Here is a 105,110-nt window from a genome sequence, read left to right as displayed (position 1 = left end):
ACCCTGGGGGGTGTTCCTGTAGCAGCCCATAGGATGTTCTGGGTTCTGAAGTGCCCAGAGATGAATGGGCCAGGAATAGTTTGGATCACTTGGTCAGGGATAGAATTTCAGACACCAGTGTGTTAGTCTGAACACAACAGTACCAATCGCTGTTCAGCTCTTGCAATCAGGCACCATAGAACTGTTTCCTGTGTTTCTCTGGGATTCCACAGGGGCTACAAATACAGTTTTACATGCAGATGTAGCCTACAGTGTGTCCAATCAGAAGGAAGTATTTTCATCTCTCTGCAACAAATATTTTAGCTTTTATCAGAGATGAAATACATTCCTTTGATTTGTGGATATAAATCAAAGCTGACAGACACTTCAGAGCCTTCTCAAGGTCTCCTGCTGACTCTTGTAGCAGAAATGACTATGATTCTTCTTCTAGGTTCAAGAAGGTGGCAAACTCTGGCTACATAGGTGACAACATTGTATTGGCATCCAGGTGACACCTCTAGCCTAGAAGCTGCTCTGTCCTTTCAGATGCTAATTGGTGAACATATGTCTCTGACCGAATACTGAACACTTATCTGTAAAAACATGGAACGAAACTAGATTCACAATTACATATTTCTACTGATCACCTCACATCTCAGCTAGCCAACCCTTACATTTATGTTACGCATTGCTCCAAAAAATGAAAGGAACACTTTGAAAACCCATCAGATCTCAATGAGGAAAAATATCCTGCTGGATCTCAATACTGACATGGGCTGGGTAATGTGTTAGGAATGTAAGGATGCCCCATTGTTTGATGGAAATGAAAATGATCGACCTACAGAAAACTGAATTTAAAGGCACCCCAAAAATCAAGAAAAAATGATGCAGCAGGTGAGTCCATTTTACCAAAATTGAATTGCAACAACTCAGAATGGTCCTCAGTAGTTTGTATGGCCCCCACATGCTTGCATGCATGCCTGACAGTGTTGGGGCATGCTCCTAATGAGACCACGGATGGTGTCCTGGGGGATTTCATCCCAGATCTGGACCAGGGCATCACTGAGCTCCTGGACAGTCTAAAGTGCAACTGGGCAGCTTGGATGAATCTAAACATGACATCCCAGAGGTGTTCCATTGGATTTAGGTCAGGCCAGCATGGGGGCCATTCAGTGGTATCAATTCCTTCATCCCTCAGAAACTGCCTGCACACTTTCGCCACATGAGGCCGGGTATTGTCGTGCACCAGGAGGAACCAAGGACCCAATGCACCAGGAGGAACCCAGGACCCACTGCACCAGGAGGAACCCAGGACCCACTGCACCAGTGTAGGGTCTGAAAATGGGTCCAAAGATTTCATCCCAATACCTAATGGCAGTCAGGGTACCATTGTCTAGCCTGTAGAGGTCTGTGTGTCCCTCCATGAATATGCCTCCCCAGACCATCAGTGACCCACCACCAAAACGGTCATTCTGAATGATGTCAAAGGCAGCAGAACGTTCTCCATGGCTTCTCCAGACCCTTTCATGTCTGTCACATGTGCTCAGGGGGAACCTGCTCTCATCTGTGAAAAGCACAGGGCACCAGTGTTGGACCTGCCAATTCTGGTGTTCAATGGCAAATGCCAATCCAGCTCTATGGTTCCAGGTAGTGAGCAAAGGGCCCACTTGAGGATGTCGGGCCCTCAGGCCACCCTCATGAATTTCCTCCTTGCACAAAGGAGCAGATACAGTTCTGCTGATGGGTTAAGGAACTTCTACAACCCTTTACAGCTCTCCTAGAGTAACTGCCTGTCTCCTGGAATCACCTCCATGCTCTTGTCTCCTGGAATCTCCTCCATGCTCTTGTCTCCTGGAATCTCCTCCATGCTCTTGTCTCCTGGAATCTCCTCCATGCTCTTGAGACTGTGCTGGGAAACACAGCAAACCTTCTGGCAATGGCAAGTATTGATGTGCCATCCTGGAGGAGTTGGACTACCTGTGCAAACTCTGTAGGGTCCAGGTATGACCTCATGCTACTAGTAGTGATACTTGTGGTGGTTTATGTAAGGATTTATTCTACTTATAAAGGGCGTGTCCCTTTCCCTTAGATGGAATATTACAGTGCCTCCAGCCGTTAAAATACGGCAAATATTTAATGAACCAATAATTTGGACACCTTGATAATTTGATCACCACTTATTATTATACCTTGAGTCCTTTTAGCCAATATGATTTCGTACCATACACACAAAATTTGTCTTATAATAAATAAGTATATAAATTTATTTATGTACAAAAATCATATATATATTAACACAAAACGCAAAAGACTGGTGATGAATGGATACTGGTACACACGATCAAAGATATACTATACCAATATTATACACCAAACAATTATTTTTAAACAATGATAATAAAGGTTACAATAAAATTGAGTGATATATGGTAATTTAGAGTATTTCAGAGGTTATTTCTCCCAAAACGTGGCCATAGGAATGGGAGAAAATATTCCCTGATAAATTATACTCTAACCAATAAAAATTAATGATTTATGCAATATGTAAATTTTCAATATGACATCAACAATTTCTAGCAGTAATGATCTGGATCTTCCTATATATATATATATATATATATAAACACCCAATGCCGTTATTATCACTCTAAGTAACAGAGGAGATATACAATATTAGAGCTAAACAGTCTCACCACACCCAAAACCTGGATTATGACGCCTCCCCAGTGGATTCAGCTGGCAATGGAAATGCCTTCAGGGATGACCGCAGGGGGCAAGTGAGAGATAGTGCAATAGGTAGTGATGTTGGAAAATGTAGGAAGTTAGAGGTACAGAGATTTAGAAGTTTAGTAAAAGTTTTTTAAAAGTTTGAAAAGATTAAGTAGTGGTTCTTCAGAAGGGATAGATTTCAGCCTCGTCAGATTTCTTCAGCTTGCGGTTCTCCTTTGGTAGCTTGTTTCTTTTTGTGTGTCTTTTTTTCAGCTTGTTTTTCTTTAAATGAAGTGCATGGCTTTTTTATACCATCTAAACTATTGTTCTAAAAGACCCTCCCAACAGGCTTTTTGATTGGCCGGTCGAGAAGTGTATGTACCTAAGCTATCTCTCACCTGTCCACTGGGTGGCAGTCAGGGATCACAAAACAATTTGAGTATTTATGATGACACATACCTTGGGTGGAACCCAAGGTGATTTTAGGTATTAAATATATATTCCAAATATATTTAATTCTACCTATAATGTTTCGGATAGGAATCATAGAAAGATATATGTGCATTCAGTTTTTCATTTCCCTGAGATTCAAACTTGTGTGAAAACATTTGCTTCCTGATAGAAATATACAACTGATACCAATTCACAATATATCTTACTTTTCATCATTTCATACTCAATTTAGTGGTATACAATCCCCAACTCTGCTGAATATATTTTTGTTTGAGAAAGAATGTGAATAATGTATCTTTCTTCTAATGTCTTTGTGGGTAAAAATATAAGTTCTGAGTTTCAACTTTTTGGTCTTAAGAATGACACAGGAAACCTCTGTTTATGGGTCTATTGTAAAGATAATAGGGTAAACAACCAGTTGTAGCTTTCGTTTGAAAAGTCTGTTGGTTTATCACTCTCCCCAAGGTTTTGTTTACTCTTCTCAGACTTACAAGTATGGTCTTACGTATTGTTAACTTGGTCGGTGTGGTGACTCACTGTTTGGAAGTCCAACATTGTATTTGACTGTCTAATTAACTTTTGTAGGTGCAATCTTCTCAACTCCGAGAGATAAATAGCACTTGTTGAGAATATACACCTTAGCTAGTCTTATAGTCGCCAACCTAAGCTCTCAGGATTGTCTGTCTTGGACCACCTGTAGATATTCAAATAGTCTATTGTCTCTGGAAAGAGCCCCTTCTATTCATTGTTTGCATGTAACTTCACTAGAAGGTCATTTGAATTCTAACCAGGAAAAGGTAACACTTAACAGACGGCTAGGCTGGTTTGCTGTTGGAATTAAATTATGTTTTTGATAGATAGTCCCCAAAAGTCACTACATACTGACCCTAGCCAAAAGAAAAACTAGTGAACAGTCAGTAAAGATGAGTAGGGAAAAAACTGTCAGTGGCCTCCACCTGTAAATTCCTGTTTTGAGGGTTGTCTAACTGTTACCCATCTAGTGCACCTGTTGTTAATTTCATTAACACCAAAGCAGCTGAAACTGATGAACAATCCCCTCTGCGACTTCACTGACCAGATCAATATCTCAGGATTCTCATTGACTTGATGCTAGACTCTGATTAATAAGTCTTTCTTTCATTTTTTGAGCCGCGTATTATGAATGCTAACTCTACAAAGCTGCAGATCTGTGAGAGTTCTTTTCTGGATTCTTCTGTTTATAGATTACTGAGACCTTTACGGTAAGATGTGCATTTCCTCATGTAATGTTCTATATGTGTGTTTTGTTTTTTCTGTTGGTTGGACTGGATGGATTGGTGTCTTTTTTCCATCCAGATGAACTCTGTAACTATGTAACAAGGTGACTCCAGTAACACTGCTGAGACTCATTTTGTTTTGGTGAAAAGGTACAAAAAGAAACCTCCGTTTCCATATATTTCAGATTATACAAAAAGACGTGATGGGGATAAAATACCAGATTGTCTCATAAGAATGTAGGAAGTATATTATGTTATGTTTGCTGATTTGTAATCCCATGATATATATTTAGTGTGTTGGAGTTTATCGGTATTGTTAGGAATATTGTATGCATGCTACCAAAGCCGTAATCAATCAGTAGATCAGTATACAAATTATTCTTTTTATTATCTCTCCTCTGTGTGTACAACTATTATTCTAATCACTTTATGTAATTCAACCTCCTGATAGTTACAATTCTCCATTTAATCACTCTTACACCAAAACGTAATGATTGTAAATGAGGAATAATATCTACTCTCCAAGGCATTCTATAGATTTCACAAGGGCCAATTTGTTATAGTAAAATATTCATTTTTCCCGATCACAGATTAGTTACTTCTGTCCCCAAATAAACTCAGACCAGACAATTATTATCCAAGGGTGACGCCCAGTGGCCATGGGAGGTAATGCTTGAGTAAACATGGGTTAATCAGATTCCCCAATCACAGAGAAGGTTCCACCTCCTGGCCAGGTTTTTTCAGATTTGATGAGTGTATAAGTCATAACTAGATAAAACCAGCAGGAAAACTCACAGAGGGAGGATCATCTACACAGCCATCTGGAAGGTAGACATCATCTCAGACTCAGATCATCTAAAGACACTTATCAACTGAAGAAGAGACGCCATTTTGTAGAGGCTCAAATCCACCCATTGATTGGCAGCCATCTTTGAGTCTGATCATCAGTTCTCCAAAAAGATGACCTGATACTTGGAGGGTAATTATATATTTTCTGTTGATTTTGCTTGCTTAGACTAGTAAGCCAATTGCCACATTCCTTTGTGTAACCTAATAACTCTCCCCATGATAACATCACTTCAAGTTCAGTCATTTATAAAAATGTTCCTGTTCTTAGGCCATACTGGTGGACTATTCTGCATAGTTTATTCCTTCTGCAGGAGACAGATTATTGTCCGTTTTTATTGGTTATGATATTTACAGGGAGACTAATTATTGAATTTAATTCACTCTATTTTAGAATTTTTACAGAAACATCTTAGTGTCAGTGTAAATCACAATCTGACTATTGTTTATGGCGTTTGTGACTTATGTAAATAAATATTAATTTTCATACTCTGCAGTCTATACCTACACAGATCTTGTTTGAGTTCTTAAAGAAGTTTTCAGATTAATTAGGTCAAATTATTTTTGTAAATCATTTTTTGTATTGGAGATACTGTGATTTGATTGATTTGGCTGACTAAATCAATTGTTCGGGTGTTCCCTGACAATTTGGACACTAGATGGTGCTAATTGTTAGGATACTTAGCGTCATCTAAAGACCAATTGAGGTATTTTTGGTTAAAATCAATGGATGGTTTAATTCTGTGGTTTTATGTAATTTATGTCTTCAATGTCTACTGTACTTGAAAATGTATGAGTGTGATCTCAGGTATTTGTATGAAACCACCCCTGACACAGTAAACTAAGGGGTCTATGTGAAAAATATGTTGGGGGAGTGTGGCAAGCATGTGTCCAGCCATGACAAATTCTGGCCGTATTTTAATAAACTTAGTAACTTCCTATAATCATCAGCTCCCTCTAGTGACCATAATGATGTATTACTTCCAAAATACCTCAATCAGGAAAAACAGTTCAATACCGAATTATGGCCACTAGATGGAGCCAATGATCATAGGAAATCCCTGTATGAAAAGACCAACATGTGAAATGGCTGAATGAATGCTGGTCATATTAGTTCATCTATTCTCTAAGTGGGGCGGTATCTATTGGGCCAATCCCTTTTACAAACCACACATAATATCGCCCTTCAAAGTGAAAACAGAAACGATTTGCACAAAATCAAAGAGTAGAAATATTTTCCGGTGGATCCCCTCTACCCAGACCCCATATGTAGACATAGAACAACAAGCTGTGTTCCCTCTCGTGCCGCACTCCTCCAACCACCCAAACCCACACAGAAGCCAAGGGAAATAATGAGAGGAAAGTTCCCCCCTAGTTTGGGGCGGAGTTCTCCTTCCCTCCTGTTGGGGGATGGGAGAAGAATGGACTGAAGACAGAGAGACGCTTCGGGGTCACCACTGTTCTGTAGAGCCTTGAAATGAAGGACATCAACTTCAGAAGTTCTTGTTGTCTGTGTAAAGTTCCCCGATAACGAGATCTGGGCTCTCCCGGCTTCTAGCTCTGTCACCCGCTATATCATTATCAGGAAACGCAACTCCGACACCCAAGAAGGGCTGAAGTTGTGTCCTTCATTTCCAGGATCTACTGACCACTCTGCACCCCGACATTTACTGCACTTCATCCATGTCTTTGGGGGCCTCTCATCTCCTTATCAACTGTTTCTTCCATGATGAAGATCAGCCATGGAGTATATCTGAGGTGTATATCAGGGTGTGCTTCTTCCCCACATGAGAGCTGGGATGTCCAGCAACATTCATCTAGAAGACATTTCCCGCACTCAAGGCACTAATACACCTCCAGGGTTGTGTGGGACCCCTGATGTACAGGAAGACAGGACTTCAGTGAGGAACATTTCCCTCACTCAGGACAGGAAAGTGGCTGCTTCCCCGTGTGAGATCTCTGATGTTTGGAAAGATGCGACTTCCATGAAAAACATTTCCCGCACTTAGGACAGGAATACAGCTTCTCCCCCGTGTGAGATCTCTAATGTCTATAAAGGTGGGAATTCTGTGAAAAACATTTCCTGCACTCCAGACAGAAATATCACTTTTCCCCTGTGTGAGATCTCTGATGTGTATGAAGATGTGACTTCCATGAAAAACAGGAATAAAGCTTCTCCCCTGTGTGAGATCTCTGATGTGTGTGAAGGCTAGACTTCACTGAAAAACATTTTCCGCACTTAAAAAAGGAATTTCCGTGTGAGATCTCTGAGTGTGTGACATTTCTGATGTGTGTAAAGATTGAACTTCCATGAAAAACATTTCCCGCACTCAGGACAAGAATACATCTACCCTGTGTGAGACTTCTTCCCCGTGTGAGATCTCTGATGGTTGGAAAGACTGGACTTCAGTGAAAAACATTTCCCACAGTCAGGACAGGAAAGTGGCTTCTCCTCCGTGTGAGATCTCTGATGAATGGAAAGACTGGTCTTAGCTAAAAAACATTTCCCATACTCAGGGCAGGAATATGGCTTCTCCCCCATGTGAGATCTTTGATGTCTGGAAAAATTGTATTTCTGTGAAAAACATTTCCCGCACTCAGAACAGGAATACGGCTTCTCCCCTGTGTGAGATCTCTGATGTTTGGAAAAATTGGATTTTGTTAAAAAACATTTCCCGCACTCAGGACAGGAATATGGCTTCTCCCCTGTGTGAGATCTCTGATGTGTGTGAAGACTGAACTTGTCTGAAAAACATTTCCCACAATCTAGACAGGAATAAGGCTTCTCCCCTGTGTGAGATCTCTGATGTATGTGAAGACTGGACTTCACTGAAAAACATTTCCCACACTCAGGACAGGAATAAGGCTTCTCCCCCGTGTGAGATCTGTGATGTATGTTAAGACTGGACTTGACTGAAAAACATTTCCCACACTCTAGACAGGAATAAGGCTTCTGCCCTGTGTGAGATCTCCGATGTGTGTGAAGATGGGACTTGACTGAAAAACATTTCCCACACTCTAGACAGGAATAAGGCTTCTCCCCTGTGTGAGATCTCTGATGTGTGTGAAGACTGGACTTGTCTGAAAAACATTTCCCACACTCAGGACAGGAATATGGCTTTTCCCCTGTGTGAGATCTCTGATGTGTGTGAAGATGGGACTTGCCTGAAAAACATTTCCCACACTCTAGACAGGAATACGGCTTCTCCCCTGTGTGAGATCTCTGATGTGTGTGAAGATGGGACTTGCCTGAAAAACATTTCCCACACTCTAGACAGGAATACGGCTTCTCCCCTGTGTGAGATCTCTGATGTGTGTGAAGACTGGACTTGACTGAAAAACATTTCCCACACTCAGGACAGGAATACGGCTTCTCCCCTGTGTGAGATCTCTGATGTATGCAAAGATGTGACTTCTGTGTAAAACATTTCCCGCACTCAGGACAGGGATATGGAATCTCCCCTGTATGAGATCTCTGATGTCTGGAAAGATGATAATTATCTGAAAAACATTTCCTGCACTCAGGACAGGAATACAGCTTCTCCCCCGTGTGAGATCTCTGATGTCTGGAAAGATGATACTTATCTGAAAAACATTTCCCACACTCAAAACAGGAATACGGCTTCTCCCCTGTGTGAGATCTTTGATGTGTGAAAAGACTGGACTTCACAGAAAAACATTTCCCACACTTAGTACAGGAATATGGCTTCTCCCCCGTGTGAGATCTCTGATGTGTGTGAAGACAATACTTGTCTGAAAAACATTTCCCACACTCAGGACAGGAATACAGCTTCTCCCCTGTGTGAGATCTCTGATGTTTGTAAAGATGGGACGTCTGGGAAAAACATTTCCCGCACTCAGGACAGGAATACGGCTTCTCCCCCGTGTGAGATCTCTGATGTGTGGAAAGATTGGACTTCTGCGAAAAACATTTCCCGCACTCAGGACAGGAATACGGCTTCTCCCCTGTGTGATATCTTTTATGCACATTAAGATGGTATGTAGAACTTAACCTCTTCCCGCACTCAGTACAGGAGAATCTCTCCTCTGTTGGAAGGCCGGCCCGGTCCCGCACAGTCTGAGATTCCACAGGATACGAGGAATCCGATGGTCCATCTACACTGGGTGGTGCCGGATGGATATTGGAGGGAGCCGGGTTTTCTCCTGGACTATACTGTGTGATGTCCTCATCTTCTACTTTCCAGTCTGGAGACAAAGTGAGATAATCCTCGGAGGTTTTCCTCATCTCCCGGCCATGGACTAAAATACAAAGACAAAGAGGATTACTAGACAGGAGCTGATTGGTTCCCCCAAACCAGGACTCCGCCCACATCAGGCAGCTTGGTCTCTGAGGAGCTTACAATTCCACCCTCAAGGGAACTAGGAAATGGCTCCTCTGATCTCCTACCAGGTCATTTCTTTATTCATGGACCTTAGTCAGAGAGTGAGGAAACAACCAGAACTGTCTTTTATAGGAGGGACAGTGATGAGGGGATTATAGGACGAGGGTCCCCACCCCCTCTATCACTCATCGCCATCTTCCCAACACAAGAAGTACTGCACTTCCTTATTTAGTCCATGATTTAGTCATGAAGAACAGCGGGGCTGAGCCCCACCAGAGGTCAGAGAGTGAGGATGGGGGGAGAACAACCAAGATGAAGACTGGACTGATCCTGAAGACCACCATCATTGGGGTATTGACTCCTCCCTCATTATCACTTTCTGTTTAAGGGTCCAAAGTTGGAGGATGTTATCACATTATTATCACCATGTAAAAGTCTGTGCTCCAATCACATCATCCGATATAAAATGTCCAGCTGGGAGGAAATGGGGGGAACAAAAGAGAATCCATATTATGTGTATATATAGCAGTGGGGGGAGGGGGGAGAGCAGAAGTCAGGAGTATGTTATGTACACCATAGAGTATATAGTGCAGGGGTCAGGAGGATGTAATGTGCAACATAGAGTATATAGTGCAGGGGTCAGGAGTATGTAATGTACAACATAGAGTATATAGTGCAAGGGTCAGGAGTATGTTATGTACAACACAGTATATAGTGCAGGGGTCAGGAGGATGAAATGTACACCATAGAGTATATAGTGCAGGGGTCAGGAGTATGTAAAGTACAACAGAGTATATAGTGCAGGGGTCAAGAGAATGTAATGTACAACAGAGTATATAGTGCAGCGGTCAGGAGTATGTAATGTACAACATAGAGTATATAGTGCAGGGGTCAGGAGTATGTAATGTACAACATAGAGTATATAGTGCAGGGGTCAGGAGTATGTAATGTACAACACAGAGTACATAGTGCAGGGGTCAGGAGTATGTAATGTACAACACAGAGTATATAGTGCAGGGGTCAGGAGTATGTAATGTACAACATAGAGTATATAGTGCAGGGGTCAGGAGTATGTAATGTACAACATAGAGTATATAGTGCAGGGGTCAGGAGTATGTAATGTACAACAGAGTATATAGTAGTGGGGTCAGGAGTATGTAATGTACAACAGAGTATATAGTGCAGGGGTCAGGAGTATGTAATGTACAAGTTATATAGTATAAGGGTCAGGACTCTCAGTATTAGTATTCTGTAATCAGTGGAAGCTTAAATGTTTACTGTAGACAACATGTAGAGGTGAGCTGGGATTAAACCATCATGAAACAGGTTAGATTGGAGGTGACCAAATCCATGGACAGAGGGGTGGCGGTGGACATGATATACAAGGACAGAGAGGTGATTATGGCCGTGGCATACTTGGACAGAGGGGTGGCGGTGGACGTGGTATACTTAGACAGAGGGGTGGTGGTGGACGTGGTATACTTGGACAGAGAAATCTGAATGTAAATGGATAGAAAACTGGCTAAAAGATCGTATTCAGAGAGTAGTGGTTAATGATTCATACTCTGAATGGTCTGGGGGTGTCAGTGGAGCACCCCAAGGTTCAGTCTTATTAGTGGGGTACTCCAGGGTTCAGTGGTATTAGTGGGGTACACCAGGGTTCAGTGGTATTAGTGGGGAACCCCAAGGTTCAGTATTAGTGGGGTACCCCAGGGTTCAGTGTTATTAGTGGGGTACCCCAGGGTTCAGTGTTATTAGTGGGGTACCCCAGGGTTCAGTGTTATTAGTGGTGTACCCCAAGGTTCAGTGTTATTAGTGGGGTACCCCAAGGTTCAGTGTTATTAGTGGGGTACTCCAAGGTTCAGTGTTATTAGTGGGGTACTCCAAGGTTCAGTGTTATTAGTGGGGTACCCCAAGGTTCAGTGTTATTAGTGGTGTACCCCAAGGTTCAGTGTTATTAGTGGGGTACCCCAAGGTTCAGTGTTATTAGTGGGGTACCCCAGGGTTCAGTGTTATTAGTGGTGTACCCCAAGGTTCAGTGTTATTAGTGGGGTACCCCAAGGTTCAGTCTTATTAGTGGGGTACTCCAGGGTTCAGTGTTATTAGTGGGGTACACCAGGGTTCAGTGGTATTAGTGGGGAACCCCAAGGTTCAGTGGTATTAGTGGGGAACCCCAAGGTTCAGTATTAGTGGGGTACCCCAGGGTTCAGTGTTATTAGTGGGGTACCCCAGGGTTCAGTGTTATTAGTGGGGTACCCCAAGGTTCAGTGTTATTAGTGGTGTACCCCAAGGTTCCATGTTATTAGTGGGGTACCCCAGGGTTCAGTGTTATTAGTGGGGTACCCCAAGGTTCAGTGTTATTAGTGGGGTACCCCAAGGTTCAGTGTTATTAGTGGGGTACCCCAAGGTTCAGTATTATTAGTGGGGTACCCCAAGGTTCAGTGTTATTAGTGGTGTACCCCAAGGTTCAGTGTTATTAGTGGGGTACCCCAGGGTTCAGTGTTATTAGTGGGGTACTTTAGGGTTCAGTGTTATTAGTGGTGTACCCCAAGGTTCAGTGTTATTAGTGGGGTACCCCAAGGTTCAGTGTCATTAGTGGGGTACCCCAGGGTTCAGTGTTGGGACCCTTACTATTTAATATATATATAAACAATATGGGGTGTGAGATTATAAATCCCATTCCAGTCTTTGCAGATGACACCAAGCTGTGCCGGGGAATAACGTCCTTACAGGATGTCTCCAACTTACAAGCCGACCTCAATGCTCTGTGTAATTGGGGGGCTATGGGGCCAATGAGGGCTAATGGTGATAAATGTAAGGCTCTGCACTTGGGGGGCTACGAATATGCATCATACATACTAGGGGGGTACAACTGGGGGGTCAATGGTGGAGAAGGATCTGAGGGGTCAATGGTGCAGGATCTGGGGGGGTCAATGGTGAAGGATCTGGGGGGGAGTCAATGGTGGAGAAGGATTTGGGGGGTCAAAGAACTTTGGGGAACTGGAGAAAGAACAAAGAAAGGCAACCAAACTGATACGAGGCATGGAGGAGATCAGCTATGAGGAAAGAGTAGAGGAACTGAATGTATTCTCTACTGAGAAGAGGAGATTAAGGGGGGATATGATCTCCATGTATAATACATAAGAGGGGGGGATATGATCACCATGTATAATACAAAAGGGGGGATATGATCTCCATGTATAATACATAAGGGGGGGGGTATGATCTCCATGTATAATACATAAGGGGGGATATGATCTCCATGTATAATACATAAGGGGGGATATGATCTCCATGTATAATACATAAGGGGGATATGATCTCCATGTATAATACATAAGGGGGATATGATCTCCATGTATAATACATAAGGGGGGGATATGATCTCCATGTATAATACATAAGGGGGGGATATGATCTCCATGTATAATACATAAGGGGGATATGATCTCCATGTATAATACATAAGGGGGGATATGATCTCCATGTATAACACATAAGGGGGGATATGATCTCCATGTATAACACATAAGGGGGGATATGATCTCCATGTATAATACATAAGGGGGGATATGATCTCCATGTATAATACATAAGGGGGGATATGATCTCCATGTATAATACATAAGGGGGGATATGATCTCCATGTATAATACATAAGGGGGGATATGATCTCCATGTATAATACATAAGGGGGGGATATGATCTCCATGTATAATACATAAGGGGGGATATGATCACCATGTATAATACATAAGGGGGGATATGATCTCCATGTATAATACATAAGGGGGGGATATGATCTCCATGTATAATACATAAGGGGGATATGATCTCCATGTATAATACATAAGGGGGGATATGATCTCCATGTATAATACATAAGGGGGGATATAATCTCCATGTATAATACATAAGGGGGGATATGATCTCCATGTATAATACATAAGGGGGGATATGATCTCCATGTATAATACATAAGGGGGGATATGATCTCCATGTATAATACATAAGGGGTGATATAATCTCCATGTATAATACATAAGGGGGGATATGATCTCCATGTATAATACATAAGGGGGGGGATATGATCTCCATGTATAATACATAAGGGGGGATATGATCTCCATGTATAATACATAAGGGGGGATATGATCTCCATGTATAATACATAAGGGGGGATATGATCTCCATGTATAATACATAAGGGGGGATATGATCTCCATGTATAATACATAAGGGGGGGATATGATCACCATGTATAATACATAAGGGGGGATATGATCACCATGTATAATACATAAGGGGGATATGATCTCCATGTATAATACATAAGGGGGGGATATGATCTCCATGTATAATACATAAGGGGAGATATGATCTCCATGTATAATAAATAAGGGGGATATGATCTCCATGTATAATACATAAGGGGGATATGATCTCCATGTATAATAAATAAGGGGGATATGATCTCCATGTATAATACATAAGGGGGATATGATCTCCATGTATAATACATAAGGGGGGATATGATCACCATGTATAATACATAGGGGGGATATGATCTCCATGTATAATACATAAGGGGGATATGATCTCCATGTATAATACATAAGGGGGATATGATCTCCATGTATAATACATAAGGGGGATATGATCTCCATGTATAATACATAAGGGGGGGATATGATCTCCATGTATAATACATAAGGGGAGATATGATCTCCATGTATAATACATAAGGGGGGATATGATCTCCATGTATAATACATAAGGGGGGATATGATCTCCATGTATAATACATAAGGGGGATATGATCTCCATGTATAATACATAAGGGGGGGGATATGATCTCCATGTATAATACATAAGGGGAGATATGATCTCCATGTATAATACATAAGGGGGGGATATGATCTCCGTGTATAATACATTAGGGGGGATATGATCACCGTGTATAATACATAAGGGGGGATATGATCACCATGTATAATACATAAGGGGGGATATGATCTCCATGTATAATACATAAGGGGGGATATGATCTCCATGTATAATACATAAGGGGGATATGATCACCGTGTATAATACATAAGGGGGGATATGATCTCCATGTATAATACATAAGGGGGGATATGATCTCCATGTATAATACATAAGGGGGGATATGATCTCCATGCATAATACATAAGGGGGGATATGATCTCCATGTATAATACATAAGGGGGGATATGAACTCCATGTATAATACATAAGGGGGGATATGATCTCCATGTATAACACATAAGGGGGGATATGATCTCCATGCATAATACATAAGGGGGGATATGATCTCCATGTATAATACATAAGGGGGGATATGATCACCATGTATAATACATAAGGGGGGATATGATCTCCATGTATAATACATAAGGGGGATATGATCTCCATGTATAATACATAAGGGGGGATATGATCACCATGTATAATACATAAGGGGGGATATGATCTCCATGCATAATACATAAGGGGAGATATGATCTCCATGTATAATACATAAGGGGGGGGGATATGATCTCCATGTATAATACATAAGGGGGGATATGATCTTCATGTATAATACATAAGGGGGGATATGATCTCCATTTATAATACATAAGGGGGGATATGATCTCCATGCATAATACATAAGGGGGGGATATGATCTCCATGTATAATACATAAGGGGGATATGATCTCCATGTATAATACATAAGGGGGGATATGATCTCCATGTATAATACATAAGGGGGGGATATGATCTCCATGTATAATACATAAGGGGAGATATGATCTCCATGTATAATACATAAGGGGGGGGATATGATCTCCATGTATAATACATAAGGGGGGGATATGATCTCCATGTATAATACATAAGGGGGGATACGATCTCCATGTATAATACATAAGGGGGGATACGATCTCCATGTATAATACATAAGGGGGGATATGATCTCCATGTATAATACATAAGGGGGATATGGTCTCCATGTATAATACATAAGGGGGATATGATCTCCATGTATAATACATAAGGGGTGGGGATATGATCTCCATGTATAATACATAAAGGGGGATATGATCTCCATGTATAATACATAAGGGGGGGATATGATCTCCATGTATAATACATAAGGGGGATATGATCTCCATGTATAATACATCAGGGGGGATATGATCTCCATGTATAATACATAAGGGGGGATATGATCACCATTTATAATACATAAGGGGGATATGATCTCCATGTATAATACATAAGGGGGGATATGATCTCCATGTATTATACATAAGGGGGGATATGATCTCCATGTATAATACATAAGGGGGGATATGATCTGAATGTATAATACATAAGGGGGAGTATGATCTCCATGTATAATACATAAGGGGGATATGATCTCCATGTATAATACATAAGGGGTGGGGATATGATCTCCATGTATAATACATAAAGGGGGATATGATCTCCATGTATAATACATAAGGGGGGGATATGATCTCCATGTATAATACATAAGGGGGATATGATCTCCATGTATAATGCATAAGGGGGGATATGATCTCCATGTATAATACATAAGGGGGGATATGATCTCCATGTATAATACATAAGGGGGATATGATCTCCATGTATAATGCATAAGGGGGGATATGATCTCCATGTATAATACATAAGGGGGGATATGATCTCCATGTATAATACATAAGGGGGATATGATCTCCATATATAATACATAAGGGGTGGGGATATGATCTCCATATATAATACATAAGGGGTGGGGATATGATCTCCATGTATAATACATAAGGGGGGATATGATCTCTATGTATAATACATAAGGGGGGATATGATCTCTATGTATAATACATAAGGGGGGATATGATCACCATGTATAATACATAAGGGGGATATGATCTCCATGTATAATACATAAGGGGGGGATATGATCTCCATGTATAATACATAAGGGGGGGATATGATCTCCATGTATAATACATAAGGGGGGATATGATCTCCATGTATAATACATAAGGGGGGGATATGATCTCCATGTATAATACATAAGGGGGGATATGATCTCCATGTATAATACATAAGGGGGATATGATCTCCATGTATAATACATAAGGGGTGGGGATATGATCTCCATGTATAATACATAAGGGGGGATATGATCTCCATGTATAATACATAAGGGGGGGTATGACCTCCATGTATAATACATAAGGGGGGATATGATCTCCATGTATAATACATAAGGGGGGGGTATGACCTCCATGTATAATACATAAGGAGGGATATGATCTCCATGTATAATACATAAGGGGGATAGGATCTCCATGTATAATACATAAGGGTGATATGATCTCCATGTATAATACATAAGGGGGGGGGGATATGATCTCCAGTATAATACATAAGGGGGATATGATCTCCATGTATAATACATAAGGGGGTATATGATCTCCATGTATAATATATAAGGGGGATATGATCTCCATGTATAATACATAAGGGGGGATATGATCTCCATGTATAAAACATAAGGGGGGGGATATGATCTCCATGTATAATACATAAGGGGGGATATGATCTCCATGTATAATACATAAGGGGGGATATGATCTCCATGTATAATACATAAGGGGGGATATGATCTCCATGTATAATACATAAGGGGGGATATGATCTGAATGTATAATACATAAGGGGGGATATGATCTCCATGTATAATACATAAGGGGGGATATGATCTCCATGTATAATATATAAGGGGGGATATGATCTCCATGTATAATATATAAGGGGGATATGATCTCCATGTATAATACATAAGGGGGAGTATGATCTCCATGTATAATACATAAGGGGGATATGATCTCCATGTATAATACATAAGGGGGGATATGATCTCCATGTATAATATATAAGGGGGATATGATCTCCATGTATAATACATAAGGGGGGATATGATCTCCATGTATTATACATAAGGGGGGATATGATCTCCATGTATAATACATAAGGGGGGATATGATCTGAATGTATAATACATAAGGGGGAGTATTATCTCCATGTATAATACATAAGGGGGATATGATCTCCATGTATAATACATAAGGGGTGGGGATATGATCTCCATGTATAATACATAAAGGGGGATATGATCTCCATGTATAATACATAAGGGGGGGATATGATCTCCATGTATAATACATAAGGGGGATATGATCTCCATGTATAATACATCAGGGGGGATATGATCTCCATGTATAATACATAAGGGGGGATATGATCACCATTTATAATACATAAGGGGGATATGATCTCCATGTATAATACATAAGGGGGGGATATGATCTCCATGTATTATACATAAGGGGGATATGATCTCCATGTATAATACATAAGGGGGGGGTATGATCTCCATGTATAATACATAAGGGGGGATATGATCTGAATGTATAATACATAAGGGGGATATGATCTCCATGTATAATACATAAGGGGGAGTATGATCTCCATGTATAATACATAAGGGGGATATGATCTCCATGTATAATACATAAGGGGTGGGGATATGATCTCCATGTATAATACATAAAGGGGGATATGATCTCCATGTATAATACATAAGGGGGGGATATGATCTCCATGTATAATACATAAGGGGGATATGATCTCCATGTATAATACATCAGGGGGGATATGATCTCCATGTATAATACATAAGGGGGGATATGATCACCATTTATAATACATAAGGGGGATATGATCTCCATGTATAATACATAAGGGGGGATATGATCTCCATGTATTATACATAAGGGGGGATATGATCTCCATGTATAATACATAAGGGGGGATATGATCTGAATGTATAATACATAAGGGGGAGTATGATCTCCATGTATAATACATAAGGGGGATATGATCTCCATGTATAATACATAAGGGGTGGGGATATGATCTCCATGTATAATACATAAAGGGGGATATGATCTCCATGTATAATACATAAGGGGGGGATATGATCTCCATGTATAATACATAAGGGGGATATGATCTCCATGTATAATACATCAGGGGGGATATGATCTCCATGTATAATACATAAGGGGTGGGGATATGATCTCCATGTATAATACATAAGGGGTGGGGATATGATCTCCATGTATAATACATAAGGGGGGGATATGATCTCCATGTATAATACATAAGGGGGGGATATGATCTCCATGTATAATACATAAGGGGGGATATGATCTCCATGTATAATACATAAGGGGGGGATATGATCTCCATGTATAATACATAAGGGGGGATATGATCTCCATGTATAATACATAAGGGGGATATGATCTCCATGTATAATACATAAGGGGTGGGGATATGATCTCCATGTATAATACATAAGGGGGGATATGATCTCCATGTATAATACATAAGGGGGGGTATGACCTCCATGTATAATACATAAGGGGGGATATGATCTCCATGTATAATACATAAGGGGGGGGGGTATGACCTCCATGTATAATACATAAGGGGGGATATGATCTCCATGTATAATACATAAGGGGGATAGGATCTCCATGTATAATACATAAGGGGGATATGATCTCCATGTATAATACATAAGGGGGGGGATATGATCTCCATGTATAATACATAAGGGGGATATGATCTCCATGTATAATACATAAGGGGGTATATGATCTCCATGTATAATATATAAGGGGGATATGATCTCCATGTATAATACATAAGGGGGGATATGATCTCCATGTATAAAACATAAGGGGGGGGATATGATCTCCATGTATAATACATAAGGGGGGATATGATCTCCATGTATAATACATAAGGGGGGATATGATCTCCATGTATAATACATAAGGGGGGATATGATCTGAATGTATAATACATAAGGGGGATATGATCTCCATGTATAATACATAAGGGGGAGTATGATCTCCATGTATAATATATAAGGGGGATATGATCTCCATGTATAATACATAAGGGGTGGGGATATGATCTCCATGTATAATACATAAAGGGGGATATGATCTCCATGTATAATACATAAGGGGGGGATATGATCTCCATGTATAATACATAAGGGGGATATGATCTCCATGTATAATACATCAGGGGGGATATGATCTCCATGTATAATACATCAGGGGGGATATGATCACCATTTATAATACATAAGGGGGATATGATCTCCATGTATAATACATAAGGGGGGATATGATCTCCATGTATTATACATAAGGGGGGATATGATCTCCATGTATATTACATAAGGGGGATATGATCTGAATGTATAATACATAAGGGGGAGTATGATCTCCATGTATAATACATAAGGGGGATATGATCTCCATGTATAATACATAAGGGGTGGGGATATGATCTCCATGTATAATACATAAAGGGGGATATGATCTCCATGTATAATACATAAGGGGGGGATATGATCTCCATGTATAATACATAAGGGGGATATGATCTCCATGTATAATACATCAGGGGGGATATGATCTCCATGTATAATACATAAGGGGGGATATGATCACCATTTATAATACATAAGGGGGATATGATCTCCATGTATAATACATAAGGGGGGATATGATCTCCATGTATTATACATAAGGGGGGATATGATCTCCATGTATATTACATAAGGGGGGATATGATCTGAATGTATAATACATAAGGGGGAGTATGATCTCCATGTATAATACATAAGGGGGATATGATCTCCATGTATAATACATAAGGGGTGGGGATATGATCTCCATGTATAATACATAAAGGGGGATATGATCTCCATGTATAATACATAAGGGGGGGATATGATCTCCATGTATAATACATAAGGGGGATATGATCTCCATGTATAATACATCAGGGGGGATATGATCTCCATGTATAATACATAAGGGGGGATATGATCACCATTTATAATACATAAGGGGGATATGATCTCCATGTATAATACATAAGGGGGGGATATGATCTCCATGTATTATACATAAGGGGGATATGATCTCCATGTATAATACATAAGGGGGGATATGATCTCCATGTATTATACATAAGGGGGGATATGATCTCCATGTATAATACATAAGGGGGGATATGATCTGAATGTATAATACATAAGGGGGAGTATGATCTCCATGTATAATACATAAGGGGGATATGATCTCCATGTATAATACATAAGGGGTGGGGATATGATCTCCATGTATAATACATAAGGGGGATATGATCTCCATGTATAATACATAAGGGGGGATATGATCTCCATGTATAATACATAAAGGGGGATATGATCTCCATGTATAATACATAAGGGGGGGATATGATCTCCATGTATAATACATAAGGGGGATATGATCTCCATGTATAATACATCAGGGGGGATATGATCTCCATGTATAATACATAAGGGGGGATATGATCACCATTTATAATACATAAGGGGGATATGATCTCCATGTATAATACATAAGGGGGGGATATGATCTCCATGTATTATACATAAGGGGGATATGATCTCCATGTATAATACATAAGGGGGGGTATGATCTCCATGTATAATACATAAGGGGGATATGATCTCCATGTATAATACATAAGGGGGGATATGATCTCCGTGTATAATACATGAGGGGGGATATGATCTCCGTGTATAATACATAAGGGGGGATATGATCTCCGTGTATAATACATAAGGGGGGATATGATCTCCGTATATAATACATAAGGGGGGATATGATCTCCATGTATAATACATAAGGAGGGATATGATCTCCATGTATAATACATAAGGGGGGATATGATCTCCGTGTATAATACATGAGGGGGGATATGATCTCCGTGTATAATACATAAGGGGGGATATGATCTCCGTGTATAATACATAAGAGGGGATATGATCTCCATGTATAATACATAAGAGGGGATATGATCTCCATGTATAATACATAAGGGGGATATGATCTCCATGTATAATACATAAGGGGGGATATGATCTCCATGTATAATACATAAGGGGGGGATGTGATCTCCATGTATAATACATAAGGGGGGATATGATCTCCATGTATAATACATAAGGGGGATATGATCTCCATGTAAAATACATAAGGGGGGATATGATCTCCATGTATAATACATAAGGGGGGGATATGATCTCCATGTATAATACATAAGGGGGGATATGATCTCCATGTATAATACATAAGGGGGGATATGATCTCCATGTATAATACATAAGGGGGGATATGATCTCCATGTATAATACATAAGGGGGGGATGTGATCTCCATGTATAATACATAAGGGGGGATATGATCTCCATGTATAATACATAAGGGGGGATATGATCTCCATGTATAATATATAAGGGGGATATGATCTCCATGTATAATACATAAGGGGGGATTGCTGTAGGAAAGTTCTGGATCTTTTCTTGGATACACAGAATATAACTGGATATAACATTTATAGAGAAAGTTGATCCAGGCAATATCCGATTGCCTCTCGGGGGGTCAGGAAGGAATTTTTTCCCCTGCAGGAGGAGATCGGATCGTGCTTTGCTGGGTTTTTGGCTTCTGGTGGATCAACTGTGGGTGTCGGATTATAACTTTTATTTTTAATGGTACAACTAGATGGAATGTCTTTTTTCAGCCAGACTAACTATGTAACTATGTAGGTCCCACACCGCTGCCTCCCATCTCCTGAGACTGCACTCAGTGACTTGGGTCTGAGACACTACAGACATATCCCTCCACCCGGCACAGCCAGCAGATAACAGAGAAGGTCCCCTGGAAGAGAAATCCAGGAATACAGGACGGGGAACACAGCTCAGGAAAGTGACCAGGGGATTACAGGCTGATATCACCCAGTCCCCGCCCTACTCTGGACCAATCAGTGAGCAGTATGGGTGGAGGAATGGATTTAGTGTTCATGACCCACCTGTGCTGATCTCTGTAGGAGTGTCCTCCTCTATAAATGTCCCCGTTATTCCATCCTCCTCCATAGACTGCTGATCATCCCTCACATACGCCTCTTCTTCTTCTGCTTTCACCTCAAATTCTATATCGATTGGATCTCCACTCTAAATCAAGGAAATGAGAGAGAATATCATCTGTAAAATGTAAGGTCACATAAACAATCCACACATCATCTTTACAAGTCCATGTTCTAGATGCTCCATCCCACCAACCTTGTAATAGTGAGGGATGGTGTGATCTTCCTGTGTGGAATCCCGGGAATACAGAGGACGGGGACATCTCTCTGGTGGGTTCCTGGTATTAGGTGGCTCCATCATATCCTTGTGTCCTTCTGAAAACTCCTCCATCACTCCATACTCCTCATCCTCCTCTTTATACTCTTCTTTAACATCAATATTATCATCCCCGAGGATTCCACTCTGAAAGATATAATAAAACATTCATTGTAACAAACATGCTGTGTATAAATCACAACTACCAATAATTGTCATCATCTACCTGATGATGGTGAGGGATGGTGTGACCTTCCTGTGTGGAATCCCGGGAATACAGAGGACGGGGACATCTCTCTGGTGGGTTCCCATGACTGGATCCATCTGTAGGAAACACACACACTGACTGAATCCATTGTTTCTATGTGTTTATCAGATGATGGGGGATCTAGGTGGATCCTCCGTACTGCTCTCTCCTTTACAATAAAGTCTCCTCTTACCCGGTGATGTGAGGGGCGGCTGATTGTCCATCATGACGTCCTTGTAGAGATCCTTGTGTCCTTCTAAATACTCCCACTCCTCCATGGAGAAATAGACAGTGACACCCTGACACCTTATAGGAACCTGACACACACAATGATACAGTCACCATCCAGACACATCCCTTGTCTGTTACTGGAGAATGTCCCAGAATTCCCGGCACCGCTCACCTCTCCTGTCAGCAGCTCAGTGATCTCTCTGGTGACTTCTAGAATCTTCTTCTTCTTTCTCTCTTCTATCAGGGAGGGAGGTGGAGGCAATGTGATGTCATATGATCTCCAGACTTCACAGGAGGAAAACTCTACATCTGAACACAAATAGTCACATCAAATGATATTCCCAGAATCCTCCTCACCTCTCTATTCAGGTCTCCATTTTATTAAAGCCCCACTTCAGGCTGAGGTATAATTCCCCCCACAGGACCCCCACACTACGCAGGGTATAAGGAATTCTGACGTCATAACACAACACAGGATCTACAGTTCTGATTTGCTTATGAGGATGCCAAGGGTCCCCACATCCTAAGACTATAGAATAAGAAGAAAGGAGCCAAATTATTATACAGGATTTATATGGCGCCAACAGTGTGCTCAGCGCTGTACAGAATGAAGGCAGACATTACAGTTACAATACAATTTGGTAGCAGAGGAAGCAGAGGGCCGGCTTGTTAGAGCTGACAATCTAGGAGATCATTCCTTTATGTCTAATACATTTTTAATTCCATCTGTTCCATGTTACATGTCAGTGATGGTGATGTCACAGTGCCCATGGTAACCCCACGGGGCCATCCAGTCTTGTTGTTTCTGCTATGTTAGCCTTCAGTTCCATCCTTTCCCAGATATCTTCATTTATGTCCTTTTCTAGCTCTCCTGTCCCTGATGCCAGTTACCTACAAACCAGTTTTGATGCCAAACTTCGATTTAGGATTTGTCAGTCTTTGGTCTACAATACATTTTAGTCATCTGAATTATTTTAGTTTTAGTCGTATTTTAGTCGACTCAAATAGTTTAGTCAACAAAATGAACACGGCTTGAAACTGCAGCCGAGGGCCGGAAACAGCCCTTTGCTTGCCTTTATCTAGCCCCTGGGGCACTATTCCCCCCATTGACACCAATGATGGGGCATCATTTCTGACTCTTACACCAACAATAGATCACTATCTCCCCCCCACCAATACCACCGATGGGGCACTATTCCTTCCACTGACATCAACCACAGGTCACTAGTCCCCCAATGACACCAATGATGGGACACTGTTTACTCCCACTGATGCCAGGATGTTTTCTACTATCACTGTCCACAGTCAGACCCCCTGAAATCTGAAGACAGTAAACTGGCCCTTTGTTTACAAAGTTTGGAGACCCCGCTATATGATGTAATTTTATTTTATTGGTCATTCCTAGAGGGACATTAGGAGGAGGAGCTGTGAGGTCACTGTGATGTCATAGGATTCTCTGACTCTGGATGGAAGGACATTGGGAGGAGCTGTGAGGTCAGTGTGATGTCATAGGACATATAGACTCTGGATGGAGGGAAATTGGGAGGAGAAGCTGTGAGGTTAGTGTGATGTCATAGGACATATAGACTCTGGATGGAGGAACATTGGGAGGAGGAGCTGTGAGGTCAGTGTGATATTTTAGGATTCTCCATCCACCGCAACTTATAAAAGTGATATAATCCATTAGTATAGACTGATGAGGTGAGAAGGTGACACCTCTCCACAATGAGGAGAATGTTCCGGCCCCGGAAGTGGGGGAATGTTCTGCCCCTGAAGGGGTTAATCTGGGTTCCCACACTATATATGTGTGTATCATCATCTGCTGGAGATAAAAGACGTCACAGTGACTATGGAGGACGGACATGACTATGGAGGAAGAGGACAGACATGACTATAGAGGAAGAGGATGGACATGACTATGGAGGAAGAGGATGGACATGATGGGGGGGTTACTGGGTGCAAATAGGAAATCTCCTAGATTGTAAGCTCCAAGGAGCAGGCACTCAAATCCCTCTTGTATTGATCTGTATTGTCTCCCGTTATATTGTAAAGTGCTGAGCAAACTGTTGGCGCCATAAATCCTGAATAATAATAATAATTACATCTTATTACCTCCTCTGCTGCCACTTCCACCAATGTCTCCTCTCTGCTTCCTCCTGCCTCACTTCTCACCCAGAACTTCCTGTGTGTACATTACATCACTTCCTGTCTGTCCCTGACATCACTTCCTGTCTGTCTTCCATAGAGACTTCCTGTCTGGGTAGAAGTGAGATCCCCACCTTGTGGAGCTCAGAGGAACTGCAGCCCCGAGAAGCGTCTGGTAGTGTGACCCCGGCCTTGTGCTGGGTGTGTATGGACTGTAGATCCTTATAGAGGGGTCACCTCCACTCCCACCAAGGGGGACAGAAATATATGACTGCCTAGTCCAGCCTTTCTCAGTCAGGGTTACTCCAAAGGTTTCTCGGGGCTCCTTCAGCAATGAACAATTCCTGTGTGAATCTGTCAGATTACAAGTCCCCATTATCTGGGTAAGGGGGTGTCAATCATCGCACGTCGCTGACATTTATAAATCTAGAGCAGAGTATGAAATGTTCTGCAGATGACATTTCCCTCCCGGATTCCTTCCCCCAGACCCCACAGTACGTAGCGCCCCCTCCTGTATTGTGGGGGGACTCTGGAAATGAAGTTTTATCGGCAGCTCAATGTGTGTCATTATCGGTCACTCTGCTGTCACCCCATCCGGTGTTCTCCCAGGTTTGTGTTAGTAGAAGAACATCATGTGACCGTGTATTCCTAGAACTCTTCACACTCAGCCGATGCGGGGCCGCTGCATTTTTCAAAGTCCTGCTTGTTGCATCTTTAGTGCAGGTTTGGGGTGATAAAAAAACGCTCCAAGAACGCCCCTCCCCATTGAAATCAATGGAAACCGCCGCAGAACAAACCAACAATGCCCCCACGGTGAGGGTTTGGTGCGGATTTTGAGTCACATGATCTTTAAGAAGTGCAATGCAAACACGGTAAAAACATGGCAGAAATGCAGCAAAAAGTCATACGTGTCCCGCAGATCAGTGTGGGAGGAGCCTTCATGTCACTTTTGTTGCAGCACATTCTACAGTGAGAATGGAAACAATTCATAACCCCTCCCCCACCTCAACAAAACGCATCCCAGACTCCTACACACTGCAAAACCAGCTCTGGCAGTGAGAGGGTTAATGTGGGCTAGATGGGATCACTCTGCTGGGGTGACATTAGAGCTCCCCCTAGCTGCAGCCTGGTAATAACATTGCTGGGAGGTCTATTCATTTCTCTGCTCCATACTTCCCGTCTTTATATCTGAATTCCATCTTTATATGAGCAGAAAATGAATGGAATAGTAAATCTAATCATAATCCCGCCCCCACAGAGTACTTCTCACCAAGTCCCGCCTCCACAGAGTACTGCTCACCAAGTCCCGCCCCCACAGAGTCTTATTCTCCCAAGTCCCACCCCCACAGAGTACAGACACATAGAAAGGGAAATGGGAGCTAATAGGCTGCAGGAGATCTGCTGAGACATAAAGAGGGAAATGGGAGCTAATAGGCTGCAGGAGATCTGCTGAGACATAGAGAGGGAAATGGGAGCTAATAGGCTGCAGGAGATCCGCTGAGACATAGAGAGGGAAATGGAAGCTAATAGGCTGCGGAAGATCTGCCGAGACATAGAGAGGGAAATGGGAGCTAATAGGCTGCGGGAGATCTGCCGAGACATAGAGAGGGAAATGGGAGCTAATAGGCTGCGGGAGATCTGCCGAGACATAAAGAGGGAAATGGGAGCTAATAGGCTGCAGGAGATCTGCTGAGACATAAAGAGGAAAATGGGTGCTAATAGGCTGCAGGAGATCCGCTGAGACATAAAGAGGGAAATGGGCGCTAATAGGCTGCAGGAGATCCGCTGAGACATAGAAAGGGAAATGGGAGCTAATAGGCTGCAGGAGATCTGCTGAGACATAGAAAGGGAAATGGGCGCTAATAGGCTGCAGGAGATCTGCTGAGACAATGAAATGTGTGTGAAATGGATGGATGTGCAGACACTCCCAGAAGATGATGTCATTATGAGTGGATTGATATATATTTTGCATTGTCCCCCCCAGAAGGATCAGGTTTGGCGGGATCGCTCTCATTAGCTATACATTTGTATTTTGTGTTCTGTGTTTGTAAGACTTTTCTATATGTAATAAGAGATGTTTGTTGAACAGTTGGTTACATAAGAGTTACATTTATTTCTTCTTCCTTTATTCAGTAATGTTTCATCTCCCGTAGTATCCCTGTAAGGTACATATTATACAGGAAGGGGGATTATGGGATGGATCTCGGGGCTGCAGTTCCTCTGAACTCCACAAGGTGGGGATCTCACCTATACTCACACAGGAAGTCTCTATGGAATGCAGACAGGAAGTGATGTCAGGCACAGACAGGAAGTGATGTCAGGTACAGACAGGAAGTGATGTCAAGTGCAGACAGGAAGCAGAGAGGAGACGTTGGTGGAAGTGGCAGCAGAGGAGGTAATAAGATGTTATTTCCTATTTACACCCAGTAACCCCCCCCCCCGTCATGTCCGTCCTCTTCCTCCATAGTCACGTCCATCCTCTTCCTCCATAATCACGTCCGTCCTCTCCCTCCATAGTCATGCCCGTCCTCTTCCTTCATAGTCACTTCCACCCTCTCCCTCCATAGTCATCCCGTCCTCTTCCTCCATAGTCACTTCCACCCTCTCCCTCCATAGTCATGCCCGTCCTCTTCCTCCATAGTCATGTCCGTCCTCTCCCTCCATAGTCACGTCCGTCCTCTTCTTCCATAGTGTCACGTCTGTCCTCTGCCTCCATAGTCATGTCCTTCCTCTTCCTCCATAGTCACGTCCGTCCTCTCCCTCCATAGTCATGCCCGTCCTCTTCCTCCATAGTCACTTCCACCCTCTCCCTCCATAGTCATCCCGTCCTCTTCCTCCATAGTCACTTCCACTTTCTCCCTCCATAGTCATGCCCGTCCTCTTCCTCCATAGTCACTTCCACCCTCTCCCTCCATAGTCATGCCCGTCCTCTTCCTCCATAGTCATGTCCGTCCTTTCCCTCCATAGTAACGTTTGGTTAGTTTGTTCAGTTTGTCCATTACTTTGAGGGTGGTAGGCCGATGATAGGCAGAGTTCCACTTTCAAGGTTTTACATAAGGCTCTCCAGAACCTGGAGGTAAATTGAACCCCTCGGTCAGACACGATATTGCTGGGCAGTTCGTGTAGCCTAACGATTTCCTTAATAAAAATATGTGCCGTCTCAGGCACCGACGGAGTTCCTATCATTGGCAGAAAGTGGGCCATCTTGGATAGCCGATCTATCACTACTAGGATGGTAGCAAACCCCTCAGAGGGCGGCAAGTGTACAATAAAGTCCATTGTGATAATTCCCCAGGGACGATTAGGAATGGATTGGGGCCTCAGAAACCCCCATGCCTTGGCTTTGTCTCCCTTGCTACGTAGACATACTGTGCAGGATTTACTTAAGTTCTGCAGTCCTGACATAAGTTGGGCCATCAAAACGATCGCTGGATCAGGTCCATTGTTTTTCAGCCAGTTGATGGTCGTGGAATGTCTTGAAAACTTGGGATCTTACCTCCTGAGGTACAAAGATCTTATCCTGGTGCCACAGCAAGCCATCCTGCCTTCTTAATGAGTTCTGCTCAGGTACGGCACACCATGCAGATGCCTGTTCAATCAAAAGCTTCAGACTGGGCTGAATCAACAAAACATTTTGGGCCGACAGGATGGTATCAGGGGCAAAGTTTCAACTGAATCTGGGAACATACGTGATAGAGCATCTGCTTTCCCATTCTTGGATCCTGAGCGGTAGGTCATGTGAAAATTGAAGATGGAGAAATATAGGACCCATCTAGCTTGCTGCGGTCTTAGGCGCTTGGCAGATCTTAAATATTCTAGATTCTTATGAACTGTGAAGATCATGATTGAGTGACTAGCTCCTTCCAAAAGGTACCTCCATTCTTTGAACGCCATTTTGATCTCCAAAAGTTCCCTGTTGCCTATGTCGTAGTGCCTTTCAGCTTGCCTTAGTTTCTTAGAGCAAAAAGCTACCAGATGGAGCAGAGCTTTTGGGCCTTGGCTCCTGTAGCTACCTCTGAAGCGTCCACCTCCAGGATGAAGGAAGTGTTGGCTCTGGGTGTTGTAATACAGGAGCAGAAGTGAACTGCTTTTTTAACTGCTCGAAGGCTGTCTGTGCTTCTTGGCTCCAGAGAAAATGTGTATGCTGGCTAGTGAGTTGGGTAATGGGGGCTATAATGGTTGAGAAGCCCTTGATGAACTTCTGATAAACGTTGGCAAATATTGACTGCCCCTGGAAGCTGCTCAATAGGGCAATAATATGATTGATGAGATGGTAAAGTGTCAGCTTTCTCTTTATCAAATACATCAAGGAAATGGTGGTAGGCAGGGGGAACGGAATGACTGGCATCTGATGTAGGCTGAACTGAGAGGCACACAGGGAAATTGGTGGGTGTGGGAGTGCCACAGTGCTGAATACAGTAATTTGATGGGAAGGTGACTTCTTTCTTGAGCCAGTTGATTTGTGGATTGTGAGCTTGCAACCAAGGTATTCCTAAGATGGCTGGAAACATGGGAGATCTCAGGATGTCAAAGCAGATGAATTCCTGATGGACAGAGTCAGTTGTGGCTAGGATGGGAATGGTTTCTTGGGTAACAGGTCCTGAGCTAGGAGCGGTGCCATCTGCTAGGAGTACATTAAACCTTTGTGTTTTAGGACGAAGAGGAATACCTAGGTTCTGGGTAAGGTTGATGTCCAAGAAAAAACTACAGGCTCCTGAATCAATGATTGCCCACAACTTGACTTCCTTTCCAGCCACCTGTAATGACATGAGTAGAACGACATGGGTGGTTAAGGTTCTGGATAACTGGAGATATGAAGGATGAGGCTGGCTGGACTTACTTGGTCACACTGGGCAGTTGCCTAAGAAATGGCCCATGGCCCTGTGACATAAATGTAAGATTTGAGTAGTTGAGATGTGATCAGTAGAAATATGTCATTGTAAATTTAGTTTCAGTTCATGTTATTAAAGATAAGTGTTCAGAATTCAGTCAGAGACATATGTTCACCAATTAGCATCTGAAAGCACAGAGCAGCTTCTAGACTTGAGGTGACACCTAGATGTCAAAAAAACGTTGTCACCTATGTAGCCAGAGATTGCCACCTTCTTGAAATCTAAAAGAAGAGCTCCAACCATTTCGGCTTCGGGAAGCAGCAGGAGACCAGGAGAGGGCTCCGCTTTGTCTGCTAGCTGTGATTTATATCCACAGATCAGAGGAATATATTTCATCTCTCATAAAAGATACAATATTAGTTGCAGAGAGATGAAAATACTTCCTTCTGATTGGACACACTGTAAGCTACATCTGCATGTAAAACTGTATTTATAGCCTCTGTAGAATCCCAGAGAAATGCAGAAAACAGTTATATGGCACCTGATTGCAACAGCTGAACAGTGATTGGTACTGTCGCGATCAGATTGATGCGCTGGTGTCGGAAATTCTATCCCTGACTTGGTGATTCAAACCGTTCCTGGTCCAATCAACTTTGGGTACTTCAGTACCCAGAACGTCCTGTGGGCTGGTAAGGGTTGATTGGCCAAGGGCTAATGTCCAGCCTATGTCCATATTTCAATAAATTGAGGACCCTGAGATATGGATGGGGTGATTCGTACAGAGCCATTTCTATTTTACTGGCGAATCGCGGACTTTCTCTAACTTGCTCCAGTCACAGGATAACTCTTAGCAAAAGTTTTATTTCTGTTTTTATTCCCTTTTATTTTATTTTATTTTATAGTCAATAGCCAATTGTGTGTCTTTTTGTATTTTCTGTATTATTTGTAACTTTTTATACTTTGTACATATTCTATGCACAGCTCACTTTCAGGATATTAAATCATAAAGTTAATAAGTGACTTCTGGATACTTAAGCTCCGGCTCATATCTCCGGAGAGATTATTGTATTACAGTGTCTATATATGCTCGGTCTAAGTTCATTGCCAATCTGTATGCAATTGCACTGTGTGTTGGCAGATTGCATGCAGATTGTAAAGTAGCAGATCTGCCAGACAGAGATCTGTGTGTGTGGTGGCCTAGCAGACCAGTCTGCCGACAAACTGTTGGATGGTGGCAAGCTACCGTTTGTTGTGTGACTGGTGTGGGGGGGTGTGGACAGTGGAATCGTCATTCACTCCGGGGTTCTAGCTTGTAGGATAGCTGGAGGAATGCTAGAAGTGTTTGCCAATTGCTAGACTGCTCCCCAACCCTTAGATTGCACCAGATTGTATATAAGATTTGTATCTGCCTGTGTGTGGTCAGCCAGCTGGATTGGAGTGGAGTCTCCCTCTAGTAGTGGCCAGATGCAGTGCGGGCTGTGAATGCGTATCATGGCCAGTCTTATATGCTCAAAGTAAGACCCCCTCATTCCCTCTTTACCCCAAGTCACGGCCGGACGTGCATGCCTCGGTTAGCTAGGCGCCGTGGGCATGTGTGTGCGGTGTGGATCCATGACAGCCCCGCAGTAAAGGCATAGGTTGCCTTGCCGTCTGCGTAATCTTTCCTCTGGAGATAAGGCAGGTCAGAGAAGGCCAATTTGCATGGGTTCTACTTCAGGAGTGCTGATAGGCGGAGAAATAGGGACAGAATCCACTGGTCTTGGAACCCTTGGCAAAACCCTTGGCAAAGGGTCTGGGTATGTTCAGAATGTCTCTCCTGTAGCCGTTGATCCAATTAGGTAGCGAGTTGAATTAGATTCTCCAAGGAGGAGGGAGCCTCCACCCTAGCTAATTCGTCCTTGAGGGACTCAGACAGACCTAGATGGAACTGGTATTTTAGGGCTGCGTCATTCAACCCGGTATTGGCGGACCATTTGCAGAATTCCACAATGTAGTCCTCCACATGCCGTCGGCCTTGTTGTAGAGCATGAAGGGTGGATTCAGCAGTAGAGGTCCTCTGGGGGTCATCATAAAGAGCTGCCATGGCTTCAAAGAATGTGATCACTGAGTTTAGCGCTGGTTCTTTTTGTTCCAGAAAGCTGTGTGCCCATGATTGAGGTTCGTCAGATATGAGAGAAATGATGAACCCCACTTTAACTGCCTCAAGTGAGAAGGTCCTGGGTTGCAGTGCAAAATACAACTCACAAGCATTCTTGAAGGCTCGGAATTTACGTCGGTCCCCAGGAAGCGTTCCGGAATGGTAACCCTGAGTAGTACCACAGCGGGTGTAACAGTGGAAAGCGAACTGGCTGGTGCCACTGTAGGGATAGGACTAGGCAATGGATTCTGGTCTGCAGAAGTCGTAGCAGTAGTGAGCGAATGAAGATGTCCCTCCAGCTGAAAATATTCCTCCTGCAGATCCTTGACCACTTGCGTAAGTGCCGTCATCTGTTGGCACAGGGCTTCTAATGCGGAAGCACCTCTCTCGGCCTCAGACATAATGGCTGATTGATACTGTCACGTACCTGGTGAGAGATGCCAATGGAGAGAGGGCTTCCCTTGCGGCTAAGTTCCAGACTCCCCTGAGATTGGGACAGCAGGAGTCAGGACCAAAGTGGCACAGGTCACCTGTTGGAGTGCTTATTGGTGGTCCACCCAGGAGCACAGCTGATGCACTGAGATGAGGTCTGCAGACAGGTGGTGCCTGTGTGAGGTATGAAAGCCCTTCCGGGGAACAGGATTACTGGATAGCCGGTTGAAAGCCAAGGTCTGCGACTGGGTGGAGATCAGAACAGACATAGTCAGATGGGATAGCCGAGGTCAGGCACAGAGGAGCAAGAGAGAATATCTGTTAGCCAGCCGAGGTCAGGTCAGGGTTTAAGCAGAGAAGACAGGTCCAGGAGCAAGCCGAGTCAGTAACAGGAAATCACAGTAGCACAGGAACAGGAAATAACAGTAGAACAGGAACAAGGTACTGGGGAGCCAAAGATCAACCAGCACTTGAGAGTAGTGCAGGGCTTCCTTATAAAGGCCGTTTGCCACCAAATTTGAGCCAATGTGAACTTCTGCAGCCATGCAAGGTATTGGCAGGGGTGCCAGGTCTCCTAACACCTCTGCCAAGGACAGAGCCCTGACATCTGTCCCCTCTACCCTCCGGCACCCGCTGAACTGTGCCCACAGATGGGCAAGCAGAGCCAGAGAAGCATAGTAGGTACAGGAGAGGTTCACACACACGGGGTAGCAGAGGCTGGCACCTGAAAGGAGAGCCCTGCGGCTTGCCCTCAGCAGGGATAAAGATTAAACACAATACTTGCCCGGCCCCCAGAACTACATGTCCCGGGCGTCAGGTGATGTAAAGTGACCATCCCTGCATGATGAGCCGACATTGACCTCACAGCACTGCCTCAGAGCAAACTAGTCATAGGAAGGATCAGATTTATCATTCCTTGTCTGCAGATCTAATACTCATCAAAACCAGTTCAGAGACCAAACAAACCCAACAGAGAAAAGGGGCCCCGGACCTCAAAATTGTAGTAAACACTAAACAGCCCAAACAAAATGTCTTCCCATGGGGGGAGTAGTTCTTCAATGTCCAGCAACCCTCCTATTCCCCCCTCACATCCACATCCTATTATTGTGTGACCAATACCATCCAAATCATTCTTACTTTCATTTCCCAAAGTTATCCGTCTACAAGGAGACCTGTATAGATCACATGATGGCACCAATGAGGATGGAGGGGGACCGGAGTCACATGACTGAGAAGATACTAAACCTCACCCTGGAGATCATCTACCTGCTGACTGGAGAGGTGAGGAGCATTCTGGGAGGTCACATGACATCACTCTTATCTCTATTAATAAAATACAGACCTGACCGGAGAGGTGAGGAGGATTCTGGGATGTCACATGACATCACTCTCATCTCTATTATTAAAACACAGACCTGACCGGAGAGGTGAGGAGGATTCTGGGAGGTCACATGACATCACTCTCATCTCTATTAATAAAACACAGACCTGACCGGAGAGGTGAGGAGGATTCTGGGAGGTCACATGACATCACTTGCATCTCTATTAATAAACACAGACCTGACCGGAGAGGTGAGGAGGATTCTGGGATTCTAACATGATATTCCTATTGGTTCCTCAATGCAGAGATTTCCTCCTCTGAAGTCAGGTGATCATATGACCATCACAGTGCCTCCATGTGACTCCCTAAACCCTGAGAGACACAACATGCAGAAGATTCTAGAAGTCACCAAGAAGATGATGGAGCTGCTGACAGGAGAGGTGAGCGGTGCTGGGAATTCTGGGACATTCTCCAATCACTGATCATTATCAGTATCATTAGGATCTGTACATTCTCTGCATTGTTACCATTGATGTCATTTTTATTATATATTCAGAGTGGAGACCTGAGAGATCCTAAAGTTGAGGTTAAAGGAGAGATGAAAGAGGAGGAGGATGAGGATGGGGGGATGGAGGAGTCAGATCTTCTAAAAGAACACAAAGATCTGTACCAGGACACCATGGTGGAGTCATCCAGCTACAGGAACCCACCAGAGAGATGTTCCCGTCCTCTGTATTCCCGGGATTCCACACAGGAAGGTCACACCATCCCTCACCATCATCAGGTAGATGATGACAATTATTGGTAGTTGTGATTTATACACAGTATGTTTGTTACAATGAATGTTTTATTATATCTTTCAGAGTGGAATCCTCGGGGATGATAATATTGATGTTAAAAAAGAGTATAAAGAGGAGGATGAGGAGTATGGAGTGATGGAGGAGTTTTCAGAAGGACACAAGGATATGATGGAGCCACCTAATACCAGGAACCCCCCAGAGAGATGTCCCCGTCCTCTGTATTCCCGGGATTCCACACAGGAAGGTCACACCATCCCTCACTATTACAAGGTTGGTGGGATGGGGAATCTAGAACATGGACTTGTAGAGATAATATTTGTATTTTTCATGTGAGCTTATATTTATATATTATGTGAAATTTCTAATTTTCTTGGTTTAGGGTGAAGATCTGATAAATATAAAAGTTGAGATAAAAGCAGAAGAAGAAGAGGCGTATGTGAGGGATGATCAGCAGTCTATGGAGGAGGATGGAATAACGGGGACATTTATAGAGGAGGACACTCCTACAGAGATCAGCACAGGTGGGCCATGAACACTAAATACACGATATACTCTCTGTTGTACATTACATACTCCTGACCCCTGCACTATATACTCTGTTGTACATTACATACTCCTGACCCCTGCACTATATACTCTATGTTGTACATTACATACTCCTGACCCCTGCACTATATACTCTATGTTGTACATTACATACTCCTGACTTCTGCTCTCCCCCCACTGCTATATATACACATAATATAGATTCTCTTTTGTTCCCCCCATTTCCTCCCAGCTGGACATTTTATATCGGATGATGTGATTGGAGCACAGACTTTTACATGGTGATAATAATGTGATAACATCCTCCAACTTTGGACCCTTAAACAGAAAGTGATAATGAGGGAGGAGTCAATACCCCAATGATGGTGGTCTTCAGGATCAGTCCAGTCTTCATCTTGGTTGTTCTCCCCCCATCCTCACTCTCTGACCTCTGGTGGGGCTCAGCCCCGCTGTTCTTCATGACTAAATCATGGACTAAATAAGGAAGTGCAGTACTTCTTGTGTTGGGAAGATGGCGATGAGTGATAGAGGGGGTGGGGACTCTCGTCCTATAATCCCCTCATCACTGTCCCTCCTATAAAAGACAGTTCTGGTTGTTTCCTCACTCTCTGACTAAGGTCCATGAATAAAGAAATGACCTGGTAGGAGATCAGAGGAGCCATTTCCTAGTTCCCTTGAGGGTGGAATTGTAAGCTCCTCAGAGACCAAGCTGCCTGATGTGGGTGGAGTCCTGGTTGGGGGAACCAATCAGCTCCTGTCTAGTAATCCTCTTTGTCTTTGTATTTTAGTCCATGGCCGGGAGATGAGGAAAACCTCCGAGGATTGTCTCACTTTGTCTCCAGACTGGAAAGTAGAAGATGAGGACATCACACAGTATAGTCCAGGAGAAAACCCGGCTCCCTCCAATGTCCATCCGGCACCACCCAGTGTAGATGGACCATCGGATTCCTCGTATCCTGAGGAACCTCAGACTGTGCGGGACCGGGCCGGCCTTCCAACAGGGAAGAGGTTCTCCTGTACTGAGTGTGGGAAGATTTTCTTTTCTAAATTCCATCTTAATGTACATAAAAGATCTCACACAGGAGAAAAGCCGTATTCCTGTCCTGAATGCGGGAAGGGTTTCCATTTTAAATCCCATCTTAATGTGCATAAAATAACTCACACAGGAGAGAAGCCATATTCCTGTCTTGAGTGTGGGAAATGCTTTTCACGAAAGTCCGATCTTTACAAACATCAGAGATATCACACGGGGGAGAAGCCATATTCCTGTCCAGAGTGTGGGAAATGTTTTTCACAGAAGTCTCATCTTTCCAGTCATCAGAGATCTCACACGGGGGAAAAGCCGTATTCCTGTCATGAGTGCGGGAAATGTTTTTCACAGAAGTCCAATCTTAACAGACATCAGAGATCTCACATGGAAGAGATCCGTGTTCCTGTCTTGAGTGCGGGAAATGTTTTTCAGTGAAGTCAAATCTTTGCATTCATCAGAGATGTCACACAGGAAGAAGCCACTTTCCTGCCCTGAGAGGGAAATGTTCCTCACTGAAGTCCTGTCTTCCTGTACATCAGGGGTCCCACACAACCCTGAAGGTGTATTAGTGCCTTGAGTGCGGGAAATGTCTTCTAGATGAATGTTGTTGGACATCCCAGCTCTCATGTGGGGAAGAAGCACACCCTGATATACACCTCAGATATACTCCATGGCTGATCTTCATCATGGAAGAAACAGTCCATAAGGAGATCAGAGGTACCCAAAGACATGGATGAAGTGTGGGACCGGGTCGGCCATTGATGGCAGGAGAAGAAGTTTTCAATGTATTTTCCATCAATGGAAGACATTCCAGCAGCTCAGATGTGATCCTAATAACATTGGTTCCCCCATTCACACAGGAGGAATGGACATGAACTCTCACTGAGGGAATTGCTATACAAACATTCTATGAATAGACCCCCAAATGTCAGGAGACGTTTCTATAAAGACGGGAAGTATGGAGCAGAGAAATGAACAGACCTCCCAGCAATGTTATTACCAGGCTGCAGCTAGGGGGAGCTCTAATGTCACCCCAGCAGAGGGATCCCATCTAGCCCACATTAACCCTCTCACTGCCAGAGCTGTTTCTGCACAAATGTTAAAATGCTAATTTTGGACCTGAAGATTAGTTTGTTACTTTGTTATAATAATGGAACACGTTGTGTATTGTATTGTACACCAATAATAATGACTCCGCCCCCACATTCCAGACAAGGGATCTTCCTGACCAATCGGATTTCTTCCTTTACTATTTCCAGATTTTTATGCTTCAATCTTGTTAAATGTAAAATTATAATAAAACATTTATTGAACGAAAACTATTGTGTGTGTCGGTGCAATGACGGCAAACTTCAATATAGAACATTGCTCCTCTGTGACACCTCACACCCTTCAATAACGGCGCAGAGTGCGGGGGTCAGCAGTATATCATATACAGCCCACCATACAGAGTGCAGAGGGGGGCTGTAGTGTGCCCCCCCTCCTGATCCATACCAGGACACATGTCCACAACATGGGGGTCACCTTACCTGGGGGGATTAATACAACCAGAAAATGTCTGGGTTTATATGGCAAGGAGAGTGATGAATGTTCCCAATTTCCATCTGTCAGAGATGCTGCCGATCATTTAACTACATGTTTGATGGCCATTCCCACCCCAACCTCGGTTTTGTTGGACATTTTCAGAGTAATGACTAATGATACTGATGTATGAATGGATGATGGACCATCTATGTCATTGTATGAGGACTGTCAGAACTGTCCAGGTCCATATAAAGGCTGGAATATATGACTGGTATGAAAACGTTGAATGTTCCCCCAGGAGATGTGTTACAATATGACATGTGATTCTGAAGAGATTCCCCGGTGTTGGGATCTCAGATTTCCATATGGCCCACATCACACAACCCGATCTCCTCAGGACAGGATTTTCTGTACGTCTAATAGAACATGTAGTTCAGTACATAACCCAATGAGCTGTCATCATGTTCTATCACAGCCCAGCCACACTCAGCAGGTCACACTACCTTTAGGATGGTTGTTTTCTTGTGGAAATCCCACATATTCATATATTCCAGGAATATTACTGGAGGGCCTTGTACTTGGAGCCGTCTGAGTATGATATTGCCTGAGCATCCTAAAGCGATGGAGAAGGATCTAAGATCAAGAAGGAGGACCGAGATTGGATCAGAAGATTGTATATCAGACATTACACTGCTTTCCAAAGCTGAATACACTAGTTTAGTTGGATCTATTGTAGGAGGACCAGCATTGGCATTATATAACACAAGGACATAGTTACATAGTTAGTCTGGCTGAAAAAAGACAAAAGTCCATCCAGTTCAACCATTAACAAAAAAAAGTTATAATCCGACACCCACAGTTGATACAAAGGAAGCTAAAACCCAGCAAAGCACGATCCAATCTGCTCCTGCAGGGGAAAAAATTCCTTCCTGATCCCCCGAGATACAATTGGATATTCCCGGGATCAATGTTCCCTATAAATGTTAGTAGAACTGTTAATCCTTTAGCATGTAGTCTGGGATGAAGTCTGAATCGTACTTCTATGGCTTTGCAGGAACTGTTGCCCGACCTCCAAGGAACCCGTAAAGCTGTTCTTCAGAATCGAGTGACTATAGATTGACACAGTGCACCACCCGCTCCTCCTCAGTACACTCCACTCCATTGGCCTCCATGACTCTGCTCTCTCCTGGTTCTCCTCTTACCTTCCTCAGCGCACTCATGACTTTACCATCAAGATCAACAGCACTGCCATTGGTCCTTCCCCTCATGTCAGGGTGCTAGGCGTAATCCTAGACTCTGACCTCTCCTTTGGGCCCCACATCCAATCACTGGCTAAATCCTGCCACCTCAATCCCCGAAACACTTCCTAAATCCGCTCCTTCCTGACCAATGACACCACAAAACAACTTATCCACTCCTTGGTTATATCCCGCCTCCATTACTGCAACTCCCTCCTCACTGGTCTACCGTTACACAGGCTATCCCCCCTTCAGTCTATTATAAATGCTGCTGCTAGACTCATACACCTTACCAACCGATCAGCGACTGCTGCTAGACTCATACACCTTACCAACCGATCAGCGACTGCTGCTAGACTCATACACCTTACCGACCGATCAGCGACTGCCGCTAGACTCATACACCTTACCGACCAATCAGCGACTGCCGCTAGACTCATACACCTTACCAACCGATCAGCGACTGCTGCTAGACTCATACACCTTACCAACCGATCAGCGACTGCCGCTAGACTCATACACCTTACCAACCGATCAGCGACTGCCGCTAGACTCATACACCTTACCGACCAATCAGCGACTGCCGCTAGACTCATACACCTTACCAACCGATCAGCGACTGCTGCTAGACTCATACACCTTACCAACCGATCAGCGGCTGCCGCTAGACTCATACACCTTACCAACCGATCAGCGACCACTGCTAGACTCATACACCTTACCAACCGATCAGCGACTACTGCTAGACTCATACACCTTACCGACCGATCAGCGACTGCTGCTAGACTCATACACCTTACCAACCGATCAGAGACTGCCGCTAGACTCATACACCTTACCAACCGATCAGTGACTGCTGCTAGACTCATACACCTTACCAACCGATCAGCGACTGCCGCTAGACTCATACACCTTACCGACCAATCAGCGACTGCCGCTAGACTCATACACCTTACCAAACCGATCAGCGACTGCCGCTAGACTCATACACCTTACCAACCGATCAGTGACTGCTGCCCCTCTCTGCCAATCCCTTCATTGTCTTCCACTAACCCAACATATAAAATTCAAATTACTAACCACAGCATACAAAACCATCCACAACACTGCCCCGGCTACATCACCAACCTCATCCACAGATATTGCTGGCTCCTCTCCTCCCAAGATATCTTGCTCTCTAGCTCCCTCGTCACCTCCTCCTACACTCAACTCCAGGACTTCTCCAGAGCCTCTCCCATCCTCTGGAACTCCCTACCACTGTATGTATGGTCAGCCCCTCACCCTCTCTGCTTTTAGGTGATCTTTGAAAACTCACTTATTCAGGGAAGCCTACCCCACCCCCACCTAAGAACTGTACTTGAATCACCTCCACCAGATCATCCCCCGCAGATATCACCTTTTGTATCCCCTCCCCCTTCCTTCATATTGTAAGCTCCATGAGCCGGGCCGTCCTATTCCTTCTGTACTGAAATGTATTGTAATTGTACCGCCCCCCTTATATTGTACAGCGCTGCGCAGACTGTTGGCGCCATAAATCCTGTATAATAATAATAATAACCCCAGCTGGGAGTAAAGGGTGGAAATGGCTGGTGACCCCCAGATTTGGGCAATGATGTCATCACTATAAATGGATAAAACCCGCGCTATGTGTAACAACTCCAAACCTACAAAAACCTTCTAGCGGACTGCTGCTGTAACAAAGGGAAGGATTCCCTGTCATCTAGAAGAGCATTATGTGTCACAGCGCTGTCCTATTGTGTGTGCACAGAAATCATCACAAATACACTACAAATATGTGGAGACATTCAGAGATAAAGAGCTCGGGGCTCCAAATCCTATTCTCTGCACATCCACTGCTTCCACTTTACACCCACTTCATTGGTCTTATGGGGTTTATCAATAAATGAAGGAAACTGAACCGTGTGCAAATCCATCCACAACATAAAGTGCTTTGTGCTCAAGATGCTGCTCCCTGCACATCCACTGCTTCCACTTTACACCCACTTCATTCATCTCATCAGATTTGCTGCTATAGGAAATCATCTCAAATCCTGTGCAAATCCATGGAGACAGACAATATTGTGTGCTCAGTATAGTGTTCTCTGCAAGTCCACCACTTCCACTTTGCATCTACTTCAATCACTCTCCACCCTTTACTCTGGGCTGGGGGCTTTGTATCCATATACCAGATGTTCTACAGGACTAAATCTGCAATCAATGTTACTGCAAAATCAAAGGGGCCAAAACCCCTCCCCCGAGCAGTCATATATTTCTGTCCCCCTTGGTGGGAGTGGAGGTGACCCCTCTATAAGGATCTACAGTCCATACACACCCAGCACAAGGCCGGGGTCACACTACCAGACGCTTCTCGGGGCTGCAGATCCTCTGAGCTCCACAAGGTGGGGATCTCACTTCTACCCAGACAGGAAGTCTCTATGGAAGACAGACAGGAAGTGATGTCAGGTACAGACAGGAAGTGATGTCAGGTACAGACAGGAGTTCCAGGGGAAACATGAGTAAGGAGGACGCAGAGAGTCCACATACCTGGATCTGGCGGCAGAGGAGGTAATACGTAGATGAACCCCTTCAGGGGGAGGAGTTGATGATAATATATTTGCTCCCAAAGCTGGCCTACATGGTTCAGTTTTATCGTTCAGCCAGCGGGATGACCATAAAAACAGAAGCGATTCCCCCATCCACACATTGGAGGTGGAGGGGGGAATCCTCCCTGCTGCACTCTTGTATTCTGACAATGGGGGGACTCCTCCGCTCTCAGAATACACGGATCAGCACTGAAGCTATTGGCTGCAGCCGCTGGGGGAGTGGCTTTTATCCGGCAGTGGCCACACATGGATGGAAATGTGAGCGATCCCTGCTGAACCAGCTGAATTTTCATGGATCTATGGTCACCTTCAGTGACTTCCTCCCCTCCCCCTCATCTCCTTCATGATGGAAGTCATGCTGAGATCATCTCCCATTGGCTGAGCAATATTCTCATTTGTCTCTCAGCTCCTTCTTGCTATTCCTCGTCCTGCCTGTTGTTTCCTTGGATTGATTTTCTGTGTAGTGACCCCGGCTTGGTCTCTTGGATGCGCTCGTCTGTTGCTTGCCCTGACCTTTCTCCTGATTCCTGGATCTCCTCCTCATCTCTCCTCCATATCCTCTTACACAGCTTTTCTCCACACCTGCAGTGACCCTGGGGGGAGGAAACTTGGCACCAGCACGCCGCCAAATCCATCCCCACCATTAGGGGCTCTGGAGACAATGGTCTGCTATTTACACTCCGTTCCTCCGCACGTCACCTGATCACATGACAGCTTACTTCCACAGATTCCGGACAGATTTCTGGATGGTAAAGGTCAAAGTTCACTCTTCAGTTTAGGAGAGGTAGGACACACCCAGGAACAATGATTTGGTTTTCATGAGAGTCTCATATAGAGGACCCCTCAAATCTCCCCATCCAAATGTCCCTCCATCCAGAGTCTATATGTCCTATGACATCACACTGACCTCACAGCTCCTCCTCCCCCCAATGTCCTTCCATCCAGAGTCAGAGAATCCTATGACATCACACTGACCTCACAGCTCCTCCTCCCAATGTCCCTCCAGCCAGAGTCAGGGAATCCTATGACATCACACTGACCTCACAGCCCCTCCTCCCAATGTCCCTCCATCCAGAGTCAGAGAATCGTATGACATCACACTGACCTCACAGCTCCTCCTCCCAATGTCCCTCCATCAGAGAATCCTATGACATCACACTGACCTCACAGCTCCTCCTCCCAATGTCCCTCCATCCAGAGTCAGAGAATCCTATGACATCACACTGACCTCACAGCTCCTCCTCCCAATGTCCCTCCATCCAGAGTCAGAGAATCCTATGACATCACACTGACCTCACAGCTCCCCCTCCCAATGTCCCTCCATCTGGCTTTTTTCTGATGCTCTTAGGATGTGGGGCCCCTTGGTATCCTCACATGTAAAGTGGGACTGTTGGTCCTGCGTTGTATGTAATGACATCAGAATGCTGCAACAAGCCTATACCCTGCGTAGTGTGGGGGTCCTGTGGGGGGGAATTATACCTCAGCCTGAAGTGGGGCTTTAATAAAATGGAGACCTGAATGGAGAGGTGAGGAGGATTCTGGGAATATCATTTGATGTGACTATTTGTGTTCAGATGTAGAGTTTTCCTCCTGTGAAGTCTGGAGATCATATGACATCACATTGCCTCCACCTCCCTCCCTGATAGAAGAGAGAAAGAAGAAGAAGATTCTAGAAGTCACCAGAGAGATCACTGAGCTGCTGACAGGAGAGGTGAGCGGTGCCGGGAATTCTGGGACATTCTCCAGTAACAGACAAGGGATGTGTCTGGATGGTGACTGTATCATTGTGTGTGTCAGGTTCCTATAAGGTGTCAGGGTGTCACTGTCTATTTCTCCATGGAGGAGTGGGAGTATTTAGAAGGACACAAGGATCTCTACAAGGACGTCATGATGGACAATCAGCCGCCCCTCACATCACCGGGTAAGAGGAGACTTTATTGTAAAGGAGAGAGCAGTACGGAGGATCCACCTAGATCCCCCATCATCTGATAAACACATAGAAACAATGGATTCAGTCAGTGTGTGTGTTTCCTACAGATGGATCCAGTCATGGGAACCCACCAGAGAGATGTCCCCGTCCTCTGTATTCCCGGGATTCCACACAGGAAGGTCACACCATCCCTCACCATCATCAGGTAGATGATGACAATTATTGGTAGTTGTGATTTATACACAGCATGTTTGTTACAATGAATGTTTTATTATATCTTTCAGAGTGGAATCCTCGGGGATGAGAATATTGATGTTAAAGAAGAGTATAAAGAGGAGGATGAGGAGTATGGAGTGATGGAGGAGTTTTCAGAAGGACACAAGGATATGATGGAGACACCTAATACCAGGAACCCACCAGAGAGATGTCTCCGTCCTCTGTATTCCCGGGATTCCACACAGGAAGGTCACACCATCCCTCACTATTACAAGGTTGGTGGGATGGAGAATCTAGAACATGGACTTGTAGAGACAATGTGTGGAGTTTTTTTTTCTTTAACCTTATATTTTACAGATGATATTCTCTCTCATTTCCTTGATTTAGAGTGGAGATCCAATCGATATAGAATTTGAGGTGAAAGCAGAAGAAGAAGAGGCGTATGTGAGGGATGATCAGCAGTCTATGGAGGAGGATGGAATAACGGGGACATTTATAGAGGAGGACACTCCTACAGAGATCAGCACAGGTGGGTCATGAACACTAAATCCATTCCTCCACCCATACTGCTCACTGATTGGTCCAGAGTAGGGCGGGGACTGGGTGATATCAGCCTGTAATCCCCTGGTCACTTTCCTGAGCTGTGTTCCCCGTCCTGTATTCCTGGATTTCTCTCGGATAATCTTCCTTCTCTGTGCTGCAGACACAATTTATGTATCTAGACTGGATTTATGGAGGTTCTGGGGTTCAGCTGGCAGAAATATGTTCATTTTCACCATAAGTGTTATTAGACCTAGGCACCTGATATAAGTGTCTATGGTCTCCTTCCCCATGCCCGGGTCTAGTAATATCTCTGACAGATCAATTCTCCCAGGGTTCTTTCCTGGCTGTGCCGGGTGGAGGGATATGTCTGTATAGTCTCAGACCCAAGTCACTGAGTGCAGTCTCAGGAGATGGGAGGCAGCGGTGTGGGATCTCTGCAACTTGTCTACAGTAAACATTTAATCTTCCACTGATTACTGGATACCAATATTATGAGTCCTGACCCTTATACTGTATAATTTATATTGTATATTACATACTGCTGACCCCCACACTATGTACTTCTTGTGTTGGGAAGATGGCGATGAGTGATAGAGGGGGTGGGGACCCTCGTCCTATAATCCCCTCATCACTGTCCCTCCTATAAAAGACAGTTCTGGTTGTTTCCTCACTCTCTGACTAAGGTCCATGAATAAAGAAATGACCTGGTAGGAGATCAGAGGAGCCATTTCCTAGTTCCCTTGAGGGTGGAATTGTAAGCTCCTCAGAGACCAAGCTGCCTGATGTGGGCGGAGTCCTGGTTTGGGGGAACCAATCAGCTCCTGTCTAGTAATCGTCTTTGTATTTTAGTCCATGGCCGGGAGATGAGGAAAACCTCCGAGGATTGTCTCACTTTGTCTCCAGACTGGAAAGTAGAAGATGAGGACATCACACAGTATAGTCCAGGAGAAAACCCGGCTCCCTCCAATGTCCATCCGGCACCACCCAGTGTAGATGGACCATCGGATTCCTCGTATCCTGAAGAACCTCAGACTGTGCGGGACCGGGCCGGCCTTCCAACAGGGAAGAGGTTCTCCTGTACTGAGTGCGAGAAGGATTTCCATTTTAAATCCCATCTAAATATTCATAAAAGATCTCACACGGGGGAAAAACCATATTCTTGTCCTGAGTGCGGGAAATGTTTTTCACATAAGGGCAATCTTAACACACATCAGAGATCTCACACAGGGGAGAAGCCGTATTCCTGTCCTGAGTGTGGGAAATGTTTTTCACATAAGTCACATCTTGACACACATTACAGATCTCACACGGGAGAGAAGTTGTATTCCTGTCCTGAGTGCAGGAAATGTTTTTCACATAAGCGCAACCTTGACACACATCAGAGATCTCACACCGGGAATAAGCCATATTTGTGCCCTGAGTGCGGGAGATGTTTTTCACAGAAGTCCGGTCTTTACAAACATCTGAGATCTCACACGGGGGAGAAGCCGTATTCCTGTCCAGAGTGTGGAAAATGTTTTCCACATATTTCCGGCCTTTACAGACATCAAAGATTTCACAGGGGGGAGAAGCCACATTCCTGTCCTGAGTGTGGGAAACTTTTCTCAGACAAGTCCCATCTTTACACACACCAGAGATCTCACACAGGAGAAAAGCCATATTCCTGTCCAGAGTGTGGGAAATGTTTCTCAGACATGTCCTATCTTTACACACATCAGAGATCTCACACCGGGGAGAAGCCATATTCCTGTCCTGAGTGCGGGAGATGTTTTTCACAGACGTCCAGTCTTTACAAACATCAGAGATGTCACACAGGGGACAAGCCGTATTCTTGTCCTGAGTGTGGGAAACGTTTTGCACGGAAGTCCCATCTTTACACACATCAGAGTTTGCACACAGGGGAGAAGCCGTATTCCTGTCCTGAGTGTGGGAAATGTTTTTCATTGAAGTTCAGTCTTTCCAGGCATCAGAGATCTCACATGGGGGAGAAGCCTTATTCCTGTCCTGAGTGCGGGAAATGTTTTGCACAAAAAACAGATCTTGTCAAACATGAAAGGTCTCACACAGGCGAGAAGCCATATTCCTGTCCTGAGTGTGGGAAATGTTTTTCAGAGACGTCCAGTCTTTACACACATCAGAGGTCTCACACAGGGGAGAAGCCGTATTCCTGTCCTGAGTGTGGGAAATGTTTTTCAGTGAAGTCCCATCTTTATAAACATCAGAGATCTCACACGGGGAAGAAGCCGTATTCCTGTCCTGAGTGTGGGAAATGTTTTTTAGATAAGTCCAATCTTAACAAGCATCAGAGATCTCACACGGGTGAGAAGCCGTATTCCTGTCCTGAGTGCGGGAAATGTTTTTCAGACAAGTCCAATCTTTCCACACATCAGAGATCTCACATGGGGGAGAAGCCGTATTTCTGTCATGAGTGCGGGAAATGTTTTTCACAAAAGTCCCATCTTTCCACACATCAGAGATCTCACACAGGGGAGAAACCATATTTTTGTCTTCAGTGCGGGAAATGTTTTTCACAGACATCCCATCTTTATAAACATCAGAGATCTCACATGGGGGAGAAGCCACTTTCCTGTCCTGAGTGAGGGAAATGTTCCTCACTGAAGTCCTGTCTTCCTGTACATCAGGGGTCCCACACAACACTGGAGGTGTATTAGTGCCTTGAGTGCGGGAAATGTCTTCTAGATGAATGTTGCTGAATCTCCCATCCCAGCTCTCATGTGGGGAAGAAGCACACCCTGATATACACCTCAGATATACTCCATGGCTGATCTTCATCATGGAAGGAACAGTTCATAAGGAGATCAGAGGTCCCCAAAGACATGGATGAAGTGTGGGGCCAGGTCGGCCATTGATGGCAGGAGAAGAATAAAAATGGAGTCCTGCCCTGTGATTCAGGCATCACCAGCAAGGCTCCCACTTTCCATTCATCACACATCTGCATCAGAGGCTGGTCATTAGCTCTGAGGAAAGGGATTCATCCCCGAAACACGTCAGCCATTTGACCGCACTGACAGTGAGGACACCTTACCTGCCGTTGTGGCCATCCATGCTTTTTAGATACATGCTTCATCTGGAAGTGTTTTGTATTTTGTAGTCCTTACAATAAACCTTGGATAATGCGCTAGGTGTGTGCGCCTCCTGTTTTCTCTTTATCCTGCCCTGTGATTGGCTGAATACATTTGTGGTGGGAGATTTCACAAACACTTGGAGGTCTATTATTGATACTTTGTGGACAAATGTTCCAAGCACTCATTAGGCCCACAGTTGGAGGTGAGGACAATACTTGCATGGTGGGGGATCACTGAAGAGGTGGGTGGTAATAAAATGTCCCAATTCTAGAAGAGTGACTGATGGTGTACACATGGAAGCAATGGAATTGTGTGTATACCGGGAATGAAGGAGTGATTGGTGAATGCACATATTGGGACTTTCCTGTGTCTTTCTCCATACATGTTTCTTCTTGTATGTTTCCCGTGATACAAATGTCTGTGTATATGATCGGCACATGATGGTCTGTCTATGACAAACGTTTCATTGATCTGATCATTTCCATGGTGATTGTGGACACATTGTGATTGGTTGATGGGGGATGGAAAGCACAGAGAGCAGGAAGTAGAGCGCCATCCTTTCTACCTTTCTCTATTCCTAGTTCAGATTTGTAGCAGAAATCCCCAAAATGTAGCAATACACGGACAATTGATATCAGACAATGAGGCAGAGGAAGGCCAATCATGAAGCTGTGGGTGGTGCAGCATAGACTGGAACAGGGTCCTCCAGGAGTGCAGCTCACACTGCGGGCAGAACTCCTCCTACTGGGACATTCAGGCTTCACACAGCTACAGCTGCACTCCCGGGACTGCCACGCCTGGACTGTATATGGGGCGGGTGTGGAGGGAGGAGGAGCAGGGATTGGCTAATGGAAAGTGGGGGCATCTCTGAGTTACTGATGGATATACAGTATATGGAGATCAAGGAGAGTTCATCTTCTGCCGGCTATAGATGGGGCCCTTCAACAGTTGGAGTATAGGGGATGATAATGACTGGGTCAAATCTGCAGAGAAGATGGAGCAATGGGATCTCCTTGGATGAAGTGGGGTTGAGGTGTCTGCTAGCAGTGTCCACGTGTGAGAAGTAGAGCAGAGGTGGGGGAGGGTAAAGGTGTCTGCTAGCAGTGTCCACGTGTGAGAAAGAGAGGAAGTGGGGGAGGGTAAAGGTGTCTGCTAGCGGTGTCCATATGTAAGGCACAGAGTGAAGGTTGGACAATCGCCCTCCACCAATCATGACTGAAGATAAAACTGAGGTGCAGGAAAGGGGGGTGAACAGGCTCTGGAGCAGATAGGATGATGTGAAGAATGCACAGCGGGCTGCAGTGGAAACCACTGATTATGGTCAGTATGGATGTCCCTGTGTCTCTGGCCACTGGTGATGAATGTGGTATCACTGCCATCTAGGTACCTGCCACTGGAAGATGTGGTGTCACTGAACTGCTGGCTGCTTACGTAGGATGGTCACTGGAAGGTGCAGTGTCACTGAACTGCTGGCTGCTTACATAGGATGGTCACTGGAAGGTGCGGTGTCACTGAACTGATTGCTGCGTACGTAGGATGCTCACTAGTAGGTGCGGTGTCACTGAACTGCCTGCTACTTACATAGGATGGTCACTGGAAGATACGGTGTCACTGAACTGCTTGCTACTTACATATGATGGTCACTGGAAGGTGCGGTACTACTGAACTGCTTGCTGCTTATGTAGGATGGTCACTAGTAGGTGCGGTGTCACTGAACTGATTGCTGCGTACCTAGGACAGTCACTAGTAGGTGCGGTGTCACTGAACTGCTTGTTACTTACATATGATGGTCACTGGAAGGTGCGGTATCACTGAACTGCTTGCTGCTTATGTAGGATGCTCACTAGTAGGTGCGGTATCACTGAACTGCTGGCTGCTCACATAGGACGGTCACTGGACGGCTGGATGTAGAACTCCCGTGTTGCTGTTTCTCTCCACAGAAACTAGCAGAAGGGCAGCAAACAACTGAACTCTCCAGAGCCCCCAGGACAAGACCCCGAGACCACCAATCACAATAAATTTATAAACTCTCCAAGGATCCCCTGTTGCTTTGGCTCTCAAGCCAGTTGTAGTCTCTGGGCTAATTCATTCTTCAGTAGGGGTTGGATGAGGGACTACATGTCCCAGGATCCTCTGCTTTCAGGGTCAGTAAGAGTGGTCTCCCTCTAGAGCAGGGGTGTCAAACTGGTGGCCCTCCAGCTATTGCAAAACTACAAGTTCCATCATGCCTCTGCCTTTGGGAGTCATGCTTGTAACTGACAATCTTGCAATGCCTCATGGGACTTGTAGTTTGGCAACAGTAGGAGGGCCGTAAGTTTGACACCTGTGCTCTAGAGGCAGAAATGTGATGCAATGATCTATCCATGACCATAAGGGGAAATGAAACAACCTGTTGTGTACTCTGTAATGTCTCCTCTCCTCCATGTCTTAGTAGCCTGCACCTGGCTACACACTCCCCCCACTAAGAATCTTTGGTCCCCAAAGATGGGACAGGGTCTTTTCTCTTTTCCATCCAAACAAGTGAGGTGGATGGGGGAATCCCCCCTTCCAGGACATTGTATTCTGAATATTCATCTGCCTGTTAGCACTGGGGGGGTCGGGGGGATTGAAGGATGGAAGACTTCAACTAAAGAGGAAGTCATCAATACAAGGGGCATTCCATATTGACAGTAAGTACTGTCTGTTGTGCAGTTTTTTGAAGAAATGTGTGACTAACCTTAGGCTTTAACCGCTTCAGTGCCGCCCTATATCAGAGATACTGCTACAGGGCGGTGCGGCTGTGCAAAATCATTTATATACATATGTGTGTGGATCTGCAGTTCCGGGTAGGGAGTGTGCATGTGTGCCCCACCTACACTGCCATTCTTCTCAACCACTGGGTCCCAGCCGGTGATTCTTTGTTAGCACCCTGTGATTGCTGAGTATTACTGATGGGGGAGAGACCTGTGTATAAACAACACAGATCTCTCCCCTGTCAACTCCTGCACACTGCTTTGTATGGCTCTGCATAGGAGACCAATACAAAGCAGTGTACTTACAGTGAAGCACACACACAGCACACAGCCCTTTTGATGGCCCCTCATGTTACCCCTTCCTGCCCAGTGCCATTAATACAGTGTCAGTGCTTTTTATTAGCACTGATCACTGTATTGGTGTCACTGGAGATGTCAGTGACACCAAGTCAGCTCCCCCCCAGAGTCAGAATGCCAGCCGCAGTCCCACTATAGTACTCTGATCACCGCCATTAACTCACTTATTCCCTTGATGGTAAATATAATAAATGATCACAACCTTTTGTCTATACATGAATTGAGCCAATCCCCATCCGGCTATTACCAATAATATTTATACCAAATGATAACAACTGTAACAAATAAAGATCTGATTGGTTTACACAGAAAAGAAGCTTGCTATGAATGGAATATAACAAAATATAAAGGATATGATACACACAAACAATGATGTCACAGTCTAACATACAGTATATTACCAGTACATAGAGAGGACTACAGGAAAGACACATAGGGGTTTATTTACTAAAGCTGGAGAGTCCAAAATCAGACTCCCTTCTGCATAGAAACCAATCAGCTTCCAGGTTTCATTGCCAAAGCTTCATTGAACAAGCTGAGGTTAGAAGCTGATTGGTTTCTATGCAGAAGGGAGTCTGATTTTGGACTCTCCAGCTTTAGTAAATAAACCCAATAGAATCATGGTGGTACATTCCAAAGACATCCTGGGGTCCTGACACCTGGGCTCCAAGAAGGGCCACAAGGAGAGCAATGGCTTACTTTTATACCCCCCCATACCAGGTAAAGGCACACCCTTCAATACATTCCAGTATTTGCCATTTCTGTTCAATGGGGGGCTCTGTGACTTGTGAAAGATATCGGCCATCTGTAACTCATCAGATGGAATGTATGATAGGCCAATGTCCAGCTGATCGTACCTCCTCTGAATTCAGTTCCTGCAGGAAGATGGATGACAATCGCTGATCATACCTCCTCTGAATTCAGTTCCCGCAGGAAGATGGATGACAGTCGCTGATCGTACCTCCTCTGAATTCAGTTCCTGCAAGAAGATGGATGACAATCGCTGATCGTACCTCCTCTGAATTCAGTTCCTGCAGGAAGATGGATGACAGTAGCTGATCGTACCTCCTCTGAATTCAGTTCCCGCAGGAAGATGGATGACAGTCGCTGATCGTACCTCCTCTGAATTCAGTTCCCGCAAGAAGATGGATGACAGTCGTTGAGCGTACCTCCTCTGAATTCAGTTCCCGCGGGAAGATGGATGACAATCGCTGATCGTACCTCCTCTGAATTCAGTTCCCGCGGGAAGATGGATGACAATCGCTGATCGTACCTCCTCTGAATTCAGTTCCCGCAGGAAGATGGATGACAATCGCTGATCATACCTCCTCTGAATTCAGTTCCCGCGGGAAGATGGATGCCAATCGCCGATCGTACCTCCCCTGAATTCAGTTCCCACGGGAAGATGGATGACAATCTCTGATCGTACCTCCTCTGAATTCAGTTCCCGCGGGAAGATGGATGACAATCGCTGATCATACCTCCTCTGAATTCAGTTCCCGCAGGAAGATGGATGACAATCACTGATCGTATCTCCTCTGAATTCAGTTCCTGCAGGAAGATGGATGACAATCGCTGATCGTACCTCCTCTGAATTCAGTTCCCACAGGAAGATGGATGACAATCGCTGATCGTACCTCCTCTGAATTCAGTTCCTGCGGGAAGATGGATGACAGTCGCTGATAATACCTCCTCTGAATTCAGTTCCTGCAGGAAGATGGATGACAGTCGCTGATCATACCTCCTCTGAATTCAGTTCCTGCAGGAAGATGGATGACTGTCGCTGATCGTACCTCCTCTGAATTCAGTTCCCGCAGGAAGATGGATGACAATTGTTGATCGTACCTCCTCTGAATTCAGTTCCCGCAGGAAGATGGATGACAATCGCTGATCATACCTCCTCTGAATTCAGTTCCCGCAGGAAGATGGATGACAATCACTGATCGTATCTCCTCTGAATTCAGTTCCTGCAGGAAGATGGATGACAATCGCTGATCGTACCTCCTCTGAATTCAGTTCCCACAGGAAGATGGATGACAATCGCTGATCGTACCTCCTCTGAATTCAGTTCCTGCGGGAAGATGGATGACAGTCGCTGATAATACCTCCTCTGAATTCAGTTCCTGCAGGAAGATGGATGACAGTCGCTGATCATACCTCCTCTGAATTCAGTTCCTGCAGGAAGATGGATGACTGTCGCTGATCGTACCTCCTCTGAATTCAGTTCCCTCAGGAAGATGGATGACAATTGTTGATCGTACCTCCTCTGAATTCAGTTCCCGCAGGAAGATGGATGACAATAGCTGATCGTACCTCCTCTGAATTCAGTTCCCTCAGGAAGATGGATGACAATCGCCGATCATACCTCCTCTGAATTCAGTTCCCGCAGGAAGATAGGTGACAGTCGCTGATCATACCTCCTCTGAATTCAGTTCCCCCAGGAAGATGGATGACAATCGCTGATCATACCTCCTCTGAATTCAGTTCCTGCAGGAAGATGGATGACAATCGCTTATCGTACCTCCTATGAATTCAGTTCCTGCAGGAAGATGGATGACAAACGCTGAGCATACCTCCTCTGAATTCAGTTCCCACAGGAAGATAGATGACAATCGCTGATCGTACCTCCTCTGAATTCAGTTCCTGCAGGAAGATGGATGACAGTCGCTGATCGTACCTCCTCTGAATTCAGTTCCCGCAGGAAGATGGATGACAATCGCTGATCGTACCTCCTCTGAATTCAGTTCCTGCAGGAAGATGGATGACAGTCGCTGATCGTACCTCCTCTGAATTCAGTTCCTGCAGGAAGATGGATGACAATACTCCCTTGGAGGTGTTAGGAATGACGGGTCCGGGGCTTATTCCTTAAGTCAGCCAGGTGACCATACTGCCATATATCATTGTATTATATTGTAATCCAAACAGGGAGGAGGAAGGGGGGAGAGTTCATGGACAGTCCATAGAGGGATAAAACAGGGGTGCAGACACTCACGGTTCTAGCAGGGATGTTCTGGCTCACAGCGAATGGCAGGGGTGACCCTGCTCAGCACACAGCAACAGCGGGTAATCCGGGCCCCAGAGTATTAGGCAAAGTATAGTGAGGCCCCCCAGCAGATAGTCCTGACCCAGGGTATTAACACAGTGTCAGCGATACTGCCAGCCCTGGAGTATTAGCAGAGTGTCAGCGGTACTCCCAGCCCTGGAGTATTAGCAGTCTGGCAGCGGTACTCCCAGCCCTGGATTATTAGCAGAGTGGAGGCGGTACTCCCAGCCCTGGAGTATTAGCAGAGTGGCAGCGGTACTCCCAGCCCTGGAGTATTAGCAGAGTGGCAGTGGTACTCCCAGCCCTGGAGTATTAGCAGAGTGGCAGTGGTACTCCCAGCCCTGGAGTATTAGCAGAGTGGCAGCGGTACTCCCAGCCCTGGAGTATTAGCAGAGTGGCAGCGGTACTCCCAGCCCTGGAGTATTAGCAGAGTGGAGGTGGTACTCCCAGCCCTGGAGTATTAGCAGGGTGTCAGCGGTGCTCCCAGCCCTGGAGTATTAGCAGAGTGTCAGCGGTACTCCCAGCCCTGGAGTATTAGAGTGTCAGCGGTACTCCCAGCCCTGGAGTATTAGGGTGTCAGCGGTACTCCCAGCCCTGGAGTATTAGGGTGTCAGCGGTACTCCCAGCCCTGGAGTATTAGGGTGTCAGCGGTACTCCCAGCCCTGGAGTATTAGCAGAGTGGCAGCGGTACTCCCAGCCCTGGAGTATTAGCAGAGTGGAGGTGGTACTCCCAGCCCTGGAGTATTAGCAGGGTGTCAGCGGTGCTCCCAGCCCTGGAGTATTAGCAGAGTGTCAGCGGTACTCCCAGCCCTGGAGTATTAGAGTGTCAGCGGTACTCCCAGCCCTGGAGTATTAGCAGAGTGGCAGCGGGTGCTCCAAGTCCTGGGAGTCTTAGTTCTGACCTGTTCAGGGGGGAAGAAGAGTCTCTTGCAGAGTGCCCAGCGGTTATTTTGGCAGAGGTCTGGTCCCCACTCGGACCTCCCAACGAGCAGCGGTGGCGGCAGGCAAAGAAGACTCCGGCCGGGTCCTGCGATGGCCCTTTTAAGGCCGCCCAGGATGCTTCCCGGTTGCCCCGGCAATGTCCAGCCCAGCCCCACATTGCCAGGGCAATGAGGCATGCCCCTTTGACTCAGGCCACACTCTCATGAATGCGGCCTTTGTCTTTGGCGGTGCAGAGTGCGGGAAGCCCCTCTGACCGCACTCTGCCCATCGGGGTTGCGCGGAGACATCCTGGTGGGCTGCCACCGGGGTCTCTTGGTGGGGGATCACAGCTCCCCTGCCTAGATTTCCGGAGGGGCTGTGATCCTTGCCGCAGGGGTCCCCTCCCCTCATCCTGCACGACCTGCTTTAAAGGCTGTGTGCAGGATGGGGGGATGCAGCGAGGGGGAGGGAGAGCACAAGGGCAGCCAGGCCACGTGACGGGGTGTTGGGGTGATAAAACACATGGTAAATCTTATATACAGTCAATGTCCACTTAGAAAGTGCAGTTTCGGGAAGTTGCAGGAACTGAGACTGAGACTTCTATCAAAAGTTCACAATGATGGTAAAAATTATTGTAGGCCCAAAATATCTATCAAACTAGTAACAAAAATACAATTCCAGTATCTATCCCGCCATTTTTAGACGCTGTAACTTTCACAGAAACCTATTCATTTATACGGATTGGGATTTTATTTTTGGCAAAGACACGGAGCAGAATACATTCTGGAAGAAATTTATGACAAAATTTTTTTTTCACATTTTTTTTACTGCACATGATTATCCACTTGCCCTTCAGAGGATTTACCCCCTTCCTGACCAGGCCTCTTTTTGCTATTTGGCGCTGCACTAATTCAACTGATAATTGCGCGGTCATGCAATGCTGCACCCAAAGTAAATTTACTTCCTTTTTTTCACACAAATAGAGCTTTCTTTCGGTGGTATTTGATCACCAGTGCGCTTTTTATTTTTCATGCTACAAACAAAAAAAGACCGAAAATTTTGAAAAAAAACTACATTTTTTAATTTCTGCTATAAAAAATATATAGTAAACTCAAAGTTAGTCATAAATTTAGGTCAAAATGTATTCTGCTCCATGTTTTTGGTGAAAAATCTCAATAAGTGTATATTGATTGCTTTGTGTGATAGTTATAGCGTCTACAAACTATAATATAGATAATGGAATTTACACCATTTATTTGATATACAGCGCTGTGCTAGTTTAACTAACAATTGCGCGGTCATGCAATATGGTACATAAATGAAATTTACATCCTTTTTTCACACCAATAGAGCTTTCTTTCGGTGGTATTTTATCACTTGTGCTCTTTTTATTTTTGGCACTATAAACAAAGGAAGTTTTGAAAAAAAAAAACAATATTTTCTCATTTCTGTCATAAAAAATATCCAAAAAACTAAAATGTTGTCATAAATTTAGGTCAAAATGTATTCTGCTCCATGTTTTTGGTTAAAAATAATCCCAATAATTTTATATTGATTGCTTTGTGTGATAGTTATAGCGTCTACAAACTATGGGAGAGATAATGGAATTTACACAGCTTTTACTTTCTGACTGCCCATCATATTTCCTGAGGTGCTAACATACCAGGATAGTACAAACACTCCCAAATGACCCCTTTTCAGAAAGTAGACACCCTAAGCTTTTTGCTGAGAAGATATTGAGTCCATGAAAGATTTATTTTTTTCCACAAGTTTTTAGAAAACTACGAAAAAATTTTTTTTAACCCAAAGTTGTCATTTAAATGATATATTTGTCACACAAGCCATGGGCATATGTGGAATTACACCCCAAAATACATTCTGCTACTTCTACCGAGTATGGGGGTACCACATGTGTGAGACTTTTATGGAGCCTAGCCACATACAGGAGCCTGAAATCCAATGACCACTTTGAAAGCCTGAAGGTGCATAACGTCCTCATTTCACTTTCTCACTACCTATCACAGTTTCAAAGGCTCTGACATGCAGGATAGCACCATCCCCCCCAAATGACCCTTTTTGGAAAGTAGACACCCGAAGGAATTTAAAAAGAGGCATGGTGAGTATTTTGCAAATCTCGTTTTTTCTCACAAGGTTTTTAAATATAAAAAAAAGAAAAGAAAAAATATGTTTTTGTTTTTTTTTTCTTCAATTTTCAAAACCCTGTGGCAACAAACGAGATCTGAAAAATACTCACCATGCTTCCTATCAAATTCCTTGGGGTGTCTACTTTCCAAAAAGGGGTCATTTGGGGGGGGGGGTTTGGTGCTATCCTGGCATTTCAGGGCCTCCGAAACTGTGATAGGTAGTCAGGAAGTGTAATGAGGAAATAAAGCCCTTTAAAAGCCTGAAGGTGCTTATTAGATTTTGGGGTCCTGTACTTGGCTAGACTGCCAAAATGTCTTTCACATGTGGTACCCCCATACTCAGGACAAGTAGCAGAATATATTTTGGGGAGTAATTCCACATATACCCATGTCATGTGTGAGCAATAAATCATTTAAGTGACAATTTTGTGTAAAAAAAAAAAAAAGTTTGTTTGTCAAACACCCTAGTGAATAAAATGGTAGGTGCTGCAATTTTTTATGTCACATACTACTGAAATTTTCTGTCACATTGTACTCGCACAGCGATTTTTCAAACACAATTTAAAAAAAAATACACTTTTTTTACTTTTAATGCACAAAAACACAATATATTGTCCAATTATTTGGTAAAATATAAAAGATAATGGTATGCCGAGTAGATACCAAACATGACATGCTTTAAAACTGTGCATGCCCCGTGCAATGGCGACAAACTGCATAAGTTTTTAATATCCATAGTTAACTCTTTAAAAGACTTTACAAGCTACCATTTTAGATTTACAGAGGAGGTCTAGTGTTAGAATTACTGCCCTTCATCTGACGTTTGTGGTGATACCTCACATGCATGGTGCAACCGCTGTTTCCATACTGGCACAGGGTCAATGCTCACAAACGCAGGTGCGCGTGTGTGTGAGGGTATTTTTTTTTTTGTAACTTATTTTGATTTTTTTAATTATTTTTACACTGTCCTTTTCATTTTTTTTTATCACTTTCAATGCTATCACAGGGAATGCAGATATCCCCTATAACCTCAATGGCCATTGTCATATATTCTTTTTTGAGAAATCTGGGGTCTATCAGACTCTGGATATCTCCTCTGCCCTTACATTATCTAATCTCACCAAGATCAGTGTGATCAGATGCTTTCCCAATTTACAAATGGCGCTGTTTATAACCTGCGAAACTGAAGTAATGAAATGCTCATAGCTTCCGATTTCTTAGACTATAGAGATGATTGGCATCATTCTGGTCTCCAATCAGCTCTATGGTCAGCTGGCAGAAACACTATCTGCATTCTCAGGTTCCCCCGATGGCACGGGGCTGCCAAAGAAGGCTTTGGAAGGCAGCAGGGGAGGGGGGGGCATCATCTCCTGATGCTTGTTAAAGAAAACCTGCAGCTAATTAGCCACTAGGATTGCTTTTACATGAAAACCAATCACTGGCTGAAAAAATTGATACCAGGATGAGGCCTGCAGCTGTAGGCATTATCCTGGTATAACCAAAGTCCAGTGATATACCAGTACGTCGCTGGTCCTTGTTGGGTATATATGTTATGTTCTTTTTTTTGTATGTAGACTGTGGGCTGAATGAAAAAAAGAGAAGAAATCTGTGCCAGAAAAAGTGTGTGGTATGCCCACCATTAGAATATACCGCCCTGCATCCACCCACTTCTAATGGTGGGCACACATTAGGTCACATGGTGCCACATGCCTCAATTCCAAGATTGTACAAATGTCTAAATAGTGGCACGCTTGAATAAAAATTGTCCACGTATAAGTGGTACCCCATATGGAAAAAGGATGACACCAAGTCCCAAACTATCTTGCCACTGCTCCCCATGTAGTCTGGGCATCCAGGGGGCTCCACGTGACTATCTTTTCCTTCGTACATCTGAAACTTATAAGTATAGCCTGTTGTCCTCTCACAGGTCTTCTACATCGTGAGCCCATATCTGGCACGCTTGCTGGGGAGAAATTGTTTGAATGCAAGGCAGCCAGAAAAATGAATGAGGGACTCATCAATGCAGATGTTTTGCTGGGGAGTATAGACATCTGCAAATTTTTGGTTAAGGTGATTTGCGACGGGCTGAATTTTGTGGAGCCGGTCAAATTCAGGGTCACCTCAAGGACAACTCAGTGTATTGTCATTGAAATGCATAAAACACATTATACTCTCATATCTATGCCTGGCCATGGCAGCAGAGAACACAGACCTATGATGAATCGGGTCTGTAGACCAATACAACTGCAAATCGTTTTTCTTTAGTAATGCCCATGTTGAGGGTTAGGCCCAAAAATGTTTTAATTCGGAAACTGTATTGAGCTTCTATGCGAATGGTCTGGCAAGGTTTGAATTTGGGTTGGTGGCGATAAATTGTTCTGCATATAAATTGCTGGACCTGTCTACTCTGATTTACCCCTGACTTCGGCTTGGCTTACGGATACTCTCTTTCTCACTCCTCTGTGAATGACCTTGGCTTTCCCATCTGTCTACGTCCGCTCTGATTCCCACCTCGTACCTGACCTTGGCTTGAACCGACTACTCCGTAAACATCCAAATCCTGGAAGGGCTTGCATACCACGCACAGGCACCTCCTGTCTGCAGACCTATCTCCGTGCACCAGCTGTGCTTCTGAGTGGACCACCAACCAGCACTCCTACAGGTGACCTGTGCCACTTTGGGCCTGACTCCCACTGTCCCACTCTCAGGGGAGTCCAGAAGTTAGCTGCAAGGGAAGCCCTCTCTCTATTGGCCTCCATCACCAGGTATGTGATAGGAGTAGTTAAATTTGCTGTTTCCACCTGAATTCCGAGTTGGGCAGTGAATGGGGGAAGTACGGGTGCTGCAGAATTTGTGGGCTGCTAATCGGGATTTGCAAGCACATCTGGAAGGACACCATGGGTTCTACAGGCCTGTGTGCAACTTTGGTTGTGCTCACCACTGCACCAGCTTGTACTGTACTTATGGGACTTGCCACATCACCAAGTGATACTGCAGTGCTGGTATGTGAAAGACCAGGATGTACTAGGCCGCTGGTGCTCGCCAGTTCACCAAAAGTTAGCGTGGCACTAGTACTGGCACTCTGCTGCACATGAGAGTCATCAAAATTTAAGGGCAAGTGCTAGCAGAGATCAGGCCTGATTCTGCCAACACTGCGGTTTTGTGTGCAATGTATCAAGTGACAGTGACCTACTGACACTGCACTTGCTGGGGGAGAAGGGGGGTAAGTGTAAGGGCTAAACGCAGGTGCCAGGGCTGATCCCACTAACGCTGCATTTTTGGGGACACTATACTAATGTGAACACTGGTATAGTGCTGATCTGATCAAAGATATTGATCCGTTTAGACACTATACTAGCAATGGAGGTTTATTGTGTATGAGCATCTTCCTGGCAATCAAGGGGTTAAATGTGATGACTGGTGTACTAACGGGCAATCTGATGCCATCTGGGAGGGGCATGAAAACCACGGGAGCACGAATCATGTATATATATATATGTGATTATGCGCACTTGTGCTGCCCTGTAGCAGTATTTCTGCTATAGGGCGGTCAGGAAGCCGTTACAGAAGCGGTTTGTTTTACGGCGCTTCATTAATTTACTGACAATTGCACGGTCATGCAATGATGCACCAAAATGAAATTTACTTAATTTTTTTCCACATGAATTGGGTTTTTGTTTTGGTGGTATTTGATCGCCTGTGAACTTTTTATTTTTTGCGCTATAAAAAAGAAAGACTGACAATTTTGAGGAAAAAAAACTATATTTTGGACTGTTTGCTATAAAACATGTCCAGTAAAAAAATGTAAAAATTTAATTTTGTCAAATTTGGGCCAAAATGTATTCTGCTCCTTGTCTTTGCTAAAAAAAAATTCCAATACGTGTAAATTAATTGGTTTACGTGAAAGTTATAGCGTTTACAAATGGCGGTATAGATACTGGATTTTTTTTATTTTTATACTAATAGCTGCGATCAGCGACTTATGGCGGGACTGCGGTGGACATTCTGACACTGGGGGGGAACTGACTTGGGATCACTGACATCCTGAGTGACACCAATACAGTGATCAGTGCAAAAAAAAAAGCACTGACACTGTACTAATGGCACTGAGGAGGAAGGGGTTAACATTTTTAGGCAATCAAAGGGTTACCTGTGTGAGGGGAGTGTTTTACTAGTGGGCGGGGGTAGGTGTGCTTCACAGGATCACACTGATCCGGAAAACTGAAAGCTGCTCTCTGGAACAGTGTGCTGGAAACTGACAGGGATGAGAGCTGCATTGAAAACAATGCAGCCTTCCTGCCTGTGAGTGTTTGCCGGGCTCTGGCGAGTAATCACTGGTCAGGACCCGCTGATTGACACCCGTGGTCACGATCGGTGCCGCGGGTAGGACGGTTGCATGCCGCGCGCGCCCCTAGCAAGTAAATAGGATGACGGTTATAAACGTGATCCTGCGCACAGGGGCCGCTTTGTGGCAGTATATGTACTGTGGGCCGTCCCCTAGTGGAGTGATCACTGATAATCCCATACACTGTCACTGGACTAATGACACTGGCTGGGAAGGGGTTAACATGTAGGACCATGAAGAGGATCCATGTGTGTAATTACGTGTAACGTGTGTACAGTGTGCTGCCTTTACTAACTCATCTCTCATTGAAGGAGAGAAACTTGTTGAATCTGGGCTTTATTTCCCTTAGCCCCTCCCCACAGAACCAGCCCAGGGTTGATGGCCCTCCTCCCCCACTTTCACCTCTGTGGTCACCCACTTCAAGGAAGAAGAAACCTGCTACTCCACGTTAGGTCCTTGAGGAACCTGCTGGCTACTAGTTGATTTCTATTGGGCGGGGACCTCTACATGGTCTTGTTATGGGACATTGTCCTCCGCCCTTGTTCTTCTTTGAATTGTTATTCCAAATATTATGTTTTTTAATTTTATTGCTTTTTACCTGTTTACTGGCTAGATTGGATATATGTCAGGTATTCTATTTCTCTGCGGTTAGGAACCTTTCTTATACATGTCTTTTACAGACCCCATGGTGCCGGGAAGCGTCTATGTGCTCTTCCTAATTGGAAGACTCTCCCCACTGCTATGCTTTGGTGGAGACTCTTCCAGTCCTTGACCTTGTGTCTGGGTTATTTGGTGTTTTACTGTTTTATGCTGCATATCGTTGTTTTACCACTTGAACTGACATTAGCCATTTTATGGGCTCGGTGTCTTTTGTCTCTCCCCTATTTCTTCCTTTTTTTCCTCACTTTTTTAATTGTTTTTCTTTGAGGGTCATCTCGGGAATTTTCATTTGGTTCTGGATTCTCGATCTCCCCTACGGGGATGTGTGGGTCTCCCCATCGCTGTCTTGCATTTTTCTATGTCCACCTTAAGACCTAATAGTGGCATTGTTCCCTTACTCTAATATAATGTGCAAGTTTGGGATCCCCCTCTAAGCATCTCAAGGTTTTTTCTCATTATCCTCGCGCACTCTTCTCCACCTTCAACTCTCTACTCTCGCCACCCCCACCTGCACCCAGCACCTCACTCACTGCCCTTGAGATTGCCAATCACTTCAAAAAGAAGATTGACACAATTTGCAAGGACATTGCCGCAATTCACACGCCCTCTCAACCCGTCCCCTCTCACACAGCTTCCCCCTCATCCCCCCTCTCCCTCGACATAACCCGCAGGGACTTTGTCGCTGCTTAAACTCCCTCCAACCCCGTTCCCCCTCACTCAGCTACCCCCCCATCACCCCTCTCCCACGGTCCCACCACTGCTCTGACCTCCACTTCCACCCCACCCTGCATTCCTCATACTGAAGCCCCCCCAACACTTCACACCTTTGACCTTACTACCATCGAGGAAGTCTCCAAGATCCTCTCTGATGCCCGCCTCACCACATGCCCTCTCGACCCTATCCCCTCACAACTCCTATGACCTCCTTCCCCCTCCATCCTACGCTCCCTCATCCACATCTTTAATCTCTCCCTCTCCTCCGGCACTTTCTCCTCCCCTCTGAAGCATGCACACATCACCCCCATACTTAAAAAGCCCTCCCTGAACTCCAATGACCCGAACAACCAGAGACCCATCTCCCTGCTCCAATTTACATCTAAACTCCTCGAGCGCCTAGTCTACACCCGCCTATGATCTCACCTCAACGACAACAACCTCCTTGATCCCCTACAGTCCGGCTTCCATCCCCTACACTCCACAAAAACTGCCTTACTCAAACTCTCCAATGACCTGCTAACCACCAAAGCTAATGGCCACTATTCAGTGCTCCTACTCCTTGACCTCTCTGCGGCCTTCGACACAGTCGACCACCCCCTCCTCCTCAAAAAACTACACTCCCTCGGCCTCAGAGATTCTGCTCTCTCCTGGCTCTCATCCTACCTGTCACAACGCTCCTTCAGTGTTACCTATAATGCTACCACCTCCCCCTCACTCCCCCTCTCTGTTGGGGTCCCTCAAGGCTCTGTCCTCGGGCTCCTTCTCTTCTCCATCTACACCTCCTCCCTTGGCCAACTCATACTCTCTCACTGCTTCAACTACCACCTATATGCTGACAACACACAAATCTATCTCTCAACCCCCCACCTCACCACCTCGGTCTCCGCCCGAATCACACACCTACTGAGCGACATATCAGACTGGATGTCGCTCCACTTCCTTAAACTGAACCTCTCCAAAACCAAGTTTCTTGTCTTCTCCCCAGCCCAGATACCACCCCCCATTGACTTCTCCATCACATCTAACAACGCCACCATCAAACCCGCCCTGCAGGCCAGAGTACTTGGTGTCATTCTGGACTCCAACCTATCCTTCCAGCCCCAAGTCCAATCTTTAACAAACTCATGCAGACTCCACCTCTGCAACATCTCCAAAATCCGCACGTTCCTAACCCCAGAAACCACTAAACAGCTCATCCACTCCCTCATCATATCACGACTCGACTACTGCAACTCCCTCCTCACTGACCTGCTTCACCGCTGGCTATCCCCGCTTCAGTCCATCCTGAATACGGCTGCAAGACTCATTCACCTTTCCAACCACTCCATTTCTGCCACCCTCCTCTGCCAATCCCTCCACTGGCTTCCGATTGCGCAACGGATCAAATTCAAAATCCTAACACTGACGTACAAAGCTGTCCACCATACTGCCCTGAACTACATCACTGACCTAATATCCAAGTACCGCCCAGCACGCACACTCCGCTCCTCACAAGACCTCCTTCTCTCTAGTTCCCTGGTCTCCTCCTCCCACGCCCGCCTCCAGGACTTCTCCAGGGTGTCACCCATCCTCTGGAACTCCCTGCCCCAACCCATCAGATTATCACCTACTCTCCTCTCCTTTAGGCGCACCCTGAAAACCCATCTCTTCAGGGAAGCCTACCCCGCCCTCACCTAACAGCCGATCTCCTCCACTCTTCCTACCACTCCATCCCCCACAGCTATCTCCTCCTGTACCTCCATCCCCTCCCTCCTAGATTGTAAGCTCGAAAGAGCAGGGCCCTCGATCCCCTCATGTTTTGCATTGTATTGTTATTGTTCTGTCACATGTTCTGTCCCCCTTTGTAATGTACAGCGCTGAGCGAACTATTGGCGCTTTATAAATACTGTATAATAATAATTATAAGTCCCTGGGAGCTGATATAGTTGCTCTGCAGGAAACCCATTTTGTCTCCTCTTTCACACCACGTTATATTCATAGAGACTTCCTTGTGTGCTTTTTTGCTAATGCATCTGACAAAGATCGAGGGGTAGCGCTCTGTTTGGCCCGGCGGTTCTCTTTTACTGAATCTAAAGTGATATGAGACAAGGAAGGGTGATGTCTATTGGTTAAAGGCCACTTGGGGGGAAACTTAGTGACTTTCCTGATTTACTACACGCCTAATGTGAATCAATTAGCCTTTTTTCGATCCCTGTTTCAATCTTTAGCTCCGGAACTGGAAGGCGATGTCATTTTAGTGGGGGATTCAAATTTGGCTTTAGATCAAATGCTTGATAAATCTCATGCTACCAAACTTGTGTCCCCCCGAAACAAAGTCACAAATTTGCTCAACTTTTATATCGCTATAATTTGGTGGATGCATGGAGAGAGGCCAATCCTACTTCTAGAGACTACTCTCATTTCTCTAGAGCTCACAACCATAAAGCTTCTATCAGAGGTTTTTGTATCCAAAGAGCCTATAGACTGAAGTGATCTCGTGAAGAGTTGATCTCTGCCAAAACTAAGGAATACGAGGCTTTACTGGCCCAACGTAAAATGACTCCAACCCCCGACTTGTTACTTAAGGTACAACAGGCTCGTTTGGAGCTTAATCTTTGTCTCGCCACAAAAATGGAAAAACAGCTACGATGGAGGAATCATAAATTCTTCACATGGCGAGACAAACCGGAGTGTTGAGAGAGACTTGTTGGAGGGCTGCCCATGTGCTGGTGGCTGCCAAGTAGCCAGAGATGAACTGGGCTAAACTTGGGGATGATGGAGTCATGAGATGTTTGCCTAAGGATTGGAACCCCGTCTGTAACATACTGGAGTGAGAGTCCAGGGAGCGACTACAACACTGGAGTGAGAGTCCGGGGAGCGACTACAACACTGGAGTGAGAGTCCGGGGAGGGACTACAACACTGGAGTGAGAGTCCGGGGAGCGACTACAACACTGGAGTGACAGTCCGGGGAGCGACTACAACACTGGAGTGACAGTCCGGGGAGCAACTACAACACTGGAGTGACAGTCCGGGGAGCGACTACAACACTGGAGTGACAGTCCAGGGAGCGACTACAACACTGGAGTGACATTCCAGGGAGCGACTACAACACTGGAGTGACAGTCCAGGGAGCGACTACAACACTGGAGTGACATTCCAGGGAGCGACTACAACACTGGAATGACAGTCCGGGGAGCGACTACAACACTGGAGTGACAGTCCGGGGAGCGACTACAACACAGGAGTGACAGTCCGGGGAGCGACTACAACACTGGAGTGACAGTCCGGGGAGTGACTACAACACTGGAGTGACAGTCCGAGGAGCGACTACATCACTGGAGTGACAGTCCGGGGAGTGACTACAACACAGGAGTGACAGTCCGGGGAGTGACTACAACACTGGAGTGAGAGTCCGGGGAGCGACTACAACACTGGAGTGACAGTCCGGGGAGCGACTACAACACTGGAGTGACAGTCCGGGGAGTGACTACAACACTGGAGTGACAGTCCAGGGTGTACTCTTTAAAGGCTCGCTATTACTCTAATGAGGGTAATTGTATGCATTTCAGCTATTTAGAAGTGTTCACAATTTATATCATTTTATTTATTTATTTCCTTTATTTTATTTATTTATTTTAATTTTATTTATTTTTTTGTTTTATGAGTGTACACTGATTGTTCACATTTATATATATTTATAGTGTACACGGAGTGATTTCACGATTCATGTGTTGCTCACGATTTGAATCTTGTTTTTATTTTATTTTGTGCATATTTTGTTAAGTATATATTATTGTTGGTAAAGTTATACCAGATGATATTGAAGGTAATACACTATTTTTAGTTTTTCCATTTTTTTTGAGGTACACATCTTATCTGGATTTATGGGGAGGTTGAAGTTGGACACAGAGGATTCATTTATGTGGACTATAATTTTGGATTTTAAACATTGACTGGCACAAATAAGATTTTTGTATAATGTCTGATAGTTACTAGATTTTGGATCCACATGTTTAACCTTATGTACAGGGTGATGGGGGTTAATGTTGGTAGGGCCCCGGAAACGGCCCTCTTCCATAAATTTCCACTTACAGTACCAAAAGAAGACCCTTAACCACTTGCCAACTGCATATAGCCAAATGATGGCTTCATTGTGGCCGGCTAGTTCTGGGAGTGTCATATGACGTCCTCCCAGAACACGCCCTCCCGCGTACCCCCGGAGGCATGCACTCTGTGATCTCCATGATCGCTGTGTCCTACGGACACAGCTGATCATGTGATGTGGTAAAAGGCCAATCACAGCGGCCTATTACCACATGATCAGCTGTGTCCAATGACACAGCAGATCACCAGGAAATGTAGTTGCCAGTTATCGGCTGCACTTTCCTCACACTGTCACAGCATGAGGAAAGTACTGCTGATAACCAGCAATTGTCAGAGGAGGGATCAGCACCGATCATCAGGGCACTGATGATCAGTGCCAAGCAGTGCCAGTCACCTGTGCCCTGCAGTTCCGCCCACAAGTGCCCAGAGGTGCCCACCATTGCCGCCCAGCAGTGCCACCCAGCAGTGCCGTAAGTCAGTGCCATCCATCAGTGCCACCTCTCAGTGCCTATGAGTGCTTTCTATCAGTGCCCAACATTGTTGCATATCAGTGCATCAGCATCAGTGCCGCCTATAAGTTCTGCCTATCTGTGCCACCTCATCAGTGCCCATCAGTGCTGCCTATCATTGCACATCAGTGCCCATCAGTGCTGCCTATCATTGCTGCACATCAGTGCCCATCAGTGCTGCCTATCAGTGCTGCCTATCAGTGCAGTCTCATCAGCGCACATCAGTGAAGGAGAAAAATTAACTGTTTGCAAAATTTTATAATAGAAACAAAAAAAACCCTTTTTTTTTCAAAATTTTTGCTTTTTTTTGTTTATAGCTCAAAAAATAAAACACCCAGCAGTGAGTAAATACCATCAAAAGAAAACTCTATTTGTGTGAAAAACAAATGGTATGTTTCACATGGGTACAGTGTTGCATGACCGCGCAATTGTCATTCAAAGTTCTACAACGCTGAAAGCTGAAAATTGTCCTGGTCAGGAAGGGGATAGAACTGCCCGGTAGGCGAGGGGTTAAGTGTCTTACTTCTATGCTGTTAGCAGCGAGAATCACTATTGCTGAATATTAGAAGAGATCAATTATTCCGCTTCAATATGTTCACAACAAATGAGATTGGATCCTGACTAACGACAGACTCACCTGTGTTTTACATCATAATACCAACATGTGTGATAAAACGTGGGATCCGTGGAGTCCATACATATCCGTGCTCTAGTACTTCCTGATTTGGCTCTCTTCTCCTTCCCTCCTTTTCTCTCCTTCCCTCTTCTCTCCTCTTCCCTCCTCTCTCCCCTCCCCTCTCCTCTCCCCTGCACTCCCCTCCCCTCTCCTCTCCTTTCCTCTGCCATCTCCTCTTCCCTCCCCTCTCCCCTCCCCTTTCCCCTCCCCCCTCCTCTACCCTCTCCACTCCCCTGCACTCTCCTCTCTCCTCCTCTACCCTCTCCCCTGCCCTCCCCTCCCCTCTCCTCTCCCCTGCACTCCCCTCCCCTCTCCTTTCCTCTGCCATCTCCTCTTCCCTCCCCTCCCCTCTCCTCTACCCTCTCCACTCCCCTGCGCTCTCCTCTCTCCTCCTCTACCCTCTCCCCTGCCCTCCCCTCTCCTCTCCCCTCTCCTTTCTTCTCCTCTCCTCCTCCTCCCCTCTACTCTCCTCCCCTTTCCCCTCCCCCTTCTCTTCTCTCCTCTCCTCCTCCTCTCTTCTCCTCTCCATCTCTCTCTCTTCTCACCTGCCCTGCCCTCCCCTCTCCTCTCCCTTCTCCTCTTTTCTCTTCTCTCCTCCCCTCTCCTCTCCTTCTCTCCTCTTCTCCTCCCCTCTCCTCCTCTCCTCCTCCTCCCTTCCCTTTCTCCTCCTCCTCTCCTCTCCTCCTCCTCCCCTCTCCTCCTGTCCTCTCCTCCTCCTCCCCTCTCCTCCTCTCCTCTCCTCTCCTCCTCCTCCCTTCTCTTTCTCCTCTTCCTCTCCTCTCCTCCTCCTCCCCTCCCCTCTCCTCCTCTTCTATCCTCCTCTCCTCCTCTTCTCTCTTCTTCTCTCTTCTCTCCTCTCATTACTGTTACCCTCTTTTCTTCCTTTCTGCTGTCTCTTTTATTTCCCATGTTCTGGTGCTAGTGTAGTTCCATGTTGTGTGTGTTGTGCACTATGTGTGGTGTGTATGATGAATGCTCTGTGTGATCCATATGTCTCCTATTATTGCTTCCCCTGTACAAGGTGGACTTAATGCTGGGAATGTTCTATGTGACGTCTCCAGTCATTATTGCACACATTTCCTGCTTCCCTGCGGGATGTCTGTTGTTTATTCATCCGCCTGTTTGTTGGGGAGATTTCATACCTTATATTATAACATGACACTTGTCTGTTACATTTTCTGTAACTTGAAAAATTTCAATATAAATATTAGAAAATAAATAGTTGGTTGCATAAGAGATAGTTTTTTTTTTCTCAGTTTTTTTTAGTTATTTTTGATCTTTCATGGAAACCAAAGGAACGAATATTTTAATATTTCTTGGGGCTGCAGTTCCTCTGAACTCCACAAGGTGGTGATCTCACTTCTATCCAGAAAAGAAGTTATTATAGAACACAGACAGGAAGTGATGTCAGGTACAGACAGGAAGTGATGTCAGGTACAGACAGGAAGTAATCTGCAAAAAGACAGGAAGTTCCATACCATAGGAAGCAGCGAGGAGACAGTGGTCGAAGTAGCAGCAGAGGAGGTAATAAGATGTTATTTTATATTTACACCCAGTAACCCCCCATCATGTCCGTCCTCTTCCTCCATAGTCACGTCCGTCCTCTTCCTCCATAGTCACATCCGTCCTCTTCCTCCATAGTCACGTCCGTCCTTTTCCTCCATAGTCACGTCCGTCCTCTTCCTCCATAGTCACGTCCGTCCTCTTCCTCCATAGTCACGTCCGTCCTTTTCCTCCATAGTCACGTCCGTCCTCTTCCTCCATAGTCACGTCCTTCCTCTTCCTCCATAGTCACGTCCGTCCTCTTCCTCCATAGTCACGTCCGTCCTCTTCCTCCATAGTCACGTCCGTCCTCTTCCTCCATAGTCACGTCCGTCCTCTTCCACCATAGTCACGTCCGTCCTCTTCCACCATAGTCACGTCCGTCCTCTTCCTCCATAGTCACGTCCGTCCTCTTCCTCCATAGTCACGTCCGTCCTCTTCCTCCATAGTCACGTCCGTCCTCTTCCTCCATAGTCATGTCCGTCCTCTTCCTCCATAGTCACTACGACGTCTTATCTCCAGCAGATGATGATACACACATATATAGTGTGGGAACCCAGATGAACCCCTTCAGGGGCAGAACATTCCCCACTTCCGGGGCCGGAACATTCTCCTCATTGTGGAGATAAATTCTAGTAATATGGTCCTCTAAACCAGTGGTTCTCAACCTTTCTAATGCCGCGACCCCTTAATACAGTTCCTCATGTTGTGGTGACCCCCAACCATAAAATTATTTTCGTTGCTACTTCATAACTGTAATTTTGCAGTGGGAGGACTAGTGCCACATCACTGATGTCAGTGGGAGGAATAGTGTCCCATCGTTGGTATCAGTGGGAGGAATAGTGCCCCATCATTGGTGTCAGTGGGAGGAATAGTGCCCCATCATTGGTGTCAGTGGGAGGAATAGTGCCCCATCATTGGTGTCAGTGGGAGGAATAGTGCCCCATCATTGGTATCAGTGGGAGGAATAGTGTCCCATCGTTGGTATCAGTGGGAGGAATAGTGCCCCATCATTGGTGTCAGTGGGAGGAATAGTGCCCCATCACTGATGTCAGTGTCAGGAATAGTGTCCCATCGTTGGTGTCAGTGGGAGGAATAGTGCCCCATCATTGGTGTCAGTGGGGGGAATAGTGCCCCATCATTGGTGTCAGTGGGAGGAATAGTGCCCCATCATTGGTATCAGTGGGAGGAATAGTGTCCCATCATTGGTGTCAGTGGGAGGAATAGTGTCCCATCATAGGTGTCAGTGGGAGGAATAGTGTCCCATCGTTGGTATCAGTGGGAGGAATAGTGTCCCATCACTGATGTCAGTGTCAGGAATAGTGTCCCATCGTTGGTATCAGTGGGAGGAATAGTGCCCCATCATTGGTATCAGTGGGAGGAATAGTGCCCCATCATTGGTGTCAGTGGGAGGAATAGTGCCCCATCATTGGCATTAGTGGGAGGAATAGTGTCCCATCGTTGGTATCAGTGGGAGGAATAGTGTCCCATCATTGGTGTCAGTGGGAGGAATAGTGTCCCATCATTGGTGTCAGTGGGAGGAATAGTGCCCCATCATTGGTGTCAGTGGGAGGAATAGTGCCCCATCATTGGTATCAGTGGAGGAATAGTGCCCCATCATTGGCATTAGTGGGAGGAATAGTGTCCCATCATTGGTGTCAGTGGGAGGAATAGTGCCCCATCATTGGTGTCAGTGGAAGGAATAGTGCCCCATCGTTGGTGTCAGTGGGAGGAATAGTGCCCCATCATTGGTGTCAGTGGGAGGAATAGTGCCTCATCATTGGTGTCAGTGGGAGGAATAGTGCCCCATCATTGGTGTCAGTGGGAGGAATAGTGCCCCATCATTGGTGTCAGTGGGAGGAATAGTGTCCCATCATTGGTGTCGGTGGGAGGAATAGTGCCCCATCATTGGTGTCGGTGGGGGGAATAGTGCCCCATCATTGGTGTCGGTGGGAGGAATAGTGCCCCATCGTTGGTGTCGGTGGGAGGAATAGTGCCCCATCGTTGGTGTCGGTGGGAGGAATAGTGCCCCATCGTTGGTGTCGGTGGGAGGAATAGTGCCCCATCATTGGTGTCGGTGGGAGGAATAGTGCCCCATCATTGGTGTCAGTGGGAGGAATAGTGCCCCATCATTGGTGTCGGTGGGAGGAATAGTGCCCCATCATTGGTGTCAGTGGGAGGAATAGTGCCCCATCATTGGTGTCGGTGGGAGGAATAGTGCCCCATCATTGATGTCAGTGTGGTGGAGGGGGAATAGTGCCCCATCATTGGGGTCAGGGGGGGGAATAGTGGCCCATCATTGGGGTCAGTGGGGGGGGGAATAGTGACCCATCGTTGGGGTCAGTGGGGGGGGGGAATAGTGCCCCATCGTTGGTGTCGGTGGGGGGAGGAATAGTGCCCCATTCTTGGTGTCAGTGGGGGGAGGAATAGTGCCCCATCGTTGGTGTCAGTGGGGGGAGGAATAGTGCCCCATCGTTGGTGTCAGTGGGAGGAATAGTGCCCCATCGTTGGTATTAGTGACACAAATGATGGGGCACTATCCCTCCCACTGACACCAATGATACTTACCTTGCTGACTCCTGCTCCAGCCTGGGCTCGCTCTCTCTCACTTACCTGTCAGCTGTCTTCCTTCTCTGGCCTCTCTCTTCACTCGCTCCTGCAGATCCCTCTATCTTCTTTGATCTCCGCGCGCTGGCGCTCGGCTCCTCCTCTCCAAGCTCCACCTCCTCGCCGGTGATTGGCCGCCTGTGTGCCTCTCCTGAGCTACAGTTCCGGTGGCCAATCAGCGGCGAGGAGGCGGAGCTGTTGAGTGATCCCGGAGGTGTGGCCATGTGACAGGGGCAGCATATCATCCCGCCCACAGATCGCCTGAGACAGGAGCGGTGTCTCGGTTCCTAAGACCATCGGAAATATGTGTTTTCCGATGGTCTTAGGCGACCCCTGTGAAATGGTCGTTCGACCCCCAAAGGGGTCGCGACCCCCAGGTTGAGAACCGCTGCTCTAAACAAACAGCACTGACAATAAATAGACAAGACAAGGACCATCCTGACCATACATGGCCTACAAAGGGCAATGATGACACTACACAGGCAGCCAATGGGCAATCATTACACTATGCAGCCAACACAATGATGGAGTGCCGGGGTCAGGAGTATGGAGCATAGAGCCCCTTACATTGCTGGGAAGGAGGAAGAAAACATTCCCCAGCCTGCCATGAAGAATATGTTCCATCATTGGTGTCAGAGGGAGGAAAATACTGAGGGGTCTGAGCAAAGTAGAGGAGCTGAGGGGGTCTCTCAGGGGTTACTGAGGATGAGGAACTTTGGGGCCCCTGAGGGGGTAGTGGAGTTCAAGGGCTTTTAGGGGTTTGAGTAGCTGAAGGAATCTGGTAGGATAGGGTTGGCAGGGAGCAGGGCTCTGAGGAAAGAGACGTTTGTCAGGCTCAGGGGGACACTGAGGTAGGGAGGGGGGCTCTTGGTCTCTGATTGTCCTCTTACCTGCACTTACTTTCCAGACCTCCTTACAGAACTCCTGCCAGGAAAGGAAGACAACCTTCACCTTCTTACCATCTCACTGGTCAAATAATATATTCCAAGATACCAAGTGGAATGAAGGAGGGCGGACCTTCACCACTTGGTGGGCACTTGTTCTTAGAGGAGGTCTGTTGGTGCATTATCAACTAAAAGGTAGTCAGGGGTCAGTGCTGAACATCTTCAGGAGACACTCCAATACCTTCCCATGACACAGGCTCTGGCAGTGCCCGGTGCTGGAATTCAGAGCTCCAGAACCACCACCACTCTGTACAATGTCCTGGATATTACAGTATACTTGGTATCCAAACCTGTCCCCCTCCTGTCCTCCTTCTACCCACACTAGGCTGTCATTGGAGGGAAGAGAACAGGCTCCTCCCCCACAGCTCTCTACTCCACCAGCACCATCCTCCTGCTATCCCATCCAAGCTCTTCTTTTACTGCAGAGAGTGACAGTGACATCACTCCTGTCAGTCAGCAGGCTGCCACAGATTGGAGCCTTGCAGTCGGAGTTCTGCCAATTATCCTGATTTTCCAGCAACTCCGGCCAAAAGTCATCAAGTTCCCCTTCCTGGACCTCATGATGAGCCGACATTGACCTCACAGCACTGCCTCAGAGCAAACAAGTCATAGGAAGGATTGTATTTATCATTCCTTGTCTGCAGATCTAATACTCATCAAAACCAGTTCAGAGACCAAACAAACCCAACAGAGAAAAGGGGATTTCTGATCTGGCAGGACAAGAGGGTCCCGGGACCTCAAATATGCATCAAACACTAAACTGTCCAAACAAAATGTCTTCCCATGGGGGGAGTAATTCTTCCATGTCCAGCAACCCTCCTATTCCCCCCTCACATCCACATCCTATTATTGTGTGACCAATACCATCCAAATCATTCTTACTTTCATTTCCCAAAGTTATCCGTCTACAAGGAGACCTGTATAGATCACATGATGGCACCAATGAGGATGGAGGAGGACCGGAGTCACATGACTGAGAAGATACTAAACCTCACCCTGGAGATCATCTACCTGCTGACCGGAGAGGTGAGGAGGATTCTGGGAGGTCACATGACATCACTCTCATCTCTATTAATAAAACACAGACCTGACCGGAGAGGTGAGGAGGATTCTGGGAGGTCACATGACATCACTCTTATCTCTATTAATAAAACACAGACCTGACCGGAGAGGTGAGGAGGATTCTGGGAGGTCACATGACATCACTCTCAACTTTTTTAATAAAACACAGACCTGACCGGAGAGGTGAGGAGGATTCTGGGAGGTCACATGACATCACTTTGATCTGTATTAAAAAAAAAAACACAGACCTGACCGGAGAGGTGAGGAGGATTCTGGGAGGTCACATGACAGCACTCATGTCTATTAATAATACACAGTGTGACGATTGCGATATCAAATCTCTGCCCCTCTCACCAGACTCGTGACCGAAGGACTAGCCAATCTAAAACCGCGATGTCAGGTGCGTAACAATGCCACGCCCAGCTGCACCCTGCACAATGATTTTCCAGCTAACTGGACCACAAATCTATGTACCGGCAGCCTGAGCACGATTGTTACTGGGTCAGGTTAATTACGCAATTAACCCTTCACATTGCCCCAACCTCCTTTTTGTACAGAGAAAGAGGAAACTCGGCAATATCAGCAATAACACTAGGGTGGTTGAAATAATCATCTGTATACCACTGTCACTGCAGACAGGTTATACAGAGGGTTAAACACACACAGTAGCGCTCTTCAGCGGCAGGAATTCTTAAGTTGCATTAAAGAGCTTTAGAAACAGTTCAACACTTTCAGAAAGTAAGATTTATTACTAAAAGGTCAAAAGGGTGCAATAAAAAGATTTACAGAAAAAAGATGTAACCAATATATATATAAATATATAGAGAGCAATAACACAGCAAAGAGATAACAGAAGTTTAGGTAGATGAGTACTAGCCAAAAAGCCTTGGGTTATGCAGTTTCAAGTCTCATGAGCCAATTTCTTGGCTCTACTGCTAGTCTCGATGTTAAAAGCAGGAGAATCTTCTCTTCTCTCATCCACACTCCAAGCATAACAGCCTTTTTCTAGCAAATCCCAGCAGGGTGTCTCTTTGGAGTAGTAACCAATGGTCTCCTTTTGGGGAGGGGTGTTGGGTGGAGACCTAAGTTACAAGCAGAATCTCTCCTAGCTTATATTTTGGCTCATAACTTTTCCTAGGTACATTTGCCGGCCTGGTCACTAGTATATTAATACTCAGCCACATCTGCAGAATGGTTAGAGATGAAACATGAAATATGCACTTAAATGGTTCAAGAGATATACTTTTCTGCTTTTCTCTGTAGGTCAGCTAAGGGGTGTCACATACCAGGAGAATGGTCTCAAACTGAGCCTTCTGAATATAGGCTCCATGTTTAGGTAGTTATGTTCTAAGTGAAGATATCAACTTATATGTAAAGTGAGTTTTTAAAAGTAAGTCTGTGTTTACAACCCCTTGGAAGGTCTTTTGAAGTTCAGTGACCCTTCTCATCACTCAGGCCACATGTCACCCCACAGCACGGGAGGGGGATGAGAGATCTACAAGATGGAGGGGGTAGCCTGCTTTGGGAGTTAGAAATGGTATAACATAGAAAATTATTAACAAAACGGAGGGCCGCGTCAGTCTCTGTGTGCACGATTCCTACACACAGACCTGACCGGAGAGGTGAGGAGGATTCTGGGAGGTCACATGACATCACACAGACCTGACCGGAGAGGTGAGGAGGATTCTGGGAGGTCACATGACATCACACAGACCTGACCTGACCGGAGAGGTGAGGAGGATTCTGGGATTCTAACATCATATTCTTATTGGTTCCTCAATACAGAGATTTCCTCTTCTGAAGTCAGGTGACCATATGACCATCACAGTGCCTCCATGTGACTCCCTAAACCCTGAGAGACACAACATGCAGAAGATTCTAGAAGTCACCAAGAAGATGATGGAGCTGCTGACAGGAGAGGTGAGCGGTGCCGGGAATTCTGGGACATTCTCCAGTAACAGACAAGGGATGTGTCTGGATGGTGACTGTATCATTGTGTGTGTCAGGTTCCTATAAGGTGTCAGGGTGTCACTGTCTATTTCTCCATGGAGGAGTGGGAGTATTTAGAAGGACACAAGGATCTCTACAAGGACGTCATGATGGACAATCAGCCGCCCCTCACATCACCGGGTAAGAGGAGACTTTATTGTAAAGGAGAGAGCAGTACGGAGGATCCACCTAGATCCCCCATCATCTGATAAACACATAGAAACAATGGATTCAGTCAGTGTGTGTGTTTCCTACAGATGGATCCAGTCATGGGAACCCACCAGAGAGATGTCCCCGTCCTCTGTATTCCCGGGATTCCACACAGGAAGGTCACACCATCCCTCACCATCATCAGGTAGATGAGGAACAATCACTGATAGTATCATTAGGATCTGTACATTATCTGCATTGTTACCATTGATGGCATTTTTATTATATATTCAGAGTGGAAACCTGAGAGAATTTGAGGTTGAAGAAGAAGAGGCGTATGTGAGGGATGATCAGCAGTCTATGGAGGAGGATGGAATAACGGGGACATTTATAGAGGAGGACACTCCTACAGAGATCAGCACAGGTGGGTCATGAACACTAAATCCATTCCTCCACCCATACTGCTCACTGATTGGTCCAGAGTAGGGCGGGGACTGGGTGATATCAGCCTGTAATCCCCTGGTCACTTTCCTGAGCTGTGTTCCCCGTCCTGTATTCCTGGATTTCTCTCGGATAATCTTCCTTCTCTGTGCTGCAGACACAATTTATGTATCTAGACTGGATTTATGGAGGTTCTGGGGTTCAGCTGGCAGCAAAATGTTCATTTTCATCATAGATGTTACTAGACCTAGGCACCTGGGGTGTGTGCTATTGATCTTCTGCTCCATGCCCGGATCTAGTAAGATCTCTGACAGAACATTTCTCCCAGGGTTCCTTGCTCTGTGGTCTGCTGGCTGTGCCGGGTGGAGGGATATGTCTGTAGTGTCTCAGACCCAAGTCACTGAGTGCAGTCTCAGGAGATGGGAGGCAGCGGTGTGGGATCTCTGCAACTTGTCTACAGTAGACATTTAAAGTGGTTGTAATCCCTCCATATACTCAGTGCAGTGACTGGCCTCAGGTGATACACAGAGATAAAACAAATCCTACATATGTTGCACCTTTTTATCTGCAGCAATCTCTTCTCTACAACTGTTCAAAGCCCAGAATGTATACAGCTTGTCTGAGAAGTCAGAAAAAAAGAGACAGAGAGATAAAGTCACATTCTGCAGAGTTCAGTGAGGTGAGCTCTAAAGGTGATTGGAGGGAAGGTACACACAGCACACAGGAACAGAGCTGAGGCTGTCAATCACAGGCTGTGTGCTGGAGCTTCTCCCCTTTCACATTTTTTCTCTTGGTGTCAGGAAGACTTGTCAGAAGTGATTCATGCTGATCGCAGAGGAAGGAGATAGCAGACAGAAGTGGCTCTTATTGCTCTGGAGTGAGACAAGTACACACTGTAGAGGGATATGCTTTGTTCATATTCCATGTCTGAGGGTTACAACCCCTGTAAGTGATCTCTGATTACTAAACACCAATTTGATGTGATCCTTACACTATTTATTAGTATCGCCCCCCTTGTCCTGAATAGAGGTACTGTGTGGGTTTAGTTTGTGGCTGGGCTGTACTTGGCTCAGGCTGATTGTATAGTTCTTCACTTGGTTTCTCCCTAAGTTTAGGTTGTCTTGTGATGTCTCACTGTGGCCAGTAGATGTCACTGCTATCACTGGACATAGGATGAGGTGGCGGCTGCATTCCTTTTCTTTGGCTTTTTTCCCTGTTTTCTCCTGGTGATCTGGCCAGTAACACACCTTCTGTATTAGAGCGCCCCCGCTGTGGAGGCAGCAGCATGGTCAGTCTGGGGGGAGGGGAGTGTTAGATGTATTAGCAGATTTAAAACAGTAACTAATTGAAGCCAAACTCCAGCTCACACTTCATAATCAGTTTCATCAAACAGTTTTTTTCTTTTGGGATAAAAGTTTTACATGAATAAATAAAAGCTGATCATTGTAAGCCCCCTGTCAGTGGTAAATGGTCTGCCTCATCCCTGGAACTGATACATTCTGCTGCAGAGTTTTATAAAACAGATTTACTGGCTAGATCACCAGATGAATATAGAAGAAAACGAATACTGTTTAGTCCTAACTTTTGTATCCCATATGATAAGTTGTACATTACATACAGTGAAGGAAATGTGTATTTGCTCCCCGGCTGATGGTGAATGTTCGCCCCGCACACAGAAATGATCGGTCTAACAATGGAATGTTCGCCCCTCACACAGAAATTATCGGTCTAACAATGGAATGTTCGCCCCTCACACAGAAATGATCGGTCTAACAATGGAATGTTTGCCCCTCACACAGAAATGATCGGTCTAACAATGGAATGTTCGCCCCTCACACAGAAATGATCGGTCTAACAATGGAATGTTCGCCCCTCACACAGAAATGATCGGTCTAACAATGGAATGTTCGGTGTAACACTGAGAGACAGAATACAACAACAAATTCAGCAGAAATGCGTCTAACAAATGATGACTGATCTGCATGTTCATGAGGGAAAGAAGGATTTGATCCCCTATCATTCAGCAGGATTTCTGGCTCCCAGGTGTCTTTCATACAGCTAATAAGCTGAGATTAGAAGCAGTCTCTTAAAGGGAGTGCTGCTAATCTCATTGTGTTACCTGTATAAAGACACCTGTCCACAGGAGCAATCAAACCATCAGATTCCAAACTCTCCACCATGGCAAAGACCAAAGAGCTGTCCAAGGATGTCAGGGACAAGATGGTAGACCTACACAAGGCTGGACTGGGCTACCAAACTATGGCCAAGCAGCTTGGTGAGAAGGTGACAACAGTTGGTGCAATCATTCACAAATGGAAGAAACACAAAACAAGTGTCAGTCTCCCTAGGTCTGGTGCACCATGCAAGATCTCACCTCGTGGAGTGTCAATGATCATGAGAACAGTGAGGAATCATCCCAGAACTACACGTGAGGATCTTGTCAATGATCTCCAGGCAGCTGGGACCACAGTCACCAAGAAAACAATTGGTAACACACTACGCCGACAAGGACTGAAATCCTGCAGTGCCCGCAAGGTCCCTCTGCTCAAGAAAGCCCATGTCCAGGCCCGTCTGAAGTCTGCCACTGAACATCTGAATGATGCAGAGGAGGACTGGTGGGAAGTGTTGTGGTCAGAGGAGACCAAAATCCAGCTCTTTGGCATCAACTCAACTCATTGTTTGGAGGAGGAGGAATGCTGCCTATGACCCCAAGAACACCATCCCAACTGTGAAACATGGTGGTGGAAACATTCTGCTTTGGGACAGGACAACTGCACCGCATCAAAGGGACGATGGATGGGGCAATGTACAGTCTAATCTTGGGTGAGAACCTTCTTCCCTCAGCCAGGGCATTGAAAATGGGTGGTGGATGGGTGTTCCAGCATGACAATGACCCAAAACACATGGCCAAGGCAACAAAGGAGGGGCTCAAGAAGAAGCACATTAAGGCCCTGGAGTGGCCTAGCCAGTCTCCAGACCTTCATCCGATTGAAAATCTGTGGAGGGAGCTGAAAGTTCGAGTTGTCAAACGTCATACACCAAACCTTAATGACTTGGAGAGGATCTGCCAAGAGGAGTGGGCCAAAATCCCTCCTGAGATGTGTGCGAACCTGGGGCCAACTCCAGGAAACGTCTGACCTCTGTGATTGCCAACAAGGGATTTGCCACCAAGTACTAAGTCATGTTTTGTGAAGGGGATCCAATCCTTCTTTCCCTCATGAACATGCAGATCAGTCATCATTTGTTAGACGCATTTCTGCTGAATTTGTTGTATTCTGTCTCTCAGTGTTACACCGAACATTCCATTGTTAGACCGATCATTTCTGTGTGAGGGGCGACCATTCAACATCAGCAGGGGAGCAAATACACATTTCCTTCACTTTAGGCCTTAATTATTTTCCACCCATTTCCTCCCAGCTGGACATTTTATATCGGATGATGTGATTGGAGCACAGACTTTTACATGGTGATAATAATGTGATAACATCCTCCAACTTTGGACCCTTAAACAGAAAGTGATAATGAGGGAGGAGTCAATACCCCAATGATGGTGGTCTTCAGGATCAGTCCAGTCTTCATCTTGGTTGTTCTCCCCCCATCCTCACTCTCTGACCTCTGGTGGGGCTCAGCCCCGCTGTTCTTCATGACTAAATCATGGACTAAATAAGGAAGTGCAGTACTTCTTGTGTTGGGAAGATGGCGATGAGTGATAGAGGGGGTGGGGACCCTCGTCCTATAATCCCCTCATCACTGTCCCTCCTATAAAAGACAGTTCTGGTTGTTTCCTCACTCTCTGACTAAGGTCCATGAATAAAGAAATGACCTGGTAGGAGATCAGAGGAGCCATTTCCTAGTTCCCTTGAGGGTGGAATTGTAAACTCCTCAGAGACCAAGCTGCCTGATGTGGGCGGAGTCCTGGTTTGGGGGAACCAATCAGCTCCTGTCTAGTAATCCTCTTTGTCTTTGTATTTTAGTCCATGGCCGGGAGATGAGGAAAACCTCCGAGGATTGTCTCACTTTGTCTCCAGACTGTGAAGTAGAAGATGAGGACATCACACAGTATAGTCCAGGAGAAAACCCGGCTCCCTCCAATGTCCATCCGGCACCACCCAGTGTAGATGGACCATCGGATTCCTCGTATCCTGAGGAACCTCAGACTGTGCGGGACCAGGCCGGCCTTCCAATAGGGAAGAGCTTCTCCTGTACTGAGTGCGGGAAATGTTTCTGTTATAAATCCCATCTTAATGTGCATAAAAGAACTCACAGGGGGGAGAAGCCGTATTCCTGTCCTGAGTGCGGGAAATGTTTCCGTTTTAAATGTCGTCTTAATGAGCATAAAACATCTCACACAGGAGAGAAGCCACATTCCTGTCCTGAGTGCGGGAAATGTTTTTCACAGAAGTGCAATCTTTCCAGACATCAGAGATCTCACAAGGGGGAGAAGCCATTTTCTTGTCCTGAGTGTGGGAAAAGTTTTGTAGCAAAATCAGATCTTGTTAAGCATCAAAGATCTCACACAGGGAAAAGACCTTATATCTGTCCTAAGTGTAGAAAATGTTTCTCAGAGAAGTCTGATCTTTACAGACATCAGAGATCTCACACAGGGGAAAAGCCATATTCCTGTGCAGAGTGTGGGAAATGTTTTTCAGACAAGTCCAGTCTTTACAGACATCATAGATCTCACACGGGGGAGAAGCCATATGCCTGTCCTGAGTGCGGGAAATGTTTTTCAATGAGGTTCCATGTTTACAGTCATCAGAGAACTCACACAGGGGAGAAGCCACTTTCCTGTTCTGAGTGCGGGAAATGTTTTTCTGATAAGTCCAGTCTTCGTATTCATCAGAGATTGCACACGGGGGAGAAACCATTTTCCTGTCCTGAATGTGGGAAATGTTTTTCAGAGAAGTCTAATCTTCACGCACATCAAAGATCTCACACGGGGGAGAAGCCATATGCTTGTCCTGAGTGTGGGAAATGTTTTTCACAGAAATCCAATCTTTACACACATCAGAGATCTCACACGGGGGAGAAGCCGTATGCCTGTTGTGAGTGTGGGAAATGTTTTTCAGTGAAGTCCAATCTTTACAAACATCAGAGATGTCACACGGGGGAGAAGCCACTTTCCTGTCCTGAGTGAGGGAAATGTTCCTCACTGAAGTCCTGTCTTCCTGCACATCAGGGGTCCCACACAACCCTGGAGGTGTATTAGTGCCTTGAGTGCGGGAAATGTCTTCTAGATGAATGTTGCTGGACATCCCAGCTCTCATGTGGGGAAGAAGCACACCCTGATATACACCTCAGATATACTCCATGGCTGATCTTCATCATGGAAGAAACAGTTCATAAGGAGATCAGAGGTCCCCAAAGACATGGATGAAGTGTGGGACCGGGTTGGCTATTGATAGCAGCTCAGTGGTTAGCCCTTCTGCCTGGCAGTACTCGGGTCATTAGTTTGAATCCCAACCATGGCACCACCTGCCTGGAGTTTGCATGTTCTCCCTGTGCCTGCATGGGTCTCCTCCAGGTACTCTGGTTTCTTCCCACATGCCAAAGACATGCTGGTAGGTATATTGTCCCCTAGTATGTGTATGTATGAATGTGAGTTAGGGACCTTAGATTGTACGCTCCTCGGGGGCGGGGACTGATGGGAATGAACAATTTATGTATAAATGGACAGTGCTATAGAAGTACCTGTAATAAATATGGAGTCATTGCCTCTCATTGGCTGAGTATATTTATGGTGGAAGCTTTCACAAACACTTAGAGGTTTAGTAAAAAAAAAAAAAGTTAGAAGGAATGTGAGTGACATTCGCCCGGCCATGACGAATATTGGGCATACTTTATTTCACACTCTGATTCCTTTGGCTCCATCTAGTGGCCATAATGTGGTATTGTGCCATTAGTGATTGCTGTATTTCAGGAAAAATCCACTATTATGTCCAATATTTAGAGGGCAATGTTATTACCAGGCTGCAGCTAGGGGGAGCTCTAATGTCACCCCAGCAGAGTGATCCCATCTAGCCCACATTAACCCTCTCACTGCCAGAGCTGTTTCTGCATGATTTTGCACACATGGGAAAATGCAGATTTTGGTCCTGAAGATGAGATAAACCCCCAAACATCTATTCTGTGACATCAGAGGCCCTGGAGAATAAAATGGTGGTGATTGTTAAGGTATTCCCCGTACACAGATTCCCCTTCATATCCGTCTTTATTTCCTCCTTTCCCCCATTTTCTATGTTGAGATCTTTTCTACAATACTTTGTTATAATAATGGAACACGTTGTGTATTGTATTGTACGCCAATAATAATGACTCCGCCCCCACATTGCAGACAAGAGATCTTCCTGACCAATCGGATTTCTGCCTTTACTATTTCCTGGTTATTTTTGTAATCTTGTTAAAAGTGAAATTGTAATAAAAATGTATTGAATGAAAACAAAATGGTGTGTGTGTGCAATGATGACAAAGCTGTGTATCCAGAAACGGCTGGTCGGTGACACTTCCATATACAGCCCAATGAAGTGACAAGGAAGCCCTAGAACCCTTTGGAGGAACCCTGGCTGAGAAAGGCTGGACTAGGCAGTCACATATCTCTGCCCCCCTTGCAGGGTTCCCAACCCTCCGTGACTTTTATTCCTGACACAACATGAACATTTACTGACGGAGGACATGTTTTTACTGACATCCTGAAAAATGACAGAACTCCTGTTAGGATTATTATTATTATTATACATTATTTATATAGCACCAAAGGGTATGCTCAGCGCTGTACAGTAGCGGGGGGGACGGAACATGAGACAAGACAGTAACAATACAATACACGAGGGGTGCGAGGGCCCTGCTCTTTCCAGCTTACAATCTAGGAGGGAGGAGAAGGTGGCACAGGAGGAGATGGCTGTGGGGGATGGAGTGGCGGGAGGAGTGGAGGAGGTTAGTTGTTAGGTGTGGTCAGGTGTTAGGTGAGGGTGGGGTAGGCTTCCCTGAAGAGATGGGTTTTCAGGGTGCGCTTGAAGGTGAGGAGGGTAGGCGACAGTCTGATGGATTGAGGTTGGGAGTTCCAGAGGATGGGGGATGTCCTGGAGAAGTCCTGCAATCGGGCGTGGGAGGAGGAGACCAGGGAGCTAGAGAGCAAAAGGTCCTGAGAGGAGCGGAGGGCACGGGTAGGGTAGTATCTGGGTATCAGGTCGGTTATGTAGTTTGGGGCGGCGTTGTGAATGGCCTTGTAGGTCAGGGTTAGCAGCTTGAACTTGATGCGTTGGGCAATTGGGAGCCAATGAAGGGATTGGCAGATGGGGGAGGCAGATGTGGAGCGCTTGGTGAGGTGGATGAGTCTCGCCGCTGAGTTTAGGATCGACTGGAGTGGGGATAGCATTCGTTTGGGTGGGCCAGTGAGGAGGGAGTTGCAGTAGTCCAGGCGTGAGATGATGAGGGAGTGTACGAGTTGTTTGGTGGTGTCTGGGGTGAGGAATGTGCGTATCTTGGAGATGTTGCGGAGGTGAAGCCTGCAAGATTTAGATAGCAGTTGGATATGGGGTAGGAAGGAGAGGTGGGAGTCCAGGGTGACACCCAGGACTTTGGCGTGTGGGGTGGGAGTGATGGTGGCGTTGTTAGTAGTGATGGAGAGGATGGGGGGGGGCACAGGGTGGGGGGAAGACCAGGAGCTTGGTTTTGGATAGGTTAAGTTTGAGGAAGTGGAGCGACATCCAGTCTGATATGTTGTTTAGGAGGTGGGCAATGCGGGCAGAGAATGAGGGGGTGAGGTGGGGGGGTGGAGAGGTAAATTTGGGTGTTGTCAGCATAGAGGTGGTAATTGAAGCCGTGGGAGTGAATAAGTTTGCCAAGGGAGAAGGTATAGATGGAGAAGAGGAGGGGCCCGAGGACAGAGCCTTGGGGGACCCCGACAGAGAGGGGGAGGTGGCAGTGTTGTAGGTGACACTGAAGGAGCGTTGGGAAAGGTAGGAGGCGAACCAGGAGAGAGCAGCGTCCTTGATGCCAAGGGAGTGCAGTTTGGCAAGGAGGAGAGGGTGGTCAACAGTGTTGAAGGCCACGGAGAGGTCGAGGAGCAGGGGGATAGAATAGTGGCCATTGGCTTTGGCAATTGTAGGCCAGGTGCTCAAGGAGCTTGGAAGTGAAGGGCAACAAGGAGATGGGTCTAAGGTTGTTAAGGTTGGTGGGGTCAAGGGAGGGTTTTTTGAGTATGGGGATGATGTGTGCATGCTTTAGAGGGGAGGGGACGGTGCCAGTGGAGAGGGAGAGATTGAAGATGTGGGTGAGGGAGCGAATGATGGAGGGGGGTGACTGGAGGAGCTGTGAGGGGATTTGGTCTAGGGGGCAGGTGGTGAGGCGGGCTTCAGGGAAGACCTTAGAGACCTCCTAGGGGGTAGTTGAGCTGAAGGAGCGGAGTGTTGGCGAGGTGATGATGTGTGGGGCATTAGGTATAGTGGGGGGGTAGTGCGGCTATGAGGTCGGGGGAGGGGACGGTTGAAGGAGGGCAGAAGGCTGGGTGGAGAGGTGGATTGCGAGTTGACAATGTCCTTACGGATTGCGTCAATCTTGTTTTGGAAGTGATTGGCAATCTCGTGGGCGGTGAGTGAGGTGCTGGGTGGGGGTGGGGGGGATGTAGTGACTTTTGGGGGAATATTTATTAAAAATATGATTTCAATCCAACAGTAACAAGCCCAGCCGTCTGTTAAGGGTTAATCTTTCTTGGTGAGAATTCAAATGACCTTCTCGTGAAATCACACACACAATGAGTGGAAGAGACTTGTTCCAGAGACAATATACTATTTGAATCTCTACAGGTGGTCAAACAAGTCCCAGGAAAGATAATAGTGGGATCTGATGTCGGTGACTCTAAGACTGGCAAAGTATGTTTTCTCAACAATTACCATTGTCTGTTGAAAATGAGGAGATTTCACCTGAAAAAAGTTAATTACAAAGTCAAATACCACCGTTGGACTTCCAAACAGTGAGTCATCACACCTGACCAAAATGACAATGGTGAGACCATACTTGTAGATCTGAGAAGATTAAATAAAACCTTGAAAGTGTGGATTCCCAGAGGAAACGTTATGGACTGTCACAATAGGCTATTGAATTCAGGTTTAACTACAGGCCAGTCTATGTACTTTAAGCACTCAACAATGGATAAGGGTCTCTGTCATATTCCCATGAACTATATTCCCAGCCAAGGAAAGTGTGGGGGATCTCAATGGGATGTTATAAAGGGTTCCACACACAAAAATCTATTCAGCAGAGTTGGGGATTGCAGACCACTAAATTAAGTATGAAATGGTGAAAAGTAAGATATTTTGTGAATTGGTATCAGTTGTATGTTTCCATCAGAAAGCAAATGTTTCACACAAGTTTGAATCTCAGGGAAATGAATAACTGAATGCACATACAGTTGTGTCCAAAATTATTCAACCCCCACTGAAATTGAGTGTTTTGGCCAGTTTGACATTGCTTTTGATCATTCAGTCATCTTGCTTACATTTACATTAAAGAGGCACTTGTAGGTCAGACAAATATAACATAACAGTTATAATGAAATAACCACAAATGTCTTTTCTGTGCTCACAGCATTATCAGTTTTATTCAACCCCCAAGTGACATTCAATCTTAGTACTTAGTACAGCATCCTTTTACAGTTATAACAGCTTTTAAACGTGAAGCATAGCTTGACACAAGTGTCTTGCAGCGATCTACGGGTATCTTCGCCCATTCTTCATGGGCAAAGGCCTCCAGTTCAGTCACATTCTTAGGCTTGCGCACTGCAACTGCTTTCTTTAAGTCCCACCAGAGGTTCTCAATCGGATTTAAGTCTGGTGACTGCGATGGCCACTCCAAAATGTTCCAGCCTTTCCTCTGCAACCATGCTCTAGTGGACTTGGAGGTATGCTTGGGATCATTGTCCTGTTGAAAGGTCCAACGTCTCCCAAGCCTCAGGTGTGTGACGGACTGCATCACGTTTCCATCCAATATCTCCTGGTACTGAAGAGAATTCATGGTACCTTGCACACGCTGAAGCTTCCCTGTACCTGCAGAAGCAAAACAGCCCCAAAGCATGATTGACCCTCCACCATGCTTCACAGTAGGCAAGGTGTTCTTTTCATCATAGGCCTTGTTCTTCCTCCTCCAAACATAGCGTTGATCCATGGGCCCAAACAGTTCTAATTTTGTTTCATCAGTCCACAGAACACTATCCCACAACTTTTGTGGTTTGTCCACATGGCTTTTGGCATACTGCAGTCGACTCTTCTTATTCTTTGGAGACAGCAAGGGGGTACGCCTGGGAGTTCTGGCACGGAGGCCTTCATTACGCAGTGTGCGTCTTATTGTCTGGGCTGAAACTTCTGTACCCACATCTGACAAATCTTTTCTCAGTTCCTCAGCAGTCACACGGGGACTTCTCTCCACTCTACGCTTCAGGTAGCGCACAGCAGTCGAAGTCAGCATCTTCTTTCTGCCACGACCAGGTAGCGTTTCAACAGTGCCCTTTGCCTTGAATTTGCGAATGATGCTTCCTAAGGTGTCTCTTGGTATGTTTAACATCTTTGCAATCTTCTTATAGCCATTGCCCTTCCTGTGAAGAGAAATCACCTCTTCTCTTGTCTTCCTGGACCATTCTCTTGCCTTCACCATGTTTGTAACCACACCAGTAAATGTCTAGAAGGAGCTGAGTATCACAGTCATTTTAAAGCTGCCTAATTGGTGCTTATTATGCTTGATTGCTGCTCGGTGACATCCACAGGTGTTTTCAATACCTGATGGAAAGCACCTGTATGAACCTCTGTTCTTCAGAGTGGTAGTCTTTAAGGGGTTGAATAATTGTGGCAATGAAGAAACCACATAAGAACCATTTACTACTGTATTACATAAACAATTGATGTCATTTTAGTTGCATTTGGGTAGTTACAACGTCCTTGTAGGATTTGATTCTGAATACAATTCCAAATGTACACTATAGTCCCTAAACCCCTTTACAGCATTGGGGGTTGAATAATTTTGGACACAACTGTATATCTTTCTATGGTTCCTATCCGAAACATTAGTGGTAAAATCAAATATATTTGGATAAGACGTATATTTAATATCTAAAATTACCTTGGTTTCCACCCGAGGTATGAGTCATCATTAATACTCAAATTGTTTTGTGATCCCTGACTGCCCCCCAGTGGACAGGTGAGAGATATCTTAGGTACATACACTTCTCGACCGGCCAATCAAAAAGCCTGTTGGGAGGGTCTTTTAAAACAATGGTTTGGATGGTATAAAAAAGCCATGCACCTCATCTAAAAAAAAACATATACTAAAAGACTCATGCTAAGAAAAATAAGAAAGCTAAAGAAAAACCAATCAACAATCGGAAGGAGATCTGAAAAGCTGAAGAAATCTGACGAGGCTGAAATCTATCCCATCTGAAAAACTTAAAGACCTTTTAACACTATTTCTCAATATTTTCAAACTACTAAAACTTCTACTAGACTCCTAAATCTCTGAACTTCTACCATCCTACACTTTTTCTTAAACACTACCCCCTATTGCACTCACTTGCTCCCTGCGGCCATTCTTCTGCAGGAACTTCAATTGCCAGCTGAATGCACTGGGGAGGCGTCATAATCCAGGTTCTGGGTGTGGTGAGATTGTTAAGAATTAATATTGTATTTTATATTTCCTCTCTTGCATTGGGGTGATAGTAATTGCATTGGGGTGATAGTAATTGCATTGGGTGTTCATATATATATAGAGAGATCCATATTATTACTGCTAAGAATTGTTTGGTGTAATATTGAAATTATAGATATTGCATAATTAATTAATTTTTAATTGGTTATAGTATGATTTATCAGGGAATATTTTCTCACATTTCTATGGCCACGTTTTGGGAGAAATGACCTCTGAAGTACTATAAATTAACACTTATCACTAAATTTGATTTTAATCTTTATTACTATCTAGAAAAATTGTTTGGTGTATAGAATTGGTATAGTATATCTTTGATCGTGTGTACCAGTATCCATTCATCACCAGTCTTTTGCGTTTTGTGTTAAAATATATATAATTTTTGTACATAAATAAATTTATCTATTTATTATAAAGGCAATTTTTGTGTGTATGGTACGAAATCATACTGGCTAAAAGGACTCAAGGTATATTAATAAGTGGTGATCAAATTATTAAGGTGTCCAAATTATTGGTTCATTAAATAATTGCCGTATTTTAACGGCTGTAGGCACTGCGATATTTTGTTTAAGGGAAAAGGACACCGCCCTTCATAAGTAGAATAAATTCTTACATAAACCACCACAGGGAGAGAGCAGGGATTTGAAAGTGGAGAAGAGCCGACGAGGACAGGTGGAGAGGGTGTTGATGAGGGTTATGAAATAGGCTTGCTTGGCAGCGTGGAGGGAGGTGGTGTAGGCGAGGTAGGCAGCTTTATAGAGGGAGAACCCGGGAGGGGATCTGGTTTTGCACCATAAGCACTCCAGGGCGTGACTGCGTTGTTTGAGGCATTTTGTGTGGTCGTTTTGCCAGGGTTGAAGCGGTCGGGGTCTAATGCTACGTGTGGTTAGGGGTGCCAGGGAGTCAAGGGTCAGCTGCTGGGTGGAGATGGGTCGGGTCCAGATTGCGGAGGTTGCGGGTGATGGTTAGATGCTTTGGGGGGGAGTTGAGGGAGGGGGAGATGGAGAATGTGAGGAGGTGGTGGTCAGAGAGGGGGAAGGGGGTGTTAGTGAAGTCATGGGGGGTGCAGAGGTGGGAGAAAACGAGGTCCAGGGTGTTTCCGTTGGAGTGGGTGGAGGACTGAGTGTGCGCGAAGGAGGAGGTTAGAAGGAGGAGTTGGGAAGTAGCCGGGCTGTTGGCGTTGATCGGGATATTAAAGTCACCTAGGATGATGGTCGGTAGCTCGGAGGAGAGGAAGAAGGGAAGCCAGGCGGCGAAGTCCTCTAGGAAGAGGGATGCGGAACAGGAGGCCGATAGATTACCGCAATCCTTAGGGGGGTGGGAGAGAAGAGCCGGATGCAGTGGGCCTCGAAGGAGGAGGATAGGGAGAGGAGATAGGGAGGACCTGGAAGGTGCTCAGCGGTGGTAGGAGCATACCAAACCCTCCGCCTCTGCGTCCACTCGGTCTGGGTGAATAGGTCCAAACGAGGCCTCTGTTGGAGAGGGCAGCAGGGGAGGTGGAGTCAGTGGCTTGGATCCAGGTTTCGGTGACCGCTAGGAGGTTGAGGGAGTGGGAGACAAAGAGGTCGTGGATGGCGGTGAGCTTGTTGCAAACCAAACAGGCATTCAGGAGTGCAACCGAGAGGGGAGGGGTGGATGTGGGGAGGAGGGGGACAGATATGAGATTGAGGGGGTTGTGGTGGTTGGCGTGAGTAGGGGGGTGCCGGGTGTTGGGAATGCAACAGCATGTACTATAATGTACTATATATAGTATTGTGTGTTATTGTCACTTGACCAGTAGATGGCACTATACACTAAAGGTTACTAGTTGTGTATATCTGAAAACTTGTTTGTTCCTCTTCTCTATCATCTCTTCAGGAAGTAATGTGTCTGTAATATGTCTGCTGAGAAATGTGCTCTGTATGTTTGCAACTTAAGCCACACAAGTAAAGTCTGAATTCTGCTATCACTACCAGTGTCTTCTATAACACATAACCAACAGGTTATGGGCCCAGCTCCAGACACTGGAAAAAGGAAAACTACAAGCAAGTAAGTGCTGCATTTGCAATCCTACCAATTCACTGAAAGATGGCAAGTGCTTCAGATATGAAGTTTACAATAGCAAAGCTCAACAATACCAACTACCAGGTATGGAAGTTTAAGCTTGAAATGCTGCTATCCAAAGATGACTTGTGGCCGGTACTAGATACACACAGACCCAATGACAACCCGGAAGAATGGGACAGAAAAAACAGACAAGCAAAAGCAGTCATAAGCCTGTTAGTGGAGGACAATCAACTCATTCATATAAGGAAAGAAAGCACAGCTAAAGGTATGTGGACTGCATTACAAACACTGCATGAATGTGCAAACCTGAACAGTAAACTATATCTGCTGCGCAAACTGTATAAGATGAGGCTGGAAAGAGGGCAGGAAATGGGTGAACATGTAAATGCTATGCTAGAAATTGTGGACCAGCTGGGTGCAATAGGTGAAGAATTAAAAAGCAACCATGTTGTGTCAATACTTCTGTGCAGCATTCCAGAATCATACAGTGCCCTTATAAATGCTCTAGAAACTAGACCGGAAGCTGAACTGACGCTCGAATATGTTAAGGGAAAATTAATTGATGAATACAGCAGAAGAAAGGAAAATTTGCATAGTGAAGAGAACGAGAGACCAGAGGCAGCTCTGAAGGTGCATGAAGGCATAAGACAAAGCAAAGAAACCAGGGTATGTTTTCGCTGCAAAAAGGCCGGTCACCTGAAAAAGAACGGTTCAATCTGGAAAGCTGAGCAGTGAAAGCGGGAGCTACCCACAAGAGAAAGAGCTAAAGCTGTCATAAAAGAAAATGAAAGTGCATCATGGAATGGTACTTTTAAAGTGACTCAGAATAGTACCCCACATGGATGGTACATTGATTCAGGGGCAACAAGTCACATGACAAGCGACGAGACATTCTTCACAGAAATTGATTTTAGTGTAAAAGATAAAGTCTTCCTAGCAAATGGGAAAAGTATTACAGCGGAAGGTAAAGGTCAGGGATTTCTGAACTGTAAAACGCCATCAGGGGGCAAGCAGAGCATCCTTGTAAAGAATGTTCTATATGTTCCAAGCCTAGAAGGAAGCCTCCTATCAGTTAAAACCCTTGCAAGCAATGGACTCACTGTCCAGTTCAGAGGTAATGAATGCACAATTCAAAATGGAAAGCAAATTCTAACAAGAGGAAGATTAAATGAACATCTGTACAAAATCATCACTGAAAGTGAGAAGGCCAATGCGGCAACTCATAACCCACATGACAAGTGCATCCACCTGTGGCATAGAAGATTGGGGCATCGAAACCCAGAAGCTATAAAAGGACTTTGCAAAGAGAGGTCTATCAGAAGACATGAAAATATTGCCTTGCCACATACTCAGCAAGTGCACGTGTTGCATCAAAGCAAAGGCCACCCGAACCCCTCTTCCACAGACCAGTCAGAGTAAAACCATTAAACCCATGGAACTGATACACAGTGATGTGTGCAGACCAATGAAAACCATCACACCTGGCGGGAACAGATATTTACTGACTTTCATCGATGATTATTCCCGGTACACAATAACGTATCTAATGAAGCACAAAAGTGAGACATTAGAAAAACTTCAAGAGTTTGTAGCTATCACAAGCAACAAGTTTCAAAGGAAACCTGGAATAATATGCACTGACAATGGAGGGGAATATATGAATAAAGAGATGGAATCATACCTAAAGAAACAAGGTATTATACACCAAACAACTGTACCATACACTCCTGAGCAAAACGGTGTAGCGGAAAGAAAGAATCGCACTCTTGTAGAAATGGCCAAATGTATGATTACGGACGCTGCCTTACCTAACAAATACTGGGGAGAAGCAATAATGACTGCAACATACCTACAAAACAGGCTCCCATCAAAAGCTATTGAGAGTACACCATATGAAATGTGGAATGGATCAAAACCTAACGTAGGACACATCAGAGTGTTCGGCTGTAAAGCATATGCCCACATTCCAAGTCAGAAACGCTCCAAGTTGGAGAACAAAGCCATAGAAGGCATTCTGGTGGGCTACAGTGAGCAGAGTAAGGGATATAGAATCCTTTGTCCAAAGACCAACAAGGTCACAGTAAGCCGCAGTGTTTATTTTGATGAAAGTGAAGCACCAGATAATACAATTCTTGAAAAATGTGGAGAGGATTTACACACTGAATCGGCAAGAGACACTGACCCATGCGAAGCAGGACAAGAGCAAGAACAAGAAGTGGAACTTACAATCAAGGATCCAATAGAACCCACTGAACAACAAGAAATCAGAAGATCCTCTCGAATGACAAAAGGGATACCACCCCGCAGGTTATCATACGCTGCTAAAACACATCAAACACAGGAGCCAACATCCTGGGAAGACATAGAAACTTTGCTGAGAAGGGAAGCCGATCAGTGGAGAAAAGCAGCTGAAGAAGAAATAAAATCACCTCAAGAAAATAAAACTTGGTCACTAACAGAACTCCCTCCCGGTCGCAAAACCAACGGAAGCAAATGGACTTTTAAAGTGAAATATGATACAGAAGGAAACAAGTGACTGTTGCACTCTCTTCAACTGAAGCGGAATACATAGCAGCAGCACATGCATGTCAAGAAGCCATTTGGATTCGTCAACGTCTACTAGACATGGGACTGAATATGTCACAACCCACACCCATCTTTGAAGACAATCAGGGATGCATAAACCTTACACACTCTGAGAAGATTAACCCAAGAACCAAGCACATTGATGTAAGATATCATCTGCTCAGAGACATGCAAGAACAAGGGGTTATCGACATCCAGTACTGCCCATCAGAGGAGATGACTGCAGACGCACTCACCAAACCTTTGCCAAGGGAACGTCATTGTTTTCTACAAAAGAGACTAAATGTCATATAATTATGCACATGCCGTTGAGAAGGGGTGTTGGGAATGCAACAGCATGTACTATAATGTACTATATACAGTATTCTGTGGTAATATCACTTGACCAGTAGATGGCACTATACACTAAAGGTTACTAGTTGTGTATGTGTAAAACTTGCTGCTTCTTTCTTCTTCTCTATCATCTCTTCAGGAAGTAATGTGTCTGTAATATGTCTGCTGCAATGTGCTCTGTATGTTTGTAACTTAAGCCACACAAGTAAAGCCTGAATTCTGCTATCACTGCAAGTGTCTTCTATAACACATAACCAACAGTACTTTGAGTTCAGACCTGAGCACCAAATGACCGGTCCCGAGGAGCCTGGCTTTATCCAGATACAGATACAATGCTGTCTGAACTACCCACTGAGATCAGCCTCATCTATCCAATGAGGGGAACGGGAACTCATAGATAAGCAGATAAGATGACAGCTTTACACACTGTCAGGGGTGGCTGATTTCACCAAAAAATTATATTTCTGCCCTCAGCGACATTTAGAAAACAAAGCTGCCTGGAACTGTCATTCATTTGGCAATTTAAAGCCTAAGTTTAGTCAAATCTTTCTTCAATGGGATGCATCCCTTGTGCTGATAGTTGCTGGTTTGGTTGACGTTTTCCATCCTTCAATCCCCTCCACCCACACATCAGTAATCTCTCAGGAAAGGCCAATGACAGAACAGGCAGAGTTCAATCCGTACTTTGATCTCCTCCCCATAGCCGGCTTTAGAAGCTGCAGATTAACATTGAATGGAAGTCTTCTAGGATGATTTGGAATGGTCTCTGAGTCACTTTGGGTGGGGGGCCCATGGAACCCAGCTCACTTCGGAGAGGTGGGGAGACCCCTGTCTCAGCTCCCCATAATCCTCTTATGTGTAAGTCACTCTGTGCCTGTTAGGGGTACAGGGTGATCTGTCCTAATATTGTGTAGACATGTATAGGCGGGGTGGGGGTTGTGGATTGTTTGGTGTTATGGGGCTGCATCCCATCGTTCTATTGTTTGTCTGGCTTGGGAGCAAACTATTATGACATGTATGTGTTTATGTGTATTAGTTTAGTGGGGTGTCTCCAGCAGCCCTCCCTCCTGATGGGACTGTCTGCTGGTGTGAAGTTTGAATACCTGTGTGTCTCTTGTTGCTAAGTATAGATTGCCCCTCCCCTGCGTCATTATGCAGGGAGGGGGGACTGTCCCCTGAGTGTATAAAAAAGCCAGTTTGAGTTTCAAATAAAGAGTTCCATGTTTAGACAGACTGGTGTCATCTAGTCTTGTATGGTCGGCTGTGGTGTCTGTGGTCGGTGTTCGGATGGGGAAGCGGTATTCTAACAGAAGTACCCAAGTGCATTCGGGGTTGGTTCCATTACAGTCTCTCCTCCTGGGAGGACGTTATTCATCATCCTACTCATACAACCAGCATTCGAGTTATGATGACCATACACTGATTGAAATGTGACTGATTCACCAGGGACCAACCCAACTCCTCTCTGCCAATCCCTTCATTGGCTGACACTCACCCAACAAATTCAATTCAAAATACTAACTTACAAAGCCATCCACCATCTGGCCTCAGTGACATCACTAACCTGGTCTCAAAATACCAACCAAATTGTTCTCTTCACTCCTCCCAACACATCCTGCTCTCTAGATCCCTTGTCACCTCCTCCCTTGCTCGCCTCCAGGACTTTTCCTGAGTCTCTCCCATCCATTGGAACTCCCTACTCCAATCTGTCTATCTCCTACTCTTGCCCACTTTTAGGCAATTGCTGAAAATCCTTCTCTCCAGAGAAGCCTATCCTGTCCCCACCTAATATCTGTACTTTTATTTTCTCCATCACCCCATCCCCCACAATATTTACCTTGACCCCCCTTGGATTGTAAGCTCTGACAAGCAGAGCCCTCTGATTCCTCCTGTATTGTATTGTGACTGTACTGTCTGCCCTCATGTTGTAAAGTGCTGAGCAAACTGTTGGCGTCATATAAATCCTATATTATAATAATAATACATTCTGCTCAGCGTATGGCTATTCCCTCTCAACAAACATTGACTGTTGACATGATGGAAATCTTTTGACAATCAGCAGCTGCAGCCACCAATCAGTGTATTCCCAGTGGGAGGGATTCCTCCATCCATCTTGTTTGTGTGGAAGGAGAAATCTGAACAAAATACCTAACAGTGTATGGTCAGCTTTAGACGTGTTCTACTCTCCGTATACAAAGAGGAAGTTGGATGCCACCAACGATGGGTTGTGTAAGAAGTGATGGAAGGCAGAGCCGGCTCTGATAGAGGAAGTATGAGAAATCCCCCTCCACCTCCTCCTCTCTTCTTCCTCCATCATCAGACATCATTGGGAGTGAAGTGCAGACCAACTCTTTGTTCACACATGAATATCGATCTTCATACAGTATGAAGAAGGTGGAGCTCCCAGTGCCATGTTTCCAGGTATTTCTGCTGTATTATTCTATATATCCCTGTGTATAACATCCCTCTACTGATATCATGGAGGGACTACAAATCCCAGCATTCTTCCAATGATATCATGGGGACTAACAGTTCCAGCATCCCTCCACTGATATCATAGGTATATACAAGTCCAAGGATCTCTCCATTGATATCACAGACCAGAAGTCTGTATATTGTGTAGCTCCATATAGTGTATAAATGGATAGTGTGTACTATATAGAAGGAAAGATAATCTGTATCATTCTGTAATAAATCTAAATTATGATTCGGCACTTATATTGATGGCAAGCTTGCAAAATATTTGGTTTTTATGATTAGTCATAATTAATATTAATATGTGTAAGTGGTCTTTTTACAAATGGTAGTATTAGTATTCTTCAATTAAACTGAGACTGAAAAAGATATGAATAAGTTACGCTGAACTAGCTAAATCAGTTGAAGGTTGAGTATACTATATTTAGGCATAAAGTATCTGGTAGTTATGTCAAGGTGATTAGAAGTGACTTACTATTACATTACGTATTTTAATAGCATCTGAGTGTATTTAGTATACGTTTCTAACATTGATACATATATAGTTTAGTGATTATACATTGATATGTTCTTAAGCTATACTATTCTTTAAATATATAGCTGAGGGTTCATCAGCATACATATGTTCCTGTCCATCAAACATCATATGTATAGCATCCCCTTCCTTATATGAAATGGCTTTGCTAAGCAGTAATAATTTCCATAGAAGGTATTAAGATCACTAACTATGACGTACATTTGCCTCATAAAAGACCATGAGACAACAGACAAGGGACACACGCTACACGACACTCTTTCATACATAACACACACACACATGGCTGTTCATAAGAACTTTCTGAGATGCTGGAACAGGTGCTGCAAGACAAGAGATCATCATTAACGTCACTTCCGTCTTCTTTCTCGGACTCTGTGTTGGACAAGACAAGATCACGTGAAGGACAGAACAGCCATGACAGATAATGGTGACTTTATCGTTTGTTTGTTATTTCTACAGTAGTTTTATCTACATGGAACTGTTCATGATACGCTTTACATTGTTATTTCTACAGTAGTTGTATCTACATGGAACTGTTCATGATACGCTTTACATTGTTATCTCTACAGTAGTTGTATCTCCATGGAACTGTTCATGATACGCTTTACATTGTTATTTCTACAGTAGTTGTATCTCCATGGAACTGTTCATGATACGCTTTACATTGTTATCTCTACAGTAGTTGTATCTCCATGGAACTGTTCATGATACGCTTTACATTGTTATCTCTACAGTAGTTGTATCTCCATGGAACTGTTCATGATACGCTTTACATTGTTATCTCTACAGTAGTTGTATCTACATGGAACTGTTCATGATACGCTTTACATTGTTATCTCTACAGTAGTTGTATCTCCATGGAACTGTTCATGATACGCTTTACATTGTTATCTCTACAGTAGTTGTATCTACATGGAACTGTTCATGATACGCTTTACATTGTTATTTCTACAGTAGTTGTATCTCCATGGAACTGTTCATGATACGCTTTACATTGTTATCTCTACAGTAGTTGTATCTACATGGAACTGTTCATGATACGCTTTACATTGTTATCTCTACAGTAGTTGTATCTCCATGGAACTGTTCATGATACGCTTTACATTGTTATCTCTACAGTAGTTGTATCTACATGGAACTGTTCATGATACGCTTTACATTGTTATCTCTACAGTAGTTTTATCTACATGGAACTGTTCATAATACGCTTTACATTGTTATTTGACATCATTGTGTGATAGAATAAAATCACACTTTATTTGTTATTTCAATGGCTCTTTCATTCATAATCGCCTCAAAACACTAGAAGAAGTATTATATGTGTCTAAAATCCAACACATTCTATATATCCCTGTGTACAACATCCCTACACTGATATAGTAGCCAGTTAGTCTGGCTGAAAAAATACAAAAGTCCATCCAGTTCAACCATTTAAAAAAAAAAGTTATAATCCTCCACCCACAGTTGATCCAGAGGAAGGCAAAAAAAAACCAGCAAAGCACGATCCAATCTCCTCCTGCAGGGAAAAAATTCCTTCCTGATCCCCCGAGAGGCAATTGGATATTCCCTGGATCAACTTTCCCTATAAATGTTATATCCAGTTATATTCTGTGTATGTAAAATTATATCTCTCTCTGGACTCTCTATACCTCTCCTAATACTAGAGAGGATTTTGCTCGCTTTAGAACCCGCAGTTTGGCGTTGCATGCCAATTATTAAGCTTGTGATCTACTAGAACCCCCAGATCCTTCTCCACCATGGACCCCCCAGATCCTTCTCCACCATTGACCCCCCCCAGTTGTACCCCCCTAGTATGTATGATGCATGCATATTCTTAGCCCCCAAGTGCAGAGCCTTACATTTATCACCATTAGCCCTCATTGGCCCCATAGTCCCCCAATTACACAGAGCATTGAGGTCGGCTTGTAAGTTGGAGACATCCTGTAAGGACGTTATTCCCCGGCACAGCTTGGTGTCATCTGCAAAGACTGGAATGGGGTTTATAATCTCACACCCCATATTGTTTATACATATATTAAAAAGTAAGGGTCCCAACACTGAACCCTGGGGTACCCCACTAATAACACTGAACCCTGGGGTACCCCACTAATAACACTGAACCCTGGGGTACCCCACTAATAACACTGAGCCTTGGGGTACCCCACTAATAACGCTGAACCCTGGGGTACCCCACTAATAACACTGATCCTTGGGGTACCCCACTAATAACACTGATTCATGGGGTACCCCACTAATCACACTGATTCATGGGGTACCCCACTAATCACACTGAACCTTGGGGTACCCCACTAATAACACTGAACCCTGGGGTACACCACTAATAACACTGAACCTTGGGGTACACCACTGACACCCCCAGACCACTCAGAGTATGAATCATTAACTACTACTCTTTGAATCTTTTAGCCAGTTTTCTATCCATTTACATTCGGATTGTTTCAGCCTGTAGACTTTACCTTACACATTAGCCGTGTGTGGGGAACTGTGTCAAATGCTTTTACAAAATTCTAGTATACCACGTCCACCGCCACCCCTCTGTCCAAGTATACCACGGCCACCACCACCCCTCTGTCCAACTATACCACGTCCACCGCCACCCCTTTGTCCAAGTATACCACGTCCAAAGCAACCCCTCTGTCCAAGTATACCACGTCCACCGCCACCCCTCTGTCCAAGTATACCACGTCCACCTCCACCCCTCTGTCCAAGTATACCACATCCACAGCCACCCCTCTGTCCAGTATACTAAGTCCACCACCACCCCTCTGTCCAAGCATACCACGTCCACAGCCACCCCTCTGTCCAGTATACTAAGTCCACCACCACCCCTCTGTCCAAGTATACCACGTCCACAGCCACCCCTCTGTCCAAGTACATCATGTCCACAGCCACCCCTCTGTCCAAGTACATCATGTCCACAGCCACCCCTCTGTCCAAAGTTTTGCTTACCTCCTCATAAAAAGAAATCAGATTTGTGTGACAACTTCTGTCTTTTATGAATCCATGCTGTCTGTGGCTTACAATATTTGTTTCCAGCAAGAACTCCTCTCTGTGGTCTTTTATTAAACTCTCCAGTATATTCCCAACTATAGAAGTTACACTAACAGGTCTATAATTACTTGGGAAAGATTTTGTCCCCTTTATAAATATTGGCCCCACATTGGCCTTACACCAATCCAGTGGTACTATGCCAGTCATTAAAGAGTCCCTAACAATGAGAAACAATGGCTGTGAGATGACAGAGCTGAATTCTTTAAGGCCCCGTGGGTGTCTGCCATCCGGTCCAGGGGCTTTATTCACCTTTATTCTGTACAAATATTTCTGGATCATATCAATTGTGAGCCAATGTGGATCATCTGGGGGGTGTCAGTACCACCCTCCATTATGGACAAGAGCCCCCCCATGCTCCTTTGTATACACGGAGCTGGAGAAGGGATTTCATACATTGGCCTTCTCTTTGTTTCCAGTCATCCACTCTAGATTATTTTGTAAAGGGCCTACATGCTGTCCCCTCCCAGATGGTCTGCCCTCCCGGTTGTTAGGGATAGCAGTGACATCCAGGGCTGCCACCAATGAGCTTGCAACCCCCACATCTTCACCCAACTTGGCAAATCTGTTTGGGTGCACAAACCCAGGGCCAGCCTTCCTTTTCTGTGAGCCCCTACCACTCCCTCTCATTACAGTAACCCATCTTCCTACCTGATAATCCCTATTAGCCCCTCCCCACTCCACATCAATCCCATTAGCTACCCACTCAGAGAGCAGAAGACCCCTTTCAAGGTTGTCAGTTCTGCCCAGTGTTGGAACTTGCCCCTTCAGATCTCTAATGCGAGATTCCAGAAGGGCAACCCGCTCACATCTGTCGCAGTGGTATCCATCCTGAAGCTGTTGCTCCATACATGCGGCACACTGTGCACGGCACAAAACCTTCCATCCTGCTTGTACTCATGTAGCCCTGTTTTGGGGGGGGGGGGTTATGTGAAATGGCCCACACCAAACAAGCTATGGCGCTAACCTGTATATGAGTAGGCAATCCTGAGCCTTCGCTATATGGAAGAGGGGGTTGTGATAATACAAATGGCAGTGCCTCCACCTAGAATAGGGATCCTGCAATTGAGGAGACTCACCCCTTTCTAGGAATGTAACAGGTAGACAACTTAAAGTAACTATACATAGCAGTATTAATGCACCCAGCTTATATTTCTGAAATGAAGACATGTCACCCACCTGTATGAGATTAATGCAAAGTTTATATAAATTACAATTCACCATAAATTGGGAGGTTGCAATTATACCCGGGTATATGTGCATGTAGTATACAGAATACCTCCAACCATGGGTTATAGGCAGTCCGGTTGCAGGGGCCCCTGGAGAGGTGAGAGTCAATAAGATGCACGCTTCCACTTTAGATGCTGTGATGGCGTCCAAGTAACATGCGGATGATTGCACGGCTTGTCTGAAGATCAGCGATGCATCACCTAAAAGGATAAAATGCTCTATCTATCCTCACTCTTAGTCCCTATCCCTAAACTGGGCTGTCACTGCAACCGGGCCTCTATCTGTCTAAGTGGCCGTCGGATGCCTAACCTACCTCTAGCCTAATCTATCCAACGCTCCCTATGCTAATCCTAGCTAAAGGGAGATCCAGACCAATAAGGGTGCTATGGCTTTAAGCAAAGAGGCTGCAAAGATACACTGCAATTAAAAGAAAGTTCACCTGACAGTCTTATGCAGCTGAAAACACGGATCTATATATATATATAGACAACTATAAGGATTCTGCAGTGTAAATAGAATAATGATAATGAACCACAACTCTCTCTCTTACAGAGATATTAGGGTTCCTATACAGAAGTTGAAATATAACAGAGGCAGACCTAATCTGCTTCAGTAACAACTACATAGATAACAGCCTTGTTAATCTGGATCATTACTCACAGAATCCCCATACAGTTCCCCCCAGATACACAGCACATGGCAGGCTGGAACCCTCTGCCTGATACTTCCTGGAAAACAAACTATATAACATCCTGGGGTTTCTTGACCTCCTTGCAGGGGCAGGAAGCACACCCAGGGACTTGTCTGTAATGGGACCTCTATGGTAGTGGCTGTATATGAACATAAACAAACCACAACCAGTGTATAAAATAACAGTTCCCTACACTCTCCCCCTGGTGAAACCTTTACGTCCCGTCAAAGGAAGCTCACATTATATACAATAATGAAATTCAATTTCAAATACACAACGTTGTCCTCTCTCCATTACAATGGTTTGCTAAAGAAAACAACAGATTAGTATAAATACATGCCAGGTGATGCAAATACAGGTAGCATATTGACCAGATTAGATACTGCCCCTACCCAGGCATGGTATAGATGGGGCTGAGGAATGATGCTGGGATCTCCCAAAGTATCATAAGTCAAAACAGGTGGTGGATGTCTAACCCTTCCTCCTCTACGCACTTCCCTATGAGGTAATCCCTGATTTTCAGGTACTGAATGAGGGCTTTGTGTCATGGGAAGAGATGGCACTGATTGTGGAGTAGAACTAGATCCTTGGTTAGGCGTACTCACTGACTCAGGCACAAACTCTGGAGATCTAGGGTTCAGTGACTCTCTTGGAAGAGGAGAAGCTGTTGGGCTCTGAATCTCAGGAACTACAGTCCAGTCACTCTCATTAGAGTCAGGAGGGTCAGTTGTAATGTTAGCCTGAGGTTGTGGGGAGTCCCTTCCCACAGTATCTTCTGAGTCATCATCATCAGTGACTTGAGGAATAGGGAGCAAATGGTTTCGATGCCAAGCTTTTACTCTTCTTCCTTCTGGTCCCTTTATTTTGTACACAGGAATTCCAGGTAATTTGCTCACCACTGTAAAAATCTCATTCCTCCATCGGTCAGCTAATTTATGCTTCCCAGAAGGGCCCAAGTTTCTAAGCAATACCTGGTCACCAGGTTTCAATTCTCTGTGTCTCACACGACGATCAAACCTCCTTTTGTTCCCATCATTTATCTTGGCAGCATTTTCTTCAGCCAAACGATAAGCTGACTTAAGGGTATCTTTCAGACGAGCTACATACTGATAGTGACTTTGATGATCGACACCATCAGTGGAGACCCCTAGCAAGAGGTCTATTGGCAGTCTAGGCTCCCTTCCAAACATTAAGAAATAAGGGGAGAATCCCGTAGTCTCATGTCTTGTGCTATTGTAAGCATGAACCATGGCTTCAACTTTACGACTCCAAGTGCGTTTATCATCAACCTGTAGAGTACCTAACATATCAAGCAACGTTCTGTTAAATCTCTCAGGGAGAGCATCACCTTCAGGGTGATAAGGGGTAGTCCGGCTTTTATGGATGTTGAGCAGTTGAAGTAATTCCTTAACTAGTCTGCTCTCAAAGTTTCTTCCCTGATCCAAATGCAATCTGTGGGGTAAGCCATAGTGGATGAAATACTTCTCCCAAAGCACTCTGGCGACTGTCACTGCCTTTTGATCCTTGGTAGGAAAAGCTTGTGCATACCGGGTGTAGTGATCAGTCACTACCAACACGTTCCCAATTCCTCTTGAATCATTGTCAATGCATAGAAAATCGATACAGACCAAATCCATGGGTCCTGAACTCTGTAAATGTCCCATTGGGGCAGCTCGAACTGGGAGGGTTTTTCGTCTCAGACAACGGAGGCACCTTCTACAAAGGCTAGTCACAGTTTCTCTCATTCTGAGCCAATAAAAGCGGTCCTGAATCAAGCCATAGGTCTTCTCAGGCCCCAAATGACCATGAAGATCATGTAGACTTCTGAAAACCATCTTTCGAAAACAATAAGGGAGAACCAGTTGACGTCTCCCTGGGTGGTCATGATACAGAGTCACACGGTAGAGTAGGCCCTTTTCAATCCTGAATTTATCCCAGTCTCTCAGAAATGAGCTACATTCAGCAGGCAAGGTTTTCTTCAATATCTCTGGATCATTAACACTAACTGCTCTATATAAAGGTCCAATCAAAGGGTCAGCCTTTTGACTCTTAATCATCCGCTGAGGAGATATAGAACAGTTCTCAAATGAGCCAAGGGCTGCTGGGTAAGCAAACATGTCTGGTACAGCATCAGGTCCACTTCCAATGGAGTCTATGAGCCGCATCTCTGAGAAAGCCATGTTATCGTCCACTACTGCAGCCATAGAACATAGTGCTCCAACACCGGGACCAGGGACTTCCTCCCATTCATTGTCTTCAGAGACAGGCGTTAACCCAGGGCGTCTGGATAACGCATCTGCACCAATGTTTTTTGGACCAGGTTTGTATTTCAAGGTGAATTGATAATTTGATAGAGCAGCCAACCAGCGATGTCCAGTGGCATCTAGTTTTGCTGTGGTTAAGACATATGTCAAAGGATTGTTATCCGTTCTTACTTCGAAAGCTGCTCCATAAAGATAATCATGTAACTTATCGACAATAGCCCATTTGAGAGCTAAGAATTCCAACTTGTGAACTGGGTAATTGCGCTCGCTAACTGTGAGGCTTCGGCTGATGAAGGCGACGGGTCGCAACCCAGCTGGATACTCCTGGTGTAGCACTCCACCCAGTCCTTCAAAGCTAGCATCTACATGGAGAACATACGGCTTTCGAGCATTAGCATAGGCCAGAACGGGTGCCTCTGTTAACTTCTTCTTTAACTGAATGAAGGCATCCTCACAGGCTGAAGTCCACTTATCGCCAAAAGGATTTTTGGTGGATTTCTTCTGTTTTTCTTGACCGCTCGAATCAGTCTTCAACAAGTCATGTAGGGACTTGGCCACTTTGGAATATCCTTCTACAAATCTGCGGTAATAACCACAGAATCCAAGGAATGAACGTAACTCTGTGATATTCTGAGGTCGTGGCCAATTCACAACTGCTTCAACTTTGGCAGGATCTGTGGCCACTCCTTCAGCAGAAACAATGTGGCCTACATAGGTAACAGATGAACGGCAGAACTTACACTTGTCTGAAGACAACTTCAGCCCTTCCTCCTTTAGACGATGCAACACTCGCATGAGACGTTCTTCATGTTCCTCCAATGAAGCTCCAAATACAATAATGTCATCGAGGTACACAAGACACTCTCGTGGCACTAAATCACCCAAAACGCGTTCCATTAATCTTTGAAATGTTGCTGGTGCACCCCTTATGCCTTGTGGCATGCGGGTAAACTGATAGAAGCCCAAAGGACATATGAAGGCTGTTTTCTCTTGGTCTTCAGGAGCCATTGGAACCTGATAGTACCCTGACCGCAAATCAAGAACTGTGAACCACTGATTTCCATTCAGAGCTTCCAAAGCCTCTTCTATCCTGGGTAGTGTATACTGATCAGGTATTGTCCTTCGATTCAGGGTTCGATAGTCCACACATAGGCGAATAGATCCACACTTCTTTCTTACCACAACAATAGGTGAAGCATAGGGACTTTTACTATCCGCAATGATCCCCTGATCTTTCATCTGACGTAAGGTCTGTCTGAGCTCATCAACATCCTTTGGAGCTATCCTTCTGGGCCTTTCCCGGAAGGGAGTGGCATCTGTTAGCCTGAAAGTGTGTTGAGCACTTTTGGCACAGCCTACATCCATTTCATCCATAGAAAATACTTCTGGTAATTCTGATAACTGCTGTGTCAATCTGTGAACCCAAAGCTCTGATAAGTTTGGATCAGTCAGATCAAATTCAACAGTAGGAGCGGTA

General features: G+C 45.1%; 4 protein-coding genes across 5 annotated transcripts; 3 read left to right on the top strand and 1 right to left on the bottom strand.

Moving 5' to 3' along the window:
• Positions 1–7,081: 7,081 nt before the first annotated feature.
• Positions 7,082–29,445, bottom strand: LOC149428768 (uncharacterized). Its single transcript, XM_089667016.1, has 4 exons — positions 29,241–29,445; positions 23,838–23,935; positions 22,619–22,760; positions 7,082–9,503 (listed from the first exon to the last, which is right to left on the bottom strand). The coding sequence occupies exons 1-4, from the start codon at positions 29,443–29,445 to the stop codon at positions 7,591–7,593; spliced, it is 2,358 nt and encodes a 785-aa protein (XP_089523142.1). The 3' UTR covers positions 7,082–7,590.
• Positions 29,446–32,801: 3,356 nt separating this feature from the next.
• LOC149428766 (uncharacterized) lies at positions 32,802–47,843 on the top strand. Its single transcript, XM_089667015.1, has 3 exons — positions 32,802–32,856; positions 36,408–37,033; positions 45,843–47,843. The coding sequence occupies exons 1-3, from the start codon at positions 32,802–32,804 to the stop codon at positions 47,301–47,303; spliced, it is 2,142 nt and encodes a 713-aa protein (XP_089523141.1). The 3' UTR covers positions 47,304–47,843.
• LOC149428765 (uncharacterized) lies at positions 34,981–83,155 on the top strand. 2 transcript variants are annotated; one of them, XM_089667014.1, is made up of 3 exons: positions 34,981–35,057; positions 76,567–76,696; positions 80,688–83,155. In XM_089667014.1, exons 2-3 carry the CDS (start codon positions 76,633–76,635, stop codon positions 81,848–81,850), a joined length of 1,227 nt encoding a protein of 408 aa, XP_089523140.1. In that variant the 5' UTR covers positions 34,981–35,057; positions 76,567–76,632; the 3' UTR covers positions 81,851–83,155. The 2 variants fall into 2 exon arrangements, with proteins under 2 accessions (XP_089523140.1, XP_089523139.1); XM_089667013.1 differs by lacking the exon at positions 34,981–35,057 and adding an exon at positions 76,385–76,477.
• LOC149428767 (uncharacterized) lies at positions 38,795–44,700 on the top strand. The gene is made up of 3 exons (XM_089667011.1): positions 38,795–38,905; positions 44,229–44,435; positions 44,548–44,700. The coding sequence occupies exons 1-3, from the start codon at positions 38,795–38,797 to the stop codon at positions 44,698–44,700; spliced, it is 471 nt and encodes a 156-aa protein (XP_089523137.1).
• Positions 83,156–105,110: the final 21,955 nt, after the last annotated feature.

The sequence above is a fragment of the Staurois parvus genome, unplaced genomic scaffold (assembly GCF_062004578.1).
Source record: "Staurois parvus isolate SC_StPar_1 unplaced genomic scaffold, SC_StPar_1.0 ptg002977l, whole genome shotgun sequence".
Taxonomy (NCBI): domain Eukaryota; kingdom Metazoa; phylum Chordata; class Amphibia; order Anura; family Ranidae; genus Staurois; species Staurois parvus.
Note: the sequence above shows the minus strand (reverse complement) of the source record. Positions and strands in the feature narration are given on the sequence as shown.

Coding starts and splice junctions, on each gene's coding strand:
- LOC149428766 (XM_089667015.1), top strand. CDS start 32,802: ATGAAGATGTCCCTCCAGCTGAAAATATTCCTCCTGCAGATCCTTGAC. Junction 32,857..36,407: donor GCAGATCCTTGACCACTTGC/GTAAGTGCCGTC, acceptor TTTGTATTTTAG/TCCATGGCCGGGAGATGAGG. Junction 37,034..45,842: donor ACAGACATCAGAGATCTCAC/ATGGAAGAGATC, acceptor AAAAGATCTCAC/ACGGGGGAAAAACCATATTC.
- LOC149428765 (XM_089667014.1), top strand. CDS start 76,633: ATGGAGGAGGATGGAATAACGGGGACATTTATAGAGGAGGACACTCCT. Junction 76,697..80,687: donor TCCTACAGAGATCAGCACAG/GTGGGTCATGAA, acceptor TTTGTATTTTAG/TCCATGGCCGGGAGATGAGG.
- LOC149428767 (XM_089667011.1), top strand. CDS start 38,795: ATGGAGAAGGATCTAAGATCAAGAAGGAGGACCGAGATTGGATCAGAA. Junction 38,906..44,228: donor CTAGTTTAGTTGGATCTATT/GTAGGAGGACCA, acceptor TATATCTTTCAG/AGTGGAATCCTCGGGGATGA. Junction 44,436..44,547: donor CCATCCCTCACTATTACAAG/GTTGGTGGGATG, acceptor TCCTTGATTTAG/AGTGGAGATCCAATCGATAT.
- LOC149428768 (XM_089667016.1), bottom strand. CDS start 29,445: ATGGCGTTCAAAGAATGGAGGTACCTTTTGGAAGGAGCTAGTCACTCA. Junction 22,761..23,837: donor TTCCTTATACCCTGCGTAGT/GTGGGGGTCCTG, acceptor TCCTTGATTTAG/AGTGGAGATCCAATCGATAT. Junction 9,504..22,618: donor TCCTACAGAGATCAGCACAG/GTGGGTCATGAA, acceptor TTTGTATTTTAG/TCCATGGCCGGGAGATGAGG.